At 39.7% G+C, this 144179-nt stretch overlaps 3 protein-coding genes and 1 pseudogene across 13 annotated transcripts; 1 reads left to right on the forward strand and 3 right to left on the reverse strand.

Moving 5' to 3' along the window:
- Positions 1-20366: 20366 nt before the first annotated feature.
- LOC137024837 (uncharacterized) lies at positions 20367-22868 on the reverse strand. The gene is made up of 2 exons (XM_067392758.1): positions 21429-22868; positions 20367-21184 (listed from the first exon to the last, which is right to left on the reverse strand). Exons 1-2 carry the CDS (start codon positions 21981-21983, stop codon positions 21080-21082), a joined length of 660 nt encoding a protein of 219 aa, XP_067248859.1. The 5' UTR covers positions 21984-22868; the 3' UTR covers positions 20367-21079.
- A 1287-nt stretch (positions 22869-24155) lies between these two features.
- On the reverse strand, positions 24156-39914 carry LOC137024836 (CD209 antigen-like protein C). 2 transcript variants are annotated; one of them, XM_067392755.1, is made up of 7 exons: positions 35658-35854; positions 35126-35239; positions 31569-31801; positions 28187-28564; positions 27335-27462; positions 27123-27223; positions 24156-26075 (listed from the first exon to the last, which is right to left on the reverse strand). In XM_067392755.1, the coding sequence occupies exons 3-7, from the start codon at positions 31726-31728 to the stop codon at positions 25943-25945; spliced, it is 900 nt and encodes a 299-aa protein (XP_067248856.1). In that variant the 5' UTR covers positions 31729-31801; positions 35126-35239; positions 35658-35854; the 3' UTR covers positions 24156-25942. The 2 variants fall into 2 exon arrangements, with proteins under 2 accessions (XP_067248856.1, XP_067248858.1); XM_067392757.1 differs by lacking the exons at positions 35126-35239; positions 35658-35854 and adding an exon at positions 39317-39914.
- Positions 39915-41707: 1793 nt separating this feature from the next.
- LOC137024833 (uncharacterized) lies at positions 41708-80036 on the forward strand. Of its 10 annotated transcripts, XM_067392753.1 has the most exons (14): positions 41708-41740; positions 41948-42102; positions 42521-42713; positions 43442-43500; positions 43674-43725; positions 64440-64490; positions 68045-68226; positions 68660-68830; positions 68916-69299; positions 71466-71508; positions 74843-74922; positions 78076-78218; positions 78428-78611; positions 78974-80036. In XM_067392753.1, the coding sequence occupies exons 3-13, from the start codon at positions 42659-42661 to the stop codon at positions 78573-78575; spliced, it is 1368 nt and encodes a 455-aa protein (XP_067248854.1). In that variant the 5' UTR covers positions 41708-41740; positions 41948-42102; positions 42521-42658; the 3' UTR covers positions 78576-78611; positions 78974-80036. The 10 variants fall into 10 exon arrangements, 1 of the variants encoding a protein (XP_067248854.1); XR_010895763.1 differs by lacking the exons at positions 78428-78611; positions 78974-80036 and having other exon boundaries at positions 68916-71508; positions 78076-78092; XR_010895764.1 differs by lacking the exons at positions 78428-78611; positions 78974-80036 and having other exon boundaries at positions 41726-41740; positions 41948-42049; positions 68916-71508; positions 78076-78092.
- A 1896-nt stretch (positions 80037-81932) lies between these two features.
- Positions 81933-110309, reverse strand: LOC137025192 (asialoglycoprotein receptor 1-like; annotated as a pseudogene).
- Between the last annotated feature and the right edge of the window lie 33870 nt (positions 110310-144179).

Raw genomic sequence — 144179 nt, forward strand, 5'->3', positions numbered from 1 at the left:
CACAAATCCCTTTATAAATCCCAGTCTGCGGAAGATTGTGCGTACGTGCATCTCCACCCTGTCTCCTCCCCGAAATCACCATATATAGAGCTTACGACGCCTAGTTTTACTATGCATAACCTCATCTGCATATCATTTCCATACATGTTCCCAACCACGTGACATTCACGGTTAACAAAGGTACAAGACATTGGAAAATATTAGATATGGACCATAAATGCAATTTGTGCCACACATTATATTGATAAAGATCATCCAATATCCTCTTTATGTTTTAGAATAAATATATCAAAATATCCATAAAAACTAAATTGTATAAAATACTTCAGATAAAGGTTTTAGGATAGAGTTGATTCATTCATTTCCACTGGCCAGATAGTATTTTAATAGTTTTAAACAATTCAAATCTTTTAGGAAGTTTATAGGCTATTTTTAGTAAAAACAGATCGGACTACTTATTTATTGTAGTGTAAATACAATTGTCTGAAACGGCGCGTCACTGACAAAGTATTTTAAAAAGAAAACATGAAAATCTTACCATTTTCCTCAAATGATATCCTTCAAATGGTAATTGTTTAAAGATTGTTCACAATAACACCTCCTGCAGCTGTGGTTGTACAGTAAGATATTATTGGACCTATTCAAACTGGACAACGGACCGTTCGACCACCGAATCCAGCAGTGTCTTCCATAATATCGAAGTAAAGTGTGCATCACTGATCGTCATTCTCGAAAAATTATTTTGTCATAACATCTGCAGTTTAGTTTAAAGAGGAATTATTGTGCTTCCAGCGCTCCTCGCTGTCATTAAAACAGCGTGTCACTGGAAAAGTGATCGAAAATAGCACATCTACTATCTCAATTCATATCACTTTTGTCTCCAGAATGTGCGTACGCACAGCTCAAAGTTTGCTTAAAGGTGCGCACACTCTCCCGTCAAGCTTGTTTTTATAGATCACAACCTTTGCGTGGGAACTGGCGTACGCACGTTTCCATCCCCGTTTTGTGCGTACGCACGCTTTATAAATGAGACCCCTGATCTTCACTTCTGTGATTTCAAACAGTTGCTTGTGAGTTCATAATGCATTATGCTCACATATTTATTGAAACGTGTCATTTAAAAATAATCTTCTCACAGATCCATCTTAATGTTCTATTACATGGATAATTTTCCCATCCTGTTGAATAAGTCAAAACACAGTCTTTATCATCACTGTGACTATTAGGTTGTCCAGACCTCCAGAACCTGAAAGAACAGATCAGCATTAGATGTTCAGTGCTGCTTCCTGTGAGATATGATCATTTATTAGAGAATAATTAATTCAGTGATTTCTCACCCAGAGGTCATGTTGGTGCTATCAACCCATTTCCATCTGCCCTCCACATCACTGTCAGTCAGACCAATCCAGAAACTAACAAACCCATCTCTGACAAATTCCTAAGAATTAAAACACAGATACATTTCATCATTTACAGGTAGAAGCTAAACACACTTTCACTCACATGTTACAGCAAATGACTTGCTCCTAGCACAAATTACAGCATCAGTGAAGTGTGGCATGGAAGTGATCAGCCTGTGGCACTGTTAAGGCACTATTGAGCCTTCAGATCATCTGTATATTGTTGGATCGACTGTTTCTCATCTTTCTCTTGAAAATATCCCTTAGATTCAGGTCAGGCATGTTGGCTGGCCAATAAAGCACAGTAATATCATGGTCAGCAAACCACTTGGAAGTGGTTTTTGCACTGTGGGCAGGTGCTAAAGTCCTGCTGGAAAAGGAAATCAGCATCTCCATAAAGCTTGTCAGCAGATGGAAGCATAAAGTGCTCCAAAATCTCCTGGAAGATGGCTGCATTGACTTTGCACTTGATAAAACACAATGGACCAACACCAGCAGACGTCACGGCCCCCCAAATCATTGCTAACTTCAGAAACTTCCCACTAGACTTGGATTCTGTGCCTCTCCAGTCTTCCTTCAGACTCTGGGACCATGATTTCAACATGAAATGCAAAATTTACTTTTATCTGAAAAGAGGACTTTCGACCACTGTTCACTGTCCAGTTCTTTTTCTCCTTATCCCAGGTAAGATGCTTCTGACGTTGTTTCTGTTTCAGAAGTGGCTTGGTAGTCCTTTTCCTGAAGATGTCTGAGTGTGGTGACTCTTGATGCGCTGACTCCAGCTTCATTCGACTTCATTCGAAACCTTCTTTTGCAGATCCATTGTGCAGTTTGAACACTGCAGCGACTGAATGCTGGCCAAGATAGTCATGCATGGTGTGAAAAGAACAGTGACCCGATTACTTTGAAAATCATGCAGTCTGAACTCGGCATAAGATGTTCAGGACAGTGATTCGTGATTCAGTGTTCTACCACACATATCATCCAGACCTAGGGCCTTATTTAGCAGTGTGGCCTTCAACTGACTCACTATATTAAAATTATTCACTTTAAAATTATTAGAAAATGTTTGAAATCGACCATCTCCTCAGCATTAGCGAATGTATCGCTACAGTCTGGAGATAAATTGGAGATTAGGGCTGGAGATAAAGTTGGTTAGAAAGATTGGACACCTTGCCATAGTGCTTCCATTAGACATTGAAGCGTTAATAGACTGTTGTTCTGCCCTTTATCTCAAAAGCCTTGCTTGAGTATTGAAATTTCACCAATTCTGGATAAAATATTATTCTGCGGCCAACAGTAACAATATTTTATTATGATTATTGTTATTACTGTAATTATTATATTATAAGCAAGAGGTAATTTGATCTTTAAGTTTAAGACAGTAATTTGACACACAGCACAAGAAACTCGTATATGTGAAAATCAAAACAAGGTTTATTGACTACTTCTAATGATTACAGGAAACTAAGGCTAAACACACACACACACACACACACACACACACACACACACATACATACATGCACACACATTTGCGGAGTTGATGAGTAATGAAAAGTCCCAAGTTCAGTGCTAACTTAACTTATAACCTGAGGAAAATCACAAAAGCAGAGCTTTGGCTTGATTCTTTAGGTTTAAAGGAGTTTCACCAGTTTCCAGCAAGAGAGAGAGAAGTTTGCTTGTACCTGCGTTTGCTCTGACAGCTGAGGTAATCGGGTTGTTCCGTGACTCGTGTACAGCGGAATCCCGTTCTGGATTGGCTGTCTTTCAGGTGACGTCTTCTCGGGAAAGCCCTGTGGGTTGTGCGGAAGCTTTGAAGCATGTCGCTGGCTGGTGCAACTGTTCTGATCTGAGCGTCTGGCTTGAGCGGCTCTCTTCTTGGGAGACTTTGGTCAGATATTTCACAGAGGGTTGCGGAGTCTGGATGTGACGGCTGTTGAATGATCAGCGGCGCAGCTCGTGTTTGAAGTCGGGTGTTAGATGGAAAATCAGCCCCGGTCAATCAGTTATCAATGACCCATGTGACTTTTCCGCCGTGGTCAAAGTAGCGGTGCTTCGGCTACCGGGCTTCAACGACTGCTTCAGTCCGGCTTCTGACCGATTTCGAGCGATTTCTGACCGACTTCTGACTTCCAGCACTAGCTTGTTTGGACAGCATAGTTTTAAAGGAGCGATCCTCCAATGAGACGTTGCTACGGAGATTAGACACGCCTCGTCTATTGTCTATTGATCACATCACGTGATATCTGCAGAAAATTCTCCTGTTTTATTAACAACTTTATAAAGTTTCTTAATATTTTCCTGATACTGAATTTCAGTGTTTCATTCACACAGAATTACAGAGAATTATAAATTCTGCATTTAGAGCTCAAACACGACACACTTCTTACGCTCATATTACTAGATTGACCTAAATAAAAACAATGATTATAAGAGAAAGAAGATGCATACGGGAATACAAACATATAATGCATTGAATCCAACATGTTAGTAATCACATCATATCAAATGTTATTCTGGATATAGTTAATACTTTAAGTAATCGACAATTGTCCCTTTTGAGATTCAAGATTGAGTCCTTAAGCATAGTTTAAACTTTGACCGGAGTCTTGATAGACCGGGTCACGATGGACAGTCAACACAAGGGAGGTATTGATAGGACAGATTCGTCTTTAAATCCGTTGATGGGTGTTTTCCTGTTCCGTCTGATAATACAAGAGGGTTTTGTGAGAGAATCAATAGATTTAATGTGATCAGATCCACGTGATGGGTTCTGATTAGTTTATTGCTGATGAGCTAAGAAGTCCTTTAGACAGAGTCCTTTGTTAAGAGAAGTCACGTCATCACTTCTGTTAAGGCTAGGTGTTTCCTGTCAGGAAATGGATCTTTTGGACCAAATAAAGCTTTGTTCAATCATGTTGTTCATTGATAAAGTCATTGGTAAGTTCTGTCGAGCGGGGCCCTACAGTATGCAGTCAGATAACGCTTCCCAGGAATGGTTTTCAGGATTTACTGCTGTCCAAGGAATAACGTAAAACTGTAAAAGTACAAAATACAGAATTCTAAGTGTACGGAGTCAATAAAATGTTCACACAAACACAACAAAGGCTCTTTACATTCCATATAGTTAGCATCAACTATATCGGAAATAGATTACTTTATTATGAAATTTTGCCTCACTTCTGGCTGTCGCTGTATCCCTTCTAGGCTGCTGAACCTTGGCTCACATTAGTGATTTCATCAACTAAGGACTTAAACAATTATATGCAATACCCCACTTTGAACAGAAGGGGTCACTCTACTACAACTTGTTAATACACTACATGCAAAATGTTCATAGAGAACAAGCACAATTCTGACAAATGAATTTAATTACTCTTAAGTAACATCATGGTTTCTTTCTTTTTTTTTAACCCAAAAGAAAAGGCAGTAGTCTGATGCAAGCCAGATTTTTAAATTTTTTTTAATTATGACATTAGACTTCTGAAATTAATGTGTTTTTTAAAAAGTTTGTGATGCTTTTGTCCTTTTTGCATGTCATTTTGTCATTAATTGTGTTAAACTGTCAAATAAAATAAATACAGCTAAATTGCTGTAAAAGGCGTCATTTATATTTTAAAAGGTTTTCCACATTTTTAAAATGGTCAGGAATTTGTTGAAGCACCATTGAAGTGTTGCTGAAATATTAATACTGTTTAAGTGACTTCGAATCAACATCACATTAACATTAACAACAATAATCATTGGTAAATATTGTTTTATCAATTTCATATTGATTCAACACAGGTGATGTGGAATCAATCATAGAGTAACATTGATTTACTGAGATTCCCAATGATTATTTTGTTGAAATCTCACCATTGTTTCAACACAATTAATGTTGATGCATGAACATTGTTACAGTGACTGCATGTTATCTGTGTCTCTCACTGTATTGATCTGGTCAATCTTCAGTTTATGAGCTGTGTGTCATCTAAAAGCATTTATGTTCAGTCTTTGTCTTCATCAAAGCTTATAGTTTTGTGGTCTGAGTTCAAGCTACTGTTGGTTGTATTTGACTGAACTCATTGTTTGGACTTTATTTAACATTATTTATTAACATATTTAATAATGTAATTATTATACACCAAACACACTGCAGCTGCTCTGGAGCTTCTGATCTTCACACAAACACTTTCTGAAAATGACAGACATCAAGATAAATGTTTTCTCAATTCCTAATTGTATGTTTGTGTTGTATATGTACCTGTATGGTTTCTCTTGGTTCAGTGTTTATATTGCTATAAACAGGCTGAGACATTTTTGTTCACATGATGGACGCTATATGTGTTTCTACTCTGTAGTCCTCTGCTATTTGAGACTCTACTTTTAGTAGTTGAGGCCAATATTTGGCAAAGTATGTCATAGTACAGGAGCTTGTGACACCCTTCCAGTTAAAACCAATGTATTTTCATAACGAAAAGCTTTTCCTTGAGGGCACTACTGTGGTAGTGTGGTTAGATGTAGCAACCATGTTCAAATTTGCACAGTAGGGGAGAGTGGGGTGATTTGTGCCAGGGGGGAAGTAGTTCCACCCATTGTTTCTGGAAAACCATAGAAGAAATTGGTCATGTGACCACATAATTTTGAAAAGCCATCCATTTTACTCATCCTCCAAAGAAGAGAGACACATGGCATGAGAGGAAATCACATTTTAGCTAAAAAAAACCCCTTTCCCCTTTCAAAGTAAAATTTCTATGATTTAAGGTTTTTTGATTGTAGTGTCTGAACAATTATAGATAAGTTTGAAAACATTTCACACATGTTTTAGTGCTTTAGCAGGCTACACAATGAGTCTATACAGTATAGCATGATGTTAGCTGCTTGGATCATGCTAATTTTTCAAACTTGTGCATCCGGGGTGATTTGTGCCAGAGAGCCTGGGTTAAGTTGTGCCAGTGGCACAACTCATCCCCACGTATGATTATTTTCAACATATTATTAATTTGTAATTGATCATTGTACTCTTACATTTTAGCAGCTATGTGACATTCTTGATTTTAGACCAAAACCCATCATGCCACGCACTTATAAAACGCACTTTCTGAAGATGAAAAGCATAAAATGGGCCAATGTTGTGCAAAAGGCATGAAAACAACTAATATTGTGTGAAAACTGAATGGAATGGAGATTATCGAATTATCATAAGATTTGTGAGTGATTTAGAGCACAGCAGAACTCGGTCAGATAAAGCCTTATTAATGAAAGTTCCTGTCAAAAAAAATTAATTGTATTAAAAGGGCAGCTATAAAAAAAGCCAGTGTTTAGCAGCAAACAGGTATTTTCATCTTCAGAAAGATCTTTCTTCCTCCCCATTTTGCATGAAAACTGTGACTTGCTTAATAATGTGGAACAACCTCTAAGTATGGTTTCCATAGATCTGGCAAATTATTTTGTCTGAGATTGATACCAGTTATAAGACATGGATAAATAAACAAACAAACATTTTCTTAGGAAAAACTAAAATCTGAATGTTTATTCTACTGAAATCTTACTGATATGTCACTTGCATAATAATTTGTAACATGGCATATTCTTATGTTATTCTTATAATTGACAGACAGCGTTCTATGTATGTCAACAGGAATCTATTGCCAAATCCTTTTTGCCTGAAATGATTCACAAATATCATATATTGTGTATTTAAGTTCCCTTTCGTGGGAACTATCGACGCTACGTCGAATGACATGATGGGAACCCTCTGCATTTTGTGTTCGTGAAGCACCTCTGTATCCAACCAATGAGGAAACGTGACGTCAGAGGCGGGTGATGTCACGGACCAGGAAACTATAAAGCATACCCAGAACAAAGAATGCTAGCTTCTGTTGTCTTCAGCAAGCACTCTCTTTATCTTGTGTGTCTTATTTGGTGTTGTTTGTCTTATCACATATAAATAATCACGATCTCTTTGTCTGAGGACAAGAGTATCTCACACCAATCCATATATTTATATATAAAAAAGACACGTATTATGGCGAAAAACAGCAGTGAAGTGGGAGTGAGTATGCCCAGGCAGCTCTCGAGGGAGCCGTCTGTGTGCACTGTAAAAACTCACTCTCAGGACACTGTGCTCCAGTGTTCCCCGCGGATCGGGTCCCGCTTCTGCCGAGGCAGGGCGGAGGCTCCGTTCGTGAGGTTCACAAATGGATCTGACAGAGGGGTTAGAGATGGGCGCCGCCCTTTCTCTGCCCTCACCAGCCAGGTTCAGCGCCGTCTCCCAAGTGGAAGCACACTTGGCGGTTTCTTCCCCCGGGTTGAGGCACAGATATATTCACATGTCCAGCTCTGAGGAGGTGCATATTGTGATATCGATCTGAAGATCGCAACCTCACAGTCACACATATATCGTGTTTCAAAATCACACGTTTATAACAAATCAATCGTGAACAGCAGTTTGATTTTCCTCCTGTGCTACACTACAAAGCGAGTGGGGATACACACGATTTATGTGTCGTTTGCTGGGAGTGGAGCGTGCACGTCAGCTCACAACTGACAGTGTTCATTCATAAAAATGTCCAGAAGAAAAGTATGCACTAGCGGGAGTTTTGTAGCTCCACTCCTGTTGGCTTTATTCTCGAGGGAATAAAAGTCTAAGCTTGGATCTCGCGCTTGCCGAGGCAGCACGTGGGTTGAGTTTTCATTAAAGAATATAGCTCAGATCTCGCGCTTGCCGAGGCAGCGCGTGGATTGGGTTTTCATTAAAGAATATATGGCTCGGATCTCGCGTTGCAGAGGCAGCGCGTAGATTAAGTCTGCAAGAATGAATATAGGGCTCGGGTCTTGCGTTTGCTGAGGCTGCGCATGTATCACGTGTCCGTAATTATGCATGTGTGTGTGTATGTAGCCTATATATATGTATATATATGTATATATTAAGGGATCTGAGCAGACGGGAGTTTCCCTTTCTCTCTTTCTCTCGAATTATTACGATCTATAATTCTTTTTTGCATTCTAAATATATTCAGTCTGTTCAAAAATATATATATTTATATAAGAACTGGCTGCATTTAATTTGAGGATTAAATGAAATATTGAATACATTACATTCTGAGGAATTTAAAAGAAAGTGTCGCCATCCTTGGTCCCCCGCAGAAAGCTTGGGGACAGGGACAGGCGACACAGCCGATGTCTTTGTGGGGTAACACAGATCTGCGGACTGTAATTATCACCAAGAAGGCTTCGAAGAGGTCCTGATGCCAGTGGCGCGGGACATTGGAGGGCAGCCCCCTCCAGAGAGGGTTGGGTATTAAAATACTTGGTACCCATCCCTCTTTGGCTTCCTCAGGGGGCCGTTCTGCTAACCCTGCCACCCAGTGTGCTTCAGGGCGCAGCGGTCTCCACCGATCCTCCGAGGAGGGCCGGTCATCACTTGATTCGGCGGTTCCTTGCCGGTTCGCAAGTGCTCAAAAAACACCAGAGGCCAGTATCGAGAGACTGGTTCCCTTTGTAAATAAGGCAGAATGGAAACTTCTCCCAAATATTTCAAAATGGGTGCTGCTCACAATAGAAAAGGGTTACAAATTCGGGTCTCGCCCGCCCCAGTTTAATTGGGTCCTTCCCACAGTGGTGGCCCCCGAGCAGTCTCTGGTAATGGAACAGGAGGTTATGACGCTCTTGCAAAAAGGAGCTATAGAAAGGGTTCTCCTCCCAGCAAGCTGTCAGGGTTTTACAACCTATACTTCATTGTTCCAAAGAAGGATGGAGGGTTATCCCACAGATCAGGTCCGAGGACTGGTTTGTTGTGATAGACCTGAAAGATGCTTACTTTCATGTATCCATCTGTAACACAGTTCGTAAATGTGGGAAGAAGGAGGCGGGAACCGGCGAACATTCAACAAAACTTTAATCCAAAATAAACAAACAAAACGAAAGTAATGCCGGCAGACCCTCGCGGACGTCTGCCGGCCACCCAAACATAACAAAACCATAACATAAAGTCCAGGCCTGGTCCTCTCTCGTCCTCCACGGTAGTCGCTCCTCCTTTTATGCTCCCGGAGCTCCTCCGTGAGAGACTCAAGGCCGGTGCGCCTCCCAGGTGAAGCTCATTAACACTCGCGCCACCGGCCTCGCGCCGTTCCCTCACGGCTCTCGCCCGCCCTGGTCGCCACATACCCCCATCGCCCCTCGCAGGCCGGGGGGTACTCCCGAGTCTGCGCTCTACTCCCCCCCCCGGGGCCTGTCTCGGCGGCCGCAGCACCTGGGGGTAAGGACAGACGAGACGAGAGAAAGGAGACGGAAGCAAGGGGAGCGACAGGACGAGAGAGGGGAGAGAGGAAAAAAAAAAAATTCTTGGTCCGGTTCCCCGACACACTGCTGCTTGGTCCTCAGCCTGCCGAGAGGCTCTTCTTCGCGGTGCCATGCGGTGGCACTGGACGCTCGGTGGACGGCCCGATCCTCGACCGCCTCCTGGCGGCCGGCGATGGCTCCTCCGACTGAGGGCAGCCGGCAGCGAGTCCCCCGTTCCCTGCTCCTCCCCTTTATGGCGGACGGCAGCAGGCTCCGGCCCACGGCGAACGGCGGCGACTCGTCCGCTCCCTCTTGGACGGCAGCCACCCCACCTCGTCCCAGGGGCACGGCCTCGAGCTCTTCGTCCCACCTTTCACTAGGCTCCAGTACCACCGCCTCGGGCAGCCTCTCGCGGTCTTCACTCCCTCAGCAGCGAGGGCTCTCCGACAGCATGTCCCTCCTTCCTCCCGGGTTTCGGCACCAATGTAACCGTGTTCGTAAATGTGGGAAGAAGGAGGCGGGAACTGGCGAACATTCAACATAACTTTAATCCAAAATAAACAAAACGAAAGTAATGCCGGCAGACCCTCGCGGACGTCTGCCGGCCACCCAAACATAACAAAACCATAACATAAAGTCCAGGCCTGGTCCTCTCTCGTCCTCCACGGTAGTCGCTCCTCCTTTTATGCTCCCGGAGCTCCTCCGTGAGGGACTCAAGGCCGGTGCGCCTCCCAGGTGAAGCTCATTAACACTCGTGCCACCGGCCTCGCGCCGTTCCCTCACGGCTCTCGCCCGCCCTGGTCGCCACACCATCCATCCTTCTAACAGGAAGTTCCTCAGGTTTGCTTTCGGGGACAAAGCTTACCAATACAGGGTTCTTCCTTTCAGCCTATCATTATCACCCCGCACGTTCAGGAAGTGCGTGGATGCAGCGCTGGCTCCATTGAGACTCCAGGGCATCCGCGTGCTGAACTATATCGACGATTGGTTGATATTAGCTCAAACAAAACAGTTGGCAGTTCAACATCGAGATGTTGTTCTGTCGCACATGAAAAAGTTTGGGCTGAGGCTCAATGCCAAAAAGAGTGTGCTGGTTCCGAGTCAGATTGCAAACTATCTAGGAGTAATCTGGGATTTTACCACGATGCATGCGCGGCTGTCTCCTGCTCGTGTGAATTCCATTCTCGGAGCCGTGAATTGGGTGAAGTTAGGCCAGTCACTCACTGTAAAACAGTTTCAGAGACTGTTGGGTCTGATGGCAGCTGCGTCCAACGTGATTACTATTGGCCTTCTGCACATGAGACCCTTACAGTGGTGGCTCAGGACCAAGGGGTTTTCCCTGAGGGGAAATCCTTTTCGCATGATCAAAGTCACGCGGCGATGCCTTCGTGCTCTGGTCATGTGGAAGAAGCCTTGGTTCCTGTCCCAGGGATCCGTGCTGGGAACTCCTCGTCGTAGCATAATGCTTACGACAGATGCTTCCCTCACGGTTTGGGGGGGACGATCATGAGTGGTCGCTCGGCTCAGGGTCTATGGGAGGACCATCAGCTCTCCTGGCACATAAATCAGCTGGAGATGATGGCGGTGTCTCTAGAACTGAAACACTTCCTCCCAGACCTGAGGGGCCACCACGTGTTGGTCCGTACGGACAACACGACGGTGGTCTCCTATGACCAGTCACTCACTGTAAAACAGTTTCCGAGACTGTTGGGTCTTATGGCAGCTGCGTCCAACGTGATAACTTTTGGCCTTCTGCAAATGAGACTCCTACAGTGGTGGCTCAGGACCAAGGGGTTTTCTCCAAGGGGAAATCCTTTTCGCAAGATCAAAAGTCACGCGGCGATGCCTTTGTGCTCTGGTCATGTGGAAAAAGCCTTGGTTCCTGTCCCAGAACCCATGTTGGGGACTTCTCGTCGTCGCGTAATGCTTACGACGGATGCTTCCCTCATGGGCTGGGGAGCGATCATGAGTGGTCGCTCAGCTCAGGGTCTCTGGGAGGACAATCAGTTCCTGGCACTTAAATCGGCTGGAAATGATGGCGGTATTTCTTGCAGTAAAATACTTCCTCCCAGACCTGAGGGCATTAAAATGTGGGAGCAGACACCCTGTCGAGGCAGGGGCCGAGGCCCGGGGAATGGAGTCTCCACACTGAGGTGTGGAGCTCACATTCAGCACCACTGGGTCTGGATGCCATGGTACAGACGTGGACGAGGCTGCGTCTGTATGCATTTCCCCATTCGCTCTGCTCCCGGGAGTTCTGGAGAAAGTGCGCCAGGAAGGGGTCAGTCTAATATTGATAGCCCTGTACTGGACAACCACAATATGGTTCTTAGACTTAGTGTCACTTCTAGATGGCTCCCTGATGGAGCTTCCTCTCAGGCAGGACCTCCTGTTTCAAGCGGGCGGCATGATAATTCATCCACGCCCAGAACTATGGAGACTGTGGGCCTGGCCTCTGAGGGGGCCAGGTTCATAAATGCTGCATACTCCACTCCAGAGCTCCCTCCACTAGGAAGTGTATGCGGCTATTTTGGCCATACTCCTCTGGGGGATTCCTCGGTAGGTCGAGACCCCCTTTTTTATACGCTTCCTCCGTGGTACTCTGAGGCTGAGGCCTTCAGTACGTACAAGGACTCCAGCCTGGGACTTGGCCGTGGTATTAGAAGGGTTAGCCGAGGCTTCCTCCGAACCACTAGAGGAAGTTTCAGAGAAATTCCTCACCCTTAAAGACCATATTTCTACTGGCTATTTCATCTCTTAAAAGAATAGGAAATCTTCAAGCACTTTCAGCTGCTTCTTTGTGTTTGGAATTCGCATCTGGAATAGTCAAAGCGTTCCTGCACACTAGACCAGGCTATATGCCTAAGGTCCCCACCAACGTCCCAAGTTCCATCGTACTTCAGGCCTTCCATCTTCCTCCATTTACAACTTCGGATCAGGAGAAACTCAATCTGCTCTGCCCAGTGAGGGCTTTAGATGCATATGTCCACAGAGCTGCCCTGTGGAGCAAAACCGATCAATTGTTTGTGTGTTTTATGGGTCTCATTAGAAAGGAGGTCCAGCATCTAAGCAGAGAATGAGCAAGTGGGTGGTCGAGGCTATCTCACTTGCTTATGAGGGGGCCGGACAGCCATCTCCATTAGCTGTCCGTGTTCACTCGACTAGGGGTATGGCGGCCTCAAAGGCTTTAATGTCAGGAGTATCCATTAATGACATATGTGGTTCTGCTGGATGGTCATCCCAGCACACATTTATTGGTTTTACAACCTGGACGTAGGTTCCTTTCCAGGGTCCTCCGTTCTGTCTACAAGATAACAGACAGGTACTTGGTGATATGGCGTAGTTGGGATAGCGTTCCCATCACGTCATTCAACGTAGCGTCGATAGTTCCCACGAAAGGGAACGTCTCGGGTTACAGATGTAACCCCTGTTCCCTGAGTAAGGGAACGAGACGCTACGTCACGTTGCCGTACCCCCGGCATACCTGTGAGCGTCTTGCTTCAGACATATTCCAGAAGCTAGCGTTCTTTGTTCTGGGTATGCTTTATAGTTTCCTGGTCCGTGACGTCACCCGCCTCTGACGTCACGTTTCCTCATTGGTTGGATACAGAGGTGCTTCACGAACACAAAATGCAGGGTTCCCATCATGTCATTCGACGTAGCGTCTCGTTCCCTTACTCATGGAACAGGGGTTACATCTGTAACCCGAGACGTTTTGTGTTTTCCCAAAAACTACAAAATATGACTTAGCATATTCCAACAGTTTAATAGGGTGACAATATCTAAATAAACCTTAAATGAGTAATTTTGTATTGAATTTGTCTTGCTTTCATATAGCATTACAGTTCATAACATTAAAATGTTCTGTTTACTTCAGAAATGACTGGCACAAATTACCCCTACGTATTCTCCCCAAAGGCACAACTTACACCGCACCAGGGGCAAGTTGTGCCACGAGACCACTTTTTTTCCAAAAGCTATATTTCTGAAACAATTTATTTCAGATCCAAAGTTATTGTTCTCAGGCATGCACCACATCCTGAAATATATGTACATTCTTAAGTTGAAGGCATTACTGCCATGGCCTCACTTTAAAGTCACTTTGAGTAAAAACTGGCACAACTCACCCCACTTTCCCCTATAGTTATACATGAGAGAAATGTCACTTTTTTTCAATTTTCACTTTTCACAGCTTTAGCCCACAGATCATTTTTTATAGCATGTTAAAACTGCCCATTTTTGGGGGTAAGCACAAAGTGTGCCATTTCAGTGTGGGCCCTTTAAATGCAAATTAGCTGCTGTGCTTGGCCTAAGAGGGAGCTTCAAGAGCTGATTCTCTCCATACAGGATTCAGTTAGGACATACTATAATGAAACTGAGAATATATGCTGCATGGAGATGGAACAGGTAATATATAGAAATACATTAATATCACAGGCCTAAAGTGTAAGCAGATATTTAGCTGTTTAGTTAAGCAGAGAATGAGCAAGTGGGTGGTCGAGGCTATCTCACTTGCTTATGAGGGGGCCGGACAGCCATCTCCATTAGCTGTCCGTGTTCACTCGACTAGGGGTATGGCGGCCTCAAAGGCCTTAATGTCAGGAGTATCCATTAATGACATATGTGGTTCTGCTGGATGGTCATCCCAGCACACATTTATTGGTTTTACAACCTGGACGTAGGTTCCTTTCCAGGGTCCTCCGTTCTGTCTACAAGATAACAGACAGGTACTTGGTGATATGGCGTAGTTGGGATAGCGTTCCCATCACGTCATTCAACGTAGCGTCGATAGTTCCCACGAAAGGGAACGTCTCGGGTTACAGATGTAACCCCTGTTCCCTGAGTAAGGGAACGAGACGCTACGTCACGTTGCCGTACCCCCGGCATACCTGTGAGCGTCTTGCTTCAGACATATTCCAGAAGCTAGCGTTCTTTGTTCTGGGTATGCTTTATAGTTTCCTGGTCCGTGACGTCACCCGCCTCTGACGTCACGTTTCCTCATTGGTTGGATACAGAGGTGCTTCACGAACACAAAATGCAGGGTTCCCATCATGTCATTCGACGTAGCGTCTCGTTCCCTTACTCATGGAACAGGGGTTACATCTGTAACCCGAGACGTTTTTTGTGTTTTCCCAAAAACTACAAAATATGACTTAGCATATTCCAACAGTTTAATAGGGTGACAATATCTAAATAAACCTTAAATGAGTAATTTTGTATTGAATTTGTCTTGCTTTCATATAGCATTACAGTTCATAACATTAAAATGTTCTGTTTACTTCAGAAATGACTGGCACAAATTACCCCTACGTATTCTCCCCAAAGGCACAACTTACACCGCACCAGGGGCAAGTTGTGCCACGAGACCACTTTTTTTCCAAAAGCTATATTTCTGAAACAATTTATTTCAGATCCAAAGTTATTGTTCTCAGGCATGCACCACATCCTGAAATATATGTACATTCTTAAGTTGAAGGCATTACTGCCATGGCCTCACTTTAAAGTCACTTTGAGTAAAAACTGGCACAACTCACCCCACTTTCCCCTATAGTTATACATGAGAGAAATGTCACTTTTTTTCAATTTTCACTTTTCACAGCTTTAGCCCACAGATCATTTTTTATAGCATGTTAAAACTGCCCATTTTTGGGGGTAAGCACAAAGTGTGCCATTTCAGTGTGGGCCCTTTAAATGCAAATTAGCTGCTGTGCTTGGCCTAAGAGGGAGCTTCAAGAGCTGATTCTCTCCATACAGGATTCAGTTAGGACATACTATAATGAAACTGAGAATATATGCTGCATGGAGATGGAACAGGTAATATATAGAAATACATTAATATCACAGGCCTAAAGTGTAAGCAGATATTTAGCTGTTTAGTTAAGCAGAGAATGAGCAAGTGGGTGGTCGAGGCTATCTCACTTGCTTATGAGGGGGCCGGACAGCCATCTCCATTAGCTGTCCGTGTTCACTCGACTAGGGGTATGGCGGCCTCAAAGGCCTTAATGTCAGGAGTATCCATTAATGACATATGTGGTTCTGCTGGATGGTCATCCCAGCACACATTTATTGGTTTTACAACCTGGACGTAGGTTCCTTTCCAGGGTCCTCCGTTCTGTCTACAAGATAACAGACAGGTACTTGGTGATATGGCGTAGTTGGGATAGCGTTCCCATCACGTCATTCAACGTAGCGTCGATAGTTCCCACGAAAGGGAACGTCTCGGGTTACAGATGTAACCCCTGTTCCCTGAGTAAGGGAACGAGACGCTACGTCACGTTGCCGTACCCCCGGCATACCTGTGAGCGTCTTGCTTCAGACATATTCCAGAAGCTAGCGTTCTTTGTTCTGGGTATGCTTTATAGTTTCCTGGTCCGTGACGTCACCCGCCTCTGACGTCACGTTTCCTCATTGGTTGGATACAGAGGTGCTTCACGAACACAAAATGCAGGGTTCCCATCATGTCATTCGACGTAGCGTCTCGTTCCCTTACTCATGGAACAGGGGTTACATCTGTAACCCGAGACGTTTTTTGTGTTTTCCCAAAAACTACAAAATATGACTTAGCATATTCCAACAGTTTAATAGGGTGACAATATCTAAATAAACCTTAAATGAGTAATTTTGTATTGAATTTGTCTTGCTTTCATATAGCATTACAGTTCATAACATTAAAATGTTCTGTTTACTTCAGAAATGACTGGCACAAATTACCCCTACGTATTCTCCCCAAAGGCACAACTTACACCGCACCAGGGGCAAGTTGTGCCACGAGACCACTTTTTTTCCAAAAGCTATATTTCTGAAACAATTTATTTCAGATCCAAAGTTATTGTTCTCAGGCATGCACCACATCCTGAAATATATGTACATTCTTAAGTTGAAGGCATTACTGCCATGGCCTCACTTTAAAGTCACTTTGAGTAAAAACTGGCACAACTCACCCCACTTTCCCCTATAGTTATACATGAGAGAAATGTCACTTTTTTTCAATTTTCACTTTTCACAGCTTTAGCCCACAGATCATTTTTTATAGCATGTTAAAACTGCCCATTTTTGGGGGTAAGCACAAAGTGTGCCATTTCAGTGTGGGCCCTTTAAATGCAAATTAGCTGCTGTGCTTGGCCTAAGAGGGAGCTTCAAGAGCTGATTCTCTCCATACAGGATTCAGTTAGGACATACTATAATGAAACTGAGAATATATGCTGCATGGAGATGGAACAGGTAATATATAGAAATACATTAATATCACAGGCCTAAAGTGTAAGCAGATATTTAGCTGTTTAGTTAAGCAGAGAATGAGCAAGTGGGTGGTCGAGGCTATCTCACTTGCTTATGAGGGGGCCGGACAGCCATCTCCATTAGCTGTCCGTGTTCACTCGACTAGGGGTATGGCGGCCTCAAAGGCCTTAATGTCAGGAGTATCCATTAATGACATATGTGGTTCTGCTGGATGGTCATCCCAGCACACATTTATTGGTTTTACAACCTGGACGTAGGTTCCTTTCCAGGGTCCTCGGTTCTGTCTACAAGATAACAGACAGGTACTTGGTGATATGGCGTAGTTGGGATAGCGTTCCCATCACGTCATTCAACGTAGCGTCGATAGTTCCCACGAAAGGGAACGTCTCGGGTTACAGATGTAACCCCTGTTCCCTGAGTAAGGGAACGAGACGCTACGTCACGTTGCCGTACCCCCGGCATACCTGTGAGCGTCTTGCTTCAGACATATTCCAGAAGCTAGCGTTCTTTGTTCTGGGTATGCTTTATAGTTTCCTGGTCCGTGACGTCACCCGCCTCTGACGTCACGTTTCCTCATTGGTTGGATACAGAGGTGCTTCACGAACACAAAATGCAGGGTTCCCATCATGTCATTCGACGTAGCGTCTCGTTCCCTTACTCATGGAACAGGGGTTACATCTGTAACCAGAGACGTTTTTTGTGTTTTCCCAAAAACTACAAAATATGACTTAGCATATTCCAACAGTTTAATAGGGTGACAATATCTAAATAAACCTTAAATGAGTAATTTTGTATTGAATTTGTCTTGCTTTCATATAGCATTACAGTTCATAACATTAAAATGTTCTGTTTACTTCAGAAATGACTGGCACAAATTACCCCTACGTATTCTCCCCAAAGGCACAACTTACACCGCACCAGGGGCAAGTTGTGCCACGAGACCACTTTTTTTCCAAAAGCTATATTTCTGAAACAATTTATTTCAGATCCAAAGTTATTGTTCTCAGGCATGCACCACATCCTGAAATATATGTACATTCTTAAGTTGAAGGCATTACTGCCATGGCCTCACTTTAAAGTCACTTTGAGTAAAAACTGGCACAACTCACCCCACTTTCCCCTATAGTTATACATGAGAGAAATGTCACTTTTTTTCAATTTTCACTTTTCACAGCTTTAGCCCACAGATCATTTTTTATAGCATGTTAAAACTGCCCATTTTTGGGGGTAAGCACAAAGTGTGCCATTTCAGTGTGGGCCCTTTAAATGCAAATTAGCTGCTGTGCTTGGCCTAAGAGGGAGCTTCAAGAGCTGATTCTCTCCATACAGGATTCAGTTAGGACATACTATAATGAAACTGAGAATATATGCTGCATGGAGATGGAACAGGTAATATATAGAAATACATTAATATCACAGGCCTAAAGTGTAAGCAGATATTTAGCTGTTTAGTTCTCCATCGTCACCATTAAACAGGGCTTTCATGTTGTGCGCGCGCTGTAGCTCCTTTGTGTGAGCGCGATCTCTCTTCCGGATTGCGAAAGCAAAAATGCATTATAGACAAATGTCCTAATATTATTGCATACAGACACAGCTGGCGACTGACGGGGGGCAAAATCCAATCACCACCTCCTCGCGGTGCCCCCTGGATAGCCAACCAATGGTGATGGTCTTCGATGTCAGATACTGCGACAAATCGATCGAAGCTTTAAATCGTCGCATCTGTGGTAATTGACAATCAAAATTTGGGAAATGCTATGGCGTCCCCCGCAAGCGAGGCGCGCCGTCCTCGCCCAAATGACGTGAGAAATCAGCGAGGGCTACCCACTCAAGGACGGAGTGGGCTAAAGAAGCGAGTCCATCTTCGTTTTTGCACCATCAACATCGGAACGATGACTGGAAGAAGCAGAGAATTGGCCACTGCCCTGAAGGCCCGCCACATCGACATTGCTTGTGTCCAGGAAACAAAGTGGAGTGTAGCTAAAGCGAGGGACATTGGAGAAGGATACAAACTGCATTATAACGGTGTAGCAAAGACCCAAAATTGTGTGGGCATTGTGGTCACCCCCAAGCTAAAAGACAGCACTGTGGCTGTCAATCGGATTTTGGACTGCCTCATGTCGATCGAAATTGATTCTGGAAACGCAGCCCTACGAGTGGTCTGCTGTTATGCCCCGCAAGTGGGATGCACGGACAAAGTCACGGACGAATTTTGGACCAAGTTGGAAGATCACCTACTCTTAATGCGACCAAAAGAATACTTGGTCATCGGAGGCGACCTGAACGGCCATGTTGGGGCAAGAAGAGACGGCTACGAACAACAGCATGGTGGGCAAGGATATACACCATCACAGCCGACCTGCAAACGCCCCACCCCTGGTCACTCCTCTTCGCCGATGATGTTTTCCTCACTAGCAAGACTAGGGCAGTGACTCAGAGGGATACCCAACTATGGAAAGACCGGTTGGACGAATATGGCCTACGACTTAACATCAAGAAGACTGATGACCAAACTGATGGCACCATCAGCATCAGCAATGAAGAACTGAAGAAGACTAAAGAATTCCGATACTTGGGCTCAGTCATCAGCCACAACGGAAGTGTCACTGCCGATGTTTAAGCAAGGATACAATCATCCAGGATGAAATGGCGCCAAGTGACCGGTGTCCTGTGTGACCGACGGATGCCGGACAAGCTCAAGGGAAAGATCTACAAAACGGTGATCCGCCCAGTAGCCCTGTATGGTTCCGAATGCTGGCCTGCTTTGACCATTCATTAACAGGCCCTCAACACCATGGAGATGCATATGCTCCGATGGAGCTTGGGAATCACACGATGGGATTGCATTAACGTTAAATACACGTTATTCATACAAAAGTAACATTAACCACAGATGTATAGCAGTCTCCTAAATTTGCTGAAAAATATGTACACATAAAATCAACTTACTGACTACAACAGCCCTAAGGGCCAAAGCACGAAATACCACTTTCTGGTTTGCACCACTCCAGTTAATTTTTTTAGCCAAACAGTTTGCCAAAAGTTTTCCCAGGATACGCCACACTGCTTCTTTTGTGGAAAAACCACCAACAATTCCAAAATAGACTACCTTTGAAGGATGAAAAGAAAAGCAATACATCCAATTTAACAATACAGTGATTACTGAATATCATAAAAAATATATATATAATTATATATATATATATATATATATATATATATATATATATATATATATATATATATATATATATACAGTGTTGCCACAGTTACTTTGAAAAAGTAACTTAGTTACTTTACAGATTACTTGATTTTAAAAGTAGCTTAGTTACTTTACAAGTCACTTTATTAGTTACATTCAGCAGCTGCCGACAACATAAAAATGACAACCGGTTTTGCCAACACTCACTTTATTGGAAGTGTATTTTTAACAGTAACATCAACAATCTACCTCCTGACAATTAAAGTTGAACTTAAAAACTATTTCCTGAAAAAATACACGTTTTTACAAAAAATAAGTCTTTCTTGACTTAACATAAATACTTGTTTTAATAAAAATAAAATAGTCTTTCTTGACTTCACTTAACATAAATACTTGTTTTAATAAAAAAAAAAAAAATAAAGAAAAAGACTATAAAATTTCTTGACCATCAAGGAGTGGTTTTACAAAACAAAACAAGTGTGTAACACCACATGTAAGCTTAAATCATGTTTTCTTTACTTTTGTTACTTTGGCCAAATCTTATTTTGTAATCCCATGTTATAAGTGAAACAGTGGAGTGGGGCGAGTAAACCAGTGGTTGTACCTCATTAACAGAAGCTTCTCAAACCTTTTGTCAGAAAGTCTATTTATTCTAGGAGTGAGCACCAAACCTCCCAGACTGAAAAAAAGCCACTCCACAGGAGCACTTGATGGGGTTGGAGTGTTATACTTCAAGAAAATGTTCTTTATGTTTGAAAACTGATGCAGAATCTGAAGGTCATATGCTGACCTCAGGTAGTCCATGACTTAATTTTCTGCAGAATAGGTCTTCTCTGGCTCTGCCTCAAAAGTGAAAAAGTCCATCTCACCTTGGCTGGCAGATGTGGTGGGCACACTAGCAGGGCTCTGTGCTGCAAGAGCAGTTGTACGGCGGCAATCTGCTGTCAGAAGCTCTTTTACTCGCTCTCTCCTACCTGTATCTCTCAGCCATCTGAGTTTGAATTTTGGACAACTGACTGCTGCGAGACGGGCATCTTTGTCGTCCAGCACACCGCGCAAAACGGGACTGGATAGCCTGAAAAATATAATTGATATGTTAATGCACACATATGCATACATATATAATGCAGGCCTATTATTTATTATGTCATTGAATTACTTACAAATCATGCCTAATGTGGGATCAATATTATGGATTTAATTTTGTTTTAGGTTACTTACTGACATTTGTATTTTTTTAATCTTCTTTTGCAGTGATAATGTATATTCTGTTCCATGTTCATGACTAGTGTGAACTAGCTTAAAAGAGGGGAACATACCTGCACTATGGCATCTGGAAGGCCTGCAGTCATACTGGAGAGGGCATCTTTAACATCCAGGGTCTTCTTCATCAGAACTTCAAGTGTGGGCAGTAAAGTCCCATAAGGACAGACACCTTGTAAAATATCAAGTGCTGCAGTCAGAGGCTTCATGGCGGTGCAGTACTGATGCAGAAACTGGTAATCTTTCTCTTTGAAGCACTTAACTCCCAGCTTGGTGCACAGAGTATTCAGCTCACACATGGGGATTTCTGCAACTCTCTTTACAGCATCAAAAAATGAATTCCACCTTGTGGATGTTGGTACCAGGAGCTTTCTTTTGCTGACTTCTTCCACTGTTTCTGATGCAAGGGTAGATCTACTTGATTTGGTCCAAATGCTCAGCTCTTTTGCTGTGCTGCTCCTATACACAGCCTTGCTCTCTGCATTGGAAGTTAAATATTTATCTACATCATTTGTGGAAATTAGGTTGATGGTGTGTGAAGCACACCTGTGGTGCGGGGGAAGAGACAGCTGGCATTCACTTTCATCTACCGCTGAGAGGATTTCTGACATATCTAAAAAAGTGACATCATCATTTGTGGGGGTGGTCTCTCCCTCCTCCGTCTCATCATCTTGACAACGCCTTGGAATACTGATTGATAATGGGTCCAACGTTTTTCAACTACTTTGTGTAGTAATCCATACGAAGAGTGAGTGTTTTCGATTTCTGCACCAATAACATCATACGTGTGTCTGCCGCGAATTCTCCTACATTCTCCTAATGTGGATCTACTAATCCAGTGGAGCGTTACTCCCATATAACTTCTGTTGTAACGAAACGAGGGCGAGTCAACCGTATTTAATGGCAGCATTTCCTCCACAACAAACTGCCCGACTAACTACTTCAACTCTCCCCCACTTACTGGTTTTGCACCGAAGTCCAGCTTTTGTTGTTTGGGTGGTCGGGGACCTCCTGCTCTCTGCTTGTCATCACCTGGTGTGACTTTCTCTATAAGTTTGACTGTGCAGTGCTGCGACTCCAAATGTTTTTTCAAATTCGACGTAGTGTTTTTGTAGCTAGATAACATTTTGTCGCCGCCAGAACAGAGTGTACAACGGACCTTAATGTTGTCATCTTTAGCTGACACAAACTCAAAATAGTGACTGTATTTCCATCTAGAAAACGCACATTTCTCGCGTCCCTCCATTGTTTACATTTGTGTCGCTGCGTGGTACGTACACGTGACGTGAACTTCATGCATGCTGAAAACGTGACTTGTCGCATACGTGACTTCACTCCCCGAGATGCAAGAAGAAATAAATATATATTTTTATTAAGGAAAATGACAAAAATACTAACGCACAGTGACTTGGTTAAGTAACTTTAATCTGATTACTGGCTTGGAAATAGTAATGCGTTAGATTACTCGTTACTGAAAAAAGTGGTCAGATTAGAGTAACGCGTTACTGGCATCACTGTATATATATATATATATATATATATATATATATATACACACACACAAGAAATTGTGTAAGAAAATGCAAGGGCTTTAACTTAACTAACTTCTTCATTTGTTCTGGCTGATCCTTAATTTGATTTTCAAGCCTTTCCTGCTCAGACAAATCATATAAAGGAAGGTTAAATGTGCCAATGTCTGGAAGCTCATCACTCCAAGACTGTGAACTGTACTGTTTATGCTGATTTTTGAGAATCATGACCAGATGTTGCTTTACAACCTCTTGTGCTTTTAAAACTTCAGTCAGCAGGGCTGCAAAATACAAAAATAATACATGAGCATATATGAACTTCTCATTTTTTTATATATATATTGTGTTTGGTAGGTATAAGCAGGGCAATATTATATTAAAATGTACCCACTTGGGGAAAAAAAGAAAGAAAAAAAAAAGAAAAAATACCCCAGAGCATTCTTTTACATACTGATAAAATTCTATAATTATTCTACAATTGCTCTTTGGTTATTCTATAATTCTTTATTTCTAGTCTAATTAGCCCTTCAAAAACATTAAGTTTTACATACTTACAAACACACAACGAATTGCAACAGGTTCTGTCTCCATCTCCAGCTGCACTGGTACAAGGACTTAAAATGTTCCTAGAGGTGCTGAGACTCACAATACCATCCGTGTGTCTGGATGGAGTTCTTAAGACTTCTGCCATAGTCATTGGTGGTGACAGTATTTGCGGTGCTGCAACAACCTCCGAACATTCCTCAGTTCTGCCTTTTTTTTCTCCAGTCTCTTGCTTACATAGACTCTTCATCACTCTCACTAGAGTTGTGTCTTTTATTTCCCCTGATAAGAAAAAATAGAAATTAAAATGGCATACTAAAATATGCATTTTGTAATAGATTAATGCAATTTACATACAATGTACATATAAGGAATACTTCAAAATTAGAGTTCTTTAAACATCTATTCACCCTCATGTTGCTGACGGACAATTCATTTTGGGGTTAACATTGTTAATATGAAAAACTGTGGTAAATATATAAAATACAAACAAACCTGTTCTTTCTTTTTGTGTATGCTGGACGATCATCATCATCATCTGTCTGCAAGTCGGACATCTAAGTTGCCTGTGGAAGTTGAGTCGAGCTTCTTGATACGAGTCTGTAAAACATTAATGTTTGTAACCTCCCCAAAAATGTAACAATCATGAAATACTGTCACAGTTTCCTTAATGTTTTACTACCTGTCATGTGAATAATCCGCACCCTAAAAGCTCTCCATGTATGATTAGGAGATTCTTGCATTGTTACAGTCTTCTGGATCTTAGCCATAGATTTGTAGGATGGCCAAGCACAGGTGCCATTCTGTACCCATGAAGATGGCACGACTTCCACTTCAGATGATTCCATGAATTCCACAATATGGAACATTTTCAAAATAATAATAATAAAAAAAAGTCTTAAAAAAAAGGCAATTTGTTACACTTATGAAATGCTGTTTAAATTCAGCAAATTTAAGCACAGAAAGGTGGTAAAAGCTTGCTTGGTGGCTGGTTTAAAGTTCCTTAAAAGCAATGTTATAGTAACAGGTATGTTGGGCAATAACAGGCAAATCATCCTACACTTGGTTGATTTATATTCAATTAAATAGTAGTCAAATTGAGCAAAAAAAAAAAAAAGCACAATATAATGGTGCAAACGACTCCAGACTTACACCTACCTACCCAAGACCTAACTAAGTCCTGTCTAGTCTTCAGAGGGTACCAGTTGAGAGGCAAGCCTCCCCCCCGGGATACCTCCAAAATCAAAAAACTAAAATAAAGAAAACAATAAATCAGTAAACCGTAGTGAGAGTCGGCGCTAGACACGGCCCCCCTGGTTTACTCTACCTACCCGGAAATCGCTTAGCACCATTATCTGCTTAATTTTCTTTTTGTTTCAAAAATACTGTAATATAGTAAAACAGCAAAGTAAAAAAAATAATAATAAAAAAATAAAAAAGTAAAAGTAAAAACATCCAATGCCAAAATAGTAGAAAGAACCACCTGCTACTTTTTCTATTCTATATATTGTGTTAGTCTTTAGCAGTGTTCGAGCATGGATGCTTTCTTTCTTTACTTCTGAAATCTATTCAGCATCACCTGAGAAGGGTGTGGAAGAGAGCACCTGAGATTGTAGATAGTTCTGTTCAAAGCTGTAATAAAAATGAAACTGCACAGTTAAGCCATCTAAGAAGAAAATGTTCTGATTAGTTCTGGAAAAGAGAAGACAAACAAGAACAAAAAAAAAGGACAAGAGTTCAAGTTCACCAAGTAAGCATATTGGTTATAAAAGTGTTTCGCAACCACATTCCTGGAGGCCCACCAACACTGCACATTTTGCATGTCTCCTCAATCAAACACACCTGATTAAGGTTATCAGCTCATTAGTAGTGACTCAAAGATCTAAAATGGGTGTGTCGGACAAAGGAGACATACAAAATGTGCAGTGTTGGTGGGCCTCCAGGAATTTGGTTGGGAACCACTGGGTTATAACATTGATCATAGCCTGTGTGCAATGAGTTTGACAATATATGTTAATTTGTATTTTGATGCTTGTGTGTAAACAGAACAACAGCAGATCTGCAGAGAAGAGAAAAAAGTGAAAAAGCTGAAAATATCAGCGAGGACATGCTCTTCTGTGTCCTTTATTGTATAAGATTGTGTAAAAAAAACAGTGTGTGTTATAAGAATTAGGGGAGGGTTAAGAGAAAAGGCAAAAACTGTATACATATATATATATATGTATACAGTTGTCATATATTGAGTTGTCAATGGGCTGGAAATATTTCTAGGACTTGGCAACCCTGTGTACAGTAGTACTACTAGTAGTAATAATTTTATGTATATTTAAATCTGGTCTATTTTGTAGCTGGTTTAAGTAAAAAAAAAAGATTATTAGTTTATTATAGTAGATTATTAGTAATGTAATACATTATGTGCAATTATTATGTTTTGCTTTATTACTTTATGAGTTGCTTGTGTTCATAATGCATTATGCTCACATATTTATTGAAATGTGTCATTTAAAAATAATCTTCTCACAGATCCATCTAAGTGCATCATTACATGGATAATCTTCCCATCCTCTTGAATAAGTCACAGCACAGTCTTCATCACCTCTGTGACTATTAGGCTCTCCAGACCTCCAGAACCTGAAAGAACAGATCAGCATTAGATGTTCAGTGCTGCTTTCTGTGTGATATGATACTGACTGTGAGATATGATCATTTATTAGAGAATAATCAGTTCAGTTAAAGGTGCTCTAAGTGATCCTGGGTGGAGTAACTTCCTGTTGACGTTCAAAGTGTTGTCAAACAAAACAGAGGCTAGCTAGACCCTCCCTCCTCCTCCTCCTCCTCCTCCCCTCTCCTCCGTGCTTCCTAAACAGGCATGAACGCGTATTTAAAATCATTCTTGTCAGTTATTGGCTGGAGCGTCTTTATTATGATTCGTGGTCCAGGCTGCACCAGTTTGTTTTTATTGCCGTTTTCGGAGCTTGTGGCGACTACAGAGACCGCGTTTTTCTACAGTGTGTTCAGGGGACAGGCAGCTAGTGGATAGTGAGGAGATGTTTGCTGTATGTGACAAAAAATGTTTTGGCCTAAAAACGCGTGACATCACTTAGAGCACCTTTAAAGGTGCTAAAGAGGATGTTTTGTTTTATACATTTTGTCAATATTACTTGAAACTGTCTTTACTAACTGATAAAAGACTATTTATTAGGTGCACTGAAAGTAATAATATTAATATACATCATCTGTGCACGAGGTAGGGCCTTAAAAACATCAGTCAATCGTTTACGCGATGATCGCGTAAACGATTGGCCCTCTGGCTTGTCAATCACTGCCATGACATTCCTTGTGAGAGACGAGCGCGGCTGCGCGCTCCAGTAACTTTCCACACTCCACAGGCGCTGCATGCAAAGTTTTTGTCAGGAGACAGGAGTAACAACTGCAGATTATGAGTTACCTGCGGTGAGTCCGACATAATGAATCCACTAACACGACACAGCGAATGCCGGTGGTAAACACTCGTGTTCCAATACGAGTGTTTACGAGTTTTGGGAGGCGTTCCTTTGAAATGAGCTGTGAAGGAGGGGGCTGTTCTTACGCATGCGCTCATTTCAAAAACTCACTAACAGTCTTTGGATTCTCAGTCGACGAAAAAATCCTCTCTATCACCTTTAAGTGATTTCTTACCCAGAGGTCATATTGGTGCCATCAACCCATTTCCATCTGCCCTCCACAACACTGTCAGTCAGACCAATCCAGAAACCATCAAAACGTTTCTTGACAAATTCCTAAGAATAAAAACACAGATACATTTCATCATTTACAGGTAGAAGCTAAACACACACACACACACACACACACACACACACACACACACACACACACACACTTTCACTCACGTGTTCCTCTCTGTTGTTTATGATGATCAGATCTGCTCCTCTCTCTCTACAGTATCTTCTGCTCTCAGCCCAGTTCCTCTCCTCAGAGGAAATGAAGTAAAAACTGGATTGAAAGTAAATCCATCCATCTGTAAACACAACCAGTTTAACTATTAGCACCTTTTTAACTTGTCTCGTTCATCTGTGAGCTTTAGTGTCAGTGGGTGGTAACTATATCTGTTGAGATCACTTGGTTTGTTCACATATACACGCTAAACCGCGAGCGTTTGGAGGGCTCAAATGAACTAGGTGTGAAAACACCCTTAAAATAAGTCACGTAACCCGAACGCATCACTTAACAAGTGTCAGTTATGAACACAATCTCAATAGTATTCATAGGGATTGTACCTACACTCCAAATCTAAGAATTCCATTAAAAATTGTTATTATAATTATCCTAAAAAGAGGAAACATTTGTACATTCTTTACATTTTACATTGTAAATAGGTTTTCCATTTGAATTTATGATTATGAATTTATTTTGATGGTTCAATTTAGACATTAACTAATGAGAGTTCGCTGACTGCAGTTGCAAAGTTATTATACTTAGAGTATCAGTAGACTGTTAGTGTAGGATTAGGGTCTGGATTAGGAGAATAAACTGACATGTAGTTGTAAAGTTACTTGTAGTCAGTAGAATGTGTAAAGTGAACAATTGAAATAAAGTGTGACTGAATTTATTTTGTACCATAGACTCTTTCCATGCTGTGAATATGTGCACTAGAATTACACTTGACATTCAAACACCTATGAATACTGACCAGATTATATTCCTGCTCTGTAGACACTACTAAAATGACAAAAGAAACTCACCCAGTTTACCAAGACTCATCTGAAGATCATTTTTCTCCAATTTTAGCTGGTCTCTCTCATTGATCAGATTTTTGTTCTTTATTTTCAGCCCATCTCTCTCTTGTGTGAGGTTGGTGATGTTAGTTAGTAGCTGGTCTCTGTCATTGGTCAGGTTTTTGGTCTTTATTTTCAGCCCATCTCTCTCTTCTGAGAGGTTGGTGATGTTAGTTAGTAGCTGGTCTCTCTCATTGGTCAGGTTTTCATTCTTGGATATTAACTGTCGACTCTCTAGAGTGAACGTGACACACAGCACTATGACTGCAGTCAGCAGAAGAACACACAGCAGCACCAAACACACTGCAGCTGCTCTGGAGCTTCTGATCTTCACACAAACACTTTCTGAAAATGACAGACATAAAGATGAATGTTTTCTCAGTTTCATAATTGTATGTTTGTGTTGTATGTGTACCTGTATGGTTTCTCTTGGTTCAGTGTTTATATTACCATAAACAAGCTGAGGCATTTTTGTTCACTTGGTCATGGAAAATTATACATGAGAGAAAATTCACCTTACTTAATCCAGCAAAATTGATGAGAAAATGTATCTTAATTGTGCTTGAAATCAATCTGTGTTCTTCTGTTGCATGTTTGTTTCTATCACCTGCGATGCTTCTTTAAATGCAATCAATCACATGTCACTGAGAACGGACATGAGGTCAAGTTTAATCACAATATTGCCTCAATCTCAATATAACTGCATTTTCAGGGTGGATGTAAATGAAATTATGATTCTGATTCAGTTGTATCCTTGAACAGCTCACAGGAGAAGATGACCAATAAATACCTTAAATTTCAGTTTGTTCTTCACACAAATATATCATACGACTACAGAAGACTTGGAATGAACCCCCAGGTCATATGGTCATATTTTATGATACTTTCAATAGTGCTTTTTTGTTCTTTTAAGCTTTTTCCTTAAGTTCCTGTGTGAAATCTTCAAATTTGTTTGCCACAGAACGATTGTAACAGCACTATGCCTGTAAAGTCAAGCCTGTGGTTTCTCTGTTTCTACGCCAACACAAAGACAGAGAAGCATTCTTATGAACATTATTATGAAGGACTCAGGTACAGTGTACATTTTAGGACATTTAGGACATTTTAGGACAGACTTCAGTCATATTACGAAACGGCATCATGCCTTAAGTGTATACTTCCGCCATCCGCGTTCGTGCACCGTCCACATGACGCAATTTTCGTCACAACAGCGCATGCACAAGCAGGACATTAGAGTCCACTAGGTGGCAATACGCACAGTACTGAGCACAATGTGCAGTCATCGAAGAAGTGTGTGTGTAAAGAGTGATTCAAAAACAAGACGAGTAAACCCAGCTAACACACGACGTAACAGTTACGTAATGTATTCGTACTTTTTGGTAATTTAATGACATACTAATGCCGCGTTCCAGGCAACCCGTAACCCGTGTTTTTCCAACCTTCTACCCGTGAAAGTGCACTGGAACAGCAGTCAAAGCCGTGACTTCCCACCCGTGAACTCGTACCAGATCGATGTAGGCTACCCCCAGTTACGAGTTCTGACGTCACATATACCGTGAAACAACAATGGCAGCCCCTAAGGATGCCATGTTTATGCAAGTGCACGGTAAAATAAAAGGTATAACAGCTTCTCTTGCCTTATGCGCCGTTTTCCTCCTCCGTTTCCCTCAAGTAAGCAAGAAGTAAGCACCTTTGGCGATAGAAATAATTAATGAGCATAAGCCCCATACGGTCCGCCATGTTTGTTTGTTTACACTTTTACGCAGTTTGGCGTAACTTTCCTGGAACGCTACAAAGTCATGAGTCGTGATTTGAAATCGTGACTTACGGGCTCAAAAACCTGCCTGGAACGCAGCATAATTGACAACGTAACTACGACGACGCACGCCAGTCATTTCATTACCTTCAGATTACCATCTCACAACGTCGTCAGTACGATCTCCTAACGTTATAAGATTACCAAGAACGTTCCAGATACGTCCTCTATTCGTAATATATTGGTAATTTTATGACTAGTAATGTAACTACAACGTTGTATGCCCGTAATATTATTACCATTAAATTACCATCTCACAACGTCGTCAGTATGATCTCCTAACGTTATAAGAATTACCAAGGACGTTCCAGATACGTCCTCTATTCGTCAGACACAAGACTGAAATTTCCCTGAAGAAAAAAATTGTTTCTTTTCACCAAATCAGAGTATGGATGACTGCTTTATATATAGTGACGTGACATACAGCGCACGCCTCCACAAATGTAGTGCGCGCGTGCCCACAGTATGTTGATAAGAGTGTAAAGTTAATTTTTCTGAGAGAAGAATTTATTTTTCCGAGGTGACAACGAATAAATGGCTTTTATAAAAATGTATAAAATAAACTTTGGAAAGACGCTAAACCTTTTTTATTGTTATGTTTACGTTAGTGTGCTGGTGGCCGTTAGAGTTGCCATGGCAACCGGGAAAACATTCAAGCTGCTGGAGAGGACAGCGTCAACATTTCTCCGTGTTTCTCGTCAGTTTTATAGCAATAAAGTTCAACAACTGCGTCAGATTGGTTAAGTAACATACCTACAGTCTACTTTAAGTACTTTTGTTAATATTTTTACCTCTGTGGTTATATGTTATCTTTCCTTGATCGTCTGAAATATATGTTAGCAAAATGTTACGCTAGCATAGCATATATGTTTTTAATAATACTGACCTAAAAAAACGTCTTGAATGCTTTTATTTTATGTTGCTGTAGGCTATATGTTTTTATTTATAGTTTGAGTATAGTTCTTCAAAATAAATGAATTGAATTCATTTTGAGCTCTGCACAGCTGTTGGAATAGCCTTTAAATTAGTCTGGGCAAATGAGGACATAAATTAGGTTAAACTACTGCATGTCCGCCCATAGAAAAATAAAATAAATAAATATAAAAATTACCAACTGATTACCAACACACAACTATTGATACACAACGTTGACGCGACTGCGCGCAAGACGTGTCCGGCCACGGAAAGTGAAGTATACCCGGGGCTTTAGACGGAAAGTCTTCAAGTCTCAGAAAAAACAACGTCAGTGTCAGGTCTCGTATGATTGGGCACTGGAAGAAATGGCCTCAGACAAAAGAAGTATCGGACGAAATGGACTGACCATCCTAACTGAAACACACAGGCTGAGTAAACATTTACAAATGGTTAGTTATTAAATCCTACAACAGCATCAGAAGAACACAAAACTGAACCAAACACACTGTAGCTTCTTCTGATCTTCACACAATCACTTCTGAACAGCACAGGTCTGACATTAGATGACTGAACATGTGCAGACTCTGATGATTTGATCAAAGTAATGAATGTGATTACCTGTACGCTGAAGTGGTTGGGGTGTGTTTGTCTCTGTCCTGAAGTCATGATCTCTCACACATTCTGCACTCTCATAGATTACCACTGTCATCTCCATTCTGTCTTTGTTCATTCCCTCAGACTCAGTCCTGATCACATCTTTATTAATACCATCAGCCATTTCTGCTCTTTAACTGTCAAACATTAAATGATGATCTTCCTTGTTCGTTGTAGATGTAGTCAGCACTCGTCTTCTTTGTAAAGCCAGTGACAAACAAACTTGTGGTCAGTGTGTGAAAACAAAAACATGACATCAGACCTTGTGTCAAAGTTGACATGAAACAGAAGTTTATATTCGAGTGAAACTCAGCCATTGCTATTGCTTTTATGTCATTTGATCAGGTTGCGCCAGTAAACGTCATCAGAGAAGAGATCTCAATGCAAGCAGTGTTGGGGAGCAACTAGTTACATGTAACGGCGCTACGTATAATAACAAAATAAATGTAACCGTAATTCGTCACAGTTATGAGAAAAAATGTGTAATTAAATTACAGTCACTTATGAAAATGTTAACAATTACAAAGGGGGTTACATGCATACATGCTAGGATATGTTACAGTATATGATCATGCTATCATTCATTAAACCATTCAAGCGCGATAAGACACAAAAACAAGAACTTAAAATCTGTACTGACGCGCATCTGTGATCTATTTGTCTATGTGATACACACACACTCGTGCACACATACAGTGTGGTCACATTGAATTCTCTTTCGCGCTTGAACGGACAAAAACACAAAAGTATGCCAAAATATCCACTTTGTCGAGTATCCTGGTAAGCAGTCTTAAATGAGTTAAATAAAGTCTTGAGTGACTGCAAAGGTCATTGTCATGTGCGGCCAGTCTTAATGGTGTGGTTCAGTGTTTTTTTTCTAGGCTTGATTGTGTTTTTGGGGCGCAGTTTAACAAGTCTTAATACTTTGTTTTTTATCCTTTATTCTACACCTCTGTTTCCACTTTCATTTGAATGGGCGGATTGACTTCCTGCTTCTATGAAGCTGCTCCCTACAAAGTACGCAGTGTGCTCAGATTGGTTAGCTGGTCCAGGTGTATTGTGATTGAAGCGTCCGGAAACGTCACGCCCCTTACCATTAGTTGTTACATGTGCTTCAGTGGAAATGTAAATAACGGCATCTATATTGCTGTATCAAATTAAGCCGAATCAGACCCAAATGAAGAGGATCAAGCAGAACCTCTGCAATCACGGACTTTTATGAATGGTATTTCATTTTTTTTTTAGATATGCTGTCACTGCTGTTTGTTACCCAGATAGCAAACTGACTCCGCAACGGATCCGCCCCGGAGGTATCACAAGCTCCGGAACGGATCCGCAAAACGGGTCCGGAACGGAGTCCACTTGCACAGCGCAGCGGATCCGGAACAGATAAGGATTGCGGATCCAGTTCAGATCCGGAACAGGCCCGCCCCGTGTCCACCGATAAAGTAGTTCATCCGCCGCGGATCCGATCTGGACCCGTTTATGAAGCAGCTGATCCGCCGCGGATCCAATACTGACCCGTTTATGAAGCAGCTGATCCGCCGCGGATCCAATACTGACCCGTTTATGAAGCAGCTGATCCAATACGGACCCGTTTATGAAGCAGCTGATCCGCCGCGGATCCAATACGGACCCGTTTATGAAGCAGCTGATCCGCCGCGGATCCGATCTGGACCCGTTTATGTGGTTCATTTGGTCTGGATACCTTTCAGATCTCTCTCGAAATAGTATTCTGGCCAAAACTGGCTACACAGAAATATTTAAAATCTAATGGACCAACATCAGACAGACTGGATTGCTCTATAAAAGCTTGAATATTTAATGTTTACCTTTATTAATACCTTTATTAATATTAATAAAACATGATGAAATCATTCAAAACTTTAGCCAGTTACAATAAAACTATAAAAATAGTTTGTAAATATATTTACAGTATGTAATTACTATTACTATTTTTATAGTTTTATTATTTATGTACATTAATAGGTATTGAATAGAATTACAGAAAATGAAATGCAACCATAAATTGTACCAAAAACATTTTTTATTTAATGAAAAATAACACTTAAGAGTAAATATTCGAGCAACATTTTTGTTATTAATGTTGTAAACAGTTGTACTGCTTCATTTTTTTGTAGAAACTGGATTTTTTTTTTTTTTTTTAGATTCTTTGAATAGAAATAAAAACAATTAAAACATTTATTTAAAAATAAACTTGAACCTTCTTTATTTTATTGTAACTGTTGCAATTTTAAATGAACACTTCAAAATACTGAAGTTAACATTGGCTACGTTTACATGCACCCAAATAATCCATTTGTAATCGGATTGACTGCTCAGTCGGATTGAAAAACGTTCATGTAAACACCTTAATCGATCTGAATGAAATTTCGATCGGATTGGAAGGGGTGGTTTATTCCTTTTCTAATCCGATCAAACAGCAAAAAATAACCATGTAAACACTTGAATCCGACTACTTTCTCAATAGTATTCAGAAGCCTCTGGGGCACAACAGTGCAATGCTGACACGCATTTAAAGTTAACGTTCACGTCTTTAGTTGTAAAGATGTATGTCAACAGGCAGTGGCGTATGTATCCCTTCGTCACAATATTGGAAATCTTCCGTTTTAAGACAAGACGGGGAGCCAGTGGATATCACACAAGAAGCAACGTCCAAACTTTGCGCAAGAGTTATGCTGATGAAAAAGCCTCAAACTCGGTCAGAATTCACCACAAAAGTGAAAGTAAAAAGTGACGGAGCTGTCTGAGGCTGCTTTAACAAAGCATATTCTCAGAGACTAATTTCAACATAAAATGCTGGTAACGGTAGCCTATGTAACTGTCTAAATTTATTCCATTATTTCACTTGTGGCCGTACATATAGGCTAGTGAAACAAATGAGAATAATAGTATTTCGTGTTAAACAGGTGGTTTGTTTTTTAAAGTCAGTGCTTGAAGTAAAGCTGCGCTTAATTTTCATTGACATTCTTAATAACTTTAATTATAGGCCTATAATTCATTATATCAGACCTAAAAAAAGTTTAAATCATTTTCAAAGATAGCTAATAGCCTAATCTTATAAGTTATATTATCCTCAGAGCACGTCAGTTATGCGGCGATGCGCTATGAAATTGTGGGGCAAATTTATTATAATATTAATTTAATAATAAAAGAAAGAAGCCTAACCTAATAGTAATAATAATAGACTAGAAGTATGTAACAGGCCTACATTAATTGGAAATACCAAATCCTCTTAATATTGCCAAGATTTGCTGCATTTGACAATATCTCTGACTCTGTTGACGAAACCCGGGTTACCGCAAGTGTGATTGACATGACGTCAAAGTTTTAATCGGAATGTATATAAAACAAATATAAACGGATATTTGAATCAGATTACAATGTTTATAGTACATGTAAACAGATCTGCAATCAGATTCAATTAATTCAGATTGACGAAAATCGGTGCATGTAAACATAGCCAATGATACTCTGAAACTCTACTGTTGGGTGCTCACAGTGGAACGGTTCCTGGAGCTTCCCCTATCAGCTGCCAGGCTGAAACTCCGTATTGTGTTTTGTAATGTCTTCATCAGTGGTGGTACGTGATACATGGCTCTTTCTCACAGCACCTGTAATACACAAGCAGATTTTCATTTAAAAAATAATTCACATTGAAGCTACCAGTTTTTTTTTTTTTTTTTAAAAAGGATACACATAACCACTGCTTTAAAAACAAAAGTGTACTATCTGACATTTATAGGTACACTATGTAACTTTTGGTGCTCTAGCGGTTAATAAACAGAACTACATGCATCTTGCGGAAGAACATTATAGCCGGAGCTACTTCTCTCTGTTTATGTCTATGACGAGTCACACAGATACAGTGCTACTCCACAGCGCTGCCGACCAGAACCAGTCTGAAATAGTCCCAATATGAACTCACTCGTTACATACATTTTGAACAACAACAAAAAAAGTTATGTGTTGGCAAAAAAAATAAATGTACTTAAATTTTTTAGCCAGGCAAAACTTATTACATTTACTTACACAGGAGGAACTTCTTGGACTCCATCTGGTTGAATGCGGGAAAGGATGTTCCTTGTGACACATTTTGTGTCATGGCCCCCAACAGTTGCACGGGATAAAATAGAAAATGTAACAAAAATCTTGTCAATTTCTTATAGTTGAAGGGTTAGTTCACCCAAAAATGAAAATAATGTCATTTATTACTTACCCTCATGTCGTTCTACACCAGTAATGCCTTCGTTCATCTTCAGAACACAAATTAAGATATTTTGATTGAATCTCATGGCTCGGAAATGACATTTCCTCTCTATGATATGAAATAATGATCTGAAACAACATTACATGAGGTGGAGAATTCTCAAATGTAAACAAAAATAGACTCAAACTAGTATACTAGAACTAAAGTTTACTGATACAAGTGGGTTTTTAAACTTTAACCCATCAATTATAGGTATGAATTTTTTCAAATGGCACAAATATTACATGTTAAAAGCTGTAGTTGTGCACCATTATCAGTATTTGACAAAATAGCTGGCTAAATCAAGTTTAAAACAGTTTTTAATCTTACTTTCCTCAGACGTTTGGTAAAGATGAAATAGAAAGAAGAATACTCCAAAAACACACTGGCGGCACTTGAATGAGCTGTAAGCTGCAACAGAACACACACACACACACAGTAACTTATTAATTATGAATTAATATATGAAATAGTGATCTGAAACAACATTACATGAGGTGGAGAATTGTCAAATGTAAACAAAAATAGACTCAAACTAGTATACTACAACTAAAGTTTACTGATACAAGTGGGTTTTTAAACTTTAACCCATCAATTATAGGTATAAATCTTTTAAAACGGCACATTTATTACATGTTAAAAGCTGTAGTTGTGGACCATTATCAGTATTTGACAAAAGAACTAGCTAAATCAAGTTTAAAACAGTTTTTAATCTTACTTTCCTCAGATGAAAGATGAAATAGAAAGAAGAAATACTCCAAAAACACTGGCGGCACTTGAATGAGCTGTAAGCTGCAACAGAACACACACACACACACACACACACACACACACACACACGGCAATTTATTAATCATGAATTAATAGGATATGAAATAATTATCTGAAACAACTTTACATATATTCTTCACCTCATGTAAACAAAAAAATAGACTCAAACAACTAGAAGTTCAGTGAAAAGAACAGGTAACGTTAGGCCTAACATTAGCTTATCTCGCTTGCTATTTTACTGGAAAGGAGTGAAAATTTGCGTTTAGGATTGGACCGAAACCCGAACAGCTTATTAAAATCAGCCCACCTCCCAGAAAGATAAAGAAATTCTGTCCAAATAGCGTTTTACTAAAAAGGTTATTAGCCAAATTATTTTTTTACTCAAATAAGTAACGCTAATGACACTAAGCGCTAACTTGGCCACAGTCATTTTTAAAAACATCAAACAAAGCAATGAACGGTAATGTTACTGGATACAGCTGAACAAATAAACCATATTTTAACTTTTCTTACCGTGTTTAGTCTTCACCGACCTGCCGGCTCCAGCTTTTCCACGGTGAGGAGAAGGATTCAGTGACGACGACAGTTGAAAAAAGGCGCGTCCGGTAAGTGAATCCGCCCAGCATCTGTAACGAGTCCGCGAGTTGACAGTGCGCTGTGCGGAGGCGGGGCATATCCTGTGCGCGTTGCCGAATTGAATCTGAGCGTACAGCGGAGCTGGCGACTTGAAGGCGGATCCGCCCCGGAGTCTGTTGCTATCTGGGTAGCTTTCAATATACAGTTTTATCCTGATTAAAGCTTTATTGTAGCCGAATACATGACTGAGTAGTAGCATTTTTGTAAAGGTAACGTTTAATTTATAGCATGAACAGCTGTTTGTCTATGAACATAGAAGTTTGTTGGTGTTTGTTGGCGTTTGTTGGAGAAGTATGCACTAGAATTTAGCTAACTGGCTAGCAAAGAAAAAACGAGTTTTTGGGCAGTGTTTCCCATACATTGACTAGACTGTGGCGGCCCGCCACATTCTAATTTGTCCCGCCACAGTCTCAAAATGAAACGGAAATTAGGTTTGTCGCGATATTTAAATTACCGTCTGATAATTGCGCTCTTTTATATGGCAAAAGTGGGAGTCATAGAGCAAAATAAGTAGACTAGCACCAATTAGGTTTTCGTGCACTATATTCAAAGTCACCTGAAGCCATTCCATAGCTTTATGTGAGGGATAGAAGGATATGTACATCGATAAGTTCACGGTCAGAAACTCGTCTTCCCTCTGCTACAGCTGTCAATCATTCAGCACTCAAACAGCGCGTCGCGTTCGGTAATGACAGTCAGCACGGTAAAACTCTACAATATGATATATTCCCATTATTATACTTGATATGTAGATAAAGAGCTGTGGATTTGCATAAAACGACTTTATCTTGCTGGAGTTTATTGCTGTTTCTGAACGATGTCATCATACTGGATACAGGATGTCTGTTAGATCGCACAACACAAGTACTATGAATTCGCGTCACACGCACGATAAGTGGAATTTAAAAAAAGTGAGAAGAAACCTATGATTACTAAACTGTTAGATGCAGATATACAGGGATTCTCTTTGTACCGTGAACTTTTCAATGCGCAATGAAACTGCGCGCTCTGACTCGATATTGCTTCAAGCACATCATTCTGCACCCGGGATGCGCATTAGCGGTTTTTTGCTGCTGTTTTGAAGCGTTTCATATTATCATGGTTTTGCACACTGAAAGATTATTAATAGCCTATTTTGTTCTGTCGTATCTATCATATCTTGTTGCCCCATTAAAATAAGCATCTTTTAATCTTACATTAATATAAATACATATAATTATTTACATATAAATCTAATATAAATCGTTTTTTAATTTCATAAGAATACAAATAGTAATTTTAAACTTTTTATTAACCTTTGGATTTATAAAATTACTGTGCATATATATATATATATATATATATATTTTTTTTTTTTTTTTTTTTTTTTCCCCAAGAATTAGCCTAGCATACTTTTTGCTGCTGAATTATATACTCACCTAGTTTACCTATTTATTTATTTATTGGTCAGCTTATGATTATATATTTTTATTCATTTGTTATTTTTCTCTATAATGAAGTAGTGTGTTTAGTGCATTCTGGATTGGTTAACAAATAAAAGAGTGACCATTAGTTCCACAAATACAGATGCAGGCTCCCACTAATAAATTAATTCAACAAAGGTAACCTCTTTTGCTACATATTTTAATGGTTTAAATGTGTACTCTACATGTTTGACCATTTATGAACTATCATTTAAACTACTACATGCTGTGTACGTGACTAATGTGCCCAACCATCACCAATAAATAAATGACTATTAGAGCACAAAATTGTTTACAAGAGAACAAATTTCTTCATTGATCTAGTCACTTAATTTTGCTCTCAGAATGCACCAGATTCATGCATTTAAATTTAAAATTTACAAAATTTTCCTCCGGGGGGGCATGCCCCCGGACCCCCCTATAGGAACCGATGTCCGCCCACCACAGTCTCACTAAATCCTGTGGGAAACACTGTTTGGGTCTTTGTTTACGTCCTTGATGCAACCCAAAATAGTAACAGAACTATAAGTTTAAAAGACATGTACAAACAATAAACAAACAATAATACTTACAGTTTGAAGTCAATAAACAGCAGCTTCTGCTTTTAAAGTGGGAACTGCTTCATCTTTCAGTAAAAGCCTTTGTGCAAATCCAGCATTGAACTCGTGTAGATTCTGGAAGCTGTCTTCAGCACCGCATCCAGTGTAGAAAATATCACAGATTATAATGGGTTCTATTATCTTTTGACGCGTCGCTCGCGTACTCGAAGGGTGTACTCAGCCCTTCCGCTTTCATTATGCTGTGCCACATGGCCTCGCCCACTTTGTTGCGTGTTCCCGGGGGAAGTGTTTTGCAGGGTTTATAATGTCACCAACCCAGGAAGAAGCTTGTTGTAGTCCAAACCGGTTGTTTTTGTAGGTATTAAACTACAATAACTTTAAAAGACAATATCTCTGTTTGCATTGAACTTTCAGCGCTGTAACTTTGCAGAGACTGTTTATGCTCAAGCATAAACAGTGGTAAACAGTATTGTTTACCACTATATTGTGCAGGTGGGCATGTTAGTGTAAATTGAATACAAAAATGTATTTATAATATCAAAAGTATAGAATCTATAGAAACACTAAATAATTTTTAAAGATGCTCATACACACTGCTCTATAGGGCATCACTGTCTTGAATGACGAAGTCAGTCTCATTTGCTAGATGAACAGCAAACACACCGTAACTGCTCTGCAGCTTCCTGTAGTCACTTCCTGAACACGTCAGACTTGATGTTCAGTATGTCTCTGTTCACACAACACAGGGCAGATAATTGCAATTTAAGTAGTAAATTCCTTTAAACTATAATCAAAAGATCCAACTTATCTATTGCTAATGTTCAAGGACAATATTAGATGCAGACATTCTTGTTTAAACAACAGCTGAATAAACACAAAGTTAATATTGACGAACTTACATTTTAGACACAGTATTGTAAGGTTGAAAATATCCACAGATATTTTAAAATGAACAAAGGCATTTGCTTTACTGTTTCAACCCCCTCTCTCTTGCTTACAAGGGCCATTTGGAAGGCTCAAAGGTGCTGATAGTGAACAAGGCCTATAGGTCAACACTACAAAATCAAAAGCTGAGAAAACTTAAAAAAGTTTGTTGCTTTAAACTTTGAAGTTTTCTCAACTTTTGATTTTCTGCCATCTTGCTGATAACATTTCTTTAGTCATTCGGTGACTGTTACGTCCTTTTAGATGTTTTGGTTTGTTTGGTTAGAGGAAATTTTAGAGGTAACACATGAGTGGTAGGAAAGGACAAGAAAACTCTGTGTGAGGTGTTTATTGTTCAGAAGTGCACAGTGCAGTCAATACTCGCAATATTTACAGAGGTGGGAAGGGAAGCTCGAGAGATGCCAAATCAAATAAATAAATAAAACAAAACACAGCTATCTATTTTAACAAACTAAACTAACTTCCCAAAAGAAAATGTAAAAAGAATAGGTCTTCGGCGTAGAAACACCCTAACTAAACTACTCTGTCTATGTCATGATCATTACTGGGAGTGCCCTTGTCTGCCACTAGAGGGCTCTCCAACCTGGACTTTTGGTTTTATTCACCTGTGAACTACATTGCCCATAATTCACCTCCTGGACTCATTAGCACTTCATTGCACTCAGCTGTTTTGTATTATGTTATTAGTGTCTGTCTATTTATACCCTGTTTGTTTCTGCTTTTGTTATTGAGGTTTAATTTCATGTCATCGGCTTCCGTTTATGGTCACTGGCGTTTGTTTCTGTTTTCTTTGTGTTTGTATGGACTGTTCTGTGGAGTTTGACCCTTGCCTGTCTGGATTACGACTTTGGATTGTCCTATTAAAAGCTGCATTTGGATCTTACCTGTTTGTCTCTGTGCCATTCCGTGACAGTCTAAACCAAAAAGTGGAATCTTTTTCATTCCCACCTGTTGCTTTGTCTTTAGTAGTAGTGTAAAAGTTTTACTGTAGATATTACAATGGATTAAATGTAATGATTTATGAAATAAAAGATTGTGTACTTTAAATGACCAAAGCTGTAGAAAATGTTTAACTTCAGGAACTCGCCCTTTAGTTTCACTTCAGCAATTCTGTTTTTCCAAAGATACTGTATTTCTTTATGCATGATGTTTTGCTGCTTCACATGAATAACACAAGCAATTGTATTCTGTTTTATCATTTATAATAGTATTTTCTGCTGTATAGAGAGGTGTCTAGATAAGTGTAACCAGTGTAAAATCAGCACCTTTTTCTTATTGTATTAAAAACTGATTCTTTTATTTAGAATATATTGTTTGATTTCATTGTATCGTCTTTTGATTTAATTACACTGGTATAGTTTTGGAGTTTACACACGATTGGGATTGAAGTGTACTGGCCCTTTAAGAGACGCTTAACTTCAGGCACGTTCTCTTCTCTTTCAGTTCACTTTAAACTGAGCCGAGATGAGGATGTATCGTGGGTCATTAAAGGTAATAATATTTCTACATATTAGTTGATGTTTATGTTAAAAACTGTTCTTTGGGGTGTTTTAACTTGGAATTGCACCATGTCCCATGTTTTTAAAGTTTATATTGAATGTCTGCTCGCTTGGTTTATGTGATGTTGTTCTCCAACAGATGAAGTTATTGAGAGAAGCCACAGAATGCATGTTTATTAATATTCATTCGTTTGTCCAGAAAATAAAGAGCCAGCCATAGACCAGTCTTAGAAGTTTGGTGTACGCACACACGAGTCAACATCCGTTTACATAAGCCACATTTCCTCTTCTGAAACTGAAAGTGAGTGAAGTTACGTTGACTTCGTGCTTGAATGCAAAACATGGCGAGTAAAGGTACAGTAAACTGCACTGTTTTTGGTTTTTCTACAGCTATGTTTGTTGCAAATGCAGCACTCTTTGGGGATGTTTCTCTAACCATTGAACTTTTAATTTATCTTGGGGGTTTTAAATAGTTCTATTATCATTACCAGTGTTTCTCAGTTGCAGGCGTTGCTTATTGGGTCATTCTACAGTAATGTCCTCTTTTTAGTATGGCAAGATGTCTTAAAATCTATTTCTTTTCTAACATTTATACTTAGACTGCATTATTATATTACCTATTGATTTTATGATACACAAATGACAGCTTTATTATTATTATTATTATTATTATTATCTTTTTTGTGCATTTATTTAAAGACTGCATGTACCATGTCACTGGTGTTACCTTCTTTGGCAATATTAACGGTTTATTATTTCTCTTTTTTTTCAGCACATGTAGTCAGAGTTGCAGACAGCTATCCATGTCTGTAATTTATAAAGTAAAAATTCCCAAGCAAATGACCACTGGTTTTGCCCATAAGGAAGGTGACACCTGTGACTATAACACCAGTGACAATTTTCATGAAAAATGCATTTTACACAATGGCTGCTGCAAGCTATGAAACCACATGTTGTCACTCATGGTATACTCACTAAATTAAATTAAGTAGTTTAATCCATTTGTATTTTAGTTTTTTACAATTCCCTGACAGTAAAGCAGGTCATACGAGTGAGTTCAACTAAAAGCTGTGAAAATCATGACATAAATGATAGAATTTCTGATAACTGAAAAGTGACTTTCCATGGGCCTTTCTTCATTGATCTTCAAGAAATGGGAAGAAGGAAGTCAAGTGATGTCATCAGTGTTACAAAATAAGAGATTTTTTTGTTAAAGGTAACACCAGTGACAACTCCAGGGGACCACAACTAGCATTATATATTTTATAACATTCAGCATTTACATGTCATTTACATCATATATTTGATAGTTATGTATACATTATTGAATTTGAAATGGTAGAAAAACCTGTTTCTGAGCTCAAAATAAAGCCCTTTCCCTACATGACTGTGGGGACGAGCACTTTTGTGGTGTTTGGACTTATTATAATTAATTAAAAAACAAATAATGCCACATTGATGAGAAGGTGTAATTGTTCAAATAACATATTGTTTCATTTTAAAATATAAAAAAATTGTAATCAATGTTTTTCAATATTTCTGTAAAGGCTAGGGGCAGAAAACATGGAGTTTTTATATATAATTCTGTGTATATAATTATTTCCTTATACAGTCAAAATCTGGTAAATATTTTATTTGTTTGACAATGAAATCTAAATATATAATGCAAAATAATATCTTCTTAATTTCTCAGATGCTTGGACAACATTGAAATACCTCCTAGGACTCCACATAGCTATTCTGCTTACTCACGTAAGATGAAAATGGTTTGAAAAAGGCACATTTAGAAATATGATTTTCACTCTGCCATCATAATACATTTTTATAGTATCCAACAATGAATAATTTTGTTTGGGATAATGAAATACCTCTGACATGGCCATAAGGCATGCAATAAAATCTTCGTATACATTATTTTATTCCAGTTCAGCTACAAAGATGGGCCGCTGGATCACTGGATAAGACAAAAAAGCACAGGTCTGATTTGCTCTTTTGCTAATATTCTGTATTTTAACACAATGACGTTGACATTCATACTTAAGTGACTTAAAGGGGCTCTATGTAAGAATGTCCATGTATTAAACTACAGTCTCACATAGCCAGATCTGTGTAGTCTATAGTTTCACATATAGTTTATAATTAAACTTTCATAACAGTGTAATTTTAAATATAGCTGCGAGCAGCGATGGCGGGCCCAAGCCCGGTGGCACCGCCACCCCGGTGGCTTCAGGGCAACTGTGCACAGCGGGCAATAGGCACTTAAAACGGTTAAACATCAAAGGACTATGTCAAATTCACTCCACATTTACTGCACTACAAGGTGCCGTTATAGAGCCCCTCCTCCCTGCCCATTTTCAAAGGATTACATGTGCCAAGTTTTAACATTATTCTGATGAATTTTGAAGCAAATCAGGTAAAAATAAGAGGGTGATCTCAATGTATGCTGAAAGTGACACATTTTCTGCTTCCAGTTGGTGGCGCTATGACTTTGAATCACAATAGTCAAATCCATGTGATCAGCCTTGTACAACGAAGACTAAGCCAAAGTTTCATCAAAATCAATTAATGTATGCAGAAGTTATAACACTTTGTTTCCCTTTTCTTGCCATAAATTCGTTGCCTCGCCACGGCCAAACCGTTTGAGATATCCAAAATCCGTTTGCAATTAAACAACTTCAATGTGTTAGCAACAAGTTAAAAAAGCTTGGTGTAAATTGGATAAACCCTGTAGGAGTAGTAGTATAAAATTCATAGCCTGTTTTTTCAAAAAATTAACATTCAAACCAAAATAGCTGACTTCCTGTTGGTCGGAGCTAATGAATGTAAATTAGAAAATTGTCCGGCTTGATGAGAATAATATGTGTACCGAGTTTGGTGACTGTAGGAAAAACTAACCCCCACTTTTGTCAAAAGGTGGCGCTACTGAGCCCCTTCACCACGCCCATTTCTATGGCTTTGTCCATGTCTACTGGTTGACAATATTGATGTGTGTGTCGAGTTTCATGCAATTTGAAGCATGTTAAGAGCCTCAAAAACACTCAAGAATATTATTACAGTTTGACCTGTTGCCATGGCAACAATATTTCAAATATCAAAAATCCTGTCATAGGTCTACATCTGCTGTGTATTGACATTACACTGATGAAGTTTGAAGCAAATCAGGTAAAAATAAGAGGGTGATCTCAAAGCATTTTAAAAGTGATACACTTCTTGCTGCCATTTGGTGGCGCTATAACTTTGACTCACAATAGTTACATCCATGTGATCAGACTACTACAACCAACACACTCCTGAAGTTTCATAAACATCAATCAATGTATGCAGAAGTTATAACACATTTCCTGTTTCCCTTTTCTCGCCATAAATTCGTTGCCTCGCCACGGCCAAACCGTTTGAGATATCCAAAATCCTTTTGCAATTAAACAACTTCAATGTGTTCGCAACAAGTTAAAAAAAGCTTGGTGTAAATTGGATAAACCCTGTAGGAGTAGTAGTATAAAATTCATAGCCTGTTTTTTCAAAAAATTAACATTCAAACCAAAATAGCTGACTTCCTGTTGGTCGGAGCTAATGAATGTAAATTAGAAAATTGTCCGGCTTGATGAGAATAATATGTGTACCGAGTTTGGTGACTGTAGGAAAAACTAACCCCCCCACTTTTGTCAAAAGGTGGCGCTACTGAGCCCCTCCACCACGCCCATTTCTATGGCTTTGTCCATGTCTACTGGTTGACAATATTGATGTGTGTGTCGAGTTTCATGCAATTTGAAGCATGTTAAGAGCCTCAAAAACACTCAAGAATATTATTACAGTTTGACCTGTTGCCATGGCAACAATATTTCAAATATCAAAAATCCTGTCATAGGTCTACATCTGCTGTGTATTGACATTACACTGATGAAGTTTGAAGCAAATCAGGTAAAAATAAGAGGGTGATCTCAAAACATTTCAAAAAGTGATACACTTCCTGCTGCCAGTTGGTGGCGCTATAACTTTGACTCACAATAGTCACATCCATGTGATCAGACTCCTATAACGAACACACTCGTGAAGTTTCATAAAGATCAATATATGTATTAAGACGTTATAACACATTTCCTGTTTCCTTTTTCTCGCCATAAATTCGTTGCCTCGCCACGGCCAAACCGTTCGAGATATCAAAAATCCCCTGGCAATTTTTAATCATCAGTGTCTTGACTTCATGCTGACCGAGTTTGGTGGCGATCGGATTAATCGTCTAGGAGGAGTATATCAAATTCCAGAGCATGCGTTTTTCAAACAACCCTTAATAGCTGACTTCCTGTTGGCGTGGCGATTAACTTAGAGCGCGAAAGTTGTTCGGCCCGATGAGGTCTATATGTGTACCGAGTTTCATACTAATACGTGCAAGCATGTTTAATATATGGACCAAATTTTCAGACTTTTTTCAAGGGGGCGCTGTCGAGCCCCCCGCCACGCCCGGGTACCAGCCTCTCCGGCGTCCTAATGGCCGCGGATTCCAATGTGTGTGCCAATTTTCAAGAGTTTTTGAGCATGTTAAGGCCCCCAAAAAGCCCCGGAAGACGGAAAAAAAAAAAAATAAATAAAAATAATAATAAATATAGCTGCGAGCAGCGATGGCGGGCCCAAGCCCGGTGGCACCGCCACCCCGGTGGCTTCAGGGCAACTGTGCACAGCGGGCAATAGGCACTTAAAACGGTTAAACATCAAAGGACTATGTCAAATTCACTCCACATTTACTGCACTACAAGGTGCCGTTATAGAGCCCCTCCTCCCTGCCCATTTTCAAAGGATTACATGTGCCAAGTTTTAACATTATTCTGATGAATTTTGAAGCAAATCAGGTAAAAATAAGAGGGTGATCTCAATGTATGCTGAAAGTGACACATTTTCTGCTTCCAGTTGGTGGCGCTATGACTTTGAATCACAATGGTCAAATCCATGTGATCAGCCTCGTACAACGAAGACTAAGCCAAAGTTTCATCAAAATCAATTAATGTATGCAGAAGTTATAACACTTTGTTTCCCTTTTCTTGCCATAAATTCGTTGCCTCGCCACGGCCAAACCGTTTGAGATATCCAAAATCCGTTTGCAATTAAACAACTTCAATGTGTTAGCAACAAGTTAAATAAAGCTTGGTGTAAATTGGATAAACCCTGTAGGAGTAGTAGTATAAAATTCATAGCCTGTTTTTTCAAAAAATTAACATTCAAACAAAAATAGCCGACTTCCTGTTGGTTGGAGCTAATGAATGTAAATTAGAAAATTGTCCAGCTTGATGAGAACAATATGTGTACCGAGTTTGGTGACTGTAGGAAAAACTAACCCCCACTTTTGACAAAAGGTGGCGCTACTGAGCCCCTTCACCACGCCCATTTCTATGGCTTTGTCCATGTCTACTGGTTGACAATATTGATGTGTGTGTCGAGTTTCATGCAATTTGAAGCATGTTAAGAGCCTCAAAAACACTCAAGAATATTATTACAGTTTGACCTGTTGCCATGGCAACAATATTTCAAATATCAAAAATCCTGTCATAGGTCTACATCTGCTGTGTATTGACATTACACTGATGAAGTTTGAAGCAAATCAGGTAAAAATAAGAGGGTGATCTCAAAGCATTTTAAAAGTGATACACTTCTTGCTGCCATTTGGTGGCGCTATAACTTTGACTCACAATAGTTACATCCATGTGATCAGACTACTACAACCAACACACTCCTGAAGTTTCATAAACATCAATCAATGTATGCAGAAGTTATAACATTTCCTGTTTCCCTTTTCTCACCATAAATTCGTTGCCTCGCCACGGCCAAACCGTTTGAGATATCCAAAATCCGTTTGCAATTAAACAACTTCAATGTGTTCGCAACAAGTTAAAAAAGCTTGGTGTAAATTGGATAAACCCTGTAGGAGTAGTAGTATAAAATTCATAGCCTGTTTTTTCAAAAAATTAACATTCAAACCAAAATAGCTGACTTCCTGTTGGTCGGAGCTAATGAATGTAAATTAGAAAATTGTCCGGCTTGATGAGAATAATATGTGTACCGAGTTTGGTGACTGTAGGAAAAACTAACCCCCACTTTTGTCAAAAGGTGGCGCTACTGAGCCCCTCCACCACGCCCATTTCTATGGCTTTGTCCATGTCTACTGGTTGACAATATTGATGTGTGTGTCGAGTTTCATGCAATTTGAAGCATGTTAAGAGCCTCAAAAACACTCAAGAATATTATTACAGTTTGACCTGTTGCCATGGCAACAATATTTCAAATATCAAAAATCCTGTCATAGGTCTACATCTGCTGTGTATTGACATTACACTGATGAAGTTTGAAGCAAATCAGGTAAAAATAAGAGGGTGATCTCAAAGCATTTTAAAAGTGATACACTTCTTGCTGCCATTTGGTGGCGCTATAACTTTGACTCACAATAGTTACATCCATGTGATCAGACTACTACAACCAACACACTCCTGAAGTTTCATAAACATCAATCAATGTATGCAGAAGTTATAACACATTTCCTGTTTCCCTTTTCTCGCCATAAATTCGTTGCCTCGCCACGGCCAAACCGTTTGAGATATCCAAAATCCGTTTGCAATTAAACAACTTCAATGTGTTCGCAACAAGTTAAAAAAAGCTTGGTGTAAATTGGATAAACCCTGTAGGAGTAGTAGTATAAAATTCATAGCCTGTTTTTTCAAAAAATTAACATTCAAACCAAAATAGCTGACTTCCTGTTGGTCGGAGCTAATGAATGTAAATTAGAAAATTGTCCGGCTTGATGAGAATAATATGTGTACCGAGTTTGGTGACTGTAGGAAAAACTAACCCCCCACTTTTGTCAAAAGGTGGCGCTACTGAGCCCCTCCACCACGCCCATTTCTATGGCTTTGTCCATGTCTACTGGTTGACAATATTGATGTGTGTGTCGAGTTTCATGCAATTTGAAGCATGTTAAGAGCCTCAAAAACACTCAAGAATATTATTACAGTTTGACCTGTTGCCATGGCAACAATATTTCAAATATCAAAAATCCTGTCATAGGTCTACATCTGCTGTGTATTGACATTACACTGATGAAGTTTGAAGCAAATCAGGTAAAAATAAGAGGGTGATCTCAAAACATTTCAAAAAGTGATACACTTCCTGCTGCCAGTTGGTGGCGCTATAACTTTGACTCACAATAGTCACATCCATGTGATCAGACTCCTACAACGAACACACTCGTGAAGTTTCATAAAGATCAATATATGTATTAAGACGTTATAACACATTTCCTGTTTCCTTTTTCTCGCCATAAATTCGTTGCCTCGCCACGGCCAAACCGTTCGAGATATCAAAAATCCCCTGGCAATTTTTAATCATCAGTGTCTTGACTTCATGCTGACCGAGTTTGGTGGCGATCGGATTAATCGTCTAGGAGGAGTATATCAAATTCCAGAGCATGCGTTTTTCAAACAACCCTTAATAGCTGACTTCCTGTTGGCGTGGCGATTAACTTAGAGCGCGAAAGTTGTTCGGCCCGATGAGGTCTATATGTGTACCGAGTTTCATACTAATACGTGCAAGCATGTTTAATATATGGACCAAATTTTCAGACTTTTTTCAAGGGGGCGCTGTCGAGCCCCCCTGCCACGCCCGGGTACCAGCCTCTCCGGCGTCCTAATGGCCGCGGATTCCAATGTGTGTGCCAATTTTCAAGAGTTTTTGAGCATGTTAAGGCCCCCAAAAAGCCCCGGAAGACGGAAAAAAAAAAAATAAATAAAATAAATAAATATAGCTGCGAGCAGCGATGGCGGGCCCAAGCCCGGTGGCACCGCCACCCCGGTGGCTTCAGGGCAACTGTGCACAGCGGGCAATAGGCACTTAAAACGGTTAAACATCAAAGGACTATGTCAAATTCACTCCACATTTACTGCACTACAAGGTGCCGTTATAGAGCCCCTCCTCCCTGCCCATTTTCAAAGGATTACATGTGCCAAGTTTTAACATTATTCTGATGAATTTTGAAGCAAATCAGGTAAAAATAAGAGGGTGATCTCAATGTATGCTGAAAGTGACACATTTTCTGCTTCCAGTTGGTGGCGCTATGACTTTGAATCACAATAGTCAAATCCATGTGATCAGCCTCGTACAACGAAGACTAAGCCAAAGTTTCATCAAAATCAATTAATGTATGCAGAAGTTATAACACTTTGTTTCCCTTTTCTTGCCATAAATTCGTTGCCTCGCCACGGCCAAACCGTTTGAGATATCCAAAATCCGTTTGCAATTAAACAACTTCAATGTGTTCGCAACAAGTTAAAAAAAGCTTGGTGTAAATTGGATAAACCCTGTAGGAGTAGTAGTATAAAATTCAAAGCCTGTTTTTTCAAAAAATTAACATTCAAACCAAAATAGCTGACTTCCTGTTGGTCGGAGCTAATGAATGTAAATTAGAAAATTGTCCGGCTTGATGAGAATAATATGTGTACCGAGTTTGGTGACTGTAGGAAAAACTAACCCCCCCACTTTTGTCAAAAGGTGGCGCTACTGAGCCCCTCCACCACGCCCATTTCTATGGCTTTGTCCATGTCTACTGGTTGACAATATTGATGTGTGTGTCGAGTTTCATGCAATTTGAAGCATGTTAAGAGCCTCAAAAACACTCAAGAATATTATTACAGTTTGACCTGTTGCCATGGCAACAATATTTCAAATATCAAAAATCCTGTCATAGGTCTACATCTGCTGTGTATTGACATTACACTGATGAAGTTTGAAGCAAATCAGGTAAAAATAAGAGGGTGATCTCAAAACATTTCAAAAAGTGATACACTTCCTGCTGCCAGTTGGTGGCGCTATAACTTTGACTCACAATAGTCACATCCATGTGATCAGACTCCTATAACGAACACACTCGTGAAGTTTCATAAAGATCAATATATGTATTAAGACGTTATAACACATTTCCTGTTTCCTTTTTCTCGCCATAAATTCGTTGCCTCGCCACGGCCAAACCGTTCGAGATATCAAAAATCCCCTGGCAATTTTTAATCATCAGTGTCTTGACTTCATGCTGACCGAGTTTGGTGGCGATCGGATTAATCGTCTAGGAGGAGTATATCAAATTCCAGAGCATGCGTTTTTCAAACAACCCTTAATAGCTGACTTCCTGTTGGCGTGGCGATTAACTTAGAGCGCGAAAGTTGTTCGGCCCGATGAGGTCTATATGTGTACCGAGTTTCATACTAATACGTGCAAGCATGTTTAATATATGGACCAAATTTTCAGACTTTTTTCAAGGGGGCGCTGTCGAGCCCCCCTGCCACGCCCGGGTACCAGCCTCTCCGGCGTCCTAATGGCCGCGGATTCCAATGTGTGTGCCAATTTTCAAGAGTTTTTGAGCATGTTAAGGCCCCCAAAAAGCCCCGGAAGACGGAAAAAAAAAAATAAAATAAATAAAAATAATAATAAATATAGCTGCGAGCAACGATGGCGGGCCCAAGCCCGGTGGCACCGCCACCCCGGTGGCTTCAGGGCAACTGTGCACAGCGGGCAATAGGCACTTAAAACGGTTAAACATCAAAGGACTATGTCAAATTCACTCCACATTTACTGCACTACAAGGTGCCGTTATAGAGCCCCTCCTCCCTGCCCATTTTCAAAGGATTACATGTGCCAAGTTTTAACATTATTCTGATGAATTTTGAAGCAAATCAGGTAAAAATAAGAGGGTGATCTCAATGTATGCTGAAAGTGACACATTTTCTGCTTCCAGTTGGTGGCGCTATGACTTTGAATCACAATGGTCAAATCCATGTGATCAGCCTCGTACAACGAAGACTAAGCCAAAGTTTCATCAAAATCAATTAATGTATGCAGAAGTTATAACACTTTGTTTCCCTTTTCTTGCCATAAATTCGTTGCCTCGCCACGGCCAAACCGTTTGAGATATCCAAAATCCGTTTGCAATTAAACAACTTCAATGTGTTAGCAACAAGTTAAAAAAGCTTGGTGTAAATTGGATAAACCCTGTAGGAGTAGTAGTATAAAATTCATAGCCTGTTTTTTCAAAAAATTAACATTCAAACAAAAATAGCCGACTTCCTGTTGGTTGGAGCTAATGAATGTAAATTAGAAAATTGTCCAGCTTGATGAGAACAATATGTGTACCGAGTTTGGTGACTGTAGGAAAAACTAACCCCCCATTTTTGACAAAAGGTGGCGCTACTGAGCCCCTTCACCACGCCCATTTCTATGGCTTTGTCCATGTCTACTGGTTGACAATATTGATGTGTGTGTCGAGTTTCATGCAATTTGAAGCATGTTAAGAGCCTCAAAAACACTCAAGAATATTATTACAGTTTGACCTGTTGCCATGGCAACAATATTTCAAATATCAAAAATCCTGTCATAGGTCTACATCTGCTGTGTATTGACATTACACTGATGAAGTTTGAAGCAAATCAGGTAAAAATAAGAGGGTGATCTCAAAGCATTTTAAAAGTGATACACTTCTTGCTGCCATTTGGTGGCGCTATAACTTTGACTCACAATAGTTACATCCATGTGATCAGACTACTACAACCAACACACTCCTGAAGTTTCATAAACATCAATCAATGTATGCAGAAGTTATAACATTTCCTGTTTCCCTTTTCTCGCCATAAATTCGTTGCCTCGCCACGGCCAAACCGTTTGAGATATCCAAAATCCGTTTGCAATTAAACAACTTCAATGTGTTCGCAACAAGTTAAAAAAAGCTTGGTGTAAATTGGATAAACCCTGTAGGAGTAGTAGTATAAAATTCATAGCCTGTTTTTTCAAAAAATTAACATTCAAACCAAAATAGCTGACTTCCTGTTGGTCGGAGCTAATGAATGTAAATTAGAAAATTGTCCGGCTTGATGAGAATAATATGTGTACCGAGTTTGGTGACTGTAGGAAAAACTAACCCCCCCACTTTTGTCAAAAGGTGGCGCTACTGAGCCCCTCCACCACGCCCATTTCTATGGCTTTGTCCATGTCTACTGGTTGACAATATTGATGTGTGTGTCGAGTTTCATGCAATTTGAAGCATGTTAAGAGCCTCAAAAACACTCAAGAATATTATTACAGTTTGACCTGTTGCCATGGCAACAATATTTCAAATATCAAAAATCCTGTCATAGGTCTACATCTGCTGTGTATTGACATTACACTGATGAAGTTTGAAGCAAATCAGGTAAAAATAAGAGGGTGATCTCAAAACATTTCAAAAAGTGATACACTTCCTGCTGCCAGTTGGTGGCGCTATAACTTTGACTCACAATAGTCACATCCATGTGATCAGACTCCTATAACGAACACACTCGTGAAGTTTCATAAAGATCAATATATGTATTAAGACGTTATAACACATTTCCTGTTTCCTTTTTCTCGGCATAAATTCGTTGCCTCGCCACGGCCAAACCGTTCGAGATATCAAAAATCCCCTGGCAATTTTTAATCATCAGTGTCTTGACTTCATGCTGACCGAGTTTGGTGGCGATCGGATTAATCGTCTAGGAGGAGTATATCAAATTCCAGAGCATGCGTTTTTCAAACAACCCTTAATAGCTGACTTCCTGTTGGCGTGGCGATTAACTTAGAGCGCGAAAGTTGTTCGGCCCGATGAGGTCTATATGTGTACCGAGTTTCATACTAATACGTGCAAGCATGTTTAATATATGGACCAAATTTTCAGACTTTTTTCAAGGGGGCGCTGTCGAGCCCCCCTGCCACGCCCGGGTACCAGCCTCTCCGGCGTCCTAATGGCCGCGGATTCCAATGTGTGTGCCAATTTTCAAGAGTTTTTGAGCATGTTAAGGCCCCCAAAAAGCCCCGGAAGACGGAAAAAAAAAAAAAAAAAAAAAAAAAATAAATATAGCTGCGAGCAGCGATGGCGGGCCCAAGCCCGGTGGCACCGCCACCCCGGTGGCTTCAGGGCAACTGTGCACAGCGGGCAATAGGCACTTAAAACGGTTAAACATCAAAGGACTATGTCAAATTCACTCCACATTTACTGCACTACAAGGTGCCGCTATAGAGCCCCTCCTCCCTGCCCATTTTCAAAGGATTACATGTGCCAAGTTTTAACATTATTCTGATGAATTTTGAAGCAAATCAGGTAAAAATAAGAGGGTGATCTCAATGTATGCTGAAAGTGACACATTTTCTGCTTCCAGTTGGTGGCGCTATGACTTTGAATCACAATAGTCAAATCCATGTGATCAGCCTTGTACAACGAAGACTAAGCCAAAGTTTCATCAAAATCAATTAATGTATGCAGAAGTTATAACACTTTGTTTCCCTTTTCTTGCCATAAATTCGTTGCCTCGCCACGGCCAAACCGTTTGAGATATCCAAAATCCGTTTGCAATTAAACAACTTCAATGTGTTAGCAACAAGTTAAAAAAAGCTTGGTGTAAATTGGATAAACCCTGTAGGAGTAGTAGTATAAAATTCATAGCCTGTTTTTTCAAAAAATTAACATTCAAACCAAAATAGCTGACTTCCTGTTGGTCGGAGCTAATGAATGTAAATTAGAAAATTGTCCGGCTTGATGAGAATAATATGTGTACCGAGTTTGGTGACTGTAGGAAAAACTAACCCCCCCACTTTTGTCAAAAGGTGGCGCTACTGAGCCCCTCCACCACGCCCATTTCTATGGCTTTGTCCATGTCTACTGGTTGACAATATTGATGTGTGTGTCGAGTTTCATGCAATTTGAAGCATGTTAAGAGCCTCAAAAACACTCAAGAATATTATTACAGTTTGACCTGTTGCCATGGCAACAATATTTCAAATATCAAAAATCCTGTCATAGGTCTACATCTGCTGTGTATTGACATTACACTGATGAAGTTTGAAGCAAATCAGGTAAAAATAAGAGGGTGATCTCAAAGCATTTTAAAAGTGATACACTTCTTGCTGCCATTTGGTGGCGCTATAACTTTGACTCACAATAGTTACATCCATGTGATCAGACTACTACAACCAACACACTCCTGAAGTTTCATAAACATCAATCAATGTATGCAGAAGTTATAACACATTTCCTGTTTCCCTTTTCTCGCCATAAATTCGTTGCCTCGCCACGGCCAAACCGTTTGAGATATCCAAAATCCGTTTGCAATTAAACAACTTCAATGTGTTCGCAACAAGTTAAAAAAGCTTGGTGTAAATTGGATAAACCCTGTAGGAGTAGTAGTATAAAATTCATAGCCTGTTTTTTCAAAAAATTAACATTCAAACCAAAATAGCTGACTTCCTGTTGGTCGGAGCTAATGAATGTAAATTAGAAAATTGTCCGGCTTGATGAGAATAATATGTGTACCGAGTTTGGTGACTGTAGGAAAAACTAACCCCCCACTTTTGTCAAAAGGTGGCGCTACTGAGCCCCTCCACCACGCCCATTTCTATGGCTTTGTCCATGTCTACTGGTTGACAATATTGATGTGTGTGTCGAGTTTCATGCAATTTGAAGCATGTTAAGAGCCTCAAAAACACTCAAGAATATTATTACAGTTTGACCTGTTGCCATGGCAACAATATTTCAAATATCAAAAATCCTGTCATAGGTCTACATCTGCTGTGTATTGACATTACACTGATGAAGTTTGAAGCAAATCAGGTAAAAATAAGAGGGTGATCTCAAAACATTTCAAAAAGTGATACACTTCCTGCTGCCAGTTGGTGGCGCTATAACTTTGACTCACAATAGTCACATCCATGTGATCAGACTCCTATAACGAACACACTCGTGAAGTTTCATAAAGATCAATATATGTATTAAGACGTTATAACACATTTCCTGTTTCCTTTTTCTCGCCATAAATTCGTTGCCTCGCCACGGCCAAACCGTTCGAGATATCAAAAATCCCCTGGCAATTTTTAATCATCAGTGTCTTGACTTCATGCTGACCGAGTTTGGTGGCGATCGGATTAATCGTCTAGGAGGAGTATATCAAATTCCAGAGCATGCGTTTTTCAAACAACCCTTAATAGCTGACTTCCTGTTGGCGTGGCGATTAACTTAGAGCGCGAAAGTTGTTCGGCCCGATGAGGTCTATATGTGTACCGAGTTTCATACTAATACGTGCAAGCATGTTTAATATATGGACCAAATTTTCAGACTTTTTTCAAGGGGGCGCTGTCGAGCCCCCCTGCCACGCCCGGGTACCAGCCTCTCCGGCGTCCTAATGGCCGCGGATTCCAATGTGTGTGCCAATTTTCAAGAGTTTTTGAGCATGTTAAGGCCCCCAAAAAGCCCCGGAAGACGGAAAAAAAAAAATAAATAAATAAAATAAATAAATATAGCTGCGAGCAGCGATGGCGGGCCCAAGCCCGGTGGCACCGCCACCCCGGTGGCTTCAGGGCAACTGTGCACAGCGGGCAATAGGCACTTAAAACGGTTAAACATCAAAGGACTATGTCAAATTCACTCCACATTTACTGCACTACAAGGTGCCGTTATAGAGCCCCTCCTCCCTGCCCATTTTCAAAGGATTACATGTGCCAAGTTTTAACATTATTCTGATGAATTTTGAAGCAAATCAGGTAAAAATAAGAGGGTGATCTCAATGTATGCTGAAAGTGACACATTTTCTGCTTCCAGTTGGTGGCGCTATGACTTTGAATCACAATAGTCAAATCCATGTGATCAGCCTTGTACAACGAAGACTAAGCCAAAGTTTCATCAAAATCAATTAATGTATGCAGAAGTTATAACACTTTGTTTCCCTTTTCTTGCCATAAATTCGTTGCCTCGCCACGGCCAAACCGTTTGAGATATCCAAAATCCGTTTGCAATTAAACAACTTCAATGTGTTAGCAACAAGTTAAAAAAAGCTTGGTGTAAATTGGATAAACCCTGTAGGAGTAGTAGTATAAAATTCATAGCCTGTTTTTTCAAAAAATTAACATTCAAACCAAAATAGCTGACTTCCTGTTGGTCGGAGCTAATGAATGTAAATTAGAAAATTGTCCGGCTTGATGAGAATAATATGTGTACCGAGTTTGGTGACTGTAGGAAAAACTAACCCCCACTTTTGTCAAAAGGTGGCGCTACTGAGCCCCTCCACCACGCCCATTTCTATGGCTTTGTCCATGTCTACTGGTTGACAATATTGATGTGTGTGTCGAGTTTCATGCAATTTGAAGCATGTTAAGAGCCTCAAAAACACTCAAGAATATTATTACAGTTTGACCTGTTGCCATGGCAACAATATTTCAAATATCAAAAATCCTGTCATAGGTCTACATCTGCTGTGTATTGGCATTACACTGATGAAGTTTGAAGCAAATCAGGTAAAAATAAGAGGGTGATCTCAAAGCATTTTAAAAGTGATACACTTCTTGCTGCCATTTGGTGGCGCTATAACTTTGACTCACAATAGTTACATCCATGTGATCAGACTACTACAACCAACACACTCCTGAAGTTTCATAAACATCAATCAATGTATGCAGAAGTTATAACACATTTCCTGTTTCCCTTTTCTCGCCATAAATTCGTTGCCTCGCCACGGCCAAACCGTTTGAGATATCCAAAATCCGTTTGCAATTAAACAACTTCAATGTGTTCGCAACAAGTTAAAAAAGCTTGGTGTAAATTGGATAAACCCTGTAGGAGTAGTAGTATAAAATTCATAGCCTGTTTTTTCAAAAAATTAACATTCAAACCAAAATAGCTGACTTCCTGTTGGTCGGAGCTAATGAATGTAAATTAGAAAATTGTCCGGCTTGATGAGAATAATATGTGTACCGAGTTTGGTGACTGTAGGAAAAACTAACCCCCACTTTTGTCAAAAGGTGGCGCTACTGAGCCCCTCCACCACGCCCATTTCTATGGCTTTGTCCATGTCTACTGGTTGACAATATTGATGTGTGTGTCGAGTTTCATGCAATTTGAAGCATGTTAAGAGCCTCAAAAACACTCAAGAATATTATTACAGTTTGACCTGTTGCCATGGCAACAATATTTCAAATATCAAAAATCCTGTCATAGGTCTACATCTGCTGTGTATTGACATTACACTGATGAAGTTTGAAGCAAATCAGGTAAAAATAAGAGGGTGATCTCAAAACATTTCAAAAAGTGATACACTTCCTGCTGCCAGTTGGTGGCGCTATAACTTTGACTCACAATAGTCACATCCATGTGATCAGACTCCTATAACGAACACACTCGTGAAGTTTCATAAAGATCAATATATGTATTAAGACGTTATAACACATTTCCTGTTTCCTTTTTCTCGCCATAAATTCGTTGCCTCGCCACGGCCAAACCGTTCGAGATATCAAAAATCCCCTGGCAATTTTTAATCATCAGTGTCTTGACTTCATGCTGACCGAGTTTGGTGGCGATCGGATTAATCGTCTAGGAGGAGTATATCAAATTCCAGAGCATGCGTTTTTCAAACAACCCTTAATAGCTGACTTCCTGTTGGCGTGGCGATTAACTTAGAGCGCGAAAGTTGTTCGGCCCGATGAGGTCTATATGTGTACCGAGTTTCATACTAATACGTGCAAGCATGTTTAATATATGGACCAAATTTTCAGACTTTTTTCAAGGGGGCGCTGTCGAGCCCCCCTGCCACGCCCGGGTACCAGCCTCTCCGGCGTCCTAATGGCCGCGGATTCCAATGTGTGTGCCAATTTTCAAGAGTTTTTGAGCATGTTAAGGCCCCCAAAAAGCCCCGGAAGACGGAAAAAAAAAAAAATAAATAAAATAAATAAATATAGCTGCGAGCAGCGATGGCGGGCCCAAGCCCGGTGGCACCGCCACCCCGGTGGCTTCAGGGCAACTGTGCACAGCGGGCAATAGGCACTTAAAACGGTTAAACATCAAAGGACTATGTCAAATTCACTCCACATTTACTGCACTACAAGGTGCCGTTATAGAGCCCCTCCTCCCTGCCCATTTTCAAAGGATTACATGTGCCAAGTTTTAACATTATTCTGATGAATTTTGAAGCAAATCAGGTAAAAATAAGAGGGTGATCTCAATGTATGCTGAAAGTGACACATTTTCTGCTTCCAGTTGGTGGCGCTATGACTTTGAATCACAATAGTCAAATCCATGTGATCAGCCTTGTACAACGAAGACTAAGCCAAAGTTTCATCAAAATCAATTAATGTATGCAGAAGTTATAACACTTTGTTTCCCTTTTCTTGCCATAAATTCGTTGCCTCGCCACGGCCAAACCGTTTGAGATATCCAAAATCCGTTTGCAATTAAACAACTTCAATGTGTTAGCACAAGTTAAAAAAGCTTGGTGTAAATTGGATAAACCCTGTAGGAGTAGTAGTATAAAATTCATAGCCTGTTTTTTCAAAAAATTAACATTCAAACCAAAATAGCTGACTTCCTGTTGGTCGGAGCTAATGAATGTAAATTAGAAAATTGTCCGGCTTGATGAGAATAATATGTGTACCGAGTTTGGTGACTGTAGGAAAAACTAACCCCCCCACTTTTGTCAAAAGGTGGCGCTACTGAGCCCCTCCACCACGCCCATTTCTATGGCTTTGTCCATGTCTACTGGTTGACAATATTGATGTGTGTGTCGAGTTTCATGCAATTTGAAGCATGTTAAGAGCCTCAAAAACACTCAAGAATATTATTACAGTTTGACCTGTTGCCATGGCAACAATATTTCAAATATCAAAAATCCTGTCATAGGTCTACATCTGCTGTGTATTGGCATTACACTGATGAAGTTTGAAGCAAATCAGGTAAAAATAAGAGGGTGATCTCAAAGCATTTTAAAAGTGATACACTTCTTGCTGCCATTTGGTGGCGCTATAACTTTGACTCACAATAGTTACATCCATGTGATCAGACTACTACAACCAACACACTCCTGAAGTTTCATAAACATCAATCAATGTATGCAGAAGTTATAACACATTTCCTGTTTCCCTTTTCTCGCCATAAATTCGTTGCCTCGCCACGGCCAAACCGTTTGAGATATCCAAAATCCGTTTGCAATTAAACAACTTCAATGTGTTCGCAACAAGTTAAAAAAGCTTGGTGTAAATTGGATAAACCCTGTAGGAGTAGTAGTATAAAATTCATAGCCTGTTTTTTCAAAAAATTAACATTCAAACCAAAATAGCTGACTTCCTGTTGGTCGGAGCTAATGAATGTAAATTAGAAAATTGTCCGGCTTGATGAGAATAATATGTGTACCGAGTTTGGTGACTGTAGGAAAAACTAACCCCCCACTTTTGTCAAAAGGTGGCGCTACTGAGCCCCTCCACCACGCCCATTTCTATGGCTTTGTCCATGTCTACTGGTTGACAATATTGATGTGTGTGTCGAGTTTCATGCAATTTGAAGCATGTTAAGAGCCTCAAAAACACTCAAGAATATTATTACAGTTTGACCTGTTGCCATGGCAACAATATTTCAAATATCAAAAATCCTGTCATAGGTCTACATCTGCTGTGTATTGACATTACACTGATGAAGTTTGAAGCAAATCAGGTAAAAATAAGAGGGTGATCTCAAAACATTTCAAAAAGTGATACACTTCCTGCTGCCAGTTGGTGGCGCTATAACTTTGACTCACAATAGTCACATCCATGTGATCAGACTCCTATAACGAACACACTCGTGAAGTTTCATAAAGATCAATATATGTATTAAGACGTTATAACACATTTCCTGTTTCCTTTTTCTCGCCATAAATTCGTTGCCTCGCCACGGCCAAACCGTTCGAGATATCAAAAATCCCCTGGCAATTTTTAATCATCAGTGTCTTGACTTCATGCTGACCGAGTTTGGTGGCGATCGGATTAATCGTCTAGGAGGAGTATATCAAATTCCAGAGCATGCGTTTTTCAAACAACCCTTAATAGCTGACTTCCTGTTGGCGTGGCGATTAACTTAGAGCGCGAAAGTTGTTCGGCCCGATGAGGTCTATATGTGTACCGAGTTTCATACTAATACGTGCAAGCATGTTTAATATATGGACCAAATTTTCAGACTTTTTTCAAGGGGGCGCTGTCGAGCCCCCCTGCCACGCCCGGGTACCAGCCTCTCCGGCGTCCTAATGGCCGCGGATTCCAATGTGTGTGCCAATTTTCAAGAGTTTTTGAGCATGTTAAGGCCCCCAAAAAGCCCCGGAAGACGGAAAAAAATAAAAAATAAAAAATAAATATAGCTGGGAGCAGCGATGGCGGGCCCAAGCCCGGTGGCACCGCCACCCCGGTGGCTTCAGGGCAACTGTGCACAGCGGGCAATAGGCACTTAAAACGGTTAAACATCAAAGGACTATGTCAAATTCACTCCACATTTACTGCACTACAAGGTGCCGTTATAGAGCCCCTCCTCCCTGCCCATTTTCAAAGGATTACATGTGCCAAGTTTTAACATTATTCTGATGAATTTTGAAGCAAATCAGGTAAAAATAAGAGGGTGATCTCAATGTATGCTGAAAGTGACACATTTTCTGCTTCCAGTTGGTGGCGCTATGACTTTGAATCACAATAGTCAAATCCATGTGATCAGCCTTGTACAACGAAGACTAAGCCAAAGTTTCATCAAAATCAATTAATGAATGCAGAAGTTATAACACTTTGTTTCCCTTTTCTTGCCATAAATTCGTTGCCTCGCCACGGCCAAACCGTTTGAGATATCCAAAATCCGTTTGCAATTAAACAACTTCAATGTGTTAGCAACAAGTTAAAAAAAGCTTGGTGTAAATTGGATAAACCCTGTAGGAGTAGTAGTATAAAATTCATAGCCTGTTTTTTCAAAAAAATTAACATTCAAACCAAAATAGCTGACTTCCTGTTGGTCGGAGCTAATGAATGTAAATTAGAAAATTGTCCGGCTTGATGAGAATAATATGTGTACCGAGTTTGGTGACTGTAGGAAAAACTAACCCCCCACTTTTGTCAAAAGGTGGCGCTACTGAGCCCCTCCACCACGCCCATTTCTATGGCTTTGTCCATGTCTACTGGTTGACAATATTGATGTGTGTGTCGAGTTTCATGCAATTTGAAGCATGTTAAGAGCCTCAAAAACACTCAAGAATATTATTACAGTTTGACCTGTTGCCATGGCAACAATATTTCAAATATCAAAAATCCTGTCATAGGTCTACATCTGCTGTGTATTGACATTACACTGATGAAGTTTGAAGCAAATCAGGTAAAAATAAGAGGGTGATCTCAAAACATTTCAAAAAGTGATACACTTCCTGCTGCCAGTTGGTGGCGCTATAACTTTGACTCACAATAGTCACATCCATGTGATCAGACTCCTATAACGAACACACTCGTGAAGTTTCATAAAGATCAATATATGTATTAAGACGTTATAACACATTTCCTGTTTCCTTTTTCTCGCCATAAATTCGTTGCCTCGCCACGGCCAAACCGTTCGAGATATCAAAAATCCCCTGGCAATTTTTAATCATCAGTGTCTTGACTTCATGCTGACCGAGTTTGGTGGCGATCGGATTAATCGTCTAGGAGGAGTATATCAAATTCCAGAGCATGCGTTTTTCAAACAACCCTTAATAGCTGACTTCCTGTTGGCGTGGCGATTAACTTAGAGCGCGAAAGTTGTTCGGCCCGATGAGGTCTATATGTGTACCGAGTTTCATACTAATACGTGCAAGCATGTTTAATATATGGACCAAATTTTCAGACTTTTTTCAAGGGGGCGCTGTCGAGCCCCCCTGCCACGCCCGGGTACCAGCCTCTCCGGCGTCCTAATGGCCGCGGATTCCAATGTGTGTGCCAATTTTCAAGAGTTTTTGAGCATGTTAAGGCCCCCAAAAAGCCCCGGAAGACGGAAAAAAAAAAAAAAAAAAAAAAATAATAATAATCCTTAGAAGAACAAGAGGGCCCTGCGCGAATTTTCGCTTGGGCCCTAAAAATAATAATAATCCTTAGAAGAACAAGAGGGCCCTGCGCGAATTTTCGCTTGGGCCCTAATAATCCTTAGAAGAACAAGAGGGCCCTGCGCGAATTTTCGCTTGGGCCCTAATAATCCTTAGAAGAACAAGAGGGCCATGCGCGAATTTTCGCTTGGGCCCTAATAATCCTTAGAAGAACAAGAGGGCCCTGCGCGCTTAATTCGCTTGGGCCCTAATTACCTGATCTGTTGACATGATGCCGGTGAATTGCAGAGCTGGTGTCCATGTCACTTTGTTCAGATGCTTTCTGAATCCTCTGGGGTCTGATGGTTTGATTTTTGGGGGGCCTAGAGAAAGTGCCCTGACTAGATTTCAGATTTTTCACTGCATTGTTAACATGGCCAAAAGAATTCACGATATATTCACAATAACGATATATTGATTTTAAATTTTTAAAATCATCCTGCTGACACATTCACATAAAACAATACATTGATTTAAATTTTGTAAGACACTTTTGGTTTACAAAGGCCATATACAAGTAGGGCTGAATGATCATAATTAATGCTGTGATTCCTATCTAATCTAATCAAATCAAATTAATCGCACATCAAATAGCTTTAAAATCTCTTCGTCTCTTTCTTTTTCCCCTCAGTCTCCTTATTTTTTTTCTCCTTATTTATGGAGCCGTATCGGCATCCATTTGCACGCAGTGACAGATCCGCAACGAAGGCAGATCGCGGACCCGCCGTGGCTCCGCGCTGCATCCACTCCACATCCGCGTTTAAAACCTTACCTCCGTTTGGGACCCGCAAATTGATACAACCGCTACAGTAAAGGCGCCTGCGCGTCCGCGGATCCGACATGGGGTCTGCTCAGAATCAGCTGATTGACAGTGGAATTTACAGCGCTGCCCGGAGGCGGAGATGATCCTCTGGGCGGCGCCAAAACGAATGTGAAGGTCACGTGGGTTTGGCGACTTGAATGCGGATCCGCCTAGGAGTCTCCTGCTGTGTGGGAAAGTTCATAGAAACCTTTCTCATGTAGGTCCCAGTACAGAAAGTAGCATATTTGTTCCTTTTTTTTCCTCGCTTGGCTTCTTCCTCCTTTTGTTCCTCTTCTCCTTTTTCAATCTTTCCACTGATGAATCTTAAGAAGGAATCTTACAAAGTGACATTTCCAACTCTTGGCCTGGCATACATAACATAGTAATGTTTTTTGTAGTTTTTAGTCATTTTTGCTGCACCATGAACAGGGATGGTTTTAACAATGTTGTCATCTGTATGGGAAAACACAAAGGAAAAATGTTCCTTTTTTACCATTTTTAGTACATCATTTTCATGTAAATGTACCCTCAATCTCTGAGCAGAGCTTATTTAACACAGGGGTTTTTGCTGTGTATATCACTGCAGAGGTATTTCCAACATATTCTTATACTTCTAAATGAAGAACAAACAAGAATTTTCCTGTGAGTACGTCGGGGCATTGAATCACGTTCAGTCTCTTACGTTATGTGTGCACGAGTAATACGTTTCTACCTGCAGTTCACTTAATCAGTGTTGTTAATAACATGGATTTCTGAATTCTACATATAGCCCCTATAAATGTCTAAATACTTTTAGAGGTTAGTACATGAAAATACATACATCCATTAATTTCAGTATTTGGCTATTGTACAAAGCCTTTTATTAGCCTTTTTATCTATGACAAAATGTAATATAGTCAATTCATAATATAAACAATTCCTACATACTATTTTCTTTTTTATTTTATCAGCTGTAACATTTAACTTTATCAGTTATTTTAATTTAGGTGTTAATGAATCTATTGTGCTGCGGAGTGATTACTTTTATATTTACAAAGGTGAGTGTTTTTGATTATAAAAGTTGGATAATAGCACTATTTTCAGATATTAATTGTTGTGTAATTGTTCAGAATTTATTCCTGACTATAAAGTGAACTTTTCAATGTTTTTGTAATTTCATGCAATCTTGGTTTCTGTTCGAGGGAACTCGACTCTGAATTTAATGTTGACAATATGGGTTCAGCCCAGTGTCTGCTGAGGCAGCGTGGTGGCTGTGATTATGGGGATCACAGGTAGAGCTGGCAGAGGAGCTTGAAGGGGTTTCTGTTTCTTGGGCTTCTCCTGCTAGCTCCGTAGCTCTCATGTCCGATCCCAAAGCCCAGTCTGGCCTATTCCGGCTTGGCTGAGTGCATGATGTTGATGTCTAATTTTGAGGTACTAGATGTGGAGGGAGTTGATGCGTATGTTATCAGTGAGATTGAATTTGAACAGGTGTAGCGTTAGTCAGGGATTTGCGCACAGCCATTTATATGAGTGATTCCTTGCAAGTCATACATGCTCCCCACTGGTGAGCCTTTTAATTTTTCCAGACAGACTTCCACACTGAAGTGTCAGGGTTGTGGAGAAACCCAATTTCTGCTTGTGTAGTTACTAACGCACAGAAAAATCATTTGAATGTAGAGGGACTGTGCAAACAGAGATACATGAGGATGCCTTAGGTAGAAAAGACTCTTGCTAGCTATCTCTCCCCTCGGTTGTATTCCTCACTAAAGGCTTTTCTGTTTTGCCTTCCAAGCCATGCCAGACAACATTGCAGCTGGTGGACAAGGCGTATACAGCAGCAGGTCAGGCTGGTGGGGCCCTGGACACCATGGCAGTGTTGCAGTCCTACCAAACTGATCTATTGAAAGACCTGGGCTAGGGCGATGGGTTGTCGCAAGAAACTGCATACAGCTACAGATTTAGCCGTTAACGGCACTAAGCAGACAGCCAGCAATATTAGCAGCTTTACGGCTGCAATTGAGGTGACGGAGAGGCATCTGTGACTGAATCTGTAGGGCATCACAACATTTCTCCTTGATGCCCAAGTCTTGCCCTCTGGACTTTTCGGACTCTTTGCCGTTCTGCAACAAATGAACTGTGATTTGTTGCTTTGCATGTCTGTCAAACATCCTCTTGGGCAGTCCTTGGCCAATGAAAGCTGCCATAGAGTCCAGAGCTTCTGCCGTCAGTCTGAAGGTCTGGCTACGCAAGACTAGGGGTTCGCAAGGGCAGTGTTTGGGCCAGTAGTGGACTGTGATTTTACAGTCCCCACTGTCTCACTTGTTGCCCTTTCCAGTGAATCAAGGTCAGCAAGCTAGCAGAGCCAAAGTAGTTTTGTAGTAGTTTGTACGTTGGTAGCAATAGTATAGACATGTCATCTGGTGGACTTCCTAAAAAGTTCCTTGACTATGTTTGAGCAGAAAGTCACAAACACAGTATTTCACAGTAAACACTGGTTTAAACATTCTGCAATATTCATCATGTTAGTGTAAACACTCTTATACTTTTATATTCTACTCTGTATTACGTTATATTATAGAGCATGAAACATCCTTGTGTCATTTAGATTTATTTAGACATTTAGCAATGAAATGTTCCCTACCTGCCTATAATATTTCATATTTCACACATTTAAGTCTGACAGTATAGCTTGAGAGGTCAAACTAGTAAAATAGGTACAAGTTTATGTAACGATAACATTGTTGCATTACATTCTATTTCTTCTGAAGTAAATTCAAGGCTTATTCCTCACAACGTGTCTTTCAAAAAATCTGAGAAGGCTTCATGCTTTGTTTGAGATGATGGGGGTGCTTACAGGTTTAAGTGGATAATTATCGCATAAATAGCTTGCGCTGCATGGACCACATTACAGATAATGGGCTCAGATGAGAATGATTATAACCTTCATTGGTTTTACATAAGCAGAGAATATTTATTTTAAAAAAGCACAAAGTTTGTATACGTAAATACATTTTCCAGCTGAGACCCTTGGTTGCAAATGGAATAACCATGGCAGTAACTTTTTACTAGTATCTCATTTTACAGAATATTACTAAACATAAAAATGCAGTAATCAGCAATATTAAATTCTCCATTGTTGTTCAGAGTTGTCGTATGAATAGGATGTTTGGTCTGTGAATTGTTGTGATTAGATGGCTGGGTAAAAAGTGAAAGGCTGATGGGTCCTTAATGCAGCTGATAATATTTACTGCATTATCTACTTGGCACAAGCTGATTGGTTCATGTTGCAGTTGCAGTCATTGAGCTTGCTGCTAAACATTCAAATGCCTGGTTAACATTCAGAGTTTAAGGATTCCTCTGAAACCTTCCACTGTCCCCAGCTCCACCTGTTTAGATCTACTATAGGTAAATGATATTTGCTGTTTGTGTCTTAAATACTCACAGAATTGTATTGACAGCAGCAGAGTAGCAGATCTGTTCCACCAAGACCAAATATATTAAAGGGTTAATTCACCCAAAAATGAAAATTCTGTCATTTATTACTCACCCTCATGCCGTTCCACACCCGTAAGACCTTCGTTAATCTTCGGAACACAAATTAAGATATTTTAGTTGAAATCTGATGGCTCAGTGAGGTCTGCATAGGGAGCAATGTCACTTCCTCTCTCAAGATCCATTAATGTACTAAAAACATATTTAAATCGGTTCATGTGAGTACAGTGGTTCAATATTAATATTATAAAGTGACAAGAATATTTTTGGTGCGCCAAAAAAAAAATACTGACTTATATAGTGATGGCCGATTTCAAAACAATGCTTCATGAAGCATCGGAGCATTTTAAATGTATCAGTGTGTCGAATCATGATTCGGATCGCATGTCAAACTGCCAACGGCTGAAATCACGTGACTTTGGCGCTCCGAACAGCAGATCCGACACACTGATTCATAACGCTCCGAATCTTCCTGAAGCAGTGTTTTAAAAATCGTTCATCACTAAATAAGTCGTTATTTTGTTTTTTTGGCGCACCAAAAATATTCTCGACACTTTATAATATTAATATTGAACCACTGTACTCACATGAACTGATTTAAATATGTTTTTAGTACATTAATGGATCTTGAGAGAGGAAATGTCATTGCTCCCTATGGAGGCCTCACGGAGCTATCGGATTTCAACTAAAATATCTTAATTTGTGTTCTGTAGATGAATGAAGGTCTTATAGGTGTGAAACGGCATGAGGGTGAGTAATAAATGACAGAATTTTTTTTTATTTTTGGGTGAACTAACCCTTCAACATTGTCATATCCATTACTATGCTAAAAATCTTCATAAATCTTCTCATTTGTAACAATATTAACAAATGAGACCTAATTGTAGTGTTATGTGCATACATCTGTTAAACAAAACAAAATGTTACATGACCCCTAGCATGACTTTGGAAGCAGAGATCACTAATACACAAATATTTTTACTAACTGGATTTCATTGACGACAGTCTAACTATTATTAATGATGTCGTTTCAAAAATTATAAGGCAACAAAGCACTAGATGAAATTGTTAATTTTACCTGTATCTTTTTTCCTGACTCTTATTTTTTCAAATCCAGGATTTGACACTGAAGATGGAATGCCTGGAAATGGACAGAAATGTGAAGAGATGGACAGACCATGTGAAAAATACAATGAAGGAAGACCTATCCTAACCTATCAATACAGATCAGGTGACTGGAAGCCAATACTAGATGATTGTGTTCTGCAAGTTATAAAAGACCTTGAAAGGAGAGCAAAGGTAAACTACTGATCATCTATTTTATATTGTACAATAAAAGGGTGCTTGAAAACTGATACATTAATGGTGCATATCATTTAGGTAAATTGTGTTAAGATAATTTTAAGTAAACTGAACTAGAATTTATTTTTTTAATAAATATCTTTTTAAGATATTCAATACACCAGATGTTTGTAAAAGATAGTATATGAATTGCATTTTATCAGTAGATATTAAAGAATACAACAGACATTGTAGTAATAGAGCTATATACAGTAATTTACACAGTTACCAGCTTACATAATACAACTTATGTTTATATTTTATGGTTGTTGAACCAGCAACATTTTTTGTTCAGTTTATGTATCATGTATGTGTAATGTTTGTGGGAAAAGTATCCATTTTAAATGTTGCTATTTTTTTTAATTATATCTTTTGTTGCTTTGTAATTTAGGCCTCGGTTGAGCAGGACATACCAGTGTTTGTGGCTCAGCTGAGTAATGCTACAGTTCAGCATAATCAGGAGATAACACAGTCTCCTGTGACTGTCCGAACTATTGTTGGGATACTTGTACACATTGCTGATAGCTCACAAAACATTACCATCAATAAACCTGTGATGGAGGTGTGTGTAGTTATTTTCAATGTTGCTCTTATGCAAATTTAATGTTTACTGGATCATTCTTGTTACTTCTCCATTTCATTTACAGAATTTCCTTAAAACAGTGGACATACTTGTGTCCGATAAATCAAGAGAAACATGGAGGAAACTAAACACTGGCAACACGACATCAAACACCAGCACTGAACTTCTGAGCGCTATTGAGGATATTAGTAGCCGTCTGACAGATGACAGTTTCACGATCAATGAAACATCTATAGAGTTGATTAGAACTGTAATAGAAAACTCATATAGTGCAAAATCAAAACTGCCAAACTCAACTACTAAGATCCTGATACCGCAGGTTCATAAACCAACCTCCTTAACCATCATAGTCTTCACAACTCTTTACAACGTCCTTCCTACTCGTGACACTAGAAATAACTCTAGGAAATCAGATGTGCAGATCAATGGAGATGTGGTTGTTATAAAGGTTAATGAAACGCTTAACAACATTTCTTTTACCTTTGACATGACTGATCCATCTTTGGGAAATGCTCAGTGTGTCTTTTGGAACTTCAATCATGACACATGGGACTCCACTGGATGTGAAGTAAAGCCCTATATAAGTGAAGGGAATGAAACGGGCAAGATTATATGTGAATGCAACCACACAACCTCTTTTTCAATCTTGATGTCACCATTTTTCATTGATGACAAAGCCTTAGACTATATCACTTTTGCAGGTCTAGGTATTTCAGTGGCTAGCTTGATTTTACTCCTCATTATTTACAGCTGGATCGGATGGAGATTTAATGAGCGAGTTGTCTGTGTAGTCAACATTGCCGTGTGTCTGATAATTGCAAACATCAGTTTTATCGTTGGAGCCACGATTGTACAGCCAGGGGAACCCAGTCCTGTGGTTCCATGCAGTGTAGTGGCTTTCTTCATGCATGTTTTTTACCTGGCTTATTTCTTCTGGATGTTATTTTCAGCATTGTACTTGCATATGATCATCTTTAATATTTTCATGTCCAGGCCCTTAATGTTAAGGCCCAAAATGATGGCCTTAGTCAGTTATGGTGTACCTTTGCTCATAGTGGTCATTACTGTTGCCTTAACAGCTGGAGCTGGAAAATATATTTTGGAATCAGATGTATGCTGGCTAAACTGGGATGAAACTAAGGCAATGCAAATTTTTGTGAGTTTGGCTTTAATTATTGTAGCCTTTGATATTTTTATTTTACTTAAGTTTTTACACTATATGTGGGGTCATTGGCGGGGTTACCCCGATTCTAATAGATTGTGGGTCATATCCCGCACTACGATCAGTTACACTTCACTATTTGGTCTAACATGGGTATTTGGAATTGGAACCATGCTGTCACCTTCCTATGGGATCCATGTGGTGTTTACAGTCCTCAATTCACTGCAGGTACAGCTTTCTGACTATTGTTCTGTATAATTGTGTTGCATTTATGCAAAACATATTTACAGTCCATTATAATGCACACAGTGCAATTCTTCTTTGGTTTTATGAATATGAAATCATAGTATTATTGTACCATTTTTCTTTATATATTTGTATAACTGTTTAACAGAGATTCTTCATTTTGGTAATGAAATTACTGACAGTACCAAAGGTATGATTAATTTTTTGTTATTTGAGTGGCCTAACCGACATGTCTGATAGCAAGGCTGTTGTCATGGTTTCCCCTGTGTGTGTTGTCTTAGGACTCTTGTATTGTTTCTGTATTCATGTTTAATGTTCTTCTTAGTTTCTTGTGTCAGTTTTGTAGTCCTTTTGTTCATTGGTTCTTCTTGACTGTCTCCCCAGATGTGTTTTGTGATGCTTGTTAGCCTGTCTGTCTGTCTGTCTGCACGTATGTATAATAGAGAGCCACAGTATAATTATCTCTTACTGAAATATGATGATTTGCTGCTCAAAAAACATTTCTTCTTATTATTATTATCAATGTTGAAAACAGTTTTTGTAGAATCAAACAATGATACCATCCAAGCATTTGTGGTAAGATTAAAAAAAGAGAGACAGAAATAAATCATTCTTTTAATTTCTAATAATATTTTGCTGTATTTTTTTTATCAAATAAATGCAGCCTTGGTGAGCAGAAGAAACATTTTTCAAAAACATTAAAAATGTTAATGTTTCCAAACTTTTGACAGGTACTCTCTCTCTCTGTGTGTGTGTGTGTGTGTGTGTGTGTGTGATATGTGATCATATAAATGATTGAACGTTGAAATTTTTAATTCTGTTAAATCTCTCAGGGTTGTCTATTTTTATAGATAAATTTCTATTTTATGATTGATTAGAAAAGACATTATAAAAGTGTTGAAGGTTGAAATGAATCATACATTTTTTTTTACTTGTTTCATGAAAATCCATTCAAGTTAACAAGCCTCCTTTTTTTTCTCCAATAATGCTTGTTTTCATTAACAAATAATAATAATAATAATAATAATACAACATTGCATAAACTATCATAGATAAAATTAAGATTTAACCTAAAAGATGAATAAACATTGTAACTATCACATCAAACCGTAACCACCAGATCTAAGCAGTTTATAGTTTATGTTAAAATGATCAGAGGCTTTGTACACAACTTTGCTTTAAGCCATGTCATCTCTGTTTTTGCAGGTCAGAGAGACACTGAGTAATGTTTTCAGAATGCTGAGAAAAAGTAAGCAAATACATAAAATCTGCTAACATGGCATCTATCTTCATATATATGCATATGTAAAATTGTACTTTATATTTGATAAAATGGTTTCATGTTTCATGTTTATGGTCAGTGTAAATTTAGAATTATAACATCAATTATAATTTGACTTGATTTGAATATACCAAGTAAATAGCAGAGGTGGGACAAAGTCATTGTTTTGCAAGTCACAAGTAAGTCTCAAGTCTTTGCCCTCGAGTCCCGAGTCAAGTCGAGTCAAAGATGAGGCAAGTCCCGAGTCGAGTCAAAAGTCAAAGCCAACAAGTCTCAAGTCGAGTCCTACCATTTTAGTTTCGAGTCATTTCAAGTCCTCTTAAGTCCTCAAATTGGCCAAAAGTCTGTCAGTTATTTGTGCGCGATGGGGGCGCAGAATGATGCCACCATGGCTGAAAACTCGCTCGCACTAGAAGCAGGCACTGCCAAGACTCGGATGGCTACTTGAAAGAGTGAAGGAAGAGTCTTACTGTTCAGTGCCCAGAACAAAAGGGCATTCTGTCCTTCTGCCATGTCAACGTAGTGACTTAGCTGTACTGCTGGTGGGGTCCCAACATCCCTTTTCTGCCTCTTATGGTATGCAGCAAACAGCCCTTCTCCTTCCATGTCCTCTAGTTCTTCTTCAGCAGGCACAGGCACAGGTTGCTCCGTCTCTGCAGCATCTTGCAGGATCAATTCTAAAAAAAAAAAAAAAACGTGTCACAACAGTAGAAACAAAAGAGCCCTTATTACCATTACTGATGTTGATGATACTGTGCAAGACTGAAAATTGTTATTATTGTTAAAGTCAGATTAATATCACATTAGATCCTAGATCAGATTAAGATCAAATTATTTTACGTTGCATTTAAGTTGCATTGCAAGTCAATAATATTTACCTTTAACTGGTTGTGCCACCTCTGCCTTGATGTCACGGTTGACCAGCACATGGGGCTCAATCAACAGCAGGCAAAAGGCTGGATCCAAGGCAGCTGCTTTCAGATAGACTGTGTCTGAAAAGGGGACAGTGATCCCTTCTTGAGACTGGGCCATTTTCACATTAATGAAGATCCCAAGAAATCTTTTTTTCAGGGATGCCTTCAGACCTCTGACCAGGCCGCTCAGGAAACGAACTTGAGGCTTGAGCTTCTCAAGATGGTGATTGAGGGACAAGACGGATGGAACAACTGTGCTGATTGTAATGACTTTCTCCCCCTGTGTCAAATCAGTTGCTTCTCCGAAAGGTTTCAAAATGTCCACCAACTCCTTCAGCAGATTCCACTCTCGTGGTGTGAATGACAGTTCTTTATGCCCGGCCTTCTCAAGAACTGCGCAGAGCTTTTGCTGATCACAATGAAGGACTGCTTTCACCTGCCGCAGTGTGGAATTCCACCTCGTGCTCACTGCAGCAGGGATGCCTCTGTGCTCCCCAAATTCACCATCGAAGATGTCTTTAAACGTTGTGCTTGTGTGGAGCAGGGAGCTAAGTTTTGATAACTTGGAGAGAGAAGGACATGCCGCTTTTGTTTCTTTCAAACCATCTCCCACAACCAGCTGCAATGTGTGTGCAAAACACTGCAGGCGCTGTTTCTTTGCCATAGCAGCATCGATGGTTTGCTGGTCTTCTAGGGTTAAGTCATGCCATAGCTCAGGATCATCAAGATTTTCTCCAGCATCATCATCTTCCTCCTGTTCGCTGGGGAAGCAGACCGTAAATGCCTTGCACATGTTAGCAGCATTGTCACTAATGATATAGTCCAATTTAGCTTTGATGTTGTATTCATCACATATTGCCTCAAACTGGTCACAGATGCGCTCCGCTGTGTGAGAGCCTTTGAAGCGGCTGCAGGCCAAGAGATTAGTCTTTAGCTGTACCCTCTCTGCATCTCTCTCCATCCAGTGCACAGTGACACCAAGGAATCCCCTCATCTTTCGATCAGACCAAATGTCCACAGTGACTGAAACATGGTCAGTGTTGCTCAATTGAGTTTTTAACTTTGAACGTCTCTCCTCAGTAAGGCTCTCTGTTTTTGTGGTCAGCGTTCGGCGCTGGGAATACTTGCTGTCCAGCACAGCCAGAAAGTGACGAAAGCTCTTATTTTCCACAATTGACAGAGGAAAATTGCAGTCAATAATCAAGTCAGACAGTATCGCATTGGAGATGGCCTTCTGCTGTGGGTGGCTCATGCTGTAACGCCCTACACGAGTGTCCAGGAATTGTGCGATTGAAGGCCGTTGTGGTTAATCTATGATGCTTTTGTTCATCTGGTATTCTTCATACCTGTAACAGAGAAGAATATGAAACAGATGTCAGAAAATCCCTTATAGCCACACATGTTGTATTTGAAACTACTCTTTACTCATATCAATGTTGTTGTGTTAATATTCATTGTCTATTGTACACTACGGTATACGATAATACATTTCAGTTTCAGTGTATGCAATATTAAGAATATTTTCACTGCTTCAAAAGTCATAAGAAAGCCCTTTCCCTCAAGAAACTGAAGTCATATGCTTTATAGCAGTGATTTTCAAAGTGGGGACGGGGACCCCTGGGTGCCGCGAGGGGGTGCTAGGGGGGCCATGGCAAGTTGGCATGAAAAGTATAGCAAAACAAAATAATTGAATAAATTAAATAACTATTTTACATCCGATAAGGTGCTTAGCATTCGTTCAAAACTTACCTTTCTTTGTGCAACTTCAGGTGTCGAACAAAGTTGGACGTTGTGGCAGCTCCGTCTGTAATCTTCGACCCGCATGTTTTGCAAATTGCAACTCGTTTTTTGTCGACTACCTCGTAATTTTTATAGTCAAACGAAACTAACTTTGGTATCATTTTGTCAACTGGCGCGTTGTTGCTTGTTGCGCTTCAGTGGTTGTCTTGCATTGTGCCTGCTTAGATGCTGTCGAATCAAACCAACGTGGGACTACAGTGATTGGATGTCGTGCAGGCAGCGCGCGTGCTCTCTGCATGCATACAGGTGGTGCACATTTTTTTCACAGATGCAGATACACTGAGAGCGGCGCCGGCGCGGCCGTGTGAACATTTTTTTTTCCCCCAGGTTTTCATGGGAAGTAGCAAGTCTTCTCGAGTCAAAAGGCACAAGTCCAAGTGAAGTCACGAGTCATTGATGTTAAAGTCCAAGTCGAGTTGCAAGTCTTTGTACATTTTGTCAAGTCGAGTCTGAAGTAATCAAATTCATGACTCGAGTCTGACTCGAGTCCAAGTCACATGACTCGAGTCCACACCTCTGGTAAATAGGATGAAAGCAGTGACAGCTGACGGTAATACTGTGGGTAACTTAAAATTAACTGCTTTTAGATGAGAACAACATACCTGAAGACATCATACCTGAGGACAATAAAAGGGCTCCAGAACAAATATCTTTACCAGCGATTCAGGTAACACTTCAGAATACTGTTCTGTCATTAATGAATAACTGCACAAGAACAAATGAGTAACGCACTATTGACATTCTAATAACTAATATTAAAGGCACACTATGTAAGTTTCACTTTCTACAAAAGTAGAACTGGAATTCGAGGTTAACGCGGATATATCATGATATGTCAGGTTAACGCGGATGTCATTAACTTATGATTTCAATAAGCTGTTAATAATTACTAGCCTACACCTTAAGGGTCACTGTACACGGGCTATTCAATTACAAATTCAGCTGGGCCAGATTTTCAAACCAAGAAGGTTAGCTGGGCCAGGCATTTTAGCAGCGAAGCAGCTCATAACAACAGATTTTAAAACCAACACAAACAAATTTATTGAAAAACATAAGGTTTATTCATTGTTTCTCTTTTAACTTTGATCAGTTTGCATAGCAAAAGGTGCATAAAAAAACAATAAAAGAGCTAAATTAACAGAATCTGAGGTAGCCCCTATTTTTTCCACTTACAAAAGAAAAAAAAACTGACCTAGGCTACATATCTGACCTATCTGATCGCAAAGTGCATAAAACAAAATAGTGCACAGTAGTAGGCTATTAGAAATAACTTTGTTTCCTTTTGAAACAAAATACACATCTTGCACACATTTGACCCAGGAACATCTCAAAGTGCATACAATAAAAAGTGCACAGTATTATCAACTATAACAACACTGAGGGAACATATTTTAAATCACCATGTGTGTGATTAGGCATGCCTTTGTTATGCATCCCACATTATATTGATGTATTGTAGGCTACAGAGTGCAGTGACTTTAGGCTCGTAAGTTGTCAATGCAATCCGAAGGCATGGTCAGTCAGGGAGCAATGAGAGTTGCTTTTTATGGAGTTCATGTGTGAAAAACTTGACTCACATGTATATGTTGATCCAAACATACTGAGCATGGCGATCACTACTTTCTTAATGTTAGGGAACTGATTTACGTTGACATTAGTCCAAAACATTGCAGGCCCATTAGTGGAAAGCTCCTGTGCCATGGTTACAGATGACTGCATATCAACAAGTTCGAGTGTGAATTTCCTCTCGTCAGTGGAAGGGACCACTTTCTTTGCTCTGGCAGATAAGTCCCCTTCTATTGCAACAGTGAACGGGTTTCTGACAAAAACGGCCACCTCTGTGGGCAGATCAAGTCCATCCAATCGACCAGCAAAGTTTTTTTTAAACATCGCAATGAAGTCTGTCATCACATCCGTGATTTGTGCGGGGGATGAGATGCATTTGCGGAGTGTCGGAAAATGCAGCATTCGGCCTGTGCTCAAATCATTTCCGAAAAGGTCCAGTTTAACTTGGAATGCGCGCATCTGTTCCACAAGGATGATGACAGTTTTGTCTCTGCCTTGTAGTCCCAAATTGAGATCATTCAGGTTTTTGAATGTGTCGCTCAGAAAGCAGGTATCAGCCATGAAGTTGTCGTCCAGTATGCGACTCAAGTGCGTTTCTGCCTTTTTTTGCTTGCTGCTGCGGAGGAAAGTTATGATCTCCTCTCTGAGACCGCAGAAACGCTCCAGTGCTTTGCCTTTGGACAGCCATTTCACGTCATTATGCAAAAGAAGGTCGTGGTGCTCAGCAGACATTTCTGACAGCAGCATGCGGAATAAGCGGTGTTGGAGGCTTGATGTGGAGCGAATAAAATTAATTGTAGCCATAATGCTGTCCATTGTCGTTTTGAGCGCCCCGCTTAGTTTTGCACACAACACCACCTGATGCACAATGCAGTGTAAGGAGATCAACTGAGGTGCAACAGCGGACCAACATGTTGCCAAACCATTCACTTTCCCTGTCATGGATGGAGCCCTATCTGTCACAAGCATGCACACACGCTTCATATCCAGACCATTGTCTTTAAAAAAGGCGAAAATTTTCCCCAAAGACTGTATCGGCAGTTGTGTGTCCTTCTAACGGCAGCAGGCCGAGCAGCTCCCTTCGAAAGCATTTGCCCTCAAAAAAACGGACATATATGCACAACTGAGCAGTATCAGTTTTGTCTGTGGACTCATCTACATAGTGTCAGCTTTCATCAGGTCTCCTAACAGCGTTTCATACACATCTGCAGCAAGAATTTCAACCCTATGAATGTTTGAAGTATCTGACAGTGGTACGTTTTTTTATAGCAGATACCACGCTAATTTTAATTTTATCGTCATTTATCACCTCATCCATGACAGCCAGCATACAGTCCTTCACGGTTTCAGAGTCTGTGAATGGCCTTTTCTTTTTTGCCAATATTCAGGAAACACAAAGGGATGCTGCAGTAGCTCTCTCTTGGGCTGTGAATGACCGCACCAGGGTAGTACTGCTCTGGTTGTAAGATGCAATCAAACTCTGCACTTTTGCAGCCCTCTCTTGAGATCCCTCGGGAAAATTGGTGCGGAAAGTCTGGTGTTTCTCAACATGGTGCCTCCGCACATCGTAATCTTTTAGTACTGCAACGCACTAATTACAAATCAAACACATCAGTTTGGTGTTTGGATGTGGTGGTAAAATAAACAAGTATTTGTCAGTCCAGGCAGGGTTAAACTGACGTTTTTCATTGGCAATTTTACGTTTCAGTGTTGAGAAAGACATATTGATAGTAATCTACTACTACCGGCACGCTCTGCATTGTTTGCGTGTTGCTAGGCTACGTGGTATGAATTTACGTAGGAATCATAGACTGTAAAAAATTATGGACGTAGTGTCCGTGACGTCACCCATAGAGTTCTGAACATCAGTTTTGACGCGCAAATGAGGCCGCTGCCATCTTAGCTGCACGTGACCGCACGTCACTCCCGGATAACTGAAAATGGGCAAAGAGGCGGGACGAAGTTGGAGCCCATGCGACTTGTTGCTGAAACCACGCCCGCCTAGCATATCTATCTTAGATACTATCTAAAATATTAATAAAGATAACAATATCATTAGAAAGTACTAAAGGTTTACTGTCAATCTACAGTGTTTTTTAAGATAACGTTATAGATGCTCTAACAGCAGTAAGATAATTAATTTTTGTGGGGTGTGCAATGATGATTTTGTCATATATAGGCTAATTATGGTATTAAAAAAAAGACAAATCAACAAACAAAAACTTAGGAAATGCTGGGTGTGTGTACTTTGCAGGTCTCCAACCAAAATGTGCATTTGACTGACAATAATGAACATGCTGATGTGAATGATTCAACGGGTCATCATAAAGCCCACAGCGACAGTGAGTCACATGACCTGCCAGAATCAGACTGCCTGCTGCCACCAAACACTGACAGGTGATTCCATATATATATATATATATATATATATATATATATATATATATATATATATATATATATATATATATATATATATATATATATATATATATATATATATATATATATATATATATATATATATATATATATATATATATATATATATATATATATATATATATATATGTGTGTGTTAGTTATCTTTTGTGTCCTAATTTCAGTCATAAAGATGACGACAGCAGTGGCTTGCAGGATGAGATTGAACAAAATGAATTAGTTGTGCCGACTGCCCAAAACCAACAAGAAATCCCGCTCTCTGACTGCAGTAACAGGAGAAGCACACTGATGGTGACAGACTCTCAAGCATAAAGTTACGGGCAGCATTCAACTGTCTTACATGCAAAGGTTTGTATTGCCAACTCCTTACTTCTGTACACACTCTGATGCTTAACGTTAATTAATTTTGCCTATTTGTCGTTTTGGTCTTTCAAGTGCACTTACAGTACGTCATGTGTGTGGAGCATCATGTAAAAGCACTAGCATTCAGATACTGTTGGCATTGTGGAAATAAGTTGTTTGCAGTTTTCCATGATTTAAACCATGAATGAAGTATCCAATAAGTGGATGTTACAGAAATAAAGAGCCAGTATACCATGAAAATATACTTTTTTCTTTCTGCTAGACTGAACTTTTAGTAAAAAACTTTAACCAGACAAAATGACTAAAGACAAATTCAAACTTTTATCTGAATATCTCTTGTTTTACAGGATCCTTCCAGCAGCCAATGTATGCACTCTGTTCCCAGAGCATTGTGGGATGTAAAGTATGTGTGCTGCGATGGCGGGAAACTTCTAGCCAGTGTCCTAAATGTGGAGAAGAGGATAACAATGTCTATGAAGTCACTGGCCTTACTGAAGCATTGACTGTTCTGAGAGACATTATTTCTGTTGAATAATTCATTAATGTTGTTTGATCTGCCTTATTTTGGTCCATGTTGAGCAAATCTTTTTGTTATTTTGATGAGATCTAACAGCAAGTTTGAAATACAATAAGTCACTGTTCACTGTATAGTTGTAGCGTACAGTAACATCTGCGTACAGACAAAATCCCTTTCAAGGAAAGTCTGTTCACTCAGTATTTGCAATGCCTCCGGGGCAAATATTGGCAAAATCAGCAATAAAATTAGCCAAGCAATGACACATAAATGTTGTACCTTATGCTTAAAGTGTTACAAAAAAGCTTCTTTTCCAGGCGAGACCAAGCAATGCACATGTGCAGTCCTGAGTGCTTCTGTCAAGATCACTAGTGAGATTACCACCAGAGGGCACTCCAACCTGGACTATTACTACACTATCATGGACTCCATTCCCCATAATCCTTAATCCTAGAGGATTGTCCCTCTAATACAAGCTCCATTTGTATCTTCACTCAGCATCGTAGCAGTATGTAACAGTCTCAAAACATGTTCATCAGGTGTTGTTGGACCTCATAAATCAAATTGACAGTTCTGAACTCTTGCTTTAATACAAAATACATTGAATGGACCCCCTGACTGACCAGAGCCCTTCAAATCGTCCCAATCTCTCTGCAGGAAACAACACACAGTATTGAGATTCAAGTAAATGTACACCTTTGAATGGGTTTTTGTGTAAATTCATCTATTATTGTGTCTTGTGGACTATATGTAAACATCTGTGATGTGAAATAGCTTGTTCAGGGAAACACTAAATAAAAACAGGACATTTTTTCCCTATTATTTTGTTAAAATTATTAACATTCTGCCCCGTCTACTGTTAATGCGGCCCTGAGTTCAGGTACAGGAAGTTCAGCTCAACACAGAATGTCACACAGGTGCTTGAACTGACTTAAGTTTAATAATTATACCTGGAACCTGTCACTGTTTGATTGTTCAAAATGTGATGGCCAAACTTTCCAAAACTGATGTTTCTGGAAGGATGAAAAATACTGTAATTTGTGGCCATGTAGACATAACTAAATTACATGAGAAAATACTCAGAAGATGTAGGGCTGAAATAGTAACTAATCACATGAAATTCCTGTCAAATCACACATTGTAGCAAAGATTAAAATCATACACACTTTTATATCTGATTTCTGAAATCAGTGATGAATTTTGATTTCATTGATTTGATTTGACATATATGAATACAGAAAAGTTGTGATAATTCAGTTTTAAAGCTTTAATATTACATTTAGTTTATTACAGAAGAGCATAATAAAGAAAAGTGCCTTTCAAACAGTAACATGAATTTGTTAAGTCAATAATTGTGATTTAGGAGTTGTACTTATAATATAATAAAGCATAATGTAATAAATGCACATAATGTAATAAATTCTTCATAAATGTAGTCATGTATAAAAAAAATGAGTTCATGTAATGATTTTTCAAAGTAATCTTTTCACATAATGAAAGGTTTTTGTAGGAGAGGTTTATTATATTATGAACACACTATAGCAACTTTTAATGTAATGACAGTTCATAAGGTAATAAATTTGATATTAATACATTTCAGCACAATTGTAATAATAGTTTAATGTAAAACTAGCAGTAATATTTTATTTTACAGTACTATAACAGTAAATTATGCATAATTATATTATACATGAAACTAACCCTAAACTAAACTATTCCTAATCATATAGTAAGTACATGTTGTTATTGATATAAGTCAGAACTCAAAGCTGCTGTCCGTGGTTTTTGGCCCTCTAGCGGTTAATAAACAGAACTGCATGCGTCTTGAGGAAGAACATTGTAGCCGGAGCTACTTTTCTCCGTGTATGTCTATGGCGAGTCACACAGTTACTGTGATACTCTGCGGCGGGTCCTACCAGTCCGGTCTGAAATAGTCCGAATATAAACACTTATGATAAGTGTACCATAATGATTCAGGATAAGACAAAAACACAGTTTAGAAAATGGATTCATGTTGTATATTCTCATTATATAATTTTTGTAAATCTTTAACACAAAAAAAGTTGCGGACTGCAGCTTTAAATGTATAATTTCACTGTAAGACATCTTAAAATAAAGAGTAATCAAAATATTACATTAAAAGAAAAGTCGGCTTATTAGGCTGCATTGTGAACTCAATTTCATAAAGACTTTATTAACTTTGTGATCATGATGTGCTCCATCATTTTGAGTTGATTTGACCCACAAACACTTTTGGTTTCACAGACAGGGTTTAGTCTAAACCAAGATTTAGCCTTAGTTCAATTAAGGCATTTAAGTAGCTTTTATAAACGTTCACTGGAAAAACACATTACTGGTGTGAATCTTGAGACAAAACAATGACACTGAAATACTATTTTAAGATCTGTCAGTACAAGTTATTTCGGTTCAAACAGATCAAACACGCATTTTAGTCTGACACTAGCTTAAGCCTCGTCTGTGAGTTCAGGTTTTATGCACTAAATTAATAAAATAAAGCTTCTGCTTTCTTACTATGTAATTATACATTTGTAATCATTTTTGAGAAATAAAAATTTAGATGATTGTCATAAAAATTTGTTAATTTTCTACAAAACTATAATTTTGCTTTTTAAAGATGCTTTTTATTTTTTTGTAGAAACTAATAGTTTATGTTTTAAGTTTTTAGTAATGTAATACTTGTTACATAATGTGAAGTTATTACATTTTTCTTTATTACTTTATGAGTTGCTTGTGTTCATAATGCATTATGCTCACATATTTATTGAAATGTGTCATTTAAATATATTCTTCTCACAGATCCATCTAAACGCATCATTACATGGATTATCAAACCATCCTGTTGAAGAAGTAAAAGCACAGTCTTCATCATCACTGTGACTATTAGGCTGTCCAGACCTCCAGAACCTGAAAGAACAGATCAGCATTAGATGTTCAGTGCTGCTTCCTGTGTGATATGATACTGACTGTGAGATATGATCATTTATTAGAGAATAATCAGTTTAATTCAGTGATTTCTTACCCAGAGGTCATGTTGGTGCCATCAACCCATTTCCATCTGCCCTCCACATCACTGTCAGTCAGACCAATCCAGAAACTAACAAACCCGTCTCTGACAAATTCCTAAGAATAAAAACACAGATACATTTCATCATTTACGGGTAGATGCTAAACACACACACACACACACACACACACACACACACACACACACACACACACACACACACACACTCTCTTTCACTCACGTGTTCCTCTCTGTTGTTTATGATGATCAGATCTGCTCCTCTCTCTCTACAGTATCTTCTGCTCTCAGCCCAGTTTCTCTCCTCAGAGGAACTGAAGTAAAGACTGGATTGATAGTGAATCCATTCATCTGTAAACACAACCAGATTAACTATTAGCACTTTTTTTTTTCTTTTTAACTTCATTCATCTGTGAGCTTTAGTGTTAGTGGGTGATAACTATCTCTTTTAAAATAAGTCACGTAACCCGAACGCATCACTTAACAAGTGTCAGTTATGAACACAATCTCAATAGTATTCATAGGGATTGTACCTACACTCCAAATCTAAGAATTCCAAAATTGTTATTATAATTATCCTAGAAAAAGAGGAAACATTTGTACATTCTTTACATTTTACATTGTAAATAGGTTTTATATTTAAATTTATGGTTCTCTTTATTTTGATGGTTCACTTTAGACATTGACTAACTATAATAACTTTGCAACTGCAGTCAGTGAACTCTCATTAGAGTATCAGTAGACTGTTAGGGTAGGGTTAGGGTCTGGATTAGGAGAATAAACTGACATGTAGTTGTAAAGTTACTTGTAGTCAGTAAAATATGTAAAGTGGACAATTGAAATAAAGTGTTACTGAATTTATTTTGTACTATAGACTCTTTCCATTCTGTGAATATGTGCACTAGAATTACACTTGACATTCAAACACCTATGAATACTGACCAGATTATATTCCTGCTCTGTAGAAACTACTAAAATGACAAAAGAAACTCACCCAGTTTACCAAGACTCATCTGAAGATCATTTTTCTCCAATTTTAGCTGGTCTCTCTCATTGGTCAGATTTTTGTTCTTTATTTTCAGCCCATCTCTCTCTTCTGAGAGGTTGGTAATCATGGTTAGTAGCTGATCTCTCTCTTGTGTGAGGTTGGTGATGTTAGTTAGTAGCTGGTGTGTCTCTGGTGTGTAGTTTGAGCTCTTTGTATGGATGTGGACACACAGCACTATGACTGCAGTCAGCAGAAGAACACACAGCAGCACCAAACACACTGCAGCTGCTCTGGAGCTTCTGATCTTCACATTATCACTTTCTGTTGAATAACAAACATCAAGATAAATGTTTTCTCAATTCCTTATTGTATATTGTGTTTTATAAAACGGTTAGTTCCTGTCCTTGATTCTGATTGGTCAATAGCTGTTTTATTCACGATAAAACACAGCTATGACCGCTTCACCCAATGGTTCTGTGTATCACTACACAACACCCTTAGCAACCACTCTTAGCAACACAAACTGTTTGTTCTCAATTGATATTGTTCATTGAAGCTTACTGTATTATGTAGAAGAGTGTTGTGAGAAAGAGATCAGAAGAACACAAAGCTGAACCAAACACACTGTAGCTTCTTCTGATCTTCACACAATCACTTCTGAACAGCACAGGTCTGACATTAGATGACTGAACATATGCAGACTCTGATGATTTGATCAAAGTAATGAATGTGATTACCTGTACGCTGAAGTGGTTGGGGTGTGTTTGTCTCTGTCCTGAAGTCATGATCTCTCACACATTCTGCATTCTCATAGATTACCACTATCATCTCCATTCTGTCTGTGTTCATTCTCTCAGACTCAGTCCTGATCACATCTTCATAAATACCATCAGACATTTCTGCTCTTTAACTGTTAAACATTAAATGATGATCTTCCTTGTTTGTTGTAGATGTAGTCAGCACTTGTCTTTTTAAAGCTTGTGGTCAATGTGTGAAAACAAAAACATGACATCAGACCCTTTGACATGAAACAGTAATTAGGGCCCGAGCACTGATGGTGTGAGGACCCTATTGGAATTGCTCCATTTCTTTTTCTTATTTTTCCGCTTCTGGCAAATTAATCACTTTGCTGAGGGCCTAAACATGCTCAAAAACGTATGAAACTTTGCACATGCATCAGAAGTGGTAATATATGTCTGTTATGGGTTTCAGAATTAGGCGTGGCAAAATGGCTCAATAGCGCCACCTACAAAATTTCAATGAAGTGCCCCTCGCGCTATGTGTCACGTACAGGTATGAAATTCGGTAGGCACATGTAACAGCCCATTCCCTACAAAAGTCTCTTGGTACGAAATCTGAAAACCAACAGGAATTGAGATATTTAGAATTTTCTCTGCAAAATTTGTGCAATTTTTGCCATTCTTCACACGTTGTACTTTAACGAACTCCTCCTAGAGCTTTAATCAGATCAATGTCATATTTGGTTGGTCTAATCTAAAGGCGTTTGCAACATTAAATTGCGAAGATCTTGGCTGCGTTCCACTCCAGTTTTAGACACGTACTCGCGAACTTCCCTAAACACTTCCCCTCGGGGGAATCCCTGCTGCCATTTTGAAGTGCGTTCCACTTCATGAAGTGGACGAGGGAAGTTTATATGGACAGACTAACAATTTTAACCGAGGGAGTGAGTCTACTTCATATGTACACTTCAGGCAGCTCCATAACCCACAATGCAACACGATTATGACATCACCGCATATCACGTTTAATTTACTCCACCACAAACAACTCTATGATATATTAATTATTTTTTTAAACATTTTTTTTTAAAACACACATATATACATATAGAATGCTGTATTAAACATTTTTTTAAGGGGACAAAATAAATCAGCTCCATTGTGAATCAAGGGCTTAGGACGTTCCAGTTCAGCCCATTGCAAAGGTTCCGCCAGTAGTGGGCACTCGTGCAACGTAAGCAATGACGTACATCCGAGTCAACGAGACCGAGTGAAGTTAGCGAGGGAAGGGCATTTAAAAACCGAACTGGAACGTAGCCCTTGAGTTTTCACTGAAGGGCGTGTCCATGGTGGCCTGACAAATTTTGATGTTTCGCCATGAAACAGGAAGTTGTTGTAACTCTGGCATACAATATCTGATCTGCCCCAAACTTCACATGTTCTGTCTTATATACCCCTGTTATTGTTCCTTGTTATCCCAAACCAATCAGAACACGTTACCATATCATAAAACTTTAAAAAAGTGAGGTGTCTAAAACTTAACAGATGCCCTATTGAAGTCCAAGCTGTCCAGACAAACACATTTGCACCTTTGCTCACTTCCTTTGTTAGTTTCAGAAGCATTTCTTAAAATACAACAGCATTAGCTGTAATTTTCCACTGAACAAGCTGTTTTAAATAATACACAAGACAGAGAGAAAACAAGTATCAATGCATCTATTCATAAATCAGGAGAATAAATGATAAGCAAAAAATTCCTCTATGATGTTTATGTTACGTGTTGGTGTGGTAGAGACGAGGCGTATACAGAAATCCACAATATAAGGGTATTTATTAAACGAAAGGAGTATTACACAACCAAAACACATTAGACTAACAATAAGAACAGACAACGAGTGAAGGGAGTGAGTCCATTATAAAGGGAGTGCAGATGATCAAGTCCAGGTGCAGGTGATGAGTGATGATGGGGAGATGACGAGGAAGTGAGTGCAGGTTTGGAAACACGAAGGATTATGGGAAATGGAGTCCAGAAACAGAGGGAACTGTGACAGGGGGTGGGCGCCCTGGAGACCTTCACGCAGGTGCGGGGGTTGATACAGACAGGAACGGAGGTCTCCAGGGCGGATCTAGGAGTTCAGGCGGTCATGGCGGGTCAGGAGCCTTGGAAGGCCATGGCAATGGCGAAACTCCACCTATGAATTCCTCACCCACAGGTACAGCAGGCTCGGGAACAACTGGAGTGGATTCATTGTCAGCGGGAGCGGACTCGTAGGAAGTTGGAGCGGGCTCATGGAAGGCTGGAGCGGGCTCGAGGAGAATAAGAGCGGGCTTGTGGAAGCCTGGAATGGGCTTGTGCGGGCTCGTGGAAGCCTGGAGCGGGCTCGTGGAAGGCTGGAGCGGGCTCGTGGAGAATAAGAGCGGGCTCGTGGAAGGCTGGAGCGGGCTCGTGGAGAATAAGAGCGGGCTCGTGGAAGGCTGGAGCGGGCTCGTGGAGAATAAGAGTGGGCTCGTGGACGGCTGGAGAGGGGTCTGGAGACGGGGTCCAGGACATCCCCTCATACTCTATTAACATCCCCACTGGTACTGGGGGCTTTGGTTAGGCAGCAGCCAACTTCTTATGCCATCTGCGACTCGCGTTGGACCTCTTCTTGGATGGCTTGGGCTGAAGGTCAGACGAGACCATAAGGGAATGCCCACTGGAGTGGTAGGTGGAGGAAATCGGCGGCTGGTGAACTGGCCAGGCCACCTGTGTCTATGAGGGAGCTGGATGAGGAGAATATGATCATTTCTGAACCTCCTCAACTTCGAACTCGGAAACATTTAGAAAGAGAATCAGATTAATAGACTCGACTAGGGAAAAGAGGCATTCTGGTTCAAAATAACAAATCGTCTCCTCGTCCAGACCCCTCAGAAAAAGAAGTGTTCAAAATTGTATCCAGCCAGCTCACCTTGCAAGAAAGCTCGGCAAATTCCTCCACATACTTCTCCAGCAGGCAGCCGTCCTGTCTGACAATGTCATATTTGGTTGGTCTAATCTAAAGGCGTTTGCAACATTACATTGTGAAGATCTTGGCTGCGTTCCACTCCAGTTTTAGACACGCACTCGCGAACTTCCCTAAACACTTCCCCTCGGGGGAATCCCTGCCGCCATTTTGAAGTGTGTTCCACTTCGTGAAGTGGACAAGGGAAGTTTATATGGACAGACCCTCGCTCCCTCGATTTTGACCGAGGGAGTGAGTCTACTTCATATTGTAACGAATGTGTAGCGGTTATTAATCAATTTATGGATGAAATATGAATATAATAATTCATAAGGTTATGAATAAATTATGATTCATATATCGACCCAATGGGGAATTAAACATATATTGTGAATCAATTACAACGAATTATAATCAATTACATATATGATTAGTTCTGGTTTAATAATTATTTAGAGAAACTGTTCGTTTGTCCAGCAAACTAAGTCCCTCACAGAATATTATAAACGGAGTTATTCTCTGGCCATGAAAATAACTAAAGCATAAAGCGATCGAAAAAACGTTAAAGTGACTTGGTCTTCAGTTGGAAGAACAACAGAACAATCGAGCATGAATTAAGTGTTTTAATATATGCAGCTACGAATACAGAGGTTATACATCTAAATATATATACAAGAAAATACATATATATACACGAGAATGAAAATGAAGAAAAGACAGGGAAAGAAAGATGATCAAAGAATGGCAAATTACACAGTTAAACCCTTTTGAGAGAGCCAGCACAGAAATCAGTTTAGACAAATTTAAGGTAAATGATAATACTTGCTTATTGGTTCAAGTCCGTGAGTAGCAGTTTCAACGCGCTTGGCTTGGTCCTTTCCGAGAGGGTTTCTCCGGCGGGGTTTTCAAAAGAGGTTTAAACTTAAGTAACTTAACCGAAGAGAGAGAGAGAGAAAGGAAGTGGTCCTCCCGAGCTGCGCGCGTGGTTGGGAAGCGCGGTCACCTGAGGCGTCCGGGGAGACGTGCACGAGACGATCGGGAGGTCACCGGGAGAACACAGAAAAGGTGTGTGTTGTTGTTTTTATGGAAACCCAAACTAACACACCTCCTGAATTGTAGCGGCCAATAGATGCGCAGCACTATCTGGCGGGCAAAGTTCCTTGGTTTGGTCTCCTAGATGAATTTGCATACTTAGTGGCCATCAGACCGGATTTCGAGATCGAGTGCTTTCTTCACAGTATCATTAAACACATAGAAAAATGCATATGTCAGCCATGTGACCCACCTCAGTAAATAGCTCGAGTCCGGAGCTTTACGGAGAGACCAAACTCGCCAGATTAGAAAGGCATAGACAAGAAGTTATGGTTTACAGACAAAATTATATCGTTAAAATGCACACTAGCACAAATACACTAATTTAAACACTAGGAAACATGCATAGGCCCTAAAATATATGAAATATATATTTCAGCATAGTGGTAGGATATATATACAGTTAAAAATTTATGTTTGTGTGTTTCTGTATGTGTGTCTGTGTGTGTGTTTTTGTGTGTGCCAGTGTGTGTGGGTGCTGGAATGTGGATCTGGCCCATAGTCCACATGAGGGGCCCCTTTGATGTCCTAAGAGCAAGGAAATTGGGCCTGCTGTGTTACCTCGGAGGGCAACAAAGGTGTCAAGTGGGCTCATCTTTAGTAGACTGTTCGGAGCCGATTTAGTGATTAAGAAACAAAGTTCATCAGGTTAAAAGCATTCTGAAAACTCCAAAGTTTATTGACTCTGAACGGATCCATCCAGACGTTACAGATTCCCCCTTTCGGCCAACGAAGTTCCTGCGCGGACTTCGTTGGACGGTAACCAAGTTCGATGGCACATGGATCCGGATGGTCATGCAGCAGGTGGTTCCTACTGGTCCTTGAGGGAGAGCAGATAAGCACCTGTCCATGGATTCTTGCATCCCTTTGATCCCTTGGGATAGGATGAAGGCCAGGCCCAGGGCGAGTGAGTACTTGATGGCCATGGAGAGGCAACGGATTGTGTTGGCAGCAGTCCAAGCTCGGGCTCTAGGTGAGCTGGTCAGGACAGGCAGTCGTGAGAGTGCTTGGAGGGCTGCATCAGTGGGAGTACTGTCACTTAGCTGGGACCTCCCTTTGTCAATCCTCAGTTCCAGTCCTGGATCTAAGGTGTGATGGTGATTCCTGGAGGAGGATGGGATTTCCAGTTCTGACTGGTCCTCTTTGCTTGAGAGACAGTACACTGCCCGATGGCTGTGATAAAGGATGGAACTCAGGGGTAAATGGATCCTCTTACTTGGATTGGGCAGCCTGACATGAGTGGCGGTGTTGTGCTGATTGTAGATTACGATGGCAGCATGAGTGGGGGTGTGGATGAGCAGTCGATCACCCACAGTCTCGGCTTGTGTTCCGATAACTGGGGTGCGAGGCTTGGCCGGGCAGCGTGTGTCGCTGGTCATGGGCTGCAACCGGCCCATTCCTTCAGTGTGGTTTCTGAGGAAGAGCTGGTTTGGGCAGAAGTACTGAAAGTCTTTGGTGAAACTACACCTGCGAAAGTGGGGAGCCGGGCACAGCCGTGGGTTGCTGTTGTGGTAGGCTACCGCAACTGAGGTGTGTTTCTTGGCATGGGTGTTACGTTGCCGCCCTCTGACATTGACCATGTCTTTGGGTCTGCCAGTAGCAAAGTCCAGCACAGTTTGTGTAGGATACTGAGGACTCCTATTCATAGCCACTCTATCCATAGAGAAGCTAATTTCTCGCAGCAGGTCTGTCAACAGAGCTATAACCAGCTGATTTTGGGCAAAGTCATTCTGGAGGACTGTAAACAGTTGCTTCCTTGAGTTCGCAGTTTGGATCAGCAGGAAACTGTGAGTGCGGAGAACCACCGCAATACCTTTCCAGGATTTGCAGGTGGTTTGCAGGGTTTGGCTCTGTGTTGCGAGTTGCTTTCTCAGTTGTAGGCGGAGCTTGTTGTGCTGCTGATGAGGGGAGCAGGCTGTGATGAGACTCAAGTCTCCTGGTTGGTACAGATGCAACGGCAGTGGCACCTGCCGTGCCATCAGTAGTTCTGTGGGGAACACCTGAGTTGACTCCTGTACGGTGTCTGTGATGGCCATGAGCATCAGAGGAGGTTTTACCGTCCAGTCTTTCTGGTCGACTGACCGTGGAAATGTGATTCCTCGGTTTTGCAGTGAAGCTCGGTGCTTTGCGTTTGCAGTCTGGACATGACGGTAAACTTGACATCCTCTGGCGTGCTCTGCCACATCTTGCTGCATGCTGGGCCCGTGCGCCACTTGTTTTAATGTCTCGTCCGTAGTTCTGGTGCCATGGTGTTTGGCACATGGTGTGTCGTGGGTGTATATCAGTTCACCCCCTTTTGGCCCTGTGGCAGTACAGGCTTTGGCGCTGTGAGGACATCAGGGACATACTTTAGAAAGTTTATTCCCACACGCAGCATGTGGTCGGTCTCGTGCAGTCGTTTGTTGCTAGGGGCCGCCGTGGGACCAGATGCCGGGAACGGGAGGTTGGAGGGGTCTGAGTGGTGGTACAAAACATGTCGAATGGAAATGTTGGAAAGTTTGGTTGTCAGTGGCAGTGGCAGTAAGGTGGGAAATGTTGCAGGAACAGTCCGCTGGCTGCGGGTTGTTGTTGCCACACTAAGGGTGGGTGAATGGGGTGGGTGTGACCATAGCTTGTTATGCAGTGTGCCAGTCTTGGCAAGGGCATTAGTTTGGTCGTTCACACCTTTGTCACGCCCTGGTTGCTTCAAGCATCTTTTCACCTTTTCCCAGTAAATGATCATGTCGTGTGCTTGGGTGAGGTGATCACGTGTCTGGAACATGTGTTGATGTTTCACCTGCTTGTTGCATTCAGTCTTGAAACCAGTTTGTTTCCAGCCCAGAAGATGGCATGTGAAACAAGGTCTGGCAACGTGTGAGTCTGTGCACATGAGTTCCCTGATGTTATGAGCTGAGGAGACGTGAAGGGTTTTGAGGGTAGCTGCTGCTTCACCATATTGACATGACTGGGGACCCCACCTGCTGTTCTGTGGTTGGCAGGGTTGGTTTCTTAACCATCGTACCCCTGCATTTGCCTGTGGGATGCCCTCATGGTTGTAGGAACGTCCATCGACGTAGGCCGTGGGCATTCCTTGGCACGCATTCTCTTTGAGGTATCTGTGACAGGCTGGTCGCTGTTGTTGGGGTACCAGTATCTGAAGTGTCAACGCTGGTGTGCTGTTATAGCAGTTTTGACAGGCAGCTGAATCTCCGCTCCGTGCAGACTTGTGCTTTCTGGCACGTTGTGGCAGTGGCACCTGCTGGTTCAGCCTCCTGAAGTCGCTGGTGGGTCGCCACTTGCTGTCTGGTTTGACAATGGACCAGGTAGGGGCTGAATAGGTGCTGTTGCATGGGCAGATAACACCTTTTCCTTCTGTTGAATGAACAACCTCCTGTACTGGTTCATGTGGGGCGATGTGACCTTCGTACTGCCTGATTAAGGTGGGAGGAGCATTTGGGTGTGTTGCACTATGCACTGTGTGAAGTTTAGTGAGACCACAGCATAAAAGGTCTTTGTCAAATGTCACTTTGAATTTGTGCAAGACGTTTCTGAGTCTTCGACAGTCTGCATCATTCTTTAGCGCACTTGCATCTTTCTGGATCTGTTGGCCTTTAGGCTCAAACCTTGGGAAGGGCTCCTCTGTAGTAGTGTAAGCTGTCAGGTTGGCTGTCCGAGGTGCAGCGCTTTCCTGAGTTTCACAGGCAGGCTGGTTAGCGACTGTGGGTACTGCAAGGTGTTTGTCCTCCATCAGCTCCGTTCTGTGCACCTGTTCTGTGGGTACCAGTTTGATGGAAGTGATGGAGATGCTCTTGAAGGATGCTGTGAAACTTGTGTTGCTTAAGCTTCCTTCTGGGACCATGGCAGCTGGTATTAAGTTAATGACTGTTAACTTGCGTTCAAAGTCATAGGGGCCGTGGTCCATTATCCATTCTAGATGGTGGGCTTTGGGAATGCTGATGTCTGTGACCATGCATTCGTTGAGCCAGCTGTGAACTACGTAGGGTGACACTTCAGTTAGCGGTGTGGCTTTTAGAGCAAGTCCAAGTTCCACGCCTTCAGGTGACAGTGTGAAGGAGCCCAGCATGTGGCTTAGGGTTTGACCACATTGCCTGTTGAGCCAAACAGCACCCCCTTTGGTGTAAGGTGGTACTACAATTTCCTGTATGTTGATCCAAACAGCACCCCCTTTGGTGTAAGGTGGTACTACAGGTTCCTGTATGTTGATCAGGATGCAGACCTGTTGGATAGTCTGGCCTGACAGGAAGTTGGCAGTGTTGACAGGAACAACAGGAAGCTGTACAGTCATTGGGGCCCACAACAACTCATTTGCACTGTCCGTATGAGCACTAGAGTGCATCAGGATGTCTGGAAGGACCAGGAAGTGATGGGTTAAATGCCGGTTGTTCCATTTGAAGTTCACAACGCAGATGTCCTTGACGGTCATCATGGTTGACAGACGAAAGTCCAATGGGAAGCGTATTTGCATGTTGACAAATGGGAGGTCCGGTGTTCCTTCAATGAGGGCACTTAACAGCGTGTGGCTGAAGGCTGAGTTGTCTGCCCACAGTGTGAGAATAATGTCTGTTGTAGTTGCATCATTCAGCTGTGAGTCTGTCATGACCTTGGAGCAGAGGGAGCTACAGTCTATGGTGGGTTGAAGTGTGCCGGGTAGCGAACTTGAACTGTGCTCTAAGACCGGGTTCCCGCGGTTAGCTGGGAGATTTCCCGCGACCTCTGTGACCTGACCGTCTGGCTCAGGTGGCCTGGGTGACTGGGAAGGCAGAAGTTCACACACTTGAGCCCAGATTTTCAATGGTCTGGCGTTCAATAAGGGCTCAAAACAGTCTAGCAGGTCTTTGTGAGTGGAACAGAGAAACGTGTCCATTTGCGCTACGCACACAGGAGGTACCAGGCTCACTCGACCAATGGTGTGGTGTGTGGGAGCTGTGTGTTCAAGGTGGACCTCATTTGGACTGTGCGACTGCACATTCAGCTCACATCTTTGTGACTTGAGAGTCTGAGTTTGTCTTTCAGCTTCATTTCTCAGTCTTTCAAAAAGGTAAGGACAGGTTTCTGGACAGTGATCGGAGTCTGGGTAACTGGTTGGAATTTCTACGGTCTTTTTAGACGCAGTTCTCTGCTTGGCTTGAGCTTCGTCGACCAAGTCTCGCGGCTGCTGAATAGACATGCTGCTTGAGCAGGCCAAGGCTGCCAGATGATCACTCACCGCAGGGTGCAGCTCTCGGAGAAGCAGAGGGTTGAAGATGAAATCTTCCTCCGTTGCTGGCTGGTTACGTGCTCCGTAGTACCCTCTTTGCATTCGGCTGTAGAAAGTGTATGGGTTATTCAGTCTGCCCCGTTTTGGGTCCATGGCAGCAGGGAGCCCTTGATCTGATGCAGGGTCAGAAAGCTTTTGGATCAGAACCTGTCGCAGGTGCTGGCAGTTGGATGTGACAGCTGCTGGCGAAGGTTCTTGGCCGTTGGACGTTTTGGGCAGTGGACTTTTAACCCCATTTGGAATTAGGGCTTCTTGACTGGTTAGGGGAAACTCGGTGATGTGTGTTTCCCCTCCCATGCCACTTTTCAGTACTCTGTAACCAGTGTCAAGTTCATTCACATAGTCTCTTTGTTGTTTCGGAGCCATAACTCCTTTCTGGGCCTGTTTGAGATGATTTTCACAGGTCAGGGCTTTAGTGTGTCTGTCTTTCAGTGTAGTCTCTGCTTTGGCTAGGGGAGCTTCGCTGTGTTGGAGTTTTCCAGTCAGTTTTCTACGCTCCACCTCCAGGTGGAGCTCTGCGAGGGCTTTTTGAAGTCTTTGCAGCTCCTCCTGCAGCTCGGGTTTGGATTCGTCCGCTGTCCATCGCTGGTCCTGGGTCTCGACGAGTCGCTGATCGTGGTGACGATGAATCTGGGCCTGATTCCTCCGGGCGTCCTCCGCCTGGAGCTTGAGGTTGTGGGCGATGGCTCGGATGACTCTCGCCCACTCTTTGTAGCTCGGCATTGGATCGTGGGCCATTAGTCGATTCAGGTTGTCGTCCAGCTGCTCGTTGCTTAGGTGCTGGGGATCCACAGCGTCGTTGGGCAGGATTGTGCTGGTCAGGGAGCCCAACCCGGTCTTGAGTCCGTCCCCATGGGTGCTGGGGCTGGCTGCTCTGAACACGTTAGCTTGCTGTTGGCGAGAGAAAGACAGCACAAACAGAACCAATGCAAGCACGCGCAGGGCTAACGACTTATAATAATGCATGATTATATAATTCTTTGGTTTGGTTCCAGTTAACTGGTGCAGACAGTTAGTGGAATGTAGGCTAGACACTTAATTGTCGATAGCCAAAAGGACCACGCGGGTCAATTTGTGTGGGTGAGTGCCGGATTTGAATAAAGATTTTGACAGGCGGTAGCCCTAAGAGTCCTTTGATGACTCTCGCTGCTCGGTCGTCTATCTATTACTCAGTTTTCCGTGATGGCTCTCACAGGCTCTGCTTTTACATGAACTGAAAGAAACAAACACAGTAGAGAAGCAAAACAGAACAGGGAGGATGCAATTAAATGAGAAATAGAGCAGTAAACAAATAGAAAGGAATCAAAATAGAATCGCAATAAACTAAAACAGAAGGGCTAAAGGGGAGAAGTGAAACTTAAACTTCCTATTCCAGCTGGGTTTATGACGGTGTCAGGCGAGTGCACGGTTGCATCATAAAACCTAGAGGGATGGTATGGATCGAGAGCCTAAGGGTTGGCCCGCACCTGAGTAATTGAAGAATATGTAATATTCTGTGGCTTTCAATTAGGTGAAGTGACTGTATGTCGTAGGCCTGGGTGAATCGTGGGTGCTCAGATAAGAACTCAATGGCAGGCCACCTTTCCTCGACGATCAAACACTCTACTGCGGTGTCCGTGGCCACCTGTCCCCTTTGTACCACGGTGCAACCTCTCAAACAGGGAACACCAGCACAATTGCGCACTTTGGCAAGGTATTTGCGCCAACGGCCCGAGTGACCAGTCAAGATTGAGTTTTCCCTGAACTCAGAGTCTGTCCCCTTTACGGGCAGTTACTCCAAACGGGCGGTTCTGTCGTGCAGAAGCCTGAGCAGGGAATTTAAACAAAATTGCCGCTTGTTGTCACCCCGGGTCTCGTTGCCTCCCTGTACCTGATACACAACTCGCTGATGTCCTTGCGTGTTGCCCGTGATACGAGGTCAGAATGTCCACGATTCACACACGGTTAGTGTAAGAAGCGCCAGGCCAGGTAGCTCCACTCACTGGAACTCACTGGAGCAACCGTCAGCTCACCCCAGGGCGCTAAAGGGCCTTATCTGCAAGTGCACAAACAATCAGGTAAACACGACTTAATTGTAAATTTAAAACTCAATTTAAATCTTGTTTAAATAGAATTTAACTAATTAAGTGTGTAGGATAAAAGAGTAGGGGTCTAAAATGAACTAGCTAGAAGCAGAAAAGTAAAGATAACAGAAAACAAAAACAAATCAGATGCACTTGATTCAAATTTGAATTAAACTCTGTTCAATTCAATTTAAATGAGTGCATAGAATAACAGGATGGGAAAAAGCGAAAAGAGGATAATTCAGAGGCACTTGATTCAAATTTGAATTAAACTTGTTCAATTAAATTTAAATGAGTGCATAGAATAACAGAATGGGAGAAAGAAAAGAGAAAGCCTTCCCTATTTGCAGATTTTTCCTAAAGAGAATTGCTTGTTGATAGCAAAATGCCAACTGATTGACACTACTTAATTTTAAAATTGAATTAAATGTTATTTAATTAAATTCAAAAATAAGTGTATGAAATAAGGGAGGCTTGGGTGTGCGTGAATATTATTGCCAGCCAATAACACACAGGACCCAGAACTAAGAGTGAATAAAATAAAACATTAAGTAATAAAGGGAATGAATTTCCAAAGTAAACTAAAGAAATAACTTGAGAGAGAGAAAAGACAAAAAGGGAATGGATGAAATAACACAAAGTGGAATAAAAATAAAATAAATAAACTGAAATAAAATAAAATAAAGTAGATCTGTGAATACAGGAAAAAGAATACAAGGGAAAAGAGAATTGACTTATCTGACAGTGTCCACCAGGGGGCGCACTCTCAGAAAGTGAATTCCCTTGTTGGAAGGGAAACAATTTAAATTAAAAATTTAAACGTGTTTAAATTAAATTTAAATCAGTAAACCACATTCCAACAATGATTGGAAAGCATAACCACCAAAAGCAAATTACTTTTACAACTCCCCGCAGTATAGAGAAGCAAAAGATAACTTGGAGATAATTTCAGTTCAAAGTATGGAGCGGCTTTAACTCAGAACGTCCACGCGGTGGCGTCACTGAGTCCACACAACCAATAAGTAGGGAGGGGTGGCACACCTGAGCAGACTGCCCTCTGGCGTCTGGTCAGAGTTACTGCATCCCCTTTCTTTAATTCGTGATACAAAAACGAGCGCGCTTGTGGGTTTCTGACCCTTACGCTGTTTTAACTGCACGGTCACGATTACAACTATAGAACCTCAGCGGATTCTTTCATAAATATATGTGTACCGTTTTACTCACGGGTACACAACTCTGGGAATCAGTCCCTTTGGTGCAAACTTTAATGCACGCGAATATGTAACTTTTGCGGGATTGCTTCGCCGCTGTTACTAATCAACATTGGATCAGAATGCTGATACGAGCTCCAAATTATTACACATCAATCGATAAACCAGACGGACTGCTTTTCCGATTAGATCTGTAACGGGGATCACGTGGTTTTGGGTAGCTAGTCCAAACGACGTAACCCAGGAGCAAACCGGCTATTGTGAATTTTTGGACGACACAAGAAATTCAGATTCAGTAGCGGGTAAATATAATGAGGCCTCGAAAGAGTGGTCGCAGGAATCTCGCCACGACCCTCTAAACTTGCTGAACACGATTCAATTCGTTTATTCAAGCGGAAATTAATATTCAAAACTGTAACTTACTGCAAAGATTGTCGTCCTTCACAGATACGAGCTTGAGATATCAATGGACTGCAGTGTATTTCACGGTCAACCAAGGCTATGCCTGCAGTGTTTCTAGACACAAACAGCAGCTTGTTAACGGTGCGTAGTGAGGACCCGTGCGTCTTCTCACTGAATAAAACGCGTAATAAATAAAAATGTAAGTTAAATCATACAAAATTATTCTACATTGCTCTTTTACCGAAAACCAAGTTTAAAACGTTGCTCGCGAATCCTCCACCAAATAATATATGTAACGAATGTGTAGCGGTTATTAATCAATTTATGGATGAAATATGAATATAATAATTCATAAGGTTATGAATAAATTATGATTCATATATCGACCCAATGGGGAATTAAACATATATTGTGAATCAATTACAACGAATTATAATCAATTACATATATGATTAGTTCTGGTTTAATAATTATTTAGAGAAACTGTTCGTTTGTCCAGCAAACTAAGTCCCTCACAGAATATTATAAACGGAGTTATTCTCTGGCCATGAAAATAACTAAAGCATAAAGCGATCGAAAAAACGTTAAAGTGACTTGGTCTTCAGTTGGAAGAACAACAGAACAATCGAGCATGAATTAAGTGTTTTAATATATGCAGCTACGAATACAGAGGTTATACATCTAAATATATATACAAGAAAATACATATATATACACGAGAATGAAAATGAAGAAAAGACAGGGAAAGAAAGATGATCAAAGAATGGCAAATTACACAGTTAAACCCTTTTGAGAGAGCCAGCACAGAAATCAGTTTAGACAAATTTAAGGTAAATGATAATACTTGCTTATTGGTTCAAGTCCGTGAGTAGCAGTTTCAACGCGCTTGGCTTGGTCCTTTCCGAGAGGGTTTCTCCGGCGGGGTTTTCAAAAGAGGTTTAAACTTAAGTAACTTAACCGAAGAGAGAGAGAGAGAAAGGAAGTGGTCCTCCCGAGCTGCGCGCGTGGTTGGGAAGCGCGGTCACCTGAGGCGTCCGGGGAGACGTGCACGAGACGATCGGGAGGTCACCGGGAGAACACAGAAAAGGTGTGTGTTGTTGTTTTTATGGAAACCCAAACTAACACACCTCCTGAATTGTAGCGGCCAATAGATGCGCAGCACTATCTGGCGGGCAAAGTTCCTTGGTTTGGTCTCCTAGATGAATTTGCATACTTAGTGGCCATCAGACCGGATTTCGAGATCGAGTGCTTTCTTCACAGTATCATTAAACACATAGAAAAATGCATATGTCAGCCATGTGACCCACCTCAGTAAATAGCTCGAGTCCGGAGCTTTACGGAGAGACCAAACTCGCCAGATTAGAAAGGCATAGACAAGAAGTTATGGTTTACAGACAAAATTATATCGTTAAAATGCACACTAGCACAAATACACTAATTTAAACACTAGGAAACATGCATAGGCCCTAAAATATATGAAATATATATTTCAGCATAGTGGTAGGATATATATACAGTTAAAAATTTATGTTTGTGTGTTTCTGTATGTGTGTCTGTGTGTGTGTTTTTGTGTGTGCCAGTGTGTGTGGGTGCTGGAATGTGGATCTGGCCCATAGTCCACATGAGGGGCCCCTTTGATGTCCTAAGAGCAAGGAAATTGGGCCTGCTGTGTTACCTCGGAGGGCAACAAAGGTGTCAAGTGGGCTCATCTTTAGTAGACTGTTCGGAGCCGATTTAGTGATTAAGAAACAAAGTTCATCAGGTTAAAAGCATTCTGAAAACTCCAAAGTTTATTGACTCTGAACGGATCCATCCAGACGTTACAATATGTACACTTCAGGCAGCTCCATAACCCACAATGCAACACGATTATGACATCACCGCATATCACGTTTAATTTACTCCACCACAAACAACTCTATGATATATTAATTATTTTTTTAAACATTTAAAACACATATATATACATATAGAATGCTGTATTAAACAATTTTTTAAGGGGACAAAATAAATAATAGTGATCAAGGGCTTAGGACGTTTCAGTTCAGCCCATACAAAGGTTCCGCCAGTAGTGGGCACTCGTGCAACGTAAGCAATGACGTACATCCAAGTCAACGAGACCGAGTGAAGTTAGCGAGGGATGGGCATTTAAAAACCGAACTGGAACGCAGCCCTTGAGTTTTCACTGAAGGGCGTGTCCATGGTGGCCTGACAAATTTCGATGTTTCGCCATGAAACAGGAAGTTGTCGTAACTCTGGCATACAATATCTGATCTGCCCCAAACTTTACATGTTCTGTCTTATATACCCCTGTTATTGTTCCTTGTTACCCCAAACCAATCTGGGCCCGTTTGTATAAAACTTCTCAGAAATGCTCTTTAAGAATAGTCTTAAGTTTTGACTTAAATGTCAAAAAATTCTTAGTAAAGAGTAGGAGTTTTCTAAGAGTAGGAGACTTTTATAAAGAAGCTAAAAGCAACTTTTAGTAAAGTGTAAGACGGATTCTTAAGTGCTGACTTAAGTGTTGTGAACTAAGGACTACAATGATGTCAATTCAAAATGGCCGCCCTTAACCTCTGAATAAGCCAATAGCGAGCCTGGAAGGGTGAAGTCACAGCAGCACAACACCAATCATTTAATGTTATTATATAAAACAATAAAAAGAAAAACACAAACGTTTTAATATTTACATTTATTTAAAAGCAATAGCTTTGCATTGTGCAAAATTATCACAAATTAGTATTGATGGTGTGGAATCTTTTTCTGTTGATATATGTCTCCTCATTTACAGTTAGTGCAGTGATGTGTCATGAGTTCATCAACGGCTCCAACAATTGCAGGGAAGTCCACTATCAACATAAAAGTGTCTTTCTTTTGCCGCATGGTTTGATGGTCAGTTGGAAAGTCAATGAACTGCCATAGAGTAGTCCAGCCTTATGAAAAACTGACATCTTCAACCTTAATTCAAATATTTTTAAAAATGTGTTAAAAGATGTAAGCATATCACGTAGTTGTTCTTGGAGTCAATTGGTTCATGTGTGATAATGAAATGAAATTTCAAATTATTTCAGGCTGTCATGCAAAGAAATTATGAACACATGCAAAAATGAGAGAACCAATGAAATATTAAAAACTGATTATGTTGTAGTCAATGACATATTTAAAAACATTTAAATAATATAAACATAAAAATAAAAATATTTTCCTCATATTTTGATGTTTTAAGCAAAATTGTTGGCGATTAACAAGAAACTCTTGTTTGTATTTACTCTTGTGTACTGTATGTTCATCTTTTGTGCTTCCTTGTCACCCGCTAGAGAATGAGGTGTTTAGAGTAGAGCATTCGCTTCACATGACAGCAGTGACTGGGCCGAGGTTCGAGACCGACTCGGATCAGGGTGGTTAGGATTGGAGTGTGAGTTTTGGAGGCGGCGCAATGTTTGTTTGGGTTGATTTCAAATATCAACATTGAATTTGAGAAATCTCATATAGCACCTTTAAATGTGTTAAAATACATTAAACATATTACTGTTTAATTAAACAATTATTGTTTAAGTAATATTTATTACATTTATTTAAATTTATTACATTTCTTATTAGGTCAGTTACAAAAAGAATTGACAATCAAGTTTATATCATTTTATCAACTCCATGTCATCATATAACTCTAATACATCATATCTTCATTGGAAAGCGTGTGTCTCCTGTTCTCTGCTTCCATCTTGTTACTCTTAACTAGGTTAAGACACCTCTCCAGCTCTCTTAAATAATTTAGGAGCTGAGACCTAGTCTTGACACTTAGGAACCTTTATGAATCACACTTATTCTTAAGTCTAAGAATAAGAGTAAAATTACATCATTCTTAGAATTTTGACACACTTAAGACTAAAATTTTACTCTGAGCGGCTTTATACATACGGGCCCAGAACACGTTACCAGGGTAAAACTTTTGAACAGGATGAAGATGTCCAAATTGTTCTTATTTATTTATTTATTTTTAATACTGCCCTTTGGAAGCAACAGAAGATACTTACATGTTTCCCAGAAGACAAATTAAGTACAATATTCATTGATCTTTGTGGCGACCAGGGCGGGCGAGAGCCGTGAGGGAACGGCGCGAGGCCGGTGACGCAAGTGATAACGAGCATCACCTGGGAGGCGCACCGGCCTTGAGTCTCTCACGGAGGAGCTCCGGGAGCATAAAAGGAGGAGCGACGACCGTGAAGGACGAGAGAGGACCAGGCCTGGATATTATTTTATGTTTTATTATGTTTGTGTGGCTTTGTTTTGTTCTTTGTTTATTTTGAATTAAAGTTTTGTTCAATGTTCGCCGGTTCCCGCCTCCTTCTTCCCATATTTACGAACTGTGTTACATTGGTGCCGAAACCCGGGAAGAAGGAGGGACATGCTGTCGGAGAGTCCTCGCTGCTGAGGGGTATCGCGGTGCTGCGGAGTTCGGGCAGCGCGGGAGTGAAGACCGCGAGAGGCTGCCTGAGGCGGTGGCGCTGGAGCCTAGTGAAAGGTGGGATGGAGACCCGGATGTCGTGCTCCTGGGACGAGGTGGGGTGGCTGCCGTCCTGGAGGGAGCGGAGGAGTCGCCGCTGTCCGCCGTGGGCCGGAGCCTGCTGCCGTCCACCATGAAGGGGAGGAGCAGGGGACGGGGGACTTGCTGCCGGCTGCCCTCAGCCGGAGGAGCCATCGCCGGCCGCGAAGAAGAGCCTCTTGGCAGGCTGAGGACCGAGCGGCAGTGTGTCGGGGAACCGGACCCAGAATTTTTTTTTTTCTCTTTTTCCTCTCTCATCCTGTCGCTCCCCTTGCTTCCGTCTCCTTTCTCTCGTCTCGTCTGTCCTTACCCCCAGGTGCTGCGGCCGCTGAGACAGGCCCCAGGGGGGAGTAGAGCGCAGTCTCGGGAGTACCCCCCAGCCTGCGAGGGGCGATGGGGGTATGTGGCGACCAGGGCGGGCGAGAGCCATGAGGGAACGGCGCGAGGCCGGTGACGCAAGTGATAACGAGCATCACCTGGGAGGCGCACCGGCCTTGAGTCTCTCACGGAGGAGCTCCGGGAGCATAAAAGGAGGAGCGACGACCGTGAAGGACGAGAGAGGACCAGGCCTGGATATTATTTTATGTTTTATTATGTTTGTGTGGCTGGCAGACCCTCGCGGACGTCTGCCGGCATTACTTTCGTTTTGTTCTTTGATTATTTTGAATTAAAGTTTTGTTCAATGTTCGCCGGTTCCCGCCTCCTTCTTCCCATATTTACGAACTGTGTTACAATCTTCAACTTCAAAATGATTTCACCCCCCGGCTCTTAATGCATCGTGTTTCCTTCTGGAGCATCAGTGAATGTTTGAACCTTTTTTAATAGTTGTGTTTGAGTCCCTCAATTGTCCTCAGTGTGAAAAGATGGATCTCAAAATCATACAGTCACTGCTGGAAAGGGTTCAAATATGCAAAAAATGCTTGAAAACTGAAGAATCTACAAGGATTTTTCTGAAGAACAGAGTTCAGTTTAACTGCTCAGAACAAACAAGAGACTCATGAACAACCATCACAAAACAAAAAAAGAGTCATAGATCATCCAGGTAACCAAACACAGTATTGAGAATCAATGGTTCACAAACTTTTGAACGGGGTTATTTTAATAAATTCAGCTATTTTTTAGTCTTATGGACTATATGTAAATATCTTAGGTAAAATATCTTACTCAGGACAGAGGTAAACTTAACATAAACATTAGTTCTTCACAGGTTGTTATACAGATGATTTGGGTTATGTAATAGTAGTAATGTACAGTAGAAAGTGTTAATTTATTTTGTACTATAGACTCTTTCCCTGCTGTGAATATGTGCACTAGAGTTACACTTGACATTCAAACACCTATGAATACTAACCAGATTATATTGCTGCTCTGTAGAAACTACTAAAATGACAAAAGAAACTCACCCAGTTTACCAAGACTCATCTGAAGATCATTTTTCTCCAATTTTAGCTGGTCTCTCTCATTGATCAGGTTTTTGTTCTTTATTTTCAGCCCATCTCTCTCTTCTGAGAGGTTGGTAATCATGGTTAGTAGCTGGTCTCTCTTGTGTGAGGTTGGTGATGTTAGTTAGTAGCTGGTGTGTCTCTGGTGTGTAGTTTGAGCTCTTTGTATGGATGTGGACACACAGCACTATGACTGCAGTCAGCAGAAGAACACACAGCAGCACCAAACACACTGCAGCTGCTCTGGGTCTGTGATCTCTTTTCCAATTTTACCTTTTATAACGTCATCATTTTTGCAGATTTTAGTGGTTTGTCCATCTTTTCTGCTCATTTTGCAGGTTGTACTCCTCTCTATATGTCTCATTTACACTTTCAGACAGTTTTAGTGTCTTCAGGATTCCAACGAACTAGTACTAGTTTCTTCTCTGGAGTGAAGTGTGTTTTGTTCCTCATCTGTGTTTGTGTTTATTGATTGTATTTATGCAATAGGCAGTCCCTCCAGAAAAACGCGGATTTTTTTTGTGATTGTTGCGGGCTAAAATGCTTGATTTTGCGGCACGTTTTCTTAAAAAATGCGATGGAATATGCGGGATATTTTTGCAATTTTATGCGATGAAATTGCGGGAACTTGCAAAAACTGCGGTTTGATGAAAAACAGAAAAAAATAAAAGGTGACTCCCAACACCCTGTTCTCACTAGGCTACTACTTTAATGTAAAGAGTAATTTCCTATTACTTCCTATGATAAGCAAGCATACTAAATCACAGAATATTTAAGTTCTCATTCTGTTTTATTTCAGACCTTAATTAACACATGGCTCAAACTTAAAAAACAAGTTCTTGAGTCAAACAAGTTCTGTAGCTTTACAAAAGGAATATGAGTTTGTAGAAAGGCGCTGTATAAAATAAACGTATTATTATCAATATCCAACAACTTCTATAAAAATGAATAAATAAAATATTTAAAAAAAAAATGTGTGCTTCCGCTGCTGCTTTAACCATCCTTTGAAAGTGGTTTTCCAGCGTCAACACGCAGTGCAAAATATTTTGCCCCCACTGTCATGTAACACACCGGGAAACTGCTTCGCGTGGTCTTTTGCGCTTATTTTTATTGGCAAATGAGAATGATTTGTGTGCTTCATGGTTTCATGGTTTGCAGATGATGTTCACGTCGCGTAATTACGTCACTTCACAAGGTTCCCATGGCAATAGGGGGAAAATAATGGCGCTTTACTAGTGTGAAGTAAACGCAACATTTTTCAACTTTCTGCTAAGATATATGTGACTTTTTTGCAACGAAATTATTATGAAATCATGCTAGCCCCGCATATATTTTGCTTGCTGAAATCGGCAATTTATGCGGCGAAAGTGCGGCGTATTTGAAAAAAATGCGACCCCCGCATAAATATGCGGACTTTGATTATGCATGAAATCAGGCGATCGCATAATCGCGTTTTTCTGGAGGGACTGAATAGGAACTGTTCTGTGGAAATACTTCAAGTATTTATGCATTAAGGAAATGGGAGCGTTTAGCGGAAGTTCTACCCGGAAGACTCTAATGCACGTCATTGCTCATATTCTAACCAATCATTACACGTCACCTGAGTATACCCAGATAACACACATACGTCGGGCCGATGTTGTCTCGATGGACAAAGTTCTATCGCCGGGACGTAGCTCACGGAGCGTTTGCTCATCGGGAAAATGTCGCCGAGACGTCGGCCTCTGATCGCGAATGCTTTCTGACCGATGCGTGGACGATGCAAAGCTGTAAATACTGGCCGCTGTGCAGGGGCTTTATATGGCCTTTATTTATTTAGGCTGAACCTTTCAGGCTACATCGAGATAGAACATTGACACAGAATCAACCTAGAATCATGTTTCTCACGACATCAAAGACCAACATCACACACGCCATTCAAAACTAACGGAAAATCGACGCGGATCGTTTGCTTACCTTATGCTGAAACGATGCTGATTTCAGTTGGGCTAAAGTTTTACACAGTTAACACATTTTCGTTTTTAAAAATCTCAAATACTTAATACTAATAGATAAATGAGCATGCTTATGTAATAATCACACATCACATTCAGTTAACATTGTTTTAATATTTACAAAATACAGTTACATATAGCCTGCATGTTTAGCCTCCTATACAAACCGTCAATATGACTAATAGAGGCATTTACATTCAAATACAGAGGATTACATAAAAATTACAGGCTTAACAGTCTCAAGTTAAATATTTACTCATGAACAAAACTGGTCATGTTCTTTTGTACATGTTATTTTTATTGGAGCACAAAAGGAAATGTAAGGCAGAACATCAAGAGACTGACAGTCTCAGTCATAATTCACTATCACAGTTTCTTTTCTAATGGTGACTGAGACTGTGACTCTCTCCTTTTGTGTTCCACAAAAATAAGACATATGGGTGAGTAGATGGTTTATAAAGAAATCTTACCCTTGAAAACGGAGGACAGAAGAATATAGCAGATGAATTGGTTTTCCTTTGTAATTAAAATGTAAGTTCCTCGCTCTTGTATTGCCAGGAATGTAAACTCCTTGGGTGAAAAAGGTGACAAAGATGTAACCCACAATTTCAATAGCACAGACAAAACTATTTTTAATTACTTTAAAAAAAAAAACACATATTATGGGTCAAAAAAGAGGTTTAACCCAAACTGAAAAATCATTAAATGCCCATGAGAAGGATGCAATACTAGAGAAACCGGAAAATTAAAGTATGACCATTGGACGAGAAATACTGATTAAATATCACTTGTTTATATATTGATTATACACAAAATGAACAGTAGTTAATAAGATAGACGTGGTTTGTCATTGGTAAAATGAGACTGGAAATTTAATCAGGATATTGTCTCAAATTATGCATGTGCTGTATAATATATAGTATTATTGTAGCAAAACTGAGCTCCTGTGACAGTGGAATCTGTAGAGAATATTTCAGTAAAGTCACTGAGAAAATGTATTAGGATTTTCAAACTTGTAGTTTTCTTTTTTCTCTCTCAACCACAACAGTTAAATTTGTACTAATCTTATTCTACGAATTCAAATTATTCTCAAAGGCTCAAATTTTTGCTGATCATTCAAATAAATGACCTGTAATGAAATAAATCCTATCATCCATAAAAATGACTTCTATCCCTCTCTAACATAGTCTTAAATATTAATTGTAAAATAGTAGCATTTATAATAAATTATTGGCTACTTTTCATTTCTTGCCAAAAGCATAATTCTACAGTGCAAGGCATTTTCGGGGTGGTGCTGTGTTGATTACTGATTGATTAATAACGACAAGAAAATGTTTATCACTGCATAGAGCACATGTTTGAGAGGGATGCCACATACTGATATGTGAGATCTCGCATATCAGTTCACAAATAAAATCTGTCCATGACTTCACACTTTTGATACAGGTGTGCTGCAACTGCAGAATAAGGTGCGGTCACACTACGCTTTTCATTCCACTGACCTCCATTCATATGCACACAAATGCGGGAGACCAGAAACACAAGCTCATGCAAAAAGTTTGGTTTCGAACTCTGACCTGCGAATTCACATCACATGACTATGTGTAAAGAGTACAAAATCGCTACAAGAAGGTGTGACCTAATGGCTAAATAAAAAAAAAAAAGTGTAGTAAAGTCGAGTAGACTGTATATTTTTATATTTTGAATATACTATTTGTTAAATGTTGAATTCATGTTTATAAAAAGACTCTGCAGACGTCATATCACGCCAGTTACAGTGTCCGAAGAAATTTCGCATGCTCAAAGTAATGTGTCCACAGCTTAAATGTGAGCATATGAATATCTTAATTTCTGTTTCGTAGAATAGGACTTGGGCACCACCAGAAAAGAATATGAAAAGGTTTAACTTTTGTGTTGTTTGTAAGAGAGAGAGAGAAAAGTTTGCAATGTCTAAAAAACATTGTATGATTATTCTTTACAACTAGAAATCCCAGTGTCACAGGTGCTCAGTTTTGCTATAGTAATACCCTCACAGAACATGGTAGTAATCAGCCATCCATGCAAAAGCAGAGGTCGGTGTGGTGTACTGTTGGTACATCTGTCCAGGCCAAGATCTGATGTTTTCATGCCTGGGGATCCCAGAGACCCTGCAATAAAAATAGTAGAGTTCAAAATCCATTGTACATGCCCATTACTAAGTATCGCATCTGGTAACATAAATCACCATTCCAGGTTCAATTTAACTTTAGCTCAATAGACGATATTTGTAGCATAATATTGCCCAACAGAAGCAGTTTTGACTTGCACTCTGAATAGTCCTTTAATATGGCATTTTGTGAGAGGCCTTGTCACATTTTCTTCTGTAAGTAATTTTTATTCAAAATTAATGATTAATGTAAAATATAAAGAATTCATGCATTTACAAACCTCATTTGGATAAATATGATGGTTTACACAGGAAAGCCTGTCAGTGATGGGCTGTAATGAAAAAGAAAAGACACATAACATATATACCTATCAAAATAGACTAATACAGACTGAAGTTGTGATCAGTCTCTTGATCTGGGTAGTGGCAGCTATTGGGGAAACTCACCATCTTCACGGCATCAAGGCCACGTCCTGAAGAATCTCAGCGCCAAACGCTGGGGATCACATCTCATCTGGTAACAAGAGCACAGCCATAATTGTAAGAACTCTAATGACATCTTTACACCCTGATATTGTATTGGTGATTTTAATTCAAACATTTTAGAGGCTGAGTATAAGCAGTGTGTAAGCTGACCAGATTTATGTGAAAAATAACTTGAATGCCTAAAGTTGTCGACCCCCTGAACCAGTCAGCATTTAAAGTATTTAAGTATTTGGTAACACTTTACAATAAGGTCCATTACTTAACATTAGATACTAATACATTATTAAAATCTTGTTAACATTAGTTAAAGCACTGTGAACTAACATGAACAAACAATGAACAACTGTATTTTCATTAACTTACATTAACAAAAATTAGTAAATACAGCAACAAATGTATTGGTCATAGTTAGTTCATGTTAGTTAATACATTAACTAATGTTTAACAAATGAAACTTCTTGTAAAGAGTTACCAAATATTTAGTAAAACGTATTTAAGAATGTATCAGTAAAAAATACATATAAATAAATAACTCAAAAAAGACCTAGAGAAAATATATTAATGACCATAACATCCTGTTATCATAATAGTTTATCATAACTACAACCACTAAAACATTATTTGTCACCTCATCTCATTTCGCTGATTATTTTATGCTAAAGGATTTTTTCACAGACACTCTCACTGAAACAACCAGGGGTTAAAGGGTTAGTTCATCCAAAAATAAAAATGTCATTTATTACTCACCCTCATGTCGTTCCACACCCGTAAGACCTTCGTTCATCTTCTGAACACAAATTAAGATATTTTTGTTGAAATCCGATGGCTCAGTGAGACCTGCATAGCCAGCAATGACATTTCCTCTCTCAAGATCAATTAATGTACTAAAAACATATTTAAATCAGTTCATGTGAGTAGTGGTTCAATATTAATATTATAAAGGGACGATAATATTTTTGGTGTGCCAAAAAACAAAATAACGACTTATATAGTGATGGCCGATTTCAAAACACTGCTTCAGGAAGCTTCAGAGCGTTATGAATCAGCGTATCGAATCAGCGGTTCGAAGCGACAAAGTCACGTGATTTCAGCAGTTTGACACGATCTGAATCATGATTCGATACGCTGATTCATAACGCTCCAATGCTTCCTGAAGCAGTGTTTTGAAATCGGTCATCACTATATAAGTCGTTATTTTGTTTTTTGGCACACCAAAAATATTATCGTCCTTTTATAATATTAATATTGAACCACTACTCACATGAACTGATTTAAATATGTTTTTAGTACATTAATTGATCTTGAGAGAGGAAATGTCATTGCTGGCTATGCAGGCCTCACTGAGCCATCGGATTTCAACAAAAATATCTTAATTTGTGTTCTGAAGATTAATGAAGATCTTGCGGGTGTGGAACGACATGAGGGTGAGTAATTAATGACATTTTTATTTTTGGGTGAACTACTAACCCTTTAATGATTTTAAAATGTGATTTTCTTTTTTTTTTTTCAAAAACAAAACAAAAAATCTTACAGACCCCAAACTTTTGAACAGTAGTGTATGTTTGAGGATTTGCTTACTGGTTATATGGTTTTTAGCCTGAGATTTTCTTGGACAGGAGTGCAGGCCATCAGCATGGAAGAATCTAGAAACATAACAAACAGTTTATCACAGAGCTTATATAATGTCAGGTTCATTAGAATCAAGCCAGCTACAGCAAAGGTGAAATGCAGGTAAGAGAAAGTAGAATAAACAGAATATATAAACAAAAATTTATTAACAAATTTGTTTTAGGCTTACTTCATTTTATATTGCTCTGTGTTGCTTACGTTTGGATGTCAGAACCTTACAAACTGTAATATTAAAAAATAATTTTGCAAAAGAAAATAACATGCATGGTGATATAGGTAAAATATTTTGTGGGGCAACACTTTGGAATGGGAAACATATTTACTATTAACTTTTGCCTCAAACTCTTAATATACTGCTTATTAATAGACCGTAAGGTAGTTACAGCATTTAAGGGTGGATATCAGGTGGGATTTAGGGATGTTGTAGAATAAGGTCATGCAGAATAAGGCATTGATATCTGTAATAACAGCCAATATGCAAGCTAATAAGCAACTAGTTTAAAGTGAGAATTGTTCCCCATACTAAAGTGTTACCCTTTGTGGAAAAAAATGCGTATGAAGTTATTTAATGAGCTTTCTCAGTTCACCTGAGTTTCCTAAAGTTACTCCTGTCAGCAGCTCTTCCCCCTCCGGTGTTGTAGATTTGTTCACTCCTGAAATCACAGAACATTTTTTCTTCAATGTGATTGGTATTAAATGATTAAACATTAAATGTAATCGAGGTAATTTGTTTACCATGAGAGATCATTTCATTTCGTTTCATTTGATTTTCGCGCTTCCTGTAAGTGATGTCATATAAATTAGCTCACTTTCAATTACCCATTGACAGATTACCAACAAAACCTTAGCAAAACTATCAAAGCCTCTCTTCTGAACATAAAGATGTGATAAAAAACGCAAACTTTCATAAGAGCTCAGTACATTAGCCAAACTGAAAACGGTTATACTAACGGACTTTTTCGAAGAAAATAAACTATTTCAATAAAGTAAATATTCGACAGAAGCGTGTCAATTACAGGTAAGAAACGTATCCAGAACAGTTTTATATTATTTATGTGATTTTAGGGAGTAAACTCACCCGAAAGCAGAGAAAGCAACAGCGAGAGACGGAGACTTTGCAGCTTGTCCGTTACTGCGGTTCACCGTTACCATGGTAACTTCTCCAGTGTTTGAACGTTCAAAGTCAAAGTCACGCAGCATTTTAAACATCTAACATTACCAGTTTAATGACTTGATCCGTTTATTTTGCAGAGGACGGGATAAATTCAGATAATTTGGCTACTTACAAAAACTTTTCTGAACTAAACAAGCTGGGCTAACTTCGCATTCCGCTGCTCATCTGCCCTTCGCCTCCGGGAAATTGAGATTACAAACTGCCTGTAGTAAACCGAGTGCCAGTAACTTTTAAGTGTCACAGAATTATAAAAAGATTTTTCTAATTTACTTAAAGTGAAAACTTACCTGAAAACCACAGATGTCGCCGGAGTCGCCATTTCTCTCGTCGGTTGCAGAGATGAATGGTCACGCGCAGAAAACGCGGCATATCGGCCTGCAGTCGTGATCCGACCCAAAGCCGACGAGCTAGAAATAAGAGCTCGGACTGAAGATACGCGCCTATGCCTGGCCGATCCTTAGATGTTACAGATATGAGGCCGACGTTCCGCTCTGCGGCCGACGTCGGCCACATGTATGTGTGCTATCTGGGTATAAGTTCTGTTCCCACCCACTATCGTGTTCGCATACCATCGCCGGCGTTCAGTTCGCAGTTGACGTTCCTCACGACGCATACAGGCCTATTATTGTGATTATCTAAATATTCACACAGACAATGTTAGCGGTAGTCCGATGTACTACAATGTGAAAACGTTTATTTTAGATGGGATATAATGCTGCAGCGTCATTTAAGTTCATGTTAGCCTATTATTTTGAACGTTCATTGAAGCGGTCGCACTATGAGAGTGATCGTATTCACCGTCTCAAATTTCAGAAGTGTGCAGGTCCACCCGCGGATTCTATTTTTGAATTTCGTTTCAGCAATATCATCAAAGGGCCTAGCTATCATCAAAGCAATCTTCAACATTCTCTCGTCATCACTACAACAGCCACTTCATCTCAGTGATAAGTATTTTCATAGTTTTATGCATTTTGATGTCGTTGGGTGTATAATCATACTCTTTTGCTCTTTACATACATCAGCAGAGCCGTACAGTGCAGTAGCACGCATTTATTTGAGACGGAACGGTGCTCGTTCGCATTGTTACATTCATAGCATGTCGTAATGATCCGCATAAAAGCGGAGTTGGACTCGTTGTCTAACAGCAGAAAGAACGACAAGCTTTGTAACTTGGGCATGCATGGCGCATAGTGTCGAGTGACTTCCCTTGTAACATTAGAGGCAGAAACATCATTATTTATGTCCTGTGTGGTAATAAGGCTATGTCATTTACATACTGTATATAAAAAAATAAAAAAAATACCTGTACGTGTTACTTTCTGCAGTTAAAGTCTCCGTCTATGTCCTGTGTGTTCAGCTTCATGCACGTGCACCAGATTTTCTTTGTGCAAAAAAAGGGACAGTCGATTTCATTCCATAGTTATTGCGTTATCTTTCTGCGACTAACGTCATATATCGTGATATGACAAATTAAGATTATTTGAATAACCCTTTTCGGAAAGTACCCTAATTCTAGAACATTTAGGGTGATTTAAATGAAATAAAGGGTGTTTGACATATTTCAGGTAAGTCAGATCCAGGAAATGATTAATGTAAATAACACTGCATAGTCTTTACTGTTTTAAATGAATTTAATTTACCTGTGCTAAAGGCACAATCTCGGCGCGGAATCGCGGGCGCGATTGCAACGAGAGACTGATTTCAGTGCCACACGCGAGTTCCAGCCTGCATTTCCAGGAATAGGAACGAGTCAATTCATTCTACTGAAGTAGGCCTACTTGCAAGTGCTTAAATTCTACTCATACAGGTAAGTTTATTTTATGAATTAAAACTGAGGTAACGCATCGCTGTTTAACTTGGTCTAACGTTACACTATCACATTAAATTACACACTTGGGTAAAGTTGGTTTTATATTCGCACATTCGGACATCCGTATTCAAAAGCCTTGTTAATCACACTACATTGGACATTCAGTGGATATTCACAAGTTAAATATGCCATTAAAACAATACTTTTTTGATCGACTGTGAAAAATGTTGTAAGTTGACAATCGTTGGTTGTTGATATCATGTCGCTGCTTAAAATTCGCAAACATTAATTTATTGCACATTTATTGGAAAGTTTGAATTTATCAGAAGTCCGAATCTGCGAATATAAAACCAACTTTACCGAAGTTATATCGCACTTGAGTGTTAAAGTTGTAGACTGCTATAGACCATTTACGCAAAAACCGGAAACACGTCAACGAAGCGTAAACCCAGTTCCGGTGTGAGCTTTGTTGGCGGAGAAATGGCAGCTAGAGTGTTTTCGACGAGCCTGAGTTGTCTTCCGAAGTTCACCAGCGCCGATGTGGTGAAGAGTGTGGAGATGCATTCGTCTACTAAAGGGAACAAATTGGACAAGGGATATAAATTCTTCCACGAAGAGTTTATCCACAATTACCAAGGTAAGCTTTAGCCATAGCCGTATCACCGGTTATAACTTTGTTTACGTTAACTGTAAATCTTAGGTGTTGTGAATTTGTAATATAAGGTATAACACATCGCACTGAATATGTTGTGTGTATGTTTAAGTGAGAAGGCATGAGATTAACATAACAACCAGTAATTTGGTGAAGCTGTACTAGGTAAATGAAATGTTACTGACATTGTCTTGTAAAGTTGTGTATTTCTCTGTGAGATATCACGTAATGTTTTCTTGTTGCATGCGGTTATAGTATCAAATATACTCCAGGGACAGGTAGTAGTGAGAGGTAGATGCTTCAGGTCAATGAGAAAGAGCGAGGAGCCTCTCAAACTGGAGGTTTGAATATAGACAGAATGCCGGTTGGCAAAAGTTACCCGTTCTTTCGTGTTCACTCTTCTTGCTGCGGTTGCGGCACTTTCTTCACTTACTATTATTTTACTGAAAGTAGGGTGACCAGACGTCCTCTTTTTCCCGGACATGTCCGCTTTTTTGATCCCTATATAATAAAATAACATTGAACATACATGAAATGTAATCATATTTGCACTATGTACGCAGCTCTGCACACCCATTACTCTCGATGAAATATCTCACAAACTCACTTCACTCCTCTTTTTTTACCAACTCAAATCTGGTCACCCTACTGAAAGTTATAGTTTCATGTTATTATGAACATTGATGTAGCAACATAAGTATGACTTAATTGTAACCTATTTAATCTATTGTGTCTAGATATCACTGGATGCAGAAAGTGCCAACCTGAAAGCTTTCTCCTGCAGTTGTGCGGCTGGTAAAGGATTCTGCAATCACATAGTTGCCATCCTGTACCAGACCGCACATTATTCACAGCTGGGTCTGCAGGCTGTTCCACCCCCCCTGGCCTGCACAAGTGGCTTGCAAAGATGGCACAGACCAAGAACACAGGTGGGTTTGTGATAAACATGTCATTATGATTTAAGAACCAATGTGTATCTATAACAACTGTAAATTATTATAAAAACACCCCCAGTAGTGACTACAGACTGTAATTGCTTTTTGTCTTTTACTTTTAAGGGAATCCATCCTGAACCGGTTAGTGAGCTGGTGGTGCAAAAGCCCAAAACAGTTGGCAAGGACGGTCTGAGGTCCACACTGTACAAGGCCTATACAGGTGATTAATTTAACTTTTTGTTGCTTTGTGAGAGCAAGTTAAGTTTTTTTTTAATGTTATGACTAACCAAATTATGGTTACCGCAGATATAATGAATAAAATTTAAATGTAGTTATGCACTCATGTCTAACTTTTCTTTTGTGTGACCAATAATCTTGTGTTTCTCTTGTCTAGGACCACTGCCAGATCCATATATGATGGCATCTGGAAGCAAATTAAGCCAGGTGCAGCCCCAACCACTCATGGCTGTTGTATTGGATGGGGTTTCTGAGATGGAGCTGACGCCATCTAAATTTGGGTCTGTCCCTCGTGGATCCCCCATGTCCTATCACTGTCCACCCAAGAAGTCCAGTGACCTCCTCCTACACCACATGGCTCCAGAATTTCCATCCCTACCTGTGATGCAGCACACTTTTCCCAAGTTGCATTTCGTCCCGACCTTGCATCAGTTAATGCATCTCCAGTCTCTTGAAGTGTCACCGCAGCTGTCCTGCGAGATAGCAAAAGAAACTCAGCAGCAATCCAAATGTCCTGCGTGGACACAGCTACGGCAACCAAGGCTGACTGCTAGTCGTTTTTGGGATGCTTGTTGTAGTAGGGCGTGTCGTGCAGAGCTGGAGTCTGCAGCTATTCAGATGATCAGAGGCTCCACAAAGCAAACAGCTGCAATGAAGCGTGGTCTACTAGTGGAGCCTGAAGTGCTGGCGAACTATGCTGAACTGTTGCGAGTTAATGTGTTACCAGCCGGGTTCGTCATTCACCCTGACGCACCACATCTCGGGGCCAGTCCAGACGGTCGGGTGTATGACCCTTCAGAGTCGCCTCCTTTTGGCCTGGTTGAGGTGAAGAGCAGCACAAAAACTGATCCATCTCAGGTTGCTCACCTCAAGGTGCAGGAAGGCCACGCCAGTCTGAGGCGTTCACATAAGTACTACTGGCAGGTTCAGGGCCAACTGGCAATCACAGGACTGACATGGTGTGACTTTGTTACCGATACCCTATCAACTTTAACTGTGGAAAGAATTTGGCGTGATGACTCATTCATAGCGGAAATGAAAGAGAAATTGGATATATATTATTATGGCACATACATGAATGCATACCTTGAATTACACTAATCTTGTCTTTACCAATCAGTTTAGCCTTCTGTCTTACTGTTGATAATCTGTAATGTTATTTTTTATTGTAAATGTTTGATGTTATTTGAGTTATTAATCAGTTGATGTTACGCATACCAAAAAATTAAATGATGCACAATTTTGACCAAAATTGTTTTATGATTTCACTAAAATATTCGATGAACAAAAAGTCACATTTCAACAGAAAAATATGAATATAACAATTATTTAATTAGATTTTTAAGAATATGTGGGAACACTACATTATTTACATACTATTTACACATTATACATTATTTACATACCAAACATTAATTCACTCTTCAAAACAAAAAGGTCCTTGATAATTTGCCAAAACACAGCAGTTAAGCCAGATCTGATTCACACTGCCAATCAGTGTGAGCGGCACGGGAGAGTCCCAGATGTGAAAGGACTTTATCCTACCGATCACTCTTTCTACTATAATTCTGAGGCGGGCAATGGCTTGGGTTTGTTCCGTTTCCTCCTTGCTGAATTGAGCTGAACGCTTAAAAGGTGGAATGATGAGCTTAGATTCAACGTCAGCAAGGAGGTCTTGAATGAGGAACCCTTTGTCCGCCATGACATCGTCTCCTGGCTCCAGCAAGGGAAGGACTCCACTGATCCTGGTGATCTCCTTATCTGAGATGCACCCAGTGTACAGGGGTGAGATGAATGTCACCAAACCATTGGGAGCAACTCCAATTAGCCCTTTCAATGTCGTCCTGTTTTTGTAACTTGAAAATGTTTCTGACTGTAAGGTCAGGGATGAGGCTGTCTCCAGGGCAATTTCTGTGCAGTCCAGTATCACTCTGACATTGGGACAGTACCTCTGGAATTTAAGGGGCATAGTGGACTTAACCTTTTCCCTGCTTATCCAGATGGGAAGTGAGCTCAGCATCATAAAAAGATAATTGGCCCAGGTGATGGTAACCCTGCTAACCCTGGCAATGCTCACATTAAACATGTCAGCAATGAGCTGCTCCTTCATGCCAACAGCAACCCGCATGGAGTACATCAAGAACTCATCTATTAATGGCATGATGCGTGGTGGGCTGGGATCTTCGCAGCCTTCCTCCCCTGCCCTCTGTGCTTTGGTCCAGTACACCAGTCTAAGTGCAGATGGTGCAATCGACTCCCAAAAAATAGTAAAAACACTCTCGGATGGAAATTTGGTGTAGAAACGTATTTGGTCGTCCGACGAACAGTATCGGCTGAAGAGAGTAGGGGGTGGTAGACCAGTGTTTTGCAACTTGGCTTCTAAGTCATGGATGTAATCCAAAGCCTCATCCAGAGCACCTGTAAAGATAAAGAAATTAAAAACCAGTCTTAACATATTTATGCTACCTTTCAACACAACACAGTAATCATGTTTTAAAAAGTATTTTAAGTATTTAATTACAAATTACATTTCATTTATTTTTGTTAAGGAAAATACAAATGACAAAATACTCAAAAGTAATTAAATACATGTAATTAAAATAGGGGAGGGCGGGGCACAACCTAACACAGGGCCAGTTGTAACACTTGTTTTAAATACTTCCACACATGCTAGTATGATGAAACTTAGTGTATTTACCAGCTGCCACATCAATAAATTGTTTCATTATTTTTTTTTTTTTTAAATTACATTATTTTATATGAACACTTAATAATTGTATTTTATTGAGAAAATATTTTAAGATTTCTTGTATATTTTTTTGATTAGATCAGATTACATTTTAAACTGTTATATGGTCGTGCTATAAAATTAATTTGGGGAAAAAATAAATACTCTAAACCCAAAGTAGGTTTACAAAAATGGAGAAAGTCAAAAAGCGCTGTGCCCCGCTCTCCCCTACTGTCCATCTCTGGCCCCTTACAGCTAGACAGCATGAGACTATGTTACAGATGTAGGCTAACGTTAGTTGAATTTCGTGAACAGCTTATATTATAAACATTAATTTGTTCAGGTAGAAGTGCATTTATCCAATAACGGTACACATAACGTTAGTTGACTAGCGTTAACTAAACACATTATGAACAATCTTACCTGCAGGTGGGTGTGTCACGTAGTCGTGATCCATCCTTACTGCCTTAGCCACCATGTCGCTATCTTCACAGCATAGCTGTACAGACTGACGTTTGAAGGTTCTGTCATATACTGACTCCCTTCTCAAAGGAGCAGTAAAGTTGTTCCAAGGGAATAGGCTCGGGACAACACCACTCTTCAGGCGACGAACGACACAGCCACCACTGTAATCATCCGGAGCGAAGTGCCGGCTGCAGACATAGGTGCTACCTGTTTTTACATTAAAACTATGCCCTTCCTCTCTTCGGATCGCCTGTATCCATTTGGGTTTCAGGTTTGGATCCACAGGAAAAGAATGAAATGAAAGGTAGGGCTGTTTTTGGTTGGAAGACGAACAGCCTGGAACACAACAGAAACTGCGACTCTTCGACTCTGCCATTTTTCGTATCTGCCGCTATGATAACAGGAAGTTCTACTACACTTCATTGACGTATTTCCGTTCGAAAAATGCGGAAGTGCGTAAAAGGTCTATTCTATTAGTCTGTTGACCGTAAGCAAGATCAACAGCATGATATTCCAACATTCCATCGTGTTGAGCCATCTATGGTGTTGAGCTACATAACATTAATTCATCTCGTGTACTTTTGCTCACCTGTCTATTAATGTGCTTGAGCGGCATCTGTTGAGTCGAGTTAGTCGCAAAGCTGCTGCATTTCGTAAACGCCATGCTGACGTTGATCCTCGCTCCAATTCTTATTCCAAGTTTGCTTGCCATGTTCCATAGTGTTGGATGAAACCGCGTGCCACTAGACATCACGCAGCTGTCAATACCTGTTTCCACGGTTACTATCAAAGACTATAGAATAACACAAGTCGTGTCACTCGTTTTGTTTTGAATGGGAGAAAGTGTATTGCGCAAAAGGGCGGATATGTCCCGCCTTCTAAATAAGGTCCAATCGCTGACTGCTAAAGTCATCACGTCACAGCAGCGCCTCTTAGAAGCACCGGTTTCTATAGAAACGGTCAAACGCGTGCCTCAGAAAGGAGGCACGAGACGCGCATTTAGGTCTGCGGCTGTCGACATACGGAAGCTGTAAGCTTTAAAGTCTCGTTCTCACTTTTGAGATTCCCGCTACAAGCTCGCAAATATGTGACTGCTCGTGAAAGTAAACCGTTCGTTTTTGCTTAATTTTAATAAAGTGATAACCTGAAGGAAGCCTGCAGTATTTCTATTGGAATATTTAATAAAAAAAAAAAAATCTTAACATTGACAAATCATGTAACACTAAGGCTACTAATTTTCATAAATACACGCGGTGAAATAAAAAGATATAAAATGATATGTAAATAATGTCTATAATAATTTGAAATAAATCTTTTAATAGGTTATGACATTTGTTTGTGATGTTATGTTGGATTTATTGTGCATTAGCCACTTATAATATGCTGGGGCGGTCAGTTGAGCTACAAGTTTGCAGCATATCTCAATTCTTAAACAATACGTTCTGTGTCCTTGTGTCCTTCCGAGTTCGTTCTTTCAAGGTCGCTGGCAAGACCGGACTCCACAGGAACGCAAGTCCGCAACTCTGCGTTCTTGGAATCGAGAAACGGCCCGAGAGGCGTTTCAAAGATGGTCACCGAGTGAAATGACTGTCTTAAAGGGACTTATTACTTCGCAGTACAATAAGAATCCAGGGATAATGCAGAATTGCAATTCTTTTAAAAAATAAATATAGAGAGATATATATATATATATATATATATATATATATATATATATATATATATATATATATATATATATCAGAGCAAGTGGTTTTATCTTGCATATCATCTCTAAAGCTGCAAAGTTATTTCTCTGTACTTTGTTGGTTAACATGCATGATACAGACAGCAGCAAGCCTGCTGTAAGTTAAGATCGAATGTGTGGAACCCCTATAATGATACACATCAGTTTCTTCTTCACGTTACCTAAGCCATATGCACTGTGCGTACAAGGACATTTGACATAAATCTGCATGTACGTGTCTATCCAGGCAAAAATAGATGCATAGTGAAAGCAATTCGTCTTTAACGTGTGCGCACACAGAATAGCGCGTAAACTGACAGGACCTTAACATGTGCAACTATACTAATCTTGCTTCATGACTTGTGGATGCGCACATCGCGACATATCTAAAGTTATATATTGTGCTGCCTACTACACATCGACATCACAGTTACTGTGCTCCGTAGGCTACTCCGCACCCGCCTGGTCATAAGCATTTCACTTGTGCTCATTGTGCCCCTTCTGTGCAGGGCACTCCCAAATATCTCTTTTCTCTTTACTAAGGTATTGAACAACGATGCTCATGGTGTTATACTTTTGAAAAGGTTTGCTAGCTTCAGCCAGGTTCAGCATTGTCAAGTAAAGTGCTTCCCTTTTGCAAGGGCATTGTACAACAAGGTTTCTCAATCTTTATCTGCCCCATGCATTAAGTACTTACGTCATGTCAAACTTAATTTCTTTGGGGGTTCTCTTAGCAGGTTCTGACAGTTAGACAAAGTTCTCTCTGCTTAGTTCTATCTAGCCGTGAGGGGGAGTCACGCCTAAGCATGTTGAATGAGTCTTTCCTATAGAAAACATATATACCTTTTCATTATTTACTTAAAATGACTCATGCTCATTCACTCATTGTAATCGCATTACGTCGATTATTGGTTGCTAGTTACTAGCGATGGTGTCATTGTTTTCTACTTTATCTTCAGCTTCGGTCTTCACAAATGTGTACCTTTTTATATCATTGGCTTATCGTGACATTTAATCAGTATTCATTATGGGCCTTTCGTGGCCTTTACTTATAACAGCCTAATCATGGTTTCGTGTAACATAGCACATTGTTGCTTTGCTTGGAATGGTCCCATGACTTATGCGTTACATAGAATATATCGAAGTATCATACTAAACTGCCTATATTGCTATTATTGACTCTTAGCATTATAGGTATATTGTTGTTATCAGGCTTACTGTTGACATCTCATAAAATCGCCTATCATTACCTTACATTGTATGGCCTCTCATTGCATTCACATTTGATGGCAATCATAACTTTTAGCTACATGGAATATTGTTGCTATAACATTAAAGGTTTAATATAATGGCCTCATGACAGATCGTCGTCATCAGGCTTATCGTTGCCATCGGGCATATCGTTGCCATCGGGCATATAGTTGCCATTGGGCATATCGTTGCCATCACATCAAATGGCTTATTACCTCACATTAAATGGTTTTCATTTTTGCATCAAATGGCATGTTGTGGTTCTACACAAAGACCTGTCTTAGCTCTTCATATAATTAAAACCTGTCATGGCCACCAGGTAAGTCTGTTTTATGTAACTCCAAGGTCTTCTCGAATTGGCCTATATTGACTTTTCAAGGTACAGGACCTTTGCGGTCTTTACATGTAAAGACCATATCCTTATCAGTCAATATTATTCATTACGTATGCCATTTATTCGTCATAATTTAATACTAGTACGTTACTAATGCAAACTACTGGTGGTGGTGGTTTCATACGATTTAATATCACTCGTTATGATTTCCCTATACTCACTCAGGGTCAAGTGAACGCTATCTCTATGGACCATGGTCCTCATATGCAGTCTTCTAGTATCACAGACTAACTTGTCTTTCTGACCATAGCATCAAATAACTATTCACATCACTGGTATTCTTTTGTTAATCTAGGATTACCAAGGTTATGTTTATAACAAACATTAGGTAAGGTTATAGCTTATCATAAAATCCTATATTTAAATCTTCCGTGGTAAGTATCCTATTGAGACAAACTACCTGTTACGGCGTCAGTTTCTATTTCTACTATTTACATCTATATGGCTTGCTTTATTCGGCATATCGGGGTATCTCATTCATCCACTCTGTCTTCCCCTCACTATGGCCTGTCGTGGCATCATACATGATCTACATGGCATGTTTATACGCTGGCCTATCGGCCTACTTGGCTTTCATGCTCGACCTAATGTGGCAATGTTATGGGCTATGCGGCATTCTTGACATCATTAAAGCTGTGACATAATGATTCTTTCTGTTAATGATTAAACATTCATTAATGTCTGTGCATTCATTATCTCTTTCTCTTTGGTAATATTTAGGAACGTATTCAAAGAATCCTCCAACTGGTGCGTATTTCATTCACATTCCCAGTTCTTTTGGGGGTAGGCTCCGCCCCTGCCTTCATCTTCAGGCAGGATCTGCAAACGTCTGCTACCCTCCAGATTGTACTATGGACGGGGCCTACGACAAAGAACTTTATCATTTATTTGATATTTACATTCATACTGTTGAATAAATTGTATTCAAACGTTTCTTTGCTTCCCGAGTAACTTCAAGATTAACTGAAAATATTTTTTAACAATACAGATTGTGTACATTTAAACGCATTTATTATCACGGAATCACTCAGTGTCATTATATATAAAGTCTGAAGTATAAAGTTAAGTCATATATATATATATATATATATATATATATATATATATATATATATATATATATAATTTATTTATTTATTTTTTTTTGTGGTAATCAGCATTAAGCTACAAATTTTGTAAATTGAATTTGAGCTAAACTAGTTTTGACCCCAGAATATTCCTTTAATTGGAAGATAGTCATGAATAACACCTACTGACATTAACAGAAGTGATAAAGATAAAGGTTTTCATTCTGGTTTCTAGGTTTCTGGTTTCTTTTTGCTGGTTTCTTGACATTGAGTGCATCGTCTTTCTGTATATAAAGTGTTTGGTTACGCTTGTTGTATTCCTCACTTGTAAGTCGCTTTGGATAAAAGCGTCTGCCAAATGAATAAATGTAAATAAATGTAAATGTAAGTAAATCATATTGACAGTTCTGAACTCTTGCTTTAATACAAAATACATTGAATGGACCCCCTGACTGACCAGAGCCCTTCAAATCGTCCCAATCTCTGCAGGAAACAACACACAGTATTGAGATTCAAGTAAATGTACACCTTTGAATGGGTTAATTTTGTGTAAATTCATCAATTATTGTGTCTTGTGGACTATATGTAAACATCTGTTATGTGAAATAGCTTGTTCAGGGAAACACTAAATAGAAACAGGACATTTTTTCCCTATTATTTTGTTAAAATTATTAACATTCTGCAAGGTTTATGTAAACTTGACCTCAACTGTACCACTAGATTATATTAACAAAGCATTTGTGATTATCCTTAATATTTGTAATACAAATATAAATCGTCAGAATATCAATAATCAATCATTCTCAACTGTTCTGTGGCCAAGAAAAATATTCTTAAAGTTGATAGATGATCAATACTGAGTGAACATTGTGGTTGTGGCAGTTGCTTGGATTCGTCAGCGGTTGGCTTGTCATTATCATGATATTACAATATTACAGTTATCATGACAGCCGTAACCACAGGCTTCCTCTCTTGCTCGGGCCCTGGAGCTTCAGCCCCGTCTACTGTTAATGTGGCCCTGAGTTCAGGTACAGGAAGTTCAGCTCAACACAGAATGTCACACAGGTGCTTGAACTGACATAAGTTTAATAATTATACCTGGAACCTGTCACTGTTTGATTGTTCAAAATGTCATGGCCAAACTTTCCAAAACTGATGTTTCTGGAAGGATGAAAAATACTGTACTTCAGCTACAAAATTTCCTCCATTAAGCCATTTAGACATAACTAAATTACATGAGAAAATACTCTGAAGATGTAGGGGTGAAATAGTAACTAATCACATGAAATTCCTGTCAAATCACACATTGTAGCAAAGATTAAAGTCATACACACTTTGTGTTGTGATAATTCAGCTTTAAAGCTGTAATATTACAAACCCGATTCCAAAAAAGGTTGGGACACTGTACAAATTGTGAATAAAAACAGAATGCAAATTTCAAATTTCAATATTTTATTCAGAATACAACATGGATGACATATCAAATGTTTAAACTGAGAAAATGTATAATTTTAAGGGAAAAATAAGTTGATTTTAAATTTCATGGCATCAACACATCTCAAAAAAGATGAGACAAGGCCATGTTTACCACTGTGTGGCATCCCCTCTTCTTTTTATAACAGTCTGCAAACGTCTGGGGACTTAGGAGACAAGTTTCTCAAGTTTAGGAATAGGAATGTTGTCCCATTCTTGTCTAATACAGGCTTCTAGTTGCTCAACTGTCTTAGGTCTTCTTTGTCGCATCTTCCTCTTTATGATGCGCCAAATGTTTTCTATGGGTGAAAGATCTGGACTGCAGGCTGGCCATTTCAGTACCCGGATCCTTCTTCTACGCAGCCATGATGTTGTAATTGATGCAGTATGTGGACTGGCATTGTCATGTTGGAAAATGCAAGGTCTTCCCTGAAAGAGACGAAGTCTGGATGGGAGCATATGTTGTTCTAGAACTTGGATATACCTTTCAGCATTGATGGTGCCTTTCCAGATGTGTCAGCTGCCCATGCCACACGCACTCATGCAACCCCATACCATCAGAGATGCAGGCTTCTGAACTGAGCGCTGATAACAACTTGGGTTGTCCTTGTCCTCTTTAGTCCGGATGACATGGCGTCCCAGTTTTCCAAAAAGAACTTCAAATTTTGATTCGTCTGACCACAGAACAGTTTTCCACTTTGCCACAGTCCATTTTAAATGAGCCTTGGCCCAGAGAAAACGCCTGCGCTTCTGGATCATGTTTAGATATGGCTTCTTTTTTGACCTCTAGAGTTTTAGCCGGCAATGGTTATAATCCGGTTATATTCGGTTATATTCCTGAGCCCATGTTGCGATTTCCATTACAGTAGCATTCCTGTATGTGATGCAGTGCCGTCTAAGGGCCCGAAGATCACAGGCATCCAGTATGGTTTTCCGGCTTTGACCCTTACACACAGAGATTGTTCCAGATTCTCTGAATCTTTGGATGATATTATGCACTGTAGATGATGATAACTTCAAACTCTTTGCAATTTTTCTCTGAGAAACTCCTTTTCTGATATTGCTCCACTATTTTTCGCCGCAGCATTGGGGGAATTGGTGATCCTCTGCCCATCTTGACTTCTGAGAGACACTGCCACTCTGAGAGGCTCTTTTTATACCCAGTCATGTTGCCAATTGACCTAATAAGTTGCAAATTGGTCCTCCAGCTGTTCCTTATATGTACATTTAACTTTTCCGGCCTCTTATTGCTACCGGTCCCAACTTTTTTGGAATGTGTAGCTCTCATGAAATCCAAAATGAGCCAATATTTGGCATGACATTTCAAAATGTCTCACTTTAAACGTTATCTATATTCTATTGTGAATAAAATATAAGTTTATGAGATTTTAACAAGTATTACATCATTAATGTAATAAATTCTTCATAAATGTAGACATTTTCTAAAAAAATCTTTATCTCTTGTAATGATTTTTCAATGTAATAATCTTTTCACATAATGTCAGGTTTTTGTAGGAGAAATGCATTATATTATGAACACACTATAGTACCTTTTACAGTTTTTTTTAATTGCTTTGGTGCAATTTTCACCAGCAATTGGTAAATTTTCAAAACTCAGTACTAATATCACAACAGATCACCAAAAGTGCACTTTTTTCAAACATTTAAGCATGTTTTCAATAGTGTTAGTACAATGCACAAAATCACAAAGTATCCTTTTCACAACACAAAATAAGTGTTTCATATATAAATGTTTCATTCACAGAAACTGCCTTTCATAATGCCATTACTATCAAACGTATGATTTGCATCTCTTTTCGTTCAGTTTAATACATTGGTCTGTTATTTAATCCAAATGATCTTAATGGTTAATGAATTAATCATTTGGTGATTTCTATAGATATAGTTTCTACTTTGTTTGCAATTTCTGATATGGATAATCATAAGTAATTAATTTTTATTTTACATTATAAGTGATTTATCTTAGATTCTAACCACCATGTTCAAAGTGAGTATGTGTGGTCATGGTATTCCCTACGTTATTGGGACCAAATGTCCCCACAAGAACAGTAATATCAGTAAATTCTAAATACTTGTGGTCCCTATGAGGAAAAAGGCTTATAAATCATACAGAATGATGTTTTTTGAAAATCTAAAATGTTGGAATATTTTCTGTGGTGGGTAGGTTAGGGGTGGGGAATAAAATATACAGTTTGTACAGTAAAAAACAAACAAACATTACATCTATGGAATATCCCCATAAAACATGGAAACAGTCAATGACTTTATAACATCAGATTGATCAGATATACATAAGAAGAAAAGAGACAGATAGCGCAAAAACACAGCATTTTGCATTACAGTATGTATGCCATGTGATACTGTAAACAGATTACCATGGTACATTACTGTAACTCACCCTTATAAAGGTCAAATACAGTATAGATTCAGTCATATGGTACAGTGAGAACATTTACTGTATTGGCAGCACACTCTCTCCTCGGACAAAAAGCTCATGGCCATTTCACACCTTTTGATAACACATTAACTAGATAGATGCTATTACAAACATTATGGATTTTATGCCAAATATGTAATTTAGGTAATGTAAGTGTATTTTCTGTATCCTGTGTAACTTTAATTATTTCAGCATCAAGGGTGATTTGAAACATGTATCTTGCATTGTTTGATATTAGGGCTGCACAACGATTAATCGCGATTAATCGTTTGCAAAATAAAAGTCTGTGTTACGTAATATATGTGTGTGTTCTGTGTATAATATTTATGTATATATAAATACATGCACATACATGTATACATTTAAGAAATATATGCAAGTATAAATAAATATATATTTATATATATTTCATATTACATATAAATATAAATATTTTATATTTTATATATATATACACAGAACACACACATATATTACGTAACACAGACTTTTATTTTGCAAACGATTAATCGTGATTAATCGTTGTGCAGCCCTATTTGCTACTGAATTAACTTAATGTTAAAAGTACTAAACTGAAAGAAGAACATACTGTTGTGTTTCAGTGATTAAACTAAATGTTCTTTACATATCACAACGATCTTGTGTTTTGAAACAGTGATTATGTAGAATGAAAATATATACAACTAGAATGAAAGCATGAGATCAAGTTTTGAAACAATGACTAGCTGTGTTACAAGTGTGATCAGTTTGGAGTTTTGTACTAAGAGTTTTGAAAATGTACACCTTAGATGTGAAAATAGTACCAAAGCAAATAAAAAACTAAAAAAAAAACTGTAAAACTGAATTATCACAACACAAACTTTTATGTATTCAAATATGTCAAATCAAAATTCATCATTGATATCAGAAATCATATATAAAAGTATGACTTTAATCTTTGCTACAATGTGTGATTTGACAGGAATTTCATGTGGTTAGTTACTATATCACTCCTACATCTTCAGAGTATTTTCCCATGTAATTTAGTTATGTCTACATGGCTACAAATTACAGTATTTTTGATCCTTCCAGAAACATCAGTTTTGGAAAGATTGGCCATAACATTTTGAACAATCAAATAGTGACCAAAGCAAATAAAAAAAAACTAACGTAATGAAAGTTCATAAGGTAATATTTGATATTAATACATTTCAGCACAATTGTAATAATAGTTTAATGTAAAACTAGCAGTAATACTTTATTTTACAGTACTATAACAGTAAATTATGCATAATTAAATTATACATGAAACTAACCCTAAAACAAACTCTATTCCTAACCATATAGTAAGTACATGTTGTTCTAGATATTACTCAGTATTTAAGTGTATAATTTAACTCTAAGACATCTTAAAATAAAGAGTAATCAAACAATTACATTAAAAGAAATGTTGACTTATTATGGTGCATTCACACCAGACGCAACTGAAGCATTAAGCGCGAGTGATTTACATGTTAAGTAAATGCAAAGACGCAAACAGACATTTTGCGGCGCGATTCGCGCGAATGAGTGCGGATGTAGTACTCCAGAGTGCAGCCTGGACGATGAGGCGGGGCTGAGGCGACACGTGTCGCTCCGCCCAGCTCAACGGTTATTGGTTTATGATTAAGATGAGCTTATTAGTGTAGAGATGCGTGACGCTTTTACAGCTTATTTATATAGAGAACTATGAGGCTGTGAGCAGGCTTGGAATGCAGAAGTAGACATTCAGACGAATACACTTTTTATATAAATTAAAAAGCGAATATACATTTTGTGTTTTTGCGTTTCCACAACATTAAATACAAAGAGTGGTGGATTACGACGAACAGAATAGAAATAAATGGTCTAATGTACAATTACCTCAACAGCTGTATATTAGACACTAATACCTCGGCATTACTCGCTGGTTTTTGTTAGTGACACGCAATATAATGCGAAGTATGGTCATGCAGATGTACCTTAAAGGGGTGGTTGCATGCGATTTCACTTTTTTAACTTTAGTTAGTGTGTAATGTTGCTGCTTGAGCATAAACAGTATCTGCAAAGTTACAGCGCTGAAAGTTCAATGCACACGGAGATATTGTCTTTTAAAGTTATGTCAGTTTTTTGCCTACAAAAACAGGCGGTTTGGACTACAACGAGCTTCTTCCCGGGTTGGTGACATCATAAACCCTTGCTATTAACATAAACACGCCCCCAGGAACACGCAACAAAGTGGGCGAGGCCATGTGGCGCAGCATAATGGAAACGGAAGAGTTGTGTACACCGAACGCGAGCTGCGCGACGCGACGCATCAAAAGATATAGAACCCATTATATTCTTTGATATTTTCTACACTGGATGCGGCGCTGAAGACAGTTTCCAGAATCTACACGAGTTCAATGCTGGATTTACACAAAGACTTTTACTGAAAGATGAAGCAGTTCCTACTTTAAAAGCAGAAGCAGTTGTTTATCGCTCCCAAACTGTAAGTACGTTTTATTGTTTGTCTTTTAAAGGTAATGTTATAGTTCTGTTGCTATTTTTAATGCATCAAGGACATATACAAAGAGCAACTGGTTTCTGCTAGTCAGTTAGCTAAGTTCTAGTGCAACAAACACCAACAAACATCTATGTTCATAGACAAACAGTTGTTCATGCTATAAATTAAACGCTACCTTTACAAAAATGCGACTACTCAGTCATGTATTCGGCAACAGTAAAGCTTTAATCAGGATAAAACTGTATATTGAAAACTAACAAACAGCAGTGACAGCATATCTAAACACTTTGACACAAATACTAAATGAAATACCATTCATAAACGTCCTTTAAAAGCTGCGATTGGAGAGGTTCTGCTTGACCCTCTTCATCTGGGTCTGATTCGGCTCAATTTGATACAGCAATATAGGCGCTATTATTTACTTTCCACCTAAGCGCGTAACTACGAATGGTAAGGGGCGTGGCGTTTCCGGACGCTTCAGCGAATCACGATAGACTGGGCCAGTTACAAACCTGCTAACCAATCTGAGCACATTGCGTATGTCGGAGGGAGTGGCTTCATAGAAGCAGGAAGTCAAACGAGCCGTTCATATGACAGTGGAAACTGAGGTGTAGAATAAAGCTAAAATATATGAAAAATACAGCATTTAAAAAAACCGAAGCATTAAGACATGTTAAACTGTGCACCCAAAACACAATCAAGCCTAGAAAAAAACCACGTAACCCTTTAATATATACATTAAAATATAATATAATATATATATATATATATATATATATATATATATATATATTATATTATATTTTTATATATATATATATATATATATATGAAGAGTTCAGATGCAAAAGCCTCTAAATGCCATCTGAAATTTTCTTCTAAAATAAACATTTTTATCAAGCTTGTATGTTTATGTTCAGTTATTTTACTTTAATGGCAACGAAAATAACCTATTAATTGACATTAGAGTGAAATTACTGAACATAAACATACAAGCTTGATAAAAATGCTCATTTTAGAAGAAAACTTCAGATGGCATTTAGAGGCTTTTGCATCTGAACTCTTCATATATATATATAGTGTGTGTGTGTGTGTGTGTGTGTGTGTGTGTGTGTGTGTGTGTGTGTGTGTGTGTGTGTGTGTGTGTGTGTGTGTGTAGCAAACTGTCACTAGTCTCTGAATGTCACCAATATAGTAAACATTCCCTGCGAAAATTAACCATAGTTTTGCTACAAAAACTAGTTACTAATATGGTGTTTGTGTGGTTAACACATGGCAATCAATCAATCAATCAATCAATCAATCAATGCCAACAGATATTTTAAAAACAATAAAACCATGGTTACTTTTTGCAAGGAAGGAAATAGAACTTGAACTCAAAAACACTTGTCACTTTTTCTGTTATTTGTTATCTGAACTGCACTACTGAAAACCTCATTAATCCTGAATGTATTTACCCGCTTCTATAAAAAAACTTAAAAACAATACATTTAATCACCCCTTTAAACACTTTTCTAAAATCATTGGTTAATTGCAATATTACACAGAATTGTCGCAACTAAATTAAGAATTCAATATCTAGATGGACTTCATGCCTGCTTAAAGCGATACATAGCAAATTATGTTAACATGAAATATTAGAAACCTTAAAAAAATGACAGTCTAATGCAAATGACAAAAACCTGTTGTCATGCACATGTTTGCCATACCTTTTTTTTATTAGAACACTAAACACTGCAAAGTTTAACTTTAAATGACATCAATTAATATATCAAAACCAGTTGATCTTAGTTCATTCTCTGTTTCCCTTCTATGAACTTAACACACCAATGTGTTTCCTGCCACAAAAAAAACAGTCCTGGGAGCAAAATCCTGTGCACACATCTGAGTAAAAGCCTAGAAGTTCACCACGTCGGCCTCTTCCCCTATACCCTGGTGGGTATGACTTGAAAAGGGCTCTGCACTGCAAGCATTCCCTGATGCTGTACATCCGTCTGAACTCTGAAGAAATTCTTCCAGTTGGCCACACCTTAAAGTGTAAAGACAAAATACAGTAAAGATAAATGAAACATTTAACTGCCTCATACTAAAAAAAATCAATTGGAGAATGTGCATTGAACAGGAACAAAAAAAACTTTACTGTCTAGCCAGGCAAAGTGTGCTGTTTTCTGAAAAACTTCTTGAGTGACCACATCCCTAAACCATCTGCATACCAGAGAAATATGCAGAGTCACCCATTGACAAGATAATGTCCCTGAGGATTTCAGAAAGGATTTCCAAGGGAAGCTGTTGAAACAAAAACACATATGTTTATTTATTCTTTTATATAAAAGTCATTAAACATTATATAAACACTGACTACAGACAACCTTGCTTTAGACAAACCTGATAGATTGTTGTCACAACTGCATACTCTGAATAAGAAAAAAATAAAGATTAATATTATTTTATGATACTAATAATAAAATATTAAAGGTGCCCTTGATTCAAAAATTGAATTTACCTCGGCATAGTTGAATAACAAGAGTTCAGTACATGGAAATGACATACAGTGAGTCTCAAACTCCATTGTTTCCTCCTTCTTATGTAAATCTCATTTGTTTAAAAGACCTCCGAAGAACAGTCGAATCTCACCATAACACCGACTGTTACGTAACAGTCGGGATCATTAATATGTACACCCCAACATTTGCATATGCCAGCCCATGTATCCAACATTATGAAAAGGCATTAGACAAGGGCAGGCAGTATTAACGTCTGGATGTGCACAGCCCAAACCAACAGACTAGGTAAGCAAGCAATAACAACAGCGAAAAATGGCAGATGGAGCAATAATAACTGACATGATCCATGATAGCATGATATTTTTAGTGATATTTGTAAATTGTCTTTCTAAATGTTTCATTAGCATGTTGCTAATGTACTGTTAAATGTGGTTAAAGTTACCATCGTTTATTACTGTATTCACGGAGACAAGAGCCGTCGCTTTTTTAATTTTTAAACAATTGCAGTCTGTATAATTCATAAACACAACTTCATTCTCTATAAATCTCTCCAACAGTGTGTAATGTTAGCTTTAGCCATGGAGCACTATCAAACTCATTCAGAATCAAATGTAAACATCAAAATAAACACTGTACTTACGCGATTAGACATGCTGCATGACGAACACTTTGTAAAGATCCATTTTGAGGGTTATATTAGCTGTGTGAACTTTTTTAATGTTGTTTAAGGCAAGTGCGAGCTCCGTGGGCGGAGAGCATGAGCAATTGAAGGGCCAGCAGCCCTGAATCGGATCATTTATAATGATGCCCCAAAATAGGCAGTTAAAAAAATGAATTAAAAAAAATCTATGGGGTATTTTGAGCTGAAACTTCACAGACACATTCAGGGGACACCTTAGACTTATATTACATCTTTTGAAAAAAGGTTCTAGGGCACCTTTAAATGTGCTAAAGAGGATATTTTGTTTTATACATTTTTGCAATATTACTTGAAACTGTCTTTACTAACTGATAAAAGACTATTTATTAGGTGCACTGAAATAATATTAATATACATCATCTGTGCACAAGGTAGGGCCTTAAAAACATCAGCCAATAGTTTACGCGATCATTGCGTAAACGATTGGTCCTCTGGCTTGTCAATCACTGCCGTGACGTTCCTTGTGAGAGATGAGAGCGGCTGCACGCTCCAGTAACTTTCCACACTCCACAGGCGCCGCATGCAATGTTTTTGTCAGGAGACAGGAATAACAACTGCAGATTATGAGTTACCTGCAGTGAGTCCAACATAATGAATCCACTAACACGACACAGCGAATGCCGGTGGTAAACACTCGTGTTCCAATACTCGTGCACGAGTTTTGGGAGGCGTTCCTTTGAAATGAGCTGTGAAGGAGGGGGGTTGTTCTTATGAGTTAAGCTGAAATGTTTTAAAATGTCTTTGATGCTGGTGTTGACTGATAGCTATATATGAAATGATCTGTGGTGCTGACCAATATAGTACTTGTACATAATCCCTTCAATTTCATATTTGAACAACTATGTAGCTGCTGTAACAACTAGGAAAAGAAAAAAAAAACTCTTCATGTACACACATATGTAATTATTTGTTCTTAATGAACGTATGCGCACAAATAACCTGCTTCGCTGGACTCTGCCTGAAGACATTGTCTTTTGAATGGTGAAGCTCCCCCCCTCAACAGCACATTGTTTAGTATTGGATATTGCTAAAATTACAACTGACTGTACAAGTTCTCATATGAATTCTATTACTTACACACAGTAGCCAGTGGCCAGGTACCCAAGCTGGCAGAACCACAAGGTCTGTCTGGTTGACATTAGGCTAAAATATATAGAAACATATCAGAGCCTAAAAAATATAAATTATGTTTATATTCAGTGATAGTACAATCATTCACAAGATACAACATTTCAGAACTCACCGGAAGGGACAACTCAGGGAAACAAAGTGGTGGAAGCCAGGTCACTACCATGTAGGAATTAGCAACATACACACTGACATCGTGTAACAAAGAAACAATTAAAGAAAAAGAAACAAGTTCCTTTGATTTTCTTCCATCTCATTTTACTAATAAAAATAATTATTTTACCATTGCTTCAACTTCTTCTGACAGTACTAAAGACAACAAATCAGAACGCAACAGCACAGTTGATCCCACAGAAACAATTTGTTCACTGTTGGGGTCCAACACATGTGCAACCTGAAAATATTAGTCAGAAAGTCAGTTACCTGTAGAACTCTTGACATTTCCACACTGAAGGTCTGATTCAGCTGTAACCGCTGGCTTGTTCATATCATCCATGAGGTTTCCAGTCTCCATGTTTGGAAGAGACCCTTAAAGCAATAAAATTACCAGATAGAAAAGATCACTCTAGATGCAAAGGATTATGCCAAACAAATATGTGATATTTTATTTCTGTCAAGAAGTCTGACTTCTGTTTGAAGAAGCTGAAGATGTCAATGTGGGATCTTGTCTTTTTGCGGTGTCACAAATCCTCTCAACTTTCAATGCAGGGCTCTCTCGAATGCAAGATTCATTTCCAAACCTCTTTGCTCCAGAGTTGCAGACACTATACTCCTGCTGTTCACTCAGACCCACTAGATACACAATAAACAAATATTCATAAAAACTGAGAAATTATCAGTTGATTGAAACATTGACTTTTCAGCAATTTACTGCTCAAACCTCTAATCAAAATATTTAAACATAGCTTTAAGGTAAAAGACATAGGTCTAGTTCTTTAAGATTTAATTACCTGTGGTGTCTTTATTCATGACATTCTCAATATGTCTATCGGATGTAGTGACTGAAGTAACTCCTAGTTCACCGACAACACGAGGCTCAGGGTGGGTTAATATGTGAGTCAATAACTGTGACCTATTAATAACCGTCTTCTCACAGAAGCAGCAGTGAAAATGCGGCCTTTCTCGGCACTGGCCGCTGCATTTGACAATTAGGAAATCTGAAAATGTATGAAATAAGCGCATTACCATGCCATAGCAATTATTTAATACAAATCATACCTTCATACTAAATACATACAACGTGGTTACTCGTGCGGATTGAGCGTTCTGGGTGTTTGACGTGTGTAACGTGTGATTCACGCAAATCGCACAAGTTGAAAAATCTGAACTCTGGCGAAAATTCGCGACACGTTAACCAATCAGGAGCTTGCTCTAGTAGTGACGGAGGCATAAATCCGAAACAACAATGGAGGACAAAATCAGCGTTGCTGTAAGATCTTCATACTTTTATAGAAACAGGAATAAAAATGATCTTGCTTGGAAGAGAGTGAGTGAGGAGTTCGGACAATCTGGTAAGTTGTAAAAAATGGTCTTTACTCAATTTGAGCTATAGGCTATATAAATATTGAGACTACAAGCTAACTAAAGCCGCCAAATTGAGCTTATTCACCCTATTTTACAACTACTTTCCTGCTGAAGAATTGTATATTTATTCAGAGGAAGTGTGTGGAAGAGTCTGGGACACATATTTAAAGAAGGGGGAGAGCCCCTCTCATGATGCAAATTCACGTCTGTTGTGAAGTGAATTTCACGTGCGAATGAAGCAAGTAAACTCAAAATTTTCAAGCGTCCAACTACGTCCGAAGTCGCGTCTGGTGTGAACAACCCATTAGGCTGCATTGTGAACTCAACAAATTCATAAAGATTTTACTAAATTTATTATGTGCTCCATCATTTTGAGTTGATTTGACCCAGAAACACATTTTTGCCCGGTTTCACAGACAGGGTTTAGTCTAAACCAGGATTAAGCCTTAGTTTAATTAAGGCATTTAAGTAATTTCATAATCTTTCACTAGAAAAACACATTACTGGTGTGAATCTTGAGACAAAACAATGACACTGAAATATTTTAGGATCTGTCAGTACAAGTTACTTTCAGTTCAAACAGATCAAACACGCATTTTAAGCTTAAGCCTTGTCAGTGAGTTTAGGTTTTATCCACTAAATTAATAAAGCTTCTGCTTTCTAACTATGTAATTATACATTTGTAATCATTTTTGAGAAATAAAAATTTGAATGAGTCATAAAAATTTGTTAATTTTCTTTGTTATTTTTAGTGATTCTCTATAGAAATGTTTTTTCTTTTCTTTTTTGTGGATGACTAATAGTTTTTTATGTTTTAAGTTATTAGTGATGTAATACTTGTTACATCATGTGCAATAATAACATTTTGCTTTATTACATTATTATGAGCTGCTTTTGTGTTCATAATGCATTATGCACAAATATTTATTGAAATGTGTCATTTTAAAATAATCTTCTCACAGATCCATCTAAATACTCCACCACATGGATAATCATTCCATCCTGTTGGATAAGTAAAAGCACAGTCTTCATCATCACTGTGACTATTAGGCTGTCCAGACCTCCAGAACCTGAAAGAACAGATCAGCATTAGATGTTCAGTGCTGCTTCCTGTGTGATATGATACTGACTGTGAGATATGATCATTTATTAGAGAATAATTCAGTGATCTCTCACCCAGAGGTCAGTGTGCTGCCATCAACCCATTTCCATCTGCCCTCCACATCACTGTCAGTCAGACCAATCCAGAAACTAACAAACCCGTCTCTGACAAATTCCTAAGAATAAAAACACAGATACATTTCATCATTTACAGGTAGATGCTAGACACACACACAAACACACTTTCACTCACTTGTTCCTCTCTGTTGTTTATGATGATCAGATCTGTTCCTCTCTCTGTACAGTATCTTCTGCTCTCAGTCCAGTTCCTCTGCTCAGAGGAAATGAAGTAAAGACTGGATTGATAGTAAACCCATCCATCTGCTAACAGAACCAGTTTAACTATTAACACTTTTTTAACTCGTCTCATTCATCTGTGAGCTTTAGTGTTAGTGGGTGGTAACTATCTCTTTTAAAATAAGTCACGTAACCCAAACACATCACTTAAAGGGTTAGTTCACCCAAAAATGAAAATTCTGTTATTAATTACTCACCCTCATGTCACCCTCACCCTTCATGTGAGTTCAGTGGTTCAATATTAATATTATAAAGCGTTGAGAATATTTTCGGAGCGCCAAAAAAACAAAATAACGACTTATTTAGCGATGGCCGATTTCAAAACACTGCTTCAGGAAGCATCGGAGCATTTTAAATGAATCAGTGTGTCGAATCATGATTCAGATCGCGTGTCAAACTGCCAACGGCTGAAATCACGTGACTTTGGCACTCCGAACAGCAGATTCGACACACTGACTCAGACTGTGCTTCCTGAAGCAGTGTTTTGAAATCGGCCATCACTAAATAAGTCGTTATTTAGTTTTCCAAAAATATTCTCGTCGCTTTATAATATTAATATTGAACCACTGTACTCACATGAACTGATTTAAATATGTTTTTAGTACCTTTATGGAAGTGTCCATTGCTCTATATGGAGGCCTCTCGGAGCCATCGGATTTCAACTAAAATATCTTAATTTGTGTTCTGAAGATTACGGGTGTGGAACGGCATGAGGGTGAGTAATAAATGACAGAATTTTCATTTTTGGGTGAACTAAACCTTTAACAAGTGTCATTTATGAACACAATCTCAATAGTATTCATAGGGATTGTTAGCCTGATGTGGTCATACTCAATTCTAGTTCGAATATGAGTCTGATACTGCTCCACTGGGTTTTGATTATGGGGGCGTATTTCAACCGATCCAGGAAAGACCTCAGTTGGATAGACCTACAACCAATCAGAGCTACAGAATAAGTGATGTATATTGAGCGACGCATAGTTGTCAACAGAAATCAACTGCACACATGCTGGAACTAGTAGAAGGTGAGCGTAAACAATCTTTGCCGGTGTTGTAAAAAGAATAAGTATACACTGAGTACTTGCCAATTAATGCGTTGTCGATATCTTCTATAACGGACACGATGGCGGAATCTACACATCTCAGTTCTTCAACAACAGCCATCATTGTTGTAAACTAATTCAACCCAAGCGCTCTTTGATGACGTGGCTAATTACATTTCTGGTCATAATCTGTCAATCATCGCCCTGACAAATGTGATTGGTCCGGGCATAATTACTCTACAGATCAAGTCCAGACCGAACTCCCCAACCTCAAAATGTTGTGGGCGGGGCTAAGTTCGGCTGGCATCCAGGCTAAGGGATTGTAGGTAACACTTTAGAATACTGATCCTTCATTAAGGAATAACTACACAGGAACAAACAAGTAATGCAGTATTAACACTCTAGTAACTACTATTAACTAACAATAAACTCTGATTAATGAATTAGTTCTGATTAACCTCAAAAGTTTACAATGACTTCAGTAGTTACTAGAGAGTTAACATTTGTTTTTTACTTCAGAATACTGATCCAAATAATTAGTAATTCCTTCTTAAGTATTTGTTAATACTTCAGTCATTACTAGTGGGTTACCAAGGCCTTTACTCTAGAATTAATTATACATTATTCATTATTCACATTAATTACAAACATGTATATAGTAGTTCTTAGTAGTTCTCTGGGAGGTATGAAAAAAAAACAGTAGTTACTGATTAACTAATAGTGAACTACCACCTTAAACTGATGAATGAATTAGTAAATAATAGTGCTCAGAGTTACTTGTTAGTTAATAGTAGTTACTAGAGTGTTAATAATGCATTACTTATTTGTTCCTATGTAGTTATTCATTAATGAAGGATCAGTATTCTAAAGTGTTACCGGGATTGTACCTACACTCCAAATCTAGGAATTCCAAAAATGTGTTATTATAATCATCCTAAAAAGAGTTTGTTTGTTCATTCTTTACATTTTACATTGTAAATAGGTTTTACATTTAAATTTATGGTTCACTTTATTTTGATGGTTCACTTTAGACATTGACTAACTATAATAACTTTTCAACTGCAGTCAGCGAACTCTCATCAGAGTATCAGTAGACTGTTAGGGTAGGGTTAGGGTCTGGATTAGGAGAATAAACTGACATGTAGTTGTGAAGTTACTTGTAGGCAGTAGAATGTGTAAAGTGAACAATGGAAAATAAAGTGTTACTGAATTTATTTTGTACTATAGACTCTTTCCATGCTGTGAATATGTGCACTAGAATTACACTTGACATTCAAACACCTATGAATACTAACCAGATCATATTCCTGCTCTGTAGCAACTACTAAAATGACAAAAGAAACTCACCCAGTTTACCAAGAATCATCTGAAGATCATTTTTCTCCAGTTTTAGCAGGACTCTCTCATTGGTCAGGTTTTCATTCTTGGATATTAACTTAAATATTAACACTATGACTGCAGTCAGCAGAAGAACACACAGCAGCACCAAACACACTGCAGCTGCTCTGGAGCTTCTGATCTTCACACAAACACTTCCTGAAAATGACAGACATCAAGATAAATGTTTTCTCAATTCCTTATTGTATATTTGTGTTTTATAAAACGGTTAGTTCCTGTCCTTGATTCTGATTGGTCAATAGCTATGTTTTAATCACGATAAAACACGGCTATGTCCGCTTCACCCAACAGTTCTGTGTATCACTGCACAACACCCTTAGCAACCACTCTTAGCAACGTAAACTGTTTGTTCTCAATTGATATTGTTCATTGAAGCTTACTGTATTATGTAGAAGAGTGTTGTGAGAAAGAGATAGAGTGAGCGAGTTTATTACCTGCATTCAGATTTAGCATTTTCCTTCAGGTCAGTCCTATGATCATGATAAAAAATCTGTTTAAATGTCCAATGTATTATCTTGTCTTTTTAACAGGTAAGGGGTTTTCCCATGACTGACAGCGCTAGTCAAAGCATTTGTCAGTTGCGTCTTGTTCCGTGTTCACAACAATTCAGTCTTTTCAATGTAAAAGTCTTCGCTACTGTGATGGAATTTTTAAATTAATCATAACTAACATTTCTTTTCCTTGCAGGAATTACATTTATAAGCTTTTGAAACCTAAATGTCCTCAACTTGGGCCTAAATCAGTGTGTGTCTGAATCATGTCCAAATATAAGATAAAGGGGAAATTAAACTTAGGGACAGCTAGACAACTAAATCTACATATAACATAATACTCATGATATTGAGTAACCAATGAACTAATAAAGACATGATTTGGGCAGATCTTGCTTTAACAAGGAACAGAAGGGTTTGACATATGAAGAATCAATCATATTGTAGAACGCTTTACCATGCTCCTATCCTATATAAACAGTTGAATTACTTTTGCTGGTGGGATTCTCTGTGATTGATACGAGGTCCTCCAGCTGTGATTAAAGCATATTCTAAGGCATCGTCTGGAGTCTAATTTAGGAAACACTAGAGACCTTATTCCCAAGTAATATAGTGTTCAAAAGGGTCAAGACGTTGACTGACTCAGCCGACGTCGATTAGGAGATGTGCTAGAGTATAAATTATTAAAGCATCGATTAGGAGACGACCCAGGTAAACTTAAGTCAGGTGTGTAGAGAAAAAATCTACCACACTACTGACTGACACACGTATAAAGGCAGTATTTGCCGCCATCTAATGGTGTAATAATGTAATAATGGCGTAATAACTTCTGTTGCTGTTCACGGTCAGGGACTATTTTTCCAAAAGGAAGGCTTTTAGTGAAAGTTTAGTTCATGAAAGTTTCATTGATACATAGCACAGCCTCTCATATTGCTTACGTATGTGTACCTGTATGGTTTCCCTTGGTTCAGTGTTTATATTGCCATAAACAAGCTGAGGCATTTTTGTTCACCTGGTCATGAAAATTATAGAAGCTATATATGTTTGTACTCTGTAGTCCTCTGCTATTTTAAAACTTTAAGTAGTTGAGGCCAATATTTGGCAAAGTATGTCAGAGTACTTCGAGTCATGAAAATCAGCTCCTCCAAGTCCGAGGCCATGGTTCTCAGCCAGAAAAGGGTGGCTTGCCCCCTTCAGGTTGGTGGAGTAGTCCTGCCTCAAGTGGAGGAATTTAAGTTTCTTGGGGTCTTGTTCACGAGTGAGGGAAGGACGGAGCGGGAGATTGACAGGCGGATCGGTGCAGCTTCTGCAGTAATGCAGTCAAAGTACCGGTCCGTCGTGGTGAAGAAGGAGCTGAGCCGTGAGGCAAAGCTTTCTATTTACTGGTCAGTCTATGTTCCAACTCTCACCTATGGTCATGAACTTTGGGTCATAACCGAAAGAATGAGATCCTGGATACAGGCGGTCGAAATGAGTTTCCTCTGTAGGGTGGCTGGGCGCTCCCTTAGAGATAGGGTGAGGAGCTTGGTCACTCGGGAGGAGCTCAGAGTAGAGCTGGTGCTCCTCCACATCGAGAAGAGCCAGCTGAGGTGGCTCGGGCATCTGTTCCAGATACCTCCTGGACGCCTACCTGGGGAGGTGTTCCGGGCATGTCCCACCGGGATGAGGCCCCGGGGAAGACCTAGGACACGCTGGAGGGACTATGTCTCTCGGCTGGCCTGGGAATGCCTCGGAATTCCCCTGGAAGAGCTAGAGGAAGTGTCTGGGGAGAGGGAAGTCTGGGCGTCTCTGCTTAGACTGCTGCCCCCGCGACCCGGATAAGTGGGAGAAAATGGATAGATGTCAGAATACAAGAGCTTGTGAAATGAATTTCGCTTTGTTCTTCATACAAGAATACTTTGTTATCATATAACAACAGAAGACTTGGAATAAACCCCCAGGTCATATTTTATGATACTTTCAATAGTGCTTTTTTATTCTTTTAAGATTCTTCCTCAAGTTCCTATGTGAAATCTTCAAAACATCTTCGTTTGCCACAGAATGATTGTAACTAACAGCTTTATGCCTGTAAAGTCAAGCCTGTAGTTTCTCTGTTTCTACACCAACACAAAGATAGAGCAGCATTTTCATCAACATTATTATGAAGGCCTCAGGTATGGTGTACGTTTTAGGACATCCTCAGACTTCAGTCACTGGACAAAATGGCATCATACCTTACATGGAAATTCTTCAAGTCTTAATTAGCATACCCAAACCCGAAGAGACCCGTAAATGTGCTACACGGAACCGACCGGGGCCCGACTGTTATTTTGAAAGTTGGACCCGGATCGGTGCAGAGCCGAGAAATGCCATAAATGTACTACCCAGAACCAGCGCGGACCCGTCTATTATTTGAAAGCTGGACCCGAACCCGGGAGGACACAGACCCGACTGGACCTGATCGGCACATAGTTCTATTTCACAGCAAACTGCTATTAATAAGTCAATAAACAAGTTGCGAAAATAAAACTTTTTGTCTTACCTAATGTTAGTAGCTTTCTCCCTTGTACCTGACTGTGATGCACTTGCCAAGAAAGTTCATCCGTTATTCCTTTCTTGACGATTGAAATGCTTAATCCACTCATTATTCCAGCTTTAAAAGTCCACTTGCTGTCATGATGACAAATGCGACTTTGCAGTTTTGCATTTTGTTGTATCTCGAGTCAACTCATATAATAAAATAACTTTGACTGTTTGCTCTTTTGAACTATAATAATAATTGATTGTTCCGCTGACGTTAGCATTACTTATTTGCAGTCATTTCTGTGCTTTCTGAGGCGAGTCTTATCAAAACTTTAGATATAACAAGACGGTTCATAATATTATTATAAAAATAGGAGAAAGAAGGTGCGCTCACATGTGACTGCACATGCGCATTAGCTGGAGCAACCTGAAACATAAGCTTTTAAACACATTTTGAGCATCATAAAAAACATTCATGTGATAGTTCATCTCAGATTTTGTAAATGATTTGAAATATGTTATTTAAATGCGAGTGTGCAAGGCTACAAGCAGTTTTTGAGATTTGGAGTTGGTTTGCATTACAGTTGCACACAACAGGAATAAGAAAACTCGATGATCACCGTTCGCTTGCATTAACTCCACCTGCTCTGCTTCTGATGGCTGGGGTCGCTCGTATTTTTTTCACCTTATTTCCCAGCTCATACTTTGCAAGTTACAAAACACACACACACACAGCGCTGACTGACTCTCAACACGGCCGGGTGATCTCTGAATCAGATCGGCTCGGGTATACACAGAATGTTAAACAGACCCTGGAACCGAAGTAATAGATTGGGACCTGTCCCGGACCCATCTGACCATTTAAAATACCCAAACCCATACGGGTCCCGGGTTCGGTCCCGGGTCCTCGGGTCTCGGGTCCTCTTTGTAGACCTCTAACACAGGCTGAGTAAACATTTTAATCATTTTTTCTGTCTCTCCAAAATCATATACAGATGGTTAGTTATTAAATCGTACAACAGCATTAGAAGAACACAAAGCTGAACCAAACACACTGTAGCTTCTTCTGATCTTCACACAATCACTTCTGAACAGCACAGGTCTGACATTAGATGACTGAACATGTGCAGACTCTGATGATTTGATCAAAGTAATGAATGTGATTACCTGTACGCTGAAGTGGTTGGGGTGTGTTTGTCTCTGTCCTGAAGTCATGATCTCTCACACATTCTGCACTCTCATAGATTACCACTATCATCTCCATTCTGTCTGTGTTCATTCCCTCAGACTCAGTCCTGATCACATCTTCATAAACACCATCAGCCATTTCTGCTCTTTAACTGTCAAACATTAAATGATCTTGTTCTTTGTTTGTTGTAGATGTAGTCAGCACTCGTCTTCTTTTTAAAGCCAGTGACAAACAAACTTGTGGTCAATGTGTGAAAACAAAAACATGACATCAGACATTAAACAGTAGTTAAACAGGGTGGTGTGAGGACCCTATTGGAATTGCTCCATTTCTTTTTCTTATTCTTCCGCTTCTGGCAAATGAATCGCTTTTTTGAGGGTGTAAACATGCTCACAAATGTATGAAACTTTGCTCATGCATCAGAAGTGGTGATAATTTATCACCTGTTATGGGTTTCAGAAATAGGCGTAGCAAAATGGCTCAATAGCGCCACCTACAAAATTTCAATGAAGTGTCCTTTGTGCTGTGTTTTATGTACAGGTATGAAATTCTTGATATGAAATCTGAAAACCAACAGGAAGTGAGATATTTTGAATTTTCTCTGCAAAATTTGTGCAATATTTGCTATTTCCACACGTACTTTAACAAACTCCTCCCAGAGCTTTAATCAGATCAATGTCATATTTGGTCAGTCTAATATAAGAGTTTTCGCTGCAGGCGTGTCTGTGGCGGCCTGACTAATTTCAATGTTTCGCCATGAAACAGGAAGTTGTACATACAATATCTGATCTGCCCCAAACTTCACATGTTCACATTTATTAGAGTTCGGGCCTGAAGACATCTACATGGCAATATTCAGTTAGTCATAGCGCCACCTGTGGCAACAGGAAATGACATGTTTTACACTGTGATTAACTCCTTGTAGAGATTTAACCAGATCAACATCATACGTTGTCAGTCTAATCTTAAAACCATAGCAATGATAAATATCAAAGATCTTGATCTTGACTCTTCACTGAAGGGTGTGTCCGTGGTGGCCTGACAAAGTCTGATGTTTTGCCATGAAAGAGGAAGCTGTTGTAACTCAGGCATACTGTGTCTGATCTGCCCCAAACTTCACGTGTGTTAAGAGTCCTGGTCTAAAGACATCTATATGACAATATTCAGTTAGCTATAGCGCCACCTGTTGGCAGCAGGAAGTGTGGCACTTTGAAATGACTCTGTCATAATTCTTCTGTATTTACTCACTTACATGCATGTCGGCCATTGTTCACTGTTTTCCTATGGCCAACGGGTGGCGGTGAGCATGGGTGCGAGGGCTCTTTCATTGCTGCTTGCAGCTTTAATTGTGATAGTCTTTTCTTCCCTTTTGTGATGTATATCCAAGTAAAACTCTGCCATTGCTGTAATGTCATGTGATTGACAGGTTGTCCCGCTCTCGCTCCAGTAAACACGTCATCAGAGAAGAGAAGAGAAGAGAAGTCATTGCAAGAGGGTGGGGAAGTTACTTTAATTGAAGATTAAAGATTATAGGGGCAATTTTAAATGTGATGTGCATTGATAAATCATTCATAAATACTGCATTATTTCATAAAAAAAATAAGAATTGTTGATTTTGATTTCAGCTTTGTTCAGTGGTGAGAATGTAATGAGACAAACACTCAGGAAATGTCTTTGTTGATTTTATTCTTGTAAGAAAGTTGTTTAAAGAAGATTTCTACACAGTTCTAGAGAGAAGAACACCTTCACCCAGAGCAGCTGTCTTATATGCGCCTCTTATTGTTCCTTGTTACCCTAAACCAATCAGAACACGTTACCATATTAGGATCATAAAAACTGAAAAAAGAGAGGGGTCTAAAACTTAGCAGATGCCTTATTGAAGTCCAAGCTGTCCAGACAAACACATTTGCACCTTTGCCTCACTTCCTTTGTTAGTTTCAGAAGCGTTTCTTAAAAGAGAACAGCATTAGCAGTAATTTTCCACTGAACAAGCTGTTTTAAATAATACACAAGTGATAAGCATGATAACCAATGAAAATTCCTCTACAATGTTTTGAACTAGCACTGGACTGTGGCAGGTTACTGGGGAAATGCACATTTGGAAAGGAAATATATTTACAGGAACATTTCAGCAGGTTCAAGATGAGATGAGATGTAAACAACCTCAGTTTAGAAACACATACTGCACACAAACACACTCCCACACATTTTA

This window comes from Chanodichthys erythropterus, chromosome 8, assembly GCF_024489055.1.
Source record: "Chanodichthys erythropterus isolate Z2021 chromosome 8, ASM2448905v1, whole genome shotgun sequence".
In the NCBI taxonomy this organism is placed as follows: Eukaryota; Metazoa; Chordata; class Actinopteri; order Cypriniformes; family Xenocyprididae; genus Chanodichthys; species Chanodichthys erythropterus.

Coding starts and splice junctions, on each gene's coding strand:
- LOC137024837 (XM_067392758.1), bottom strand. CDS start 21,983: ATGTCAGAAATCCTCTCAGCGGTAGATGAAAGTGAATGCCAGCTGTCT. Junction 21,185..21,428: donor TTCCAGATGCCATAGTGCAG/GTATGTTCCCCT, acceptor TATATTTTTCAG/GCTATCCAGTCCCGTTTTGC.
- LOC137024836 (XM_067392757.1), bottom strand. CDS start 31,728: ATGGCTGATGGTATTAATAAAGATGTGATCAGGACTGAGTCTGAGGGA. Junction 27,463..28,186: donor GATGAGTCTTGGTAAACTGG/GTGAGTTTCTTT, acceptor TTGTGTTTACAG/ATGGATGGATTTACTTTCAA. Junction 26,076..27,122: donor GGCACCAATATGACCTCTGG/GTAAGAAATCAC, acceptor CTGTTCTTTCAG/GTTCTGGAGGTCTGGAGAGC.
- LOC137024833 (XM_067392753.1), top strand. CDS start 42,659: ATGCATTTTACACAATGGCTGCTGCAAGCTATGAAACCACATGTTGTC. Junction 64,491..68,044: donor TTACTTTTATATTTACAAAG/GTGAGTGTTTTT, acceptor TTTCAAATCCAG/GATTTGACACTGAAGATGGA. Junction 71,509..74,842: donor TTTCAGAATGCTGAGAAAAA/GTAAGCAAATAC, acceptor AACTGCTTTTAG/ATGAGAACAACATACCTGAA.